Source organism: Anas acuta, chromosome 26 (genome assembly GCF_963932015.1).
Source record: "Anas acuta chromosome 26, bAnaAcu1.1, whole genome shotgun sequence".
Classification (NCBI taxonomy): Eukaryota; Metazoa; Chordata; class Aves; order Anseriformes; family Anatidae; genus Anas; species Anas acuta.
Genome location: NC_089004.1, coordinates 900603 through 1043126, shown reverse-complemented (window position 1 = coordinate 1043126; position 142524 = coordinate 900603). Strand labels below are relative to the sequence as shown.

General features: G+C 52.1%; 3 protein-coding genes and 1 long non-coding RNA gene across 12 annotated transcripts in view; 1 reads left to right on the top strand and 3 right to left on the bottom strand.

Moving 5' to 3' along the window:
* The window catches only part of LINGO3 (leucine rich repeat and Ig domain containing 3), a 20418-nt gene extending 4722 nt beyond the window's left edge, over nt 1-15696 (bottom strand). Inside the window, exons 1-3 of one of the 9 annotated variants that reach the window (XM_068661680.1) lie at nt 15592-15696; nt 15394-15466; nt 5491-5594 (exon numbers count right to left, since the gene is read on the bottom strand). The gene's annotated coding sequence lies outside the window, so the exon portion shown is untranslated. Of the gene's footprint in view, nt 1-1344; nt 3288-5490; nt 5595-6640; nt 6746-6782; nt 7032-14907; nt 15075-15393 lie in introns of those variants that run through there. The other 8 variants (XM_068661683.1, XM_068661678.1, XM_068661679.1 and 5 more) reach the window with 8 other exon arrangements.
* An 11046-nt stretch (nt 15697-26742) lies between these two features.
* On the bottom strand, nt 26743-29637 carry LOC137845055 (uncharacterized). Its single transcript, XM_068661880.1, has 7 exons — nt 29510-29637; nt 29348-29434; nt 28730-28952; nt 28420-28562; nt 27946-28062; nt 27515-27742; nt 26743-26896 (listed from the first exon to the last, which is right to left on the bottom strand). The coding sequence occupies exons 2-7, from the start codon at nt 29426-29428 to the stop codon at nt 26879-26881; spliced, it is 810 nt and encodes a 269-aa protein (XP_068517981.1). The 5' UTR covers nt 29429-29434; nt 29510-29637; the 3' UTR covers nt 26743-26878.
* A 29734-nt stretch (nt 29638-59371) lies between these two features.
* Nucleotides 59372-137426, bottom strand: LOC137844976 (uncharacterized). The gene is made up of 3 exons (XR_011090056.1): nt 137201-137426; nt 60433-60545; nt 59372-59729 (listed from the first exon to the last, which is right to left on the bottom strand). It is a non-coding gene; the product is annotated as an uncharacterized lncRNA (long non-coding RNA).
* Nucleotides 132635-136476, top strand: LOC137844760 (actin-like protein 9). Its single transcript, XM_068661293.1, has 4 exons — nt 132635-132778; nt 133268-133310; nt 134000-134239; nt 135182-136476. The coding sequence occupies exons 1-4, from the start codon at nt 132635-132637 to the stop codon at nt 136474-136476; spliced, it is 1722 nt and encodes a 573-aa protein (XP_068517394.1).
* Nucleotides 137427-142524: the final 5098 nt, after the last annotated feature.

Here is a 142524-nt window from a genome sequence, read left to right as displayed (position 1 = left end):
AGAGTGGGCTGGGGGAGGCTGCATGCTGCGGGCTGAATCTTGGCAGATGACAGATTACCGCTGACCTGCTGCTTGCGATGCACCGGCCGCAGCTCAGCCGCTGCTGCCCTCCTTTCAGAGGGATTAGGACCTCATCACCCATTTCCCTTTTCACTGCTTTTCCCTTTCCTGCTCTCTTTTCCCTCCTTTGCCCCAAATCTGCCAGAGACACATCCCAGCATTGATGCAAAGCTCATCAGCCATCTCTCCTGAACCAAGCACTGTCATTAACCTAATTAAACAGCAGGGCTGCTCGGTTGGAGTGCTGTAGGCTGGTTCTGGGCTGCTACACGATCCAGCCTCAGGGTGCGCAGGGGGCTTCCCAACCCTCCTTATGCCCACAGCATGGGGAAGGATGCTATCTCCGTGGATAATTTCCAGCTCTGATCCTATTATACAATCTGAGCAATTCGCCAGCAATAAACCCATTGCTCAGTGCAATTTAGGAGCCACAGGAGATTATCTTTTAAAGACTTCTTTTTGCATGTCTTAATTTTGTCACATTTCCCTGTTTCTCCAAGCCAATAGGGAAAGCATCACCATCATCCTCACAGCCACAGGCGGCTAGGAGGGGATTAATGCGGGGCTAGGTGATGCCGAGCAGGGTTCCCTTGTGGGGTGGGATTGCAGAGCAACCTGTCTCTGCTGCTGTCCCCACATCCCAGCCATGCATTCCTGCAGCTTTTGGGAGGCATGCGGAGCTGCTGCCATGACCATGTGCTCACACCTTGACTACATCCTTTCGGTCCAAGTGGCTCTGCTCCTCCCCAACCCTTGTACCTGCACAGGTGCTCACTCCCTGCCCTTGCTGGGCTGCGTGGGAAGGATGCACCCAGACACAACGTGCAGGAAAAGTCACTACCATTTATTAATAGCTTGTTACTGCGATACTGCTGCGTTCTCTGGGGCTTGCCTGGCCTCTGGGGGGTGAGGCCAATTAAGACTCAACTCAAAGGCCTAGATAGAGGCTTCTCTTTGCATTTAATTTGTTTTTAAAAATAACACATCTGCTGCTCGCCAGACTGGGGAATGGAGCCAGGGAAGCCCAGGCTCAGCACAGTGCAGGCACAGCTGCAGGGCAGGGACGGAGAGGCTGGGCAGAGGAATAAAGCTGGGCAGAGGCTGGGGAGGTAGCAAGGCTGCTACTAGCCATCAAGAGCACTTGCTCCTCAGCACCCAGGTCTCTCCTCTGAATAAAGACCAGAAAAGAAGCTGGGCTTGACATTTCTAGGTTCTCCTGCTTTGACATCACACAAGTACAAACACTTCAGCCAAAGCAACGTCTTGTTTTACTCTCGCACCTACTTTCAGAATTCAAAATGGTCCTCCTGGGGCTGCCCTCAGAAACTGCTGCTTGAGGCCAGGCATGCGATATTCCCCGCTGGGCTCCGGGAGGGCAGCAGCACCCAGCAGCACCCAGGGGAGTCACCAGTCCTATGTCTAGCAGCACCCACAGTGTGGTCACTGCAGAATCTCCGTGCAGGATGGCTGCATGTGGGGCAGGATGCAGTGCTAGGGCCAGTAGACACGTTGGGCAGGCTTGTCCCCCAAAACACTGATGCTGGAGAGAGGAATGACAGTGTTGGGACTGTGCTGTGTCCTTAAGCACATGCCCAGGAGGCCCCATGTGATTTTCTGGTGCTGGAGGCTGGAGAATCTGTGCACGTGCAGGGGAAAAGCTGTGATGTGATGGGAGCCTGGAGCCCCAGAGTGAGCCTCCTGCTGTCCCGCAGCTTCAGCATGGTGCCTGCAGACCCTCCCTGCTGCCAGCTTCGGTCCCTCCTCATGGACCTCAAGCCTTATGCTCCAACCACCCCTCATCCTTCCACCAGTCCCCCTGCTCCCAGAGGGGCCCTCTGTCCAATCTGGGCTGCAGAAACTGTGCAGCTGATGCTGGGAAGCGCAGGAGGGGAAAACAGAGCTGAGATATGAGGAGTCAGAAAACTTGGGGGTCATGGGAGGCCAGTGGTCTCCCCGCACATTGTTCTGATGAGGCTGTAGTGATCAGGCAATTAGCAAAGCAAGAATGAGAATAATCCAGCTGAAACAGACAGGAGGAGAGAGCTGGGTGTAGAAAGCAAGAAAATCAATCACCAGACCCCATGGAGAATTACCTAACGGAGTTATTCCTAATCCCATCAGAGTCTGGCTGGGAAACCAACTCTCCCGGCTCTGCGCTCTGGCGCACACGGGCAGTTTTTCTAGGTCACTTCATTTCCAGGCGCTGCTCACTTGCCCAGCACAAAGCCAGCTTGTGGTGGGCACCAGGGCCCCATCCTACCTGTGCCAGCCCCGTCCTGAGCAGCTGCAGCTGAAGGAGCCAGTAAACACCCTGGAGCTGGGCTGGGGACAACGGGAAGAGCCTGGTGGTGCCCAGCTCATGGGATTGGGATCCACCAGAGGCTGTTCAGACATCAGATCTTTTTGACAACATGCAGAAATAGGGCGAGAAAGCATGGGAGGAGAGATGTCTGAGAGAAGACCTGCTCCTTGTGGGTGACTGCAGAAAATACCCCAAAGCACAGCTTAAAGGGGCCATTGGAAAACCACAAGACCCTTATTTAGATGGGAGTGATTTTGGTGAGATTTTGGTGACTGGCAGCTGCTGCATCTTATGGCTCCCCCCCTGCTCAATGGCCTCAAGTCGCAGGGCTGGCCAAGGCAATGCTGGAGCAGCCAGGCTGCCCAAGCCTCCAGCAGGGCCAGGATTTACCCTTTCTGCCCAGCAAAACCCATGGCCGACCTCTTCCTGGAGCTGCCTTCCCCCTGTGCTCCCACCCAAGTCCTCCACAGCCGCAGGACTTGCTGCTTCCCTCCCACGTGGAAACTCCCAGCCCTCATAACTGCTGCGAGGACCCAGAACCGAGGATTCCCAAATGAGCTGTGATGCCAAGGAGACAACCTGAAAGAAGCCACCGCTTATTTTTAGAGACAACCTTATGATTGTCAAGCATGTGGCTTAAGCAATACTCTGCAGGCAGCCACAGATTGGCCACAATCTGCTCTTCTTCTTGATAGACATCATGTCTGAATCTCTATCTCCACAAGATGCTCCCCAGAGAGAAGACATTCAGAGACGACCACAGCGTACAACATTTCCAAAAGGTCACTGCTGCGGGTAGTGGAGAACGGAGCGCAGCAGCCACGCAGCAGTGCGGGGCCCAGCGGAGGTGGTTGGTATGCTCCCAGCATCTTCATTTCTCTCCCGAGGTGGGTGTCTCTGGCTGCAGGCAGTGACAGTGGTGGCCCTGGAAGCGACCCCAGGGTTATTTTTGGAGGATGTCCAGCACATTTTTGCTGTGTAATGAGAACTTGGCATTTGCAGAAGCCTTTTACCATCTCAGGTGATAGAAAGCGCAGACGGACAGCCCGTGTACCTGGGGCTTTCTATGGTTATTCCCCCAAAACTACACCACATGCCCACTGCAGCCAGTGTGGCACGCTCAGCTGGAGCCCCATGGAAGGGACAGAGAGAACTTGCCAGACCCCGGCCAAGCAGGGCATCCTGAGGCTGCACTGAGGCCAGTGACGGGGACACCCCACTACCACCAGGTAGGGAGCACCCCCCTCCTGCAGACACAGCACCCAAACAGCACCCAAGCACCCAAACTGACGTGCTACCTCACCACACACCCTCCCAGGGAGGGGACCTTCCCTCTAAGGCAGGCAGCTTCATGATAAATGAAATACAGGGGCAGGATGATTAATAACCACATAGGAGCAGCATACGCTGTAATTATCCACCTTTCAGAGTGCTGATAAATGGCACTGCTCGGGAGTGTTCGGACCCCCCCACATTCACCCTAGCTGGGTGCAGGGTCCAGCCTGGCCCCACTCCTGAGGGTATTGTGGCAGCCCAAGTGTGTGCTGCTACCCACAGGCTCTGCCCAAGCCTCCCTGAGGGAATTGGCACCCGAGGGAAGGGTCCTGACACAGAGTCCCTGGGAGGCTGTGAGCCCTGGGCAGGGTGGATGGGGCTGGCTGTCCCCCACCCCACAGCCCCCCATGGGCACTGTGTGTTGGGAGCGAGCCGCATCATTGCTGAGGCTCTAATTGGACTGGATGGCTGGATTCATGCGCAGGATGAACAGACGGACAGAGCAGCCTGACAGACAGATGTCCACTCTGAGGACAGGGTGAAGTGGCAGCCATGGGTGGAAAACAGCCTGAGGCCAGCAGGATCGCTCTGCTCTCCATGGAAAAACAAGGAGGGCATGGAGGGGTGGCAGCTGCCGATCCACAGCTTCCGACCTCCTGGAAAACCCCGCTCGGGGCAGAAATCCCCGGCAAGGGGCACAGGGAGCAGCAGCCACAGACTGCCTTCCCTCCGCCTTTCAGCTCTGCTCAGCGTCAGTCCAGGGCTGAATGCCTTTTTTAAGACCTGTCTACAGCTGCTGCATTTGAAATGTTATTGCCATCCCAATTACGATCATGGGAGCAGCGAGCAAAGAAAGCAAAATGCCGTTACAGGGTGAAATAACGCTTGACATTGCAATCTATCCCTCATCCTGCCAGGCAGGGGGAAGATCAAACCAGCTTCACTTTAATAGGTTCTTGGCTGGGGAGGGGTACAGGGGACCTTGTCCCAGCCCTGCCAGAGCCTTGTGGAAAGCAGCTCCCAAATCCACCCTAATCTGGGCAGCAAAGCCTCTGGCAGGCACCTGCCACCATCCCCCTCTCGATGGATGAGGCAAACTAGGGAAGGAAGTGGTATAAATTTGCGTTTCTGGGGGAAAGCACAGGATATGACCCTGCACTCAAGAGCTGCCCAGCCTGGGGTCTCCAGCTGCGCCACCCCAACGGCTCCTCCTGGCTGGAAGCTGCAGCAAGCGGGGACATCTGGAGCACGAGAAGCTGGCATTGGTCCCCAGATCTGCAGCTTCAGGGCATTAGCTGCAGTTGTGGGACTGTGAAAGCATCTCTGTTCCCATCTGCAGCCCCAAAGAGGCTCCTGAATGCCAGAGCTCTCTGTGGTGGGAAGGCTGGGGGAATCCAGTCCCCAGAGCTCTGCCTGTACCTCCCAACCCAGGACTGTGGGGACTGAGCTGGTGAGCTCTCGAGCCCTTGTCCCCCTCTCCATGAAGCCCATCCAGACATCCAAGCTCCAGCCACAACTCCAAAAATGCCTTTCTTCAAGCCATGAGTGGCACTGGGGACCCTGCGGCTGCCTGTGCAGCTATCCAGAGCCCTTGCCAGCACTCATCATCCCCGCAAGCCTCAAGCCCAGCGCTACGCCTTCCCTCCAGTCTTTTCTTGCTCATTTTGGGGCAGCAGCAATGGGCAGAGCTTTCTCTGCCATTACATGGAGCAAACATCGAGGCCTCAAATGTGGTGGCACGGAGCGCTTAGAGCTGAGGAGAGGAGCAGGGAGTTAATGCCCTGAAGCATGACAGCCACAAGCACTGAGGGCACAGCCCCCCCAAGCTGAACCCCCCCGTGCCCCTCACTCACCGTTCTGCAGGTCTGGGGCTGTGCCAACATCTGTCTGTGCTGCAGTGTGCGAGGCCGGGGAGGTTTACATGGCAAAGCGTCGGGCACGGCCAGCCTCCACTCCTCTGGGTAAAACAGCACAAGGAGAAGAGCATAAATCCCCTCCCCGCAGCGGCCAGAACCACAACTAAATGCCCCAAAGGCCATGGATACAGAGCACATGCATGTCCCAGACAGGGGAAGCAGCCTTAGCCTTGCTCCACCCCAACGTATGATCTGGTCATTGCACCTCCCCTAATTAAATGTATTTATATAATCACATATAAATCACCCTTTTACAAACAGTTTCCGAGTGGCCAGCTCTGGAGTGCAGCAGGGAGGATGCACAATGTTCCCTGTGCGCGGTGACCTCAGGCTATGGCATTTCTGCAGCAGTGCTGCCAGCAGCTGCTCAGGAATCCTCTTTTGAGGGAGATTTGAGCCAAACTTACAAGTAAAAACCCCCATCCTGGGTCTCTGCCTCTTGGGGTGCAGAGAAGTGTTTCCAGCCCCAACGGCTGGCACAGGACACTGACCTCCAAACAAATGCCTTGCTACAGCTTTGCCTGCATCAAGTTTAGTTTGCCTCTATCAAAGTAAGAGGGGATTTAAGGTCTCCCTTTTGGGGGAAATATAGCTTCTTCTGGTTAACAAATGGCCCCAGATTTCAGGTCTGATTTGACTGCACCTGCAGGGACGCTGCCTTTCCAGCCCAGCTGCCACTTCACCCTCCCACAAGAACCCAGGATGTAGAGGAAAACAGCAAAGAAACAAGGGGGTGGCCAGACCCAGTCACACACAGCTTGAACCCACAAGTGCTCCTGGGGACATCCCTGATGACACCAGGAGATGAGCCCAGGACAGCTGCTGGTGCTTGTGAGGCAGGGCTGTCCTCTGTACCTCCCTAGTGCCTCCTGCAAGCCCCAGCTCCACCTGGGCACTGTTCATGGACAGACAAAACACCTCTTTTGGGATCCCCGAAAGACCGAGCACATAGCATACTAGAAAAACAAAAATCTCTCCAGGAAAGTATTGCTACCACTGAGCAGAAGACACAGCCACCTCCTGGAGCCAGCTGTGAGCTGGTGAGTGCTGTGGTGTGAGATGCTGCTCAGGGATGGTCCTGGCTCACCCCTGCTCTGCCTGGCTGTCCCCCCAGAGGATGAGCGCCCATGTTTCCAGCTGCCGTAAGACAATGCTATCCCAGTTACATGCTTGCAGCTCCCCTCATCCTCCCCCACATTTCCTTTTGGCAGTCAGCAGCATGAACACACCTGCATAAAATTAAACCTGTGCTTTGCACAAGGCCCCAGTGGGGATGCACGCCTCAAAAGCAGCTAGCAAGAAAGGAGCAGCACTAAAAAAATCCCCCATTAGCAATAACAGCAAGGAGCACCCCCTGCTCTGAGATGTGCCCCGGCATCAGCAGAGGGGTGCAGGGGCTGGCAGTACTCCCACACCTTCGCTGAAGCCCAGAGCAGGGGCGTGTTCACATTCAACCCGCAGCAAGTGAATGCCCAGGGGCATCAGGTGGGCAGCAGCCAGTGCCTAAAATACAGGCAAGAGCTCTCCAAATGACCTAGGGAGACCCTGCCCTGCCCTCAGTGCCAGCAGGTGGACATTTGCAGCACCAACGCCGTGATGATGCAACTCAGCAAGGATTTTGTTGAGCGAATTAGTCCAGTGTATGTGATTTGAGGGATTATAACCTCACGAAGTATGGATGCACGGAGAGCTGTTTCTGCTACACGTTGCTAGCAGCTGTGGAGCAGGTGGGGTTCCTGTAATGCCAAAGTAATGTGATAATTGGGAGGGAAGCTGCCTTCCTTTTGCATTGTCACAATGTGTGAGGCATTTCCGTGCAGAAGTGAAGCACGGTGACAGAGCAGCTCGGCTCGCTGCTCCTGAAAGCCAGGCCTCTGGCAACTGGGGTGGATAAGGCAAATCCTGATACGAGTTCCAGCAAGTTGGATGTGCCCCTGTATTTATTGCAATCCTGCTGAAACCAAATTGCAGTGAACCCGGCAGTGACCAAACCCTGCTCAGCAGCCGGCTCTCCCCAGCCGCCTCTGCTCTCCTTGCAGGCTGCACGGCTTTGCCTCCAGCCCTGCACCAGTGCGGACGTGGCCCCTACACTCGCATTAGAAAAAGCAACTGGGCTTGGCTTAATAAACCCCCGCCTTCGTTACGCGAGCCTCTCTTTCCCACACATCTGAGAGATTAGGGTCTCAACTGATGTTCTTGGCATTTATTTTTGGTAACTCTTACGTCACTTAGCAACCTCCGGTTCAGGTTACTTCAGTTTTTTGTCTGCCAATCCATTTTAATCCCTGTGAAATGGGACCCATGAACGCGCTGCTGAAGTGGCCTAAAAGTGTCCTCTGGTTCCCATGTGCCCGCAGCTCGTGGCCTCTCATTGCCATCCACCCTGGGTCTCGTCCTGCTGCCCAGCCTGGGGCAGGAGTGCACAGGGGTGCACAGAAGCACACGGGAACAAACAGAAGTATGCGGGAGCACACAGACAGAGCCTGCAGCAAACACCACCAGGCAGCAGGCCCAGAGCCCTCAGGGTGTTGCAGGAGCCTCATTCTCCTCCTCCCAGCACGACCCCACTCACCCGGCACCGCTGCCCCACAGCACTGCAGCCAGGACCACAAAGCACATTGCAGTAAGCCAGAGACTTTCCTCATTAGTGTAATTAATGTCAGAGTTCCCAGCTGGCCAGGCTTCTGGCTGACCTTTACTTTAAGAGATGTGAACAACAAAAATGACTCAACACGGGGGTGATGTTGTGGGCTGCTCATTTGAAAGCATCAGTGAAATTGTCTTAGTGACGTGCCCCCAAAAGAGGAGCCCGCTGCAAAAGTGAAATGGGATAATTTGGAAAACCACTGTGGGGAGGAGGGAAAAAAACCTCTGCTCTGTCCATCCAAAGAAGTAGCCTGGCTGGCACCCAGCATTTGCTTGTGGGCTTGGGGTGATAGGAAGGAGAGAACGGAAGAGGTGGGAAGTGGAGGGAGAGCAGTGTGGTTCTGAGTTTTGGGACAGGGGGACATCGTCGTGCTGGAGCCAGCTCTGGTGGTGAGGCTGCAGGAGCAAAGCCCAGCATCCAGCGCAATGGGGATGGCTCTGTCACGTCCTTAACTCGCGGGCCACAACAAGCCACAAGACAGCAAGGAGACAAATGCAAACTCCTGTCAGATCACAACTCCATCATGACCACCGCAACAAACAACCTGGCCCTGGGTTTCCAGAGGTTGCCAGATGTTTGTGTGAGGCCAAGACATAGCCAGCCCCAGCAGCATGCACTCCCCTGGCCCCAAGCACACCCCTGCTGCACTACCCCACAAGCAGACCTGAGGTGACGTCCCCACAGCGCCGTGTGTACAGGAGCTGGGATTAACGAAGACAGGATGGTTCTGTCTTTTTTTTTTCTCCTCCCCTCCATTTGTCACACTCAGTTAATACTCCTGCTTCTGGAAAAAGGTCACAATTTAGATCTCATTTATGTCACTTCATCTGTGGTTTACAAGTGCAGGGTCCTGCTCGTTTTGCTGCCCTAATTAGAGCTCAGTTACTGGGGTCCTGCTCTACCTCTCCACACTGCTGTGATGTTAGGGAGAAGAAGTGGAGGTCTTGGCTGTGCAACCCTGACAAGGCTGCCCATGAGGAGATGCCCCTTGAAAAGCTGACCCGAGGCCAGCCTCTTCCCTCTGGCAGCATGGAGGGAACCAGATGGACTTTCCTTCCAACGCGATTTAAGTGGAAAAATACAAAATATTGTTCATTCTGGCTCTGTTGAAGGGTTGGCATCCAGGTGGCCAGAACAGGGAGAAAGGCAGAGCAGGTGACTGGTGGGTGAAAGAGGGCATCAGAGCCAGCTGTCCAGGCTTCTGGATCTGGCCCCGCAGGCGCAGGGATGCAAACAGGACAGCAAGGTGTGGAGACACACATGGCCACAGGGAGCAAGAAGCTGAGCAGCAATGTCCCCATGCACCACAGGAATTTGTGGGTCTGTCCCTTTGCCAAACATCATGTCCAGCACCTCAGCACGACATCCCCCTTGTCCTTGCCCCAGTCCTGCGGGCTGTTAAGGGGTGTCTACATTTTGGTGACAGGCTCAGTGCTTGGGCAGAGGGATGGGGACAATATTTGTTTCAAGTGTTCTTACATTCCCTTCCTATTAATTATTTTCCCTCCTTTTCATGAACCTTCTTCATTCCTCCGTATCTCCCTCTAGCAATGGTATCTGAAAGAAACAATGAATTTTTAATAGAAGGGGGTGGCATGCAGAGGGAGACCCTAAGGCAGAGATAAAAACCAGCAATCTATTAAAATAAACACCATCATCGTGAAACCTCATCTTAGGGAAAAATCAAACCTGGAAGGGAAACACGTGAGGGACCACGGGCAGGGACCAAAGCACCATGACCACGCAGAGTCACAGCCAGCAAGGAACTGAAGCCGTGGAGTGGGGACACGCTGCCCACAGCCCACCACTACCTGCCCAATGTGCCCAGCATCCTTCCACAGGAGCACCAGGATTTCCTTCTTTCAGGGGATGTTTCTAAGCTGGGCACGGCTGGGTGTAAGCATCAGCTCCCCCTCAGGGCTGTGAGCCCATTGTGCCAAAGGGACAAGGAGGCTGCAGGGTGTACAAGGATGCTGGGGGGTACAAGGATGCCCAGCTCACCTCCCCGCAGCGCCTCTGTGTCACACAGCTGAACCTAAATATAGCCCCCATTTTCTTTTCTTGTAGACACAACCAGTGCTCCGGGTGAAAGTCCTTTCCCATGAACTCACTGTTGCTTAATAAAGCACAAACCCTCCAAGACCTTGATACTGGGATCTGTCATTTTAATTCTTAGCAACACTTGTCCCTCTCCCCAGCGGTATGTGGCCGCTGCTATTTTGGCTGACATGCTGGGAGCTGAACAAGGAGCTCCGGCATTGCATGTCTGAACTGTTAAGACCTAAGCAAAAGAGAATAGCTGTGGCTCTAAAAACCAAACCAAACCAAAACAGAAAACCAACAACATAGGATGGAAAGAACTCCAGGTGCAAAGACTCTTACCACAGTTCGGATGCAGCAGATGAGTCCCAGTGCGCCTGCATTTGTGGATGCTGAGGGCATGGCACAGAAGGACAGGGTTGACAGGCACAGGGGCTGCACATCACAGCCAAGCTCATGGGGACATGAAAAACTCCAGGGGATGAAGGCTGGCAGGACATGAGAACCCTGACAGAGCCAGTTCAGGAAAGAGAAGGGATGAAAACCCAGCATCATGGGGAAAGCCTGCTCCTGGCACCACGCTGAGGGGTCCCACCTGCAGGGTTTTGCCGGCTGAGCCCTTCCCATCACTCACATCCTGACTGCTCCACTGCACTGGTGTGAGCATGCTCCTTTTTGTCATTTTCTCATTTTCAGTTAACAAGAGGGAAAAATCAGTCCCTGGCCAGGGCTGGGAGCAGCCAGGGATGACTCTGAGCTCTGACGGAGGGTCCATTTCCCCAACAGGTTGCAGAAACCTGCTCCAATGCCCACACCATCCCTGGCCCCATGTCCTGGTCTGCCCAAAATCCACGTCTAAAATCCTGTGGCATGCTGCAAGCCTGGGTTTCCCAAGGCCAGCCCAGAGGGCCCAAAGCAAAAGAACCCAAAACAGGAGGAACCAGCACATGCCATTGCTGATGGCTACCCAGTGCCCGCTACCAACCGACAAGCCGTGTTCCTGCATCCCCTCACCACGTCCCTGTATCACATCCCCAGCCCTGCAACCTCCCATGCACCACAGCCTGTGCTGAAACTGGCTGCCTTCATGAGCCAAGTGTTGGCTCTGTCCCTCCGGAGGTGCTGCGGGGCCGCCGCTCCTCTCACCAGCTGGCAGCCGGTGTGCCCGAGGCGCCGCAGCTTTCCTGGGGCTGTGCTGGCAGCCCCAGGAGCCAGCTCTCGCTGCAGGTAAACCCTACATAAATACTTTGAAAATAGCCTCCCGATAACGCCCAGAGCCCAGTTGATGTTCCTACCACGGCTGGCGAGACGGCAGCTCTCATCATCTTTTCCAAATGCTCTCGTGGGTTTTATTGCTTTACTTCATCTCTACTCAAATCTCTGCTCGGAACATTTCTGCCCTCGCCTGTTCATTTTGGTGTTTTTCCAGGACTCACAAAGCAGCACCTCGGGCTCAAACAGCACCTGTGCATTGGGGCTGGTGCAGGTCTTCCAGCAGTGCCTTTCACCTCCACACCGCAGCCCCTGCTCAGGGATGGCAAAGATGCTGCTTGCCCCCTGCGCCCTTCTTGGAGTATTAAATCATCACTTTGCAGCTGAAGACATACACAGACATACAGCAGGACGTGGGCTGTGAGAGCGTATGAAATCACAAAGCCAGACCTCCAGAGTACATCCACGTATGGACAGGGAAACTGAGGTATGGAGCACATTATATGTATTTTTCTTGCATACCACCCATACAGGGGGAGTGAATACAGTGTGGAACAAGCTCAAAGACGGCCTTGCTCAGCCCCACTGCCCCTTCACTCAGCAAGGCAGGATTTGGAGCTTGGGGAGATGCTGCTGGTGATGGTGCCCGCCTGGGCTGCCCACGCCGCGGCAAGCTGACGGCGTGGGAATTACCGCTGCCCACACAAAACACATCCATCCACGTGCTTCACATTCCCGGCATTATTTCCAGGGCTATGGCAACGGTTTGCTCCCATCCCAGGGATGCAAATGCAACAGCGACGCAGGTTGTGTTTGCCAGAGGAGCCCAGCTCCTCCGGTGCCAGGATGCAGGCCCATGTCCTGTCCCGCTGAGTGGAGGTGCAGGGGCAAAACACAGCCAGCCAACAACCAGAAATTGAAAAGGCTCCATCGCCTCCAACGGCAGCATTTTCAAGCCTCTAAACGCCAAGTGCAAAGACACCCAGGCGCTCTTGTCCTTCCATATAATCAGGCTCCAAATTAAATGCTTAATTCAGGCCTGAAATGCTGTTTGGAGGGGAGAGCACAATGATGAGGCTAGGACCCTGGAACAATAGATGCGTTAGCATGTAATGCAACGCTTGACGCTGCTAACAGAAGCAGACATTGCTGAGCTCCATACATAAAGCAGAAGGAAGCCCACAGCCCTGCTAGCTCCAGCAGGGCATCAGCAGATGCATGCCCTGCGGGAAAGGACAAGATAGTAACAGTGGTGCGGGACCCCCATGCCCATGGCCATGCTGGGGATGTGGCTGGACCCTGCTGCCACAGGTTCCTTGCTCACCCTGGCACGTGAACCTACCTTTCACTCTGGGCTATCAACATGGAACAGCCCCTGAGGGTGAAAGATAACTCAGTGCTTTTCTCTCTTCCTCCAGCTCATTACTCCCAGAATAAAAGCAAAATCTGCTGATGTTTAAGCTGAAAAACAACTCTTGCTTGAAGCTGCTTCGCCTCCTGTTTCCCTGAGCTGGTGGAAACATGACTGCTCCCTACGCTCAAGTTGCTCCTCTCGTGCCGGAGAGCATCGCCCCTCAGCTCAGCTGTGCCAAGGATATGCCATGCAAACCAGAGTTTTACAATCTCTGAAACCCACACGAAACCCGGGGGATCGGGAGCCACCTCTGCCATCCCTCCAGCAAGCAGCTGTGCCTCCACTCTCTCCTCTCCTGCTTTAATAAGCACCAAAAAAATGTCAATGATAAATAGTTCAAATTAAACCAGATCAATCACAGGCTGTCAAACTAGCAGCTCCCTATCAGGTCTTTGAGTTTTCTCCTGTTTAAAGCACATGCTCCATGTCTCTTGCCATGCACCTGAGCATTCTTTTCTCCATCTGGCAGTGCAAGGGATGCTGAAGCAGACCTTTGGGGTGCAGAGCCCTGAGCCCCCCATGGCTGATAGGGCTGTAAGGCACAACCCCCCTGCTGGCATCACCTCCCGCTGGTCACAGTGGTCAAATGGGCTCAGCCGGGGCAGAGCTGGGTGGTGCAGCACTTTGTGCATGGGTTGTCGCAGGGTTCACCGCCTGCACGTCTGCATTTTCAAGGATAGCAGCAGGATCTGCCCCGGCATGGAAGACACACACAGATACACTGCGGTGAGTGGCCCTTCAGCTTGCTGGGAGCTGCTGGGCAGATCTGCTTTTACAGTTGACTTTTTAAAAAATTCCTGGTGATTTGATCACAAGAGACGTTTGGAGGAACTTTCCCTCTCTGAATACAGCCTTCCTCGTGGCATGGCCCCTGCAGCTGGGGAAGACAGCGCCCGCTGGGGCAGTTTGCTCCTCACACCCGCAGGCAGCACGTCCCCAGCTGGGAACTGGGCACGAAGCCGAGCAGCACATGGGAGCTCCTGGGAGGGCCTGGTCCTTGTCAGGCCCCCGAGCATCCCCAGCCCATCCCCAACCCCTCTTTGCTCCAAAGTATCAGGTGTGGATCCACGCACCGATATGCTCTGGGTATCTTTTGCTGTGGCTCTGCCTGCTTCTGTTATCCTCTCTCCTCCCGTTTGCGCTTTTCCTTCCCCCAAACCCATGTCTGGTTCAGGCTGGGCATCAATTTAAGGAGCAGCTGCTCTTCTGCAATCGCTCCCTTGCGCGAACGCTGTGGGAATTAGAGCACCTTTTGTCAGGTTTTAGCTCAATCCACTTTGTAAGTGGATTAGGAAACTGGCACAAGAGTACTCTGGGTCTGGAGCAGGAAGAGGCAGGCTGCTATTCTGGAACATGATAGGAGCCGCGTATGCTGTGACTGCTGCCTGCTCCATTTCCCTGAGAAACACAACCCCGGTAACACTCGCGTTTAAATCAAGCCTGGGATTTTTGACAGGAGAATACACCTAGCCCTAAAATCGAGGATGCTGAGAGCGGGGACGGGCAGGGCCCTGGGGTGGCAAGGAGGACCCGGGGGGGGAAACAGGAGCAGCGGAAGGTGGGGACGACCCTTCCTTAGGCCGGGAGGTCTGCTGAGGTCTGCCAGGGAAAGGCTGCGGGGGGCTGCGAGAGGCTCCCGCCAGCCCTGGCAGCGGGGGGAGGCTGCAGGGACCGGAGCCTCAGGAGCGCAGGGCCCGAGGGCAGAGGCTGGAGGGGGGCACGTTCCGGCTGGAGGCTGCCAGAGGCACCTGCAGCTCTCCGCGCATCCGAGGGCATTCAAACCACCGCACACAAGCGACCCCCCCACCCCGCCGCCCCCCTCCGTGCCGAGCCCTCTCCCCCCGCCACCTACGGGGGGGCCTCGCAGCCCCGAAAGGATCCGGGGTGGGGTTGGGGACAGAGGCGGGCACCGGCCGGGAGGACCCCGGTGGATGCGCGGCCGCCCCCGGTACCCACGTGCGGCTCCCCGCGGGGCTCTGCCTGCCCCGGCACGGCTCGGCTCGGCTCGCCCCCCCCCGAGCCCCCCGGTACCCGCACTCACCGCTCGGCTCCGCTTCCCCGGCTGCCCATAGCGCGGGAGCGGCGGCGCGGGCAGAGCCGCAGCCCCGGGGGCGGCGCGGCGCTGAAGGCAGCGGAGGCTCCGGCCGGACCCCGGCCCGGCCCCGGCGCGTCCCCGGAGGGCGGCGCTCGGCGCCTCTCCCCCCACCCCTCCACCCCTGCCCGCGGCGTGGAGCCGCCCCCCGAGCCCCCCGCCGGGCCGGGAAGCCCCGGGAGTGCGGGGTAGGGGGGGGGGTAAGGGATGAGAAGGAGGGATAACGGGATGGCAGCGGGGAGGGGGGGGATGCGCGGCCCCCGGTTGTGCTGCGAAAACGCAGGGGCGAGAGCGGGGTGCACGCCTCTTTGGCAAGGCAAGGAGGGGTGCGGGTTCCCCCCCCTTCCCCAGCAGCCTCCCAGTGCCCCCCCATCCCCCCCCCCCCCCGACTTTACGCCCTCCCCTCGCCCTTAGTCACCTCGCCTGGGCACCCACCTCGCTGTCTCCCTCTCCCCACTGGAGGCTTCATCCACACGAGTGATCGCGAACCAGAGAGGTCATTTTCCCCCTATCCAACAGGAAAACTGGGGTGAACAGGAGGTAGATGGCTCCAGAAAGGAGCACAGGACCCCCACCCCACGTTCACAGCCCTGCATTGGGCTCTGCCATCCCGCGCAGCAGTGCTGAGCTCACGGGCAGCCCTGGTAGAGCCGGGAAGATGCTCAGCTCTGCACCCTGCCAGCACCCACATCCCATGTGGGGACAGCACATTCCTCCCCCGACCTCCCTGGATGCTCCTCTCTGATCCCACTAAAGCCTCCCACAAGTGGGGATGGTTTGGTTAATTAGGCTTTGGGGATGACAGAGGCCAATTGCCTCCTCAGGGCTGGTTTCCTTCCAGCGCAGAATCGCGGTTGCTCCATATCCAGCTTGGATGCTTGGTTGAGGCTGCTCCTTTCCAGCCCTGGTGCTTAGGGAGTGTGACTGCTGAAGTGCAGAGCCCAGTGCCCTTGATCTGTTGCGTGACAGTGGACAAGCATCACCTGAGCTCTTCAGTTACATTTTCTGCATCTGACCGTGTTTTTCAAGCAGGGTTTGGCAGCACGTCCTCCATTTTATGGATGGGGAAACTGAGGGACAGACACGAGGTTTAAGGTGCAAGGCACAGCTCTCAAACCCAGGCTGATTTAGTGTCGTGGGCTCCCTTATCAGATGTTCTTGCCTGAATTTGCTCCCTTTGTGAGAGATGCTGCCAGGAGAAATGCCAACAGCTCTCCTAGCTTGGGTGTTTTATCAGAGCCACTTGCAACTTCCACCCTTCCTGCTACAGCCCAGCACTTCTGCTGATGGAGATTACTGTCTGCCTCCTACTGCTCATTTGCTCTGGGATGTGGATTTATAATTTCATTGCAGACACAGGCATCTCAGACTTTCCCATTTGAGCTTCATCCCCAGCTTCATCCCTGGATCTGCAGTTAAACCCAGCAGATTTACACAGGTGCAAAGGCATCTTGTTGCTGTTTTAAATGATAACAATTGATGTGCCTAATAAAAGATGAAAAATCCAAGCATGAGAAATGCAGCTGTTTTATTTGGAGATGCATATGTAAGAAGCTGGTGTGGAGGGTGTGAGTGGCTCTGGAGCAACCTGAATTTCATTTCAATTCCCCAGGCTGAAAAGGTGATTCTGGCTAATTTGAATCTACTCATTAAGCCACTGTTTCAAAAACACAGAGTCAATTAAACCATCTTCCCCCTGCCCTCGCTCTGTGGGCCTGCCTTGCTCTTAATCAAGGGATGGGGGGAATTGCAGCATCCGTGTGGTGGGGAACAAACACTGAGCTGGTTTTGGCTGATGGAGGTGGCTGCCCTACTGCTGCCGGGTGGGGGGGACGCATGGCGAGTGTGACCCCAAGAGCAGAGGTGCCCACAGGTGTCAGCACCAACCAGGCCAGTGGGGAGCCCCTGGGGCAATGCAGGGGATGAGCAGGACTCAGGGAGGGTCTCTTTTCGGAGGTGCTGTTCTGAGCCAGCGCTGGGAGCAGCTTGACAAGTTATAGTGCTTTCTGGGTCATTTTCACACAGACTCAGCAAAATGATTAAAATTAAAAACAAACAATAAAAAGAGAGAGGAAGAGAAAAAAAAATCACAGCTGCTCTAGCACACACTCAAAATCCCAAAGAGTTTTTGGCTGAAAAGTGCTACAGAAAAAAAAAAAAAAAAAAAAAAAAAAAAAAAAAAAAGGTTAGCTGCCTTTTGCTGCACTTAGCTCTCTCGCTGAGGAACGGAGCAGCTTTCCCGATGGAGCCAGGGCCTCTCCCTGCCCACTGCTGCTCCTTGGCAGCCCCAGCCCCATCGGGTGTGCTGGTCCCCTGCCAGCCCAGATGCAGCAAGCAGCACTGCCAGCTCTGGTGACAGCCAGGGATTTTTTTTCCCCCTCCCCCTAGGGATGCAGTGGGAGCCACATACTGTCTATGGGCTCTTGGCAGTCATTAATTGTGCCTAATGAAACCTTGAGGAACTCACAGAAAGAGCTGCGATCCCCATGGCCAGTCCGGCAGATGGTGTTGGACCCCGCAGAACTCAGGGTGTGTGTGGGGGGGAGAGTTCATTGGGATCTCCTTTGGCTCTGGGGGAGGGAAGGCTGGAGCCACGAGAGGGAGCACCCCCAGGGCACGGCCCCTGCACCAGGACAGAGCAGCGGCAGCCAAAGCCCTGGCCATGGGGACCGGGGACAGCAGCATCCCCAGGATGATTTGTCCCGCCAGGGTGGGCAATGCCTGGCTGAACCCCGCCCCATTCGTGCCCCAGTGCCTTTCCCTGGGAGCCCAGTTGCTGTTGGGGGGCAGAGAAGGGGGTTAATCTCCAGCCCCCGGATTGCTGGTCGCCTTCTTTGCAGGGAAACAATCATGAGTGGAGAGTGACACCGCATGGCCGGAGGCAGCAAGGCCCTGGGTGCCCTGGGGACACCAGCACGTGTTTGTCCCCTCCTCGGGCTGGGAGGATGGGAGGAGCATCATGGAGCATCCCCTCAATGTGGGCCGGGGTGTATGAGCAGGATGAGACCCTGCAGCACCCAGCTGCGAGATGCCACAGGCTTGCTCCAGCCGGCACCCCAAGCACAGAAGCACCTGTACCCATTGGTGCAGGGCTGGGGGTTGCACCCCAACATGCGGCTTCCCCCCACTGCATGGTGCCCATGTTCCTGGATTTGGGGAGCGCAGGACAGGGACAATGCCACCACCACCAACTGCCACCCCATCGCACACTTCAAGCAGTGTTCATGACCTCTGCTGCATGGAGCTGGTGGCGTTCCCCGTACAGAGCCTGACTCCGCGCAACTCTGCCCTGACCCCGTTGTTGCTGTGGCTTTGATCTGCTTCAGAGCATGAACCCCTGGGGGAAGACATCTCACCTTCTATTTACCTACAAAGCACCGGGCAAACGTACCTGCTCTGCAAACACAGCAAGAGCTGATGACTAATCCTCGTTACTTTTATTATGTATTTGGTAACTAAAATAAAAGTTTCTTCGCCAAACACCTGCTGTTCTGAGCCGTCCCCAGCAGCAGCATGGTCAGGCAAATGGTCTTAATCCCCATGGGAAGGAGAAGGGACCTTTTCCCCTCCAACTGTTGTGGCTTTGTGTGACAGCGAAAAGGGACAGAGCGATCTGGTGCCTGGCTCTCCGCTGGCTGTGTTAGGGCCCCTGGACATCAAGCACTCAGATGTCCCTCCCAGCAGCCAGCCAGCCTAAGGTGACAAAAGGAGGATTTCCCCCATTCCCTTTATTTAGGGCCCTGTCCCAGTTCTCGCAGAGCCGCTGAGCACTGGTGCCAGCTGCCTTTGTCAGGAGCTCTGTGTGCTCAGTGTCCCCCACAGTAATGTCCCAGCCAGTGTGCCCATCGCCTTGCCCTGGGAGGGACAATGCACCTTGGGGCCTTGCCCCCGCTGCCACCCGGTGCTCTGGCCCCATTGCAGGGACATTGCTTCTGCAGCCGCTTGCTTTGTGAGTGCAGGAGCCCGCACAGGACCTCGGCCCCATTGTTGCCAGCACCTAAGCGTGAGGCTGCTGATTTACACTGCTGCGGGGAGACCGGTGCTGCCTAGCTCATTGCTCATCCCTGCAGCTGAGGAGTGTCTGCTTGCTGTGCAAATGCAGGGAGGTGCTCCAGGCACCAGGATGAATTAATAGGAGAAATTGCTGCCAGCAGATGTGCCCCAGTTCCTTCTTCCTGCTGTAACCTCAGCTCTGACTGACGATGGATCTCCGAGCAGCCTGGAGTGGTGGGGTTGGGGCAGTGACACTGTGGGGCTTGGGTCTGCCTGGGGTGGAGAATCCCCAGGAGCTGCCCCCATGCAAGGAACATCAGCCTCTGAAATCCAGCTCTGAGCACACACAGCCACCGCAACCTCTTCCCCAAACACGCCTTAGCCTGTCAACAAACCCAAATTGCATCTTGCTCCAGCAGCTGTGCCCTCAGCAGTTCCCCACTGGGTGCTTGGCGCTGCAGTTATTCTGCACCAGAGTGAACGTCCCTTCCCAAAGCACCAACCATGGCTCGGTAACAGCAGCAATAACACTCACAAGCCCTACATCTGCCCCAGGGGAACTGGGGCTCAGGAGGAGCAACAGCTCCTCGGGGAATGCCAAGGGGTGAATGAGATGGCTCCAAATCTCTGCCCTGGGGCTGGGCAGTGCCACATATGCCTGTGGATTCAGGCAGTGTGCAGGCAGGAGCAAGAACAAGTGTGCTCATGGAGCAAGCCAGTGCTTCTCACACACAATTTCTCTTCCTATTCCCCCTCTGGTGTCACTTCCCTGCCTGGTGCAAACCCCGTGGGATGGGGCAAAGGGGCCGGCACTGTCCTCATGGGAACCTGGCAGCACAAAACCAGCTGAGGCCTGGGCATCATCGTGCACAGCCTGGCCCTCCTGGTACAGGGCAATGTGATGAACTGCGCTGGTGCAGCAGCTTCCTGCAGGACACCGCCTGCTTCACCCCCTCTCTCCCTGGTTCAGCAGAGGCATCGCTCAGTGGGTCCAATGTCCCTACTCCAGCCCTGACCAAGCCCACGCGGGGTCTGTACCCACGCATCCCATCACTCCCTACTGCTGGAGAGCCGGGGGCAGCCGCCCTGCCGCCTCCCGCCCCATCCCCGTTGGGATGCATCCCGATGCGATGCAGCCCACATTCCCCTTCCTGCAGCTGCAGTGTGAGGAAGGCACTCCCGCCTCCGCAAGAACCCTGCCTGTGTTTATCTGAGCACAACATCGAATCCCTCCCGGCAGCTCCAGGCTCGTTTTCAAATGTCATTAGAGCCGCTTTGCAGGCGATTAGGATTCCAGGCACTGCAGTGCCTGGACGGCAAATGTGCCATGTGCACCTGTGAGACAGAAACTGTCCCTGGTGCCCCTTGCCCCCATGGTCCCACGGCTGCCCCCATGCTTCATGCAGGCAAACCAAGTTCTCTGCCCTTAACTCATCAGCTCCAGCTGTGGCCGTGGCCTCCGGTGGCCCTGGGGTTGTTGGGTCACACCACACAGTGGCAAGAGGAACCCAACGCTGTGCCCGTTCAGTGCACTTGCTGAGCTCCTTGGGTGCTCACCTCCCTGCCTTGGGACCGAGGCAGCTGCCAGGGCCACGAGCCAGGAGAAGTCCTCCTCATCTATTTCTAATCACTCTCTCTCAACTCTGCAGCATTTCTGACCCATCTGTCACTTCACAAGATATCATCTCAGGAGAAAAGCTGTACTTTGATGTAGCTCACATGGGAATGCATCCCCAGCCACCACAAGATTTCCTACTTTGTGGGCAGACACTAACTCTGATCACCAAAATCCCCAAGGAAAGGCTGCCCCAAGTGCACTAAGGATGGCACATTGCCACCACACATAACTGGGAACCTGGAGTCCTGCTTTTTTTCAGCTCCCTGCCTTCACTCCACGTCCTCTGAGTGGGATGGGAGCCATTATATTGAAAGACAAGGCAAATTACGCTGGTGTGCAATGATGGTAGATCTGATTCATAAGCCAGGAGGGTTTTCAAGGTCTAATTTGGGATTATAGGCAGATGACGACTTCTTTAGTAACCAGGAAGACTTGGGAAACTTCAACTTTTCTTTGAGGAACATGTAATTACTTGCCAGCTTAGTGCTGTTCCCATGGCTGTCTAAGAGCTTGGCTTCTGCGGGACAGAGAAGCTGTCACAGTTCAGAAATGGGTTTTAAATAGGGAACAGCTTAAAATTTACCAGGAGGATCATCCCTTGACCTCAAGCTGGTCCCCAGAAGCATTGGCTAGCACCAGCTTTAAGAGTGCAGTTTCTTCCCCAGGGAATCCAGTTGTTGACAGTCTGTCGCAGCCCATGCGCATGCATTGTTTTTATGAAGCACAGGTGTCCACGCAGCCCCAGCCTCACCCCTTCTGCCTGCATGGGGACTGGGAGCTGGAGCCGTGTGGCTGCCCCAAAGCTAAGCAATGCTTCGAGGCTCCATGTGTGAAGTCCCTTTTGCAGCTGGGCACAGTGGGAATGGGCTGGGCTGCTAAGGGCACACAGGTGCACAGGTGAGTGTGTGTGGCCATCACCCCAGGCCAGGCATAGCACCTGGCAGGCTGGAGGGCACCCGCTGGGGCTGTGGAGACGTTTTGGAGAGCATCAGCACCGGAGGTGAGACTGCACTGGGCACCGGGCCAGCGTTATTAGCATCTCGCAGGCAACAAATCCACCCACATCCTCCACGGAAGGAATAACTGTTTGGAAACAAGGGCTCTGTCTGGCACAGGGAGCTGGGGACATCCGGCACCCCGCGTCTCCTGGCCAAAGGTGCCGTACCAGGAGGATGTCAACAAGTAAACAAGCTGAATGCCCACAACTGGGCACGGATGCAAAGGCAGCCTGCCCACTGGCCCTGCACACTTCAGGCATTGGCAGGAGTGGGGCAGTTGCTCCCAAAGGACCATAGGTCCTTCACAGGGCAGAATTAGGGTTCTGGGCACAGGGCAGCTGTTGCTGGCTATTGCATTTTCCCAAGCTGTTTTTGCTGTTAATGCCTTGTAAGCAGGATAGAGTCAGGCAGGGCAGCCCCCCCAGCTCACCAGGATGCACTGAGGGCTGTTGGCCAACGGCTGCAATGCTGATGCAGTGATCCCTGCTCTGCCTCACAGGGCTCATCCCACCTGCAGGCTCCCTTGTTCCTCCTCATGCCCTGCCCCTTCCATAACAAGCCTCAGAAAACTTCATCCAGCCAAGCCCCTTCATTTTTTTTGAAAGCCCCCAAGCGTGTCTCATCAGCACAAACAAGAGGAAGAGAAGGAAGAAACTAGTTAAAGCAAAGTCCCAAGAAAGTGTTGTCTCATTACTCTCCACATCTGACAAAAGCTACCAAAGCTGCATTAAACTTAGGAGTAACAATAATTCATCACACTTCTGCCATCATTAATCCTGGGTAATTGTTTCTATAATTAAAGGCCCCATTGTGTCTTGTCTCTCTAATACAATTTATTAGATGGGGAGCAGTCTTGCATGAACTATGCATGGCTGTTGGGAAGACATCTGCCTTTGGGTTGCTCGCATGCAAGAAAATGCAGGGAGGCTGCCTCCAGTGCCAGCAGCTCCTGCATGCACCTCATGGCATTCAGCCCAGGGATGAGAGCCCACGGGGGATCAGAGCTCCTGGCCTGTGATCCACAGATGAGCTACAGCCAAGGAGCAGCAAGAGGAAGCACCTCTGGCCCGAGAGCTGTGGGAGGGCTGGGTTTGTTTCAGCAAAGCTGCATTAAAACCTTGAGGTGAACCAGGCACGGCCCAAGGGGTAGAACTCTCCGCTGGTGATGATCTAGGTGGTCTTTCAACTCCCCCCTCCATGTTACCATCCCTGGAGCCCAGATAGGAGCTGGCTGGAGTGCACAGTAGAAGATGCAATCCAGGACAGTTCCTCAGCTGCCCCAAGATGTTCTGGGCATAAAGTTCCCTTTGCTCCAGACTCCTCCTAAAAAAATATTGTTTTGAAATAAACCCAGGAGCTACTAAGAAGGCTGAAAGAGCCATAGAGGTCCCAGAAGGCTGCTCACCTCCTTGGGTGACCCACAGTGAGGGGCACTGCCAGACCAGAGCTGGAGTGGGAGCGTGCCTTGGCTCTCAGCATTCCCCACCACCTCCCACTTGTCTAAGCTAATACTTGCAGCAACTTAAAAGGAATATGAATAAATAGAGCACGTTTTGGAGAGTGCATGGATGAAGTTAATAGGACCTGAAAATTACTCTTATGAGTCACCTCCCTAATGTATGTGCATGTTAACACTCACAGCGTGCTCACCCTCCATCTTTGTTTTCCAGAGCTTTCACTGGGGGGTTTGGCTGGGAAGGCACACACGTGGGAGGCACTGCTTATTCCCCACCTCAGCTGGACATCGCCATTAGAGAGGGAGTGGGCTAGCCCACGGCATCTCATGACTGTTCAGTTGCTTTGCTCACAGTGTGACACACAATAAGTCTGCAGACCTCAGCTCTTCTTGACACCGGCCTCCTGCTGGAGAGCAGCCTCAGCCTCCAGCAGAGCGCTGCTTTCCCAGTGCCACCCAGCTGTGACCCTGGTACAAGAGACGACAACCAGGCTGGCAGCACAGGTATTGGCTCCCAGCCCCTGGAAGTCTTCAGAGCACACATGAGCCAGAAGTATTTGGCCTGGAAAAAGCGCTCCCCTCAGGTAAGGGGTCTGCTTCCAGCAGCACTGCTCACAGCCTGGAGCACTCCCGTACCAACCTGCGCCCCGGGGGCAGGTGGGCAGCACAGAGCACCCATGAAAGGAGCTCAGTTTTGGCTGCAGCAAGAGGTTGGACCACTCATACCTTTGGCTATCCCCATCTCTGTGTGTCCAGCTCAGGGCTGAAACATTCTTTTAGTTGCTCAAAGCAACCTCAGGCTCTTGCATCCAGATAAACTCCTGCTGTAGAGGGATGTGAAGTCAGCCCATGTGGAAAGCCGGTGCTGGCAGCTCCCTGGAAGGGTCTCTGACTGCGCCGAGGTGCAGCTGCAGCACTGGCTGTAAAACCACTGCGTTCAGGGCAGCCACAGCACTCAGAGAGCAGCTGCCTGTGCTGTGGAGCAGAACCAGCCAGGTCTTTGGTGCAGCCCCTTGGCACCACCTGGAGCTCAATATCGCACAATAAAGTGGGATTTATCATCTGGGAGGTGTGGGCAGGAGCCTCGTGCAGATGACAGCACTGAGAGAGCACCTACCTGGGGGGCAGGGGACTTGTATCTCCTCTGAGCTGCTGGAGGCTGAGCAGGACAGGAGGGGCACAGCCCAAGGGGTCCCCCCTTTTCCTGCTCAGAAGGATGCTCCCAGACCACAGATCAAGAACAGGTACAAAGAAGAGGAAAGGGAAAGATACTTGGAGGTGCTTAGCAAAGAGCTATGCCTTTCAATAGAGGGAGATGCCCCCATCCTCATGGTCCCCACTCTTAGTCCCCACATCTCCACCCTGCTGTAGCACAAGGAGGGGCCAAATCCCCAGGAGTCATCAGGTCCTGTAACACCCTGCAGGTGAGACACCGCGGCATCACCGAGCTGCCCTCAGCATCCTTCTAGCCACAAATCCACCTTTGCGTGAGGTATGAGCCTTGCCCTGCTGCAGCCAAGCCAGCCCCAGGCACAGTCCTGTGAACCAACAGGGGGTTACTCCTCCGTCCCCTCCAGCAGCAGTAGCCCCCGTTCTGCCCCTCCCTGGGTGACCACAGAATCGCAGCACATACCTGGGTTGGATCCAAGGCGAACACTTGGGATAAAGCATCTCTGCAGCTCATTCTCCCTCCTCTGAGCCATTTGCTGCCTTCACATTCATCTGAGGAAGGCTCTTCTCCCTAAATCAGGGCTCAGGACTCATGTAGGATTTGGGCATGTCCCTCATTGCAGACAGGTATGCCCAGAACTGATCTGCAGGTGAGCTCAGAGCCAGGTTTAGTGCTAGTCCCTTCCTCACTACATTTTGAGGCATAGTGGCTCTGCAGCCTGGCACTCAGACAAGGAACAAAGGCCCCTCTTTATTTCCACATCCAGCATTACTGAAGCTCAGGAGCCAGCAGGAAAATCCCACACAGATTTCAGAAAATGCCCTTACCTAGCTGTGTACCACTAAATGATGTTTTATCATTCTCTGCTTTGAAAACTCTGGCTGCAGAGAATAGGGCTATTAAAAAACAAACAATGAGCAATTGACTTAATGCAGAGCCCAACATAATATCCGTGAGTTGCAATATCAGCTCTTTTATCAGCCTTAAGTAAAACCTTGCTATTATTCAGCAGTAATGAAACCCCTGCTGCTGTGGCTGCAGATAACGCAAGGTGAGAGGAATACCTGCACTTAAAGAGACACTACCATAGGGAAAGATGAGGAACAGCTCATAACTACCTGAGCTTTGACACTCGGAGTCCCGAGTTCTGCACACTGGAGGTGTACAAATAACTGGTCCAACCCATGAGGAAATCCACTCTGCCCAGCCCAAGCCATGCCCCACTGAAGCAGAGCCACATGGAGCTGCAGCAGGTCTCAGGCCAGAGCCACGTGTGGAAGGTCAGCTTCAGAGCCCTAGGGAGGGCTCCACAGGCTGCAGCTCGAGCTCAGGTGTACCAACCAATTTCAAGCTGAAGCATTTCATCCTTTAAAGCGTTTGCTGCTGGCCAGAGCATGACAACTTTAGCCCAAGGGGAAAAGCTGCAGAGAGCACAGCACAACCCAGAGCTGCTTCTGACAGCTGAAACAACCTGTGATTAGGAAGGCATCACAGCAGGGCTGGGAGCAGGAATATCTCCATCCCCATCACCATCCTGCCTTTAACTGTGGGATTTTGAACTCCCACTTTTTTTTTTTTTTTTTTTTTTTTTTTGCAACGCATATGAAATAGGACACAAAGAATCAAAACCTGGGGGTGTCTCAGCATCTTCCTCCCTGGTAAGGATTGATACTTCTCAGAAGCTTTGCCCATAGCAGGGATCAAGCACAGCTAGCAGGGTTCATCCAGGCTGGACCTGCTGGAGGGCTCAGCTACTTCAGCAGCACACCCCATTTCAGGCAGCCAGTTATTTTTATCAGCTGGAACACTGTTAGTCTGAGCTGATGCACATGCAAACACAGCTAGAGGCAGTTGTGCCATCAGACAACCTCCAGGCAGGCCCTGAGCAAAAGCTCAGCACCTTGCGCTGTGTCCTTTTTATTTTACTGACATTTGGAATATCTATTGCTCTTTTCAGTTTCAGCTACTATCACTTGTTCCATGTAACAGATGTGTTGGCCAACCTAAAGTCACTCCAGGTTGTGTTCATGATAATCCTGATCCCAGCCTCCCATTCCAGACCCTGACTCACTTCTTGCTCAACTCTTGCCCTGAACCGAGGTCCTCTGTAGGATTCATTCAGGGAGGGCCCCAGGCAGAAATATCCCAGCAGACTGAAGACCCTCAAGGGCTCAGCAAGCAATGTGGATCCCCTGTGAAGCTGTTTGATTTATCCCAAAGACAGGCTTGCTGCCTCTTGTATTTCTGGTGATGTGTATGTGGAGTTGCCCATCCTGCACATCAGAGGACAGCCAGCCCAGGGACAGCTGGGGACCAGTCAGCATGGCCACACTCAGGCACTGCTGTATTGGAACACTGCTCCACCCTGTACCCCTTCCCATCACAGCATTGCCAAAGCCACAACCCCGAGGCCACAGAGAGCCTTTCCACAGGTGGGATTGGGGCACAGATCCCAATGGCAACCCTGTGCTCCCAGCAGCAGTGTGCCAATGCCACCTGGCACAGAGAGCCTGCCAGGTCCAGCTACGGACAGCCAACTACATCCCAATTCACATGAAAAATAGGGTAATTTTATTATAAAGTTCAAAAATATCAATGTCATTAACTGGACAGCTTACACTAGAACACAGCAGCCAGAGAAAAACAGACACTTCACAGCCACAGCAGAGGTCTGGGCCCACAGGTCAGGGTTCCTGCTTACCCTAGAAAAGATGAGATTTGTCCTTGAGCACAGCAGCCAGTCACAGGGGGTTGAGAAACTGAGCACAAAACATACCCCACACTCCCTCACCCTCCATTCCTCTGCAAGCTGAGCATCAGCTTCATAGGAGGTGGGAGGGTATTGGTCGGTGCCTTGGGGACAGATGGGTCTAGAGCAGTGGAGGATCCCATGCAAAGTTACTGGTGATGAAGACTCTCCCACAAACCCTCCCCAGTTTTCAGGGCAAGCTCTCTGGGTCATGGTGTCATGAAGCTTCTGGGTCAGAGGGAGCTGCCCTAGGTACCAGTACAAGGTGCTCAACTGGATTTTGGTAGCCCTAACACCCAGGGGATGAAGGTGCCGAGGGCTCTGTGCACAGCCAGCATCACCTCAGCAGCATGTCTGGGACTGATGTGTCCTTGCTGGGGAAGACAGCCGCAGCCCTACAATCCTTGCCTGGTTCACATGGCAGAGAAGGGAAAAGAGAGCTGTCCCAAAAAGCTCAGAGCCTGAGGGCATCTTCCCAAGCTGAAACCCCTCTGAGTACAGACCATTTATGATACCTCACCTAATAAAGGAGGGCAGGTGGGACCATTACTCATGCAAGAAGAGTCCTCACCTCATGCTGCAACAAACTGCTGCTCTCATGATCCGGCTCCTGCTCCTGGCCACTACCATCCCCACTGCTCTCACAAGCTGGTGGCTTCTGGGCATCACCATCACCACTGTCAGTGTCAGAAGCATCTTCCCCACTGCTGGACACAGATGAGTCCCTCAGTCCCTGCTCCATGCTCACAGCCAGCAGCTCTGGGATATCCCCAACCCCAGTGGGCTGGGCATCTTCCACCTGCAGAGACAGGGACTGGGTCAGACTGCAGCTCCATAGACAAGCAGCACAGAAAACCCATGAATGATCTTGTGAACTCACCCCAGAAACCTCTCCTTCTATAGCCAAGGGAAGAAGGACCGAAGCATGTCCTTCCAGCTCAGTATCTGAAAGTCTACCCAGGATGAAGTCGGCAGCTGGATGCAGCAGGCCTACTCACTCACCTGGAGAGCTGATGACTCCTTCAACAGAACAACCCCATCCTGCTCTTCAAACTCCAGGTCTGCTTCAGTGTCATTCTGGGACTTGTACTCCTCGCTGTCTGTTTCCAAATCCGAGGGCTGGGGAGGGAAAAGGCAGCCCCTGAGGGAGGCATCAGCCCTGCAGCCAAGCAGCCATGGGTGGCCATGGTGCTGCTTTGCAGGGACACTAACTGAATGGGAATTCTGGTGTTATGGGGCAAGCAGGGCACCCACACTTTCAGACACTGAAGATGCAATACTCAAGTTCTCCTTGGACAGCCTGCAGCCCCCCCCCAAAGGGCATATGACAAAGGAAGCCTCTTTGTGTCTCTCTGTGCAGGCTCCTTTGCAGCCCTACACAGAGAAGCTCCCAGTCCACTGGGAGGACAGAGGGAAAACAATCCTCACTCACTTTCCCAGGGGGAAAGGATCTGCTCAGGCACCAGAACACCATACCTCGTATGTGACATCTTCAGGGTCATCCTCCAGCAGGTCCCCCTCCAGCACCTCCACCCAGGACACCTGCTCCTCCAGAGCAACATCGTCCCGTTTCCTCTTGTTTGCTTTACTAGAAGGGTTGATCAGAGCTTCTCGGATCTCTGCAGGGATCCACAGGAGGCAGAGTGCATACAGAATAAACACACAGCTGTGCATTTCCCAGCTTTCTACCCAGCACAGGAGCTTCAAATCCAATGTGTTTGGATGTCATGCTCTGTGCTTCTGGCCTGCAAACCCTTTGGGTACTCCAGAAGTCCCCAGCTCTTACCCTTGGGCATGTTGCTCTGGCCCCAGTCCACTGGCAGTTGGCCCAGGATGTTCCGGATCCTGGTGGGGACGATGGAGAGAAGGAGACGCGTCAGCCTCCCGTAGCGCTTCTTGGCGAGTCGTCCAGGTCTGGTGGGAGACTGTGTGGGGCAGACTTTGCTGATAATTGTCTCTACAGGGACCACAAGCCCAACCCAGGCTGATACTTTCTGAAGGATCTTCAGCTGCAAGCAAGAGAGAATTACATTTGGTAGCATGAGACCTTCCAGTTACTTCAAGTTCTCAGTGAAACCCTTAACCTTTGAGCTCTGCTCTCTCCCAGCATAAGTAGGACCAACTTCAGTCAGGTAAACAGGGACCAGTGAGGTTGTACCTTGCCCCCTTCTGGTACAGAGAAGAGAAACACAAATGCTGCAGTAACCATTAGCAGAAGAGGAGTAAGATAAGACCAAATCAGACAGAGAATGAAATGGGAATGGGAGAAAAACAGAGGATGAGCACACACTGACTGCAGAGCAGGGGGGATGAAGAGCAGAGGGGATGATAGAGCAGAGAAGCCAAGCCACTGCCACCCCATCCCCTTGCCCTCAAGCCCCTCCAGCAGAGAAGCATCACCTACCAGGTTCCTGACAAAGCCTAGCTGAAATACCTGGCACAGGATCCTGCTAGGCAGGGAGTAGGGTTTGTTGCGGACAGCCATCTGCCCCTACACCGAGAGAGAAAGGTCAGCCATCCTGCACTCCAGGTTCACCCCGGCCCCAGCAGAACCCACCCCATGTACCTGGAGGAGCTCTGCACACACTGAGCTGCTGTGTGACTAGGACTGCTGCCACCTGATGCTGCCCAAACCTGGCTTAGCCTAGCCTGCAGCCCCCAGCTACTTGTAGTTCATGGTCCAGCTGCTCCCCATTGTGCTGACGAGCTGCTTGCCCCACTCACAAGTGAGGCAGCCCCATGTGCCCTTCTCTGGGGGTTCCTTGGTGTCAGCACTCAGCCTGATGCCTCATTCAAGGGGGGTGATAGCTCTCAATTTCCTCTACAGTTTGGGATACTCATCTCCCAGTGTGGGTTGTAGCTTGCAGAGCCAAGGCTCTGGGGTGGGATGTCTCCCATCTCTCTGTGCTGGTGCAAATAGCTAAGGCAGAGGGCTGAGATGCCAAAATTCAGACCCTCTGAGCCCCCTGATGGGCCTAAGGGAGGGGGACCCTCAGCTTCCTCCCTGTGTGCACCCTCCCATTGCTCCTGCAGTGCAGTGAAGCTGAGTCTGGGGTTTGTTTGAGTCAATAAAGCTGAAAGGAAGGGAGCGAGGCCAGCCTTTCCTTGCGTGACCCCTCCAGTTGCCTTCCTGTGCCTGAGTGGTTGACAAATGGCCTCCACTCTGATGACAGCAGGTGCAGGGATGTGTCAGCCGGTGTCACCCAGCATCACGGCACGCAGAGCAATCAGGGCTGCCTGCAGAGCATAAATATGAGGCAGTGCTCCAGCAGCTGCCAGCCCCACCATGCTGCGTCGGGAGGCAATGCTCTGTCCTTGCCCACTCCAGGACAAGAGCTCCAGGGACACCTTCCAGGACATGGTGACCCCTAACCTGCATCCCACAGTTTACCATCCCCTCTCTGGACATCCTGGAGAAACACTGGTGTGTGGGGCCGCTGGTGAGGACAGCACAGGGCAGCAGCTCGGGGCTGGTGCTGGTGGACACACACAGCGTGCCTGGCTCCATCCCATCCTGCTCCAACACCGAGCTCACCACCAGCACGCAGGCTATCCCAAACCGTCTTGCCTGGGCAGCTCTGTCCCTTCCCCATCTCCCCAAGGTCATCACACCGTATGGCTTTGTCACCCTGGGGCAGAGCCCTCAGGTCACCTGGGAAGAGGCCTTGTTTTTCCACACAGGTCGCCCTCGAGCTCCTGCTGCTGAAATACCCCTCAGGTCCCAGCAGGAGCCAGGGCACTGCAGACACCCCCGGGTACCTGGGGCTGCTGGAGATGGGTGCTCCCACACAGGTGGAGGCCTGAGGGACCACAAGCAGATGAGTCCCAGTGCCACTGGTCCCAGGGATGTTGGAGGCAGCCGGCAGCCAGGCCCTCCCTCCACCCTGGAGACGTGCCATGTGGGGTGTGCTGGAGAGCAAAGAAGCTGAGAAGACAGCGAGGATGCTGGTGATTCACTTCCTGAAGGTGGGATCCAGCCTGGAGCTCTCTGCTGGGAAGCACGGGAAGAACTTGCTCCAGAGGTTCCTCAAGAAGCCCTGTGCTCCCCGGCAGCTCAGGCCTCTGCGTTTTACTTGCCACTGACTTTACAAAGCTGTTCAGGAAGCAGAGGATCCCTAAAGACTTGGGACAGAGGCACTTTTTGCAAATACGTTGACTGCCAGGCAGCCAGACCCAGACCCAAGGGCAGCAGATGGGTCACTCTACCTGGAGGAAAGGCATCTGGGTGGCGTTGCCCTTGGCCAGGCACCAGAAGCACTCCCCACAAGGCAGGGGGGGGTCAGGGCAGGCTGGGGAGCAGAGTGGGTGGCAGGTCTGTAACTGCATGGTGGCCTAATAAAGGTAAAAACATCTCAAGCAATGAGTGTGCCTCTGTTTTTTCCTTAGCTGTCCCAGCAGTTTGGTATCAACAAGACATTTTGGTGCCAGCCACACACACCCCATCCCCCCAGCACCCTCAGTGCACCCCCCCCCCCCCATCTCTGCGGCTCCTGGCATTTATCTCCCAGCCACAGCAGGCTCTTGATGGGCTGAAGCAGGAGGCTGCCTGTGCCCTGTGGTACGAGCTGTTGCAGGGCAAGGGAGAGGGGTGATGATGGCAGCTGCTTGACAGCCGCTGTCCTTCTCCATGGCTGTGGGGTGGGACATTTGTGTGTGTTGGGGACCCTCCCCAGGTGAGGACCCTCTCTCTGCTTTCAGCAGGCAGCAGCTCCTCCGGAGCAGTGACTCCCCACCATTCCCAAGGGTTCAGTCACCAACCGCTTGTAACCAGCCACAGTTGAGACAGTTTCACATTGCTGGCTGTGCACTCATAAATTGTTTTTTGCTTTTATTGAGAAGCAGAACTCGTAAGGCAAGAACTAAAGCATCTCTGGTCAGCAATGCTCTGGGGTTAATGCAGAGCAGCCTCTTGGATCAGCAGTGTTGGGCTGTGGCCACCGTCCCTCCACAGGGCTTTTAATTCCCAGCAGGGACCCCCCCAGGGTGGCACTGGGTGGTCTGGTCCTGGCCAGGCATCAACAGAGACCCTGCAATGAAACCTCACCAAGCTGGCAGTAGTCAGGTTTTGGGTTGGGGCCATTAAGCAGGGAGTTAATCATCTTGGTTTGATTCCCACCTTCCAACTCTGTTCCTCCGACACTTTAGCCCCGGTAGATGATATGCCCTTCGCAGGACATGCTGATCCCCAGGCAGCTCTGCACAGTGTGCAAATACAGATGAGCAAAAGCAAGATTCAGGGGTCCCATAGTTGTGTTCTTTTCCAGGTATCCTGGTTTCAGTTAGGACAGAGTTAATTTTCCTCCTAGTAGCTGGTAGGGTGCTCTGTTTTGGATTAGAATGAGAAGAGTGCTGATAACATGCTGATGTTTTAATTGTTGCAGAGCAGTGCTTACACCAAGCCAAGGACATTTCAGCTTCTCGCTCTGTCCTGCCAGCGGGCAGGCTGGGGGTGCAACAAGAGCTAGGAGGGGACAGACCTAGGAAAGCTGACCCAAACTGGCCAAAGGGGTATTCCACACCATCTGATGTCATGCTAAACAATAGATAGGGGTGGCTAGCTGGGGTGGGGGGGGGGCAGGCTGCTCGGGGTTAGGCTGGGCATTGGTCAGTGAGTGGTGAGCAATTGCATCGCTCATCACTTGTTTCGTACACATTATTATTATTAGTACTATTATCATCATTATTGTTATTATTATTATTGTTATTACTATTTTTCTGTCTTAGTAAACTATCTTTATCTCAACTCACAGGCTTCACTTTCCCATTTCTCTCCCCCATTCCAGAGAGGGAGGGGGGAGGGTGAGTGAACAGCTGTATGGTGTTTAGCTGCTGGTCGGGTTAAACCACAACACCGGGCAATGCTCTGTGAGTGCTGGTACCCAGAGGACATCAGCATTGGCATTAAGTGGGTGCAGAGCTTTCCAGAGTCCAAATCTCGGTTTCCTCCAGGCGTGTACGTGCCCTCTGCAATGCTTACTGCATGGATATTAAAAGCTTTTTCTCCAGCACAGGAATATGTGACAGCCAGGGCTGCTAGAGAGTGAACTGGGATCAGTTACATGATAGAAAATCCACTAAACATTTATTATAAGGAGTTCAGACACTATGGGGTGAGTCAGGGACCAAGACTTTAAAATTTAAATTGATCTCCAGCTCCTGAGGACATCGCCTCTGCTCTGTACTCAGGGCTGAGAGGGCAGATAGAGTTACCAGAGATTAATAAACGAGCAGTTATCAGTTAGCTGAGCTCTGATATCTGAACATGTGCACGCTCCAAGCTGACAAGCAAATGTGAACTAAGCCATGCTGCTATAAACCTCTCTCCTTCTTCTTTTGGTGCTTAAGCTACTGCACAGTAGTTGCTCTACCCAACTGCCTCTGTCATCTTCCATCTTGTCATTCTCCAAGCATGGGGGCAAATCCTCAGTAGCAGTTCACTGAACCTGTGTGTCCACTGTATTAAGTAAACACTGGAGATTGGGACCAGGACTTCTGGGTTTTATCCCCTGGTCTGTGACCTTCCTGAGCTCCCGGGAACATTTGTGTGCCTCTAACCTTGTCTACAAAATTAGAAGAAATCTGCTGTGCTTCACAGGTGGATCACGGGGCCTCATCCATTCTTCTTCACAAGACATCTCCGATGCCCTTGGCAGGATTTCCCGAGGGAAGAAATATTACAATACGTTATTACAGCCTGCCATGGTACAAGACTCATTTCCTCTGGGTGTGCCAGCACGGGGATTATCAGCCTGGACAGAATCACAAATTAAAGGTTTGTACAAAATTATTATGGTGGGGATTGCAAGGTGGCAGGCATGCTGCTGGGGCCAAGCAGGGAGGGAAACACCAATTCTGGCCTCACAGCCTAGCCAAGGTGCTCAGTGGCAGAGCTGCACCTCTGCCATGTTTCAGCAACATCTCTTCAAGGCATCTCTCCAGCAAGGAGAACGTTGCCCACCATGCCTCAGGTGTGCAGAATGCTCCTTCCTGCATAGCCGGCCCCGGGCAACGAGGACAGTGGGAGACATCACCAAGGCGGTGAGATAAATAATTGTTAGCAGCGGCTGATTATTCTGCCTGGGCCAGATACATTTTCTAAATGCTGTTTTTGTCTGACTCAGAATTTTGTCCTAGCCTCCTGCAGGTACAGGCAACAGAAATGCTCAGGGCTCATTATCCGCTCTCAATCCCACATTCACTGGCTCCAGCAGCACCAACTATGCCTGGCTGTCAGTGGGTGGAATTAGAAAAGCAATCAGCTGAGCCCATGGGGAGCTCCCCCAGACCCTACAGCAGCTGCTGCCTGGGACCCCCCAGACCCTCCTAGCACCAGCCCAGAGCCAGGCACTGCTCCCATTCCCCAGTCTTACACTGCAGCCCCTGGCAATTGTCTGCAGCCTTTCCTTTTCCAGAGGTACCCAGCTCCCTCCACTGCCATCTCCTACAAGCACCGGTCTTACTGGCTCTGCAAGGCCACCAAGGGGATGCCAATTGCTCAGTGCCACTCCTCTCGGGTGCAACAAATGTTACCCAGTGAGAAAGCAGCCCTTTGCCACCCTGGGCAAGGGGAGATTTCAGCTTCATAGACCCAGCCCCAATCAGCAGCGGGAGCAACGAGAATTTCTCCCTGTGATTTTTATGCAAGTGAACACCTGGCCTTCCCGAGATCAATACTGAGCCTCAAGTCTTTGCCAAGAATTTTATAGTCAGCATCTATGCATGCTGGGTGCGATAAGCCCCTTTGTACACTCATTAACTGCATCCTCCTCTCCCAGCTAATTGCTGCTGGAAAGGTCATGCTCTGGCTATGAGACAGTACGCTGCAGCCGGAGCCCCTGCCTGGAAGCCGGAGGCTGGGAGGCTCTTCCATAGCCTCTGCAGCGTGAGGCATGCAGCTTGCACCTGGTCTCCTGAGTGAGAGGGACCTGGGTACCTCCCTGCCAGGGGCCTGGCCCTGCTGCTCTGCACCCCAAAACAGCTCTGCTTCCCATGGGCTCCAGTGCACCTGGGTGCCAGGAGAACAGCTTCTCGTGGCTCAGGCTCATCCTGCAGCTGGCAGGTGCTTGTGACCAGGTAGTGGCTGCCATGGGTGTACCTGCTGCTCCTGTTTATTTCATGAATGGGTCTGTTTGCTGCCATGTGTGCGGCACCCCTGTCCATGCTTTTCTATTCAGAAAGTCAAATGTGGTGGGATCGATCTGCTCTTGAGTATGAGAAGCACTAGCTCTGTTCACCTGTGAGGGGTTGTCTTTCAAAGACAGTGTGACCATCTGCTGCTCTTCATGGAGTTGGGAGTCACCTGTCTCAGGACATGGGGTTCACAGCTGGGAGGGTGTTGTGGGGGCAGCCAGTGCCTCAGGGATGTGCTGTTATCTCTGGATATCTTTGCTCTGCTGCTGTGGCCAGGCTTGATGGAAAAGCACAAAGGTGAAGCATCTCGTGTTCTGTGAGAGCAAGGCGAGCTCCTGGCTGAGCCCAGCTGTGGGCAGCAGCTGGGACAAGGCACTGGGCAGTAGGAGGTGCTGGGGCAGGGGAGTGCACAGTGGGGCTGGTGACCAGGCCAGAGGGCTGCAGGGAGAGCGGCAGCGATGCCTGGGGCAGAGGCAGACGGTGCCCACACATCTGCAGCAGCCAGCACAGAGCCCCTTGGCAGCATCCTCCGAGCTGCACCGGAGCTGCTCCCTCTGCCATGGGCTGGAGACAGCCCAAATGAGGCTGCCAGCTCAATTAGAGGAAACATGCGGAAGGCATCTGCAGGGATAGTTCCAATTTCAGCACAGGGCAAAGCCGGGGAGCTGTGTTTTTGTCTTGTTTCCACTAATTATCCATGTAGATAAAACAAGCTGTTAAAGCTGGAAACCCAAACAGTTTTCTGTATGCTGCCTTTGCATCTCCCAGGATCTGACCCCACTGAAGAGCAGAGCTGCTTTGTTCACTTGGGGGATTCATTTCTGCCTGGCTCCTCTTCCCATGACTTTGTGTAGGCACATCTAATTCACAAGCCAAAGCCTGTTGCTGTGCCCACCCCAGGGAAAAGCGGCATTTGCCAAAGGTGGTTTTCCCAAGCTTGGGGTTGCATGTAAGGGGTTTTCCTTTCTGTGCACAGCATGGAAACCCTCCCAGGCTCATTGTCCAGGGATTTCAGCATGGATGCAAGCAGCAGAGATGCAATTACTACATGAAGGCTATTGCCTCTGTGTGCCTGGTGCTGTACCAATGCAGAGACAGCCTGAGCTTCACTGGGATCAGCATCCCATGTGTCCAGCCTGAGATAAGAGACCATCTGACCTCCAGTAACCACTGGGGATCATGAGGAACAAAGCACCATCTCCATACCACCCACCACAAAAAGGGTGGAAAATCACAAGCACCTTGTTTACAGACCTGGAGCCTCTCTATGAGTTATACCCAACCTCCAGCTGCCTCCTGCTTCAATGGCCCCCAGCTGATGCTCTCCACAGCTGCAGTCTCCTCCTCCTCCTCTCTGCGCAATCCTGTGTGCCAAACCACTGCTTTTTGACCATAGCTCTCAGCAGCATTTCAATGCCCTTGGCATGTGTACAGCAAATACAAATGATCAGCAAATATGACCACTGGAAATCTCTTCATCAGAAGAGCTGAATAATGTTCCCCCAGACCCCAAATTCTCATCTGTTGCCACAACCCCTTCTTCATGTGGGCAAATGCATGTGCAAGTACTTCTAAGAGGCTTACAAAGCGATATTGCTTTCCCCATCAAAAGCCCTGAGTCATGTTATTCCTAAAAGCTGCACAGTTCACCTTTGTATTTGCTTCAAGATAATTGCTTAAAAAAAAAAAAAAAAAAATCAAAGCAGGATTCATTATGTTTCTTTAATTGCCCTCAGGGCTGGGTGTATTGTGAGGGCCAATTTAATTTAGCTAGATGATTTTCATTAGGGAATAAAGCAGAAGAGAGAAGTGTTTTCTGCTTTCTGTGCCTTAGCAAAATAACCCTTTTTGGAAAGCTCTCAAGTGTGCAGGACTGGGGCAGTGAACCCCCAGCACCTGACCCGCAGCCCTCCCCGTGAAACAGCAAAGACATGAAATAGCTGAGTAGAAGCCCCTGGCCAGAGCCTGTGGGAATGCAGGTAACAGGCACTCCTGGCGGCAATGCTTGTCTGAAGGCTTGAGAAGGAGGCGCCCAGCCAGGAGAAGGTATATTGCCTGATTTATGTGACCAACATGAAAAGTGTCAATCATGGCTGCTGTCAACAGCTGATGGCAAGACCAGGTGCAGATCTCGTGGTGGCAGAAGCATGGCACTGTGGGCACAGAGAGCTGCTTGAGTTCATCTTCCCTGATGCCCCCAGCAGCTGGCTTGGGGTGTGCTGGGTGAGATCTGGCTGCTGATGGGAGGACTCTGCAGGCTAATAAAGCGTTGGTTTGTTTTGGAAAGAAAAACCTGCATTGTGCTTTTGTTTCCATCTGCCTGTGGGGCTTTTGAGGGCATGGCCATGGGAAGGGATGCCTTTCCCTGCTTTTCCATCCCTTGCAAAAAAATGACTTTTTGCTCCCTCCAAAGCTTAGCTCTGTTCTGACCACCACATCTTCGAATTCTTTGAAGGACAGAACTGTCAGGGAGACTTCCTTTCTTCTCCTCCTCTCTCTGCCATCCTTCCCTTGCTCCATCACCCTACGGCTCTGTTCCCCTGTAACCTTTCCAGCGAGTCCATTTTCTTCAGTCCCAGTGGGGTCTACAAACCTTGCAGCAAGCGAGGGCATGCTGGAGGCAGCATTTGTCACGGGCTGCAAGGGTTGCATGCTGCCAGGAGAGCTCCTCCTGCTCGCCTCTTCAGTGGGAACTCGGAGGCTCCCTCACAGCCTCCTGCCAATAAGTCAGATATGTGGGAGAAAAGATGATTTTATTCAATTTTATTTATCCTGTTGGGGCTGAGCTATTACTTTAAAAAAGGTTCAACCAATCTTTTAATCACAGAAGGACAGTGATGAGAATGCAGAGGTAGGCACTATATCTACCCAATTAAAGAGATTAGTCCTATTGATTTTAATGGGGGTGATTCACCGGCTTGAGATGAAACACCAGCTTATTTATCTGCTGGATCACAGCCGGAGAATGCAGCATCTTGCAGGATCTGGCCCTTCAATACCACATCTAGCTATGGGCAGTGCAGGAATCCAGTCCTTTTAATAGTGATAGTTTTGAGATTATGTTTGGAGTTTTATCACTATTATTTTAGGCAACATGCCCAACAGGGAGCAGTATGATTAATATTTAGGGAATAAATCCAGAGGTAATGGTCCCCAGGAGCCCAGGGATGCTGATGCCTCAGTGTGCTGGGAAGTCAGGCGGAACCACTGATTTCTGAGCTGCCCATCAGATATGCTGCCAGCAACTTTTCAGGATGGATTGGTAGCCCTAGAAATACAAACTGCTTAACCACCCAGCTCAGCTGCTCTGGGGACTGGCAGCCCTGCTTCTAAAGGATTGGTGCTGTCAGGGTCCTGCTCTCATCCTTGCACCCAGCCAGGAGCCTGTTCGCACATGTAAAACTGCCTCATATCTATGTACTCTGAGCACAAACCTGGAGTCAGGGTGCCCTTATAACAGCAGGCACCCAGCTATGGAGGAGAGGCTGGGCACCGAGCCCCTGTGCAGGTGATGCCTCCCCCAGACCAAGCACTGACTAAGCCCCCACCAAGCACTGAGCTGCTTTGGGCTCCGGGAGCACAGGGATGGTGCCAGCTCTTCCCCTCTCTGTCTTGATTAAAACCCATCCTCATTTAGCTTAGGTTAAGGTCAGGGCTTTTTTAAGAAACAGCCTCATAACACCTCTCCTACGGGTGCTGCCTAGGAGCAGCAGCACATCCCCAGTCTCCTTGTCAGTTACTCCCTAGCAGATATCATCACATTTTCAGAGAAGCACCGTGGATCACGAGCTGCTCCCAAGTGAAGGGGAGCCATCCTGCCCAGTGCTTGCCACCAGGCCTGGTCCTGACCAGTGCTGGTGCTGTTCTCAGAAGCATCACTGCTTTCCCTGACCTCCCAACATGAGATGAATGTGGGTTTACATTCAGCTCCGTCACCATTTCTGGTGCTGGGGAGGTGACCATGAGAAACCCCACACTTCCCTGGGGTGGGACATTCCACCATCTGGACAAAATCAATTTCTAATTAGTCTGGTTTAGGAAGAACCACCCCAAAGAACAGGTTCTCCTACAGGCAACACAAGGCTCCATCTCCTGTAGACCATTGCTGCTGCCCATTACAAGAGGCAAGAACTGGTTTTAATATAACATTGTTTATTTCCAGTTTGCTTTCTCCTAACATGCCTCTAAATTTGTTTGTAGCTTTGGATGCTCCTTGGTTGGTTCCCTGTGGGAATGCAGGGAGCCAGAACAGACAGTCCTAATACACCCATCACACACCTCAGGTTTGCGTGATGGGGCCAGAAAACAAGCACTGCAGCAGCAAAGTAACCAGGAGAGTCTGTTGGTCCTCGGTACTTTGTGAATTAATATTCAATCACTTCCTCAAAAGAACAGGGCAGGGACACCAGGCTTTGGGATGTCAGAGACACAGACCCTGTATGATGAGCTCACGTCACTGTGTCAACGAGTGCTGCTCTGTCCTATTTCATCTGAATCTGCTCCTCCCAGGAGCTGTAAGAGCTGTCTACAGTTAAAAAAAAAAAAAGACATCTTCCTTCCACTCTGAGCCACACAGCTCCCAGCAGTCAGCTCCTGCGGGAAAACAACCGATCCTTCGTGTACAGGAGGAGTTCAGAAGGTGCGAGCAAAGTTTGGTGTTCCGTGTGAGCGTAGTATGGCAAGGCCACCTTACATTATTCATTGGACACTCCTGACAGTGCACGCCTCACAGGAGATTAGTCTATTCCATGCTTTCCATTTAAGTCTCCCTGTGCAAGGAGAATAATAATTAGACTCTTGTAAATGTCATGGCAGGGTGAAACGAGCTTGCCCCATGGGGCAGAGGTGTCCAAAGCTGTGGGAGCTGGCATGGGAACAACCGGGGCAACTGCTCCAGACCTGTGTGCTGTGAAGAGGTTTCAGTGCCTGTGTCCTGGCGAGTCGTGGTGTAGCGCAAGGCTCTGCAGCAGACTTTCCTCCCAGCCCAGCAGTGGCCTAAAAGGCCAGGTATGCATAGCTGCCAGCCTTATTGCAGGGCTCTCCAAGGAAGTGGAGCCGACCACGTTTGATTTCAAGAGCCCTGAGCAGAGGTGACCTCTGCTGTTATCAGTGTTGTATAAGTGCTGATGGAGGAGGAGTGTGCCTGCAAGCTGCCTGCATTGTCACCTTTGTCATGCTGCATCCCTAACAGAAAGCTCAGAGCCCAGGGGAATGCTGGGCGAGAGGCAAGTCAGCAAATGAAACAGGACTACTCCGCTGCCTTGGTGCCAACACCTCCACTCGGCCTTTTTTACAAGGACAAAAGTCTTTGAGAGATGAAAGGTGTCCCACATGGTGGCAACTCCCAAATCACTGATGTGGCCTGGGGGCAACTGGCTGCTCTCTGTAATGTTCCAAGGACGTGGGCAGGAGAACAGCTCCAGAGGAAAAGCAGGTGGTGGGAGGCAGAGCACAGGAGCCCCATAGAGCTGTGGAGTCCCAGGGGCAGCAAGAAGAGATGTGCAGAGGAATGAGAGGAGGGAGTTATGTGAGCAGGGAGACCAGGCATTAAAGCCTGAGCACTGGTGTCAGGAGGATGAACACAGGACAGACTTGACATGAAAAATGTGTTGGTATCCTTAACATAAGTGAAATAGTGAATAAAAGTCAGTCTGGAGGGATCCTGAGGGATGTGAAAAGACAGGAACTCATGCAGTGAGTGACCATTTTTAGGTAAAACTGAGTCAGGTGAACATCTGCTTAGCGGCATACTGGGACCACGCTTGTGAAACCCTGGACACACTGGGACATGAGTTCAGCCAAAGGACTGCCAGAGGATAAGATAAACAGACCAGCCACACTGCATTACACCCATCCCTGGACATGAGCAGGGGTTTGGCATGTTTTTCTGGCCAAGCCCACAGCAGGAGGTCACACTGTGACCAGCCTGCTGGGTACACAGGGGTGCCCTTTTGATTAGCCTGTACCAGTTAATCTGCAAAAACCTGAACTGCCTTGTAAAGACAATGTGTCCTCTGCACACATGAAAGCAAGTGATTGTAAAACAAGGAACATACTATTTTCAGATAGCATAAATTTATCTGCTTTTATTTATTCAGGGTGTTGATCCTCAGGTCTCTAGAATCACACTAGCTTCTTAACATCAAGTTGCTAATCATTATGGAGTGCCTGGGAATGACATGTCATGTCTTTGCTATTGTGAAACCACAGTACAGTTTTAAAAGAAAATTTAATCAGAATTTTGTGATTTCTGTTACACAAGCTGATAGGGTTCATCTTTTCTGCCCAGGCTTTTTTATTTTATTTTATTTTTTTCTGAAAGAAAATGACTACATGTACCCTCGGGTGCCATTTTCTGAAGACGGGTTTTGTCATTTGTTATGCTGTTAAATTCCATGCTGATCTAGTATCAAATTCTTGTCTTGCGATTACAACCATGACAAACTGCAAGAGCTATCAAGGGCATTGTCAAAATCCATCTGGACTTTTTGCACTTAAATTAAGTGTTCCACATACCAACTTTGTTCCTAGAAAGAAAACTTCTTGGCTCTGCATTGTAGAGACATGTTAGGAAATGCATCCTGCCTTGATTACCTTGTCAGTAGAAGAGAGAGGGAGGGATATTTTAAAAACACCAGAGCAATTTCATGCTTCAAAGGTAGCAGAGCTCTGGGTGCAGGACTGCTGCCCCAGACGCACTGTGCTCTCATAGGATGTTCAGGTGCTGCCCAGGTCCTTGCCTCGGCTGGCTCCAGCTGCCAGATTGCAGGAAGTACAAGAAGAGAAAGGTTTGGTAGCAGTGAAGTTTCCCCAACACTTGCTTCAATAAGAGCAGTTTTTGCATTCTGGCCAGGCAGCAGTTTGGCTTGGTGTGTGGCAAACAAATGCACAGCTACAGCAAGAACGGGGCAGATGAAAGCTGGTGTGTGCACAGGACCAGGCAGGAGCAGGTGGAAAAACAGCTGCAGCTGCGCCTTTCCCACCCCTCCCACTGCAGGTGGCTTGCAGCAGCTCTCAGCAGAAGTCTGGGTGGCCAAGAGGCACTGCTGCCTGTGGGGATGGATGGGCAGTGAGTAAGGTGGAGAAGAAGCCTTGGAGCTGCTCTCTCATGTGCCAGCTTCCTGCAGCTATAAATCTGAATTTGAGAGTGACTGAAGACACAAAGTTCATCCAAGCACAAACATGGGTTACAGCAGGATTTCCCAAGCCTTCCTCTCTGTGCTATGACACCCCCAGATAAACAAACTTCCTGTCTGCTGCAATCGTTGCGACACTTTTGTTTCTGCCTGGGACGAAGCTGAAGCTGGCACCCTGGTTCCTTTTGCAGATGGCTGTGCTCTCAGTGATGCAACAAGCTTGTTTTGCACACACCTTCCACCAGCTGGCCCTGCTCTCACCTCTTCTGCAGTTCATACTTGAGATGATGAAAAGGTCAGGCACCCATCCTCAGAGGGTCAATGTACAGCTGACAATTTACAAAGGCTTAGGTGCAAACCCCTTGGGATGATAGAAACATGCTCAGGTCCAGAAAGGCCAAAGGGCTTCCCAGTTGGTTGTCCAGTATCTTCAGGAAATGACCTGATGAATAATATCCCTCAGCAGCCAACAAATACACAGAAACCTACCAGGGAAAGGTACTGAGCAAGTTCCCAGTAAGGGAGAAACCGAGAGGAACCTGTGCTAACAGGTGTAAAGACTCCTCACTGACCTTATGCTGTGATTAGACGTGTTACAGAAAGCACACAGAAAGGCTTCAGCACTGCCTGTATCAGCACCCTCATCTGCTTGTCTCAGTACAAAGACAAAATTCATCAGCAGCACAGAGAAGAGCTTTTAGAAATACACATAATTCAATTAGACCATCAAAAAGATGATCTAATCATGTCAGCTCAATTATTCAGACTAGGGCAAGCTGAAATCTTTCATGCCACCTAAACTGGAAGCCTTCTGCTGTGCCAGTCCTCTGGTGGCAATCCTCATGTTCAAGGAGGTGATTCACTCAGGCCGTGCTTTCACTTTTCAATATAGCAGTAGGTCTTTTTAGGATAAGAAAAATCTCTCTGATATTAACGAGGGAGAAAAAAAAAAATAGTACCCAGGACACCAGAGGGCGTTGTGCAGAGTGGGAACAGACATGGTGTGGACTGGGGGTCCTGCGGGTGGGAGAGTCACTGTCACGGCTGCCCACAGACCTGGACACTCCGCTCAGCTGCCATGGTGCATTTTGCCAGAGGCCCCTTTGTCCACTTCATCTTGTCATTGCAAGACTATGTTACTCAAATGATGAAGCCTCTGTACTCCCTCTTCCTGCCGTTCTTGCTCACTTGAAGCTTCTCTGTCCCCGCTGCATCCTGCTCCCATCTGTGCATGATGGCAATCTCCCATCCGCTGCTGCTCTGCATGGCTTTCACTGGGGTCACCGGGAAATGCGCTGCACATGCATGGCCTCTTGTACCTCCTGCCCCAATCTGGGAGCAGACCCAGGACTGCGGAGCCCTGCTGGGTCTCATTCCTGATCCCCGGCCTACACACGTGTCCGGTCTCTTGTCAGTCTCCTGTTGCTTTGTGGTTCAGTTGCTGTGCTAACAACCTGACTCTTATCAGATGTTTGGTTTCTAGAGACAAAATGCTCCTACGCTGAGCCTTGTGTCACCACCAGTCCTTCTGAAGCTGCCGTGCAGCTGTCCCTGAGAACAAAACCGCTGGAACAAGTGGATGAAGGGTATACAGACGAGCCTTTCAGCCTCTAGCCTCTCCCCTGAAGCCACACCAAAGGTACAGAGAGCTTAGCCTTGATCAAACAGAGCTGTGGACACAGTGCTTGTGCGGCTCTCGGCTCTTGTTCTTGGGCAAGTCCCAGCTGGAAGCAACAAGGGCCAAACCTCAGCCTGAGAGCCAGCTGGACGCAGCATGGCCTCTGCTCCTGTCTGCTCACTGGGTTTTGCGTCCCACTCCTGCAAAACAAACTTCTAACTGCTGGAGGAATCCTGCAGAACACAGCATGGCAGCAACAAGCTGAGTCCTTCGCATGGGGATACAAAGAGACTTTATCTGCACAGGCCCATCCTGACTCCCTGGTTTATTCCAGGGGCCACGGATCGGGAGATGGAGGCTCAAAGCTGCTCTGATAAGAGTGAAGTGGTGCTATCCAAGTTGTGTGGTTAGAAAACTCGGCAGCAAAAAGTTGATTAGAAGTCTATCAAGAGAGAAAAAGCAAACTGTAGGAATAAGATGCAAACTTTCAGCATGGAAAGAGTTTAACAGCTTTATATCCTAACAATTTGTGCTATAGCCAGGATTACTGCATATATTTAGTGATGATCTATAAAAGAGTGCACAGTAGATGTCAGAAAATTATGGCTTACATAAAATTATTTAGATGTGAGAGAATTCTAAGTAAGTCTAGATATGGAAGAATTTTGAGGAACTTTGGAAGGACAGAAAAAATGATTAGCTGGGCAATAGGATGAGAGACTAAAGTCAGTGCAATGCAATGCATCTGAGAAGAAACAGTCTGAACTATTCCTGGTCTTCATGCGTTGTAAATCAACTAAAAGGTCTTGGTGTCACTATAAAGAGTTCATTAAGAAGCATCTGCTCAGCAAAGTCTTCTGACCAGAAAAGCATTAGGACATTATGATATTTAAATATACATTTTATGCAATGATGAAAATATTATAGTGCCATATATTACACAAGTGATGATACCTCCTCACCTTAAACAGTGTGTTCATTCCAGTTCTGTTTCCCTCATTTGGAATATATAAATCAAGTTCAAAGTGTGCAAGAAGAAATGCTGGAGATTTGGAAGATTTCCATAACAGAAGAGATGGCTTGGACTATTCCAACTTTAGATAAGAAATTAGTAATGGAAAAAGCTGAATTTCATTGACTAATGAATGGCAATGGAAAATAAAAAAATATCTTCCAAAGTACTTCATGTTGTACTGCCAACAGAATAATAAGAAGACACTCATATAAATTAAAATAATCCTTTTATGTCAACCACCATTAAAACTCAGATGAAGTATTTCTGACCTGGAAACTCATTAATTCAATATAGTAATCTGTGCCCAAGTGTTTAGTGAGATTCAAAAATGAGTTACCTCCTCTTCCCAAATATACTTGCAGACAGAGAATGCCAGTCATCACGTTTGGATATTAAAAAGTTTTTGTTAAATTCTCAGTCCTCTGGGAGACTCCAAGATTATTTCTTGGGACGGAGCTCATACTTCTAATATACTGCCAAAACTGGGACTTTGAACTTTCTCAGTTGCCAGGACATTTTCTCTTGGAAACATCGAGAAATGCTTCTGTAATATCAAACCCAGTAAATCTAGGCTGCTGCTATCCACATGTCAATTTAGCTACTGATGTAACAACTAAGGCATGTAAAATTCATTCCACATGCACATCCTTATTTCAAACAATTTCAGGTAATTCCCTAACCTCCAATTATTGGTTTCAAAACCTCAAAAAAATCTATCACACCAACTCCCAATGCAACCCTGCAGCTGAGGGTAGAGTGAACCATGTGCTTGGGAGCCCTCAAAAGCATTTTGTGGGCAGCCTGGTGATCACCAGGACCTGCAGGAGAAATCTCTGCGTTACTGCAAGTGGCCTCCATGCCAGTCTCAGAATGAAATTCACCCTCAAGTCTAGATTCTGATTCTTGGGAGTGAACTCAGGGCCTGATGTAGGGCAAGTTAGTCCACGGTGATCTGCAGCAGCCCTCCACTGAGCCTGCAGCTGAGCTCGCCATCGTGCCATTTCCTGGTGCTGTTGGAAAAGAGAGAGTGAAGAGCCACTCCCCTTGCCTTTTTTCAATGCACTTTAATAATGCACCTACCTTTAATAGCTGAAGTGATGAATTTAAACCTTACTGGAGGTTAATTACTTTGAACTAAAGTTGTAAAACTGAATTTCACTGCCAGATGTACAAGGAGCAAGAGATGGGGATGCCAGTCCCAGATGAGGAGTGTCAGCGGGGACTTGTGCTGGGGACCTGAAGAGCTTCTGCCACCAAACTGCACGTCTCTTTTCAAAGTTTTAAAAGCAACACTGACAAAACATCTCTAAGTGTCTATGCAAAAGGTTTTATAGATTTGAGAAATTGTTTTTGAATGCTACCCAATCAAAGTTTAGGGTTTGAAATGTTTAGTGCATTAAGACTACACCTACGTGGAAACTGAAATGTCTGTTTCCTAGGAAATTCTGTGATTGGAAACTCAGCTTTCAGTCCAATGTAGAGTGAAATGTCATATTTAGAAATTCAGAACAAAATGGAATGTTTAAAAAGTTTTTAAAAGTTACTTGAAATACTCTGTTGTCATCTTGACAGGCTTCTTTTATATTCTTATTGTAATTTATTACATCAAGTGATAATTTTCATAGCAAAAATTATTTTGAAAGGAAAAATGGAAATGCTATGTTCTTGTCTCTTAAAAATGGAACATTTCAGCCTTATTTGCATGTTTGACTTTGCATTCAGAGTAGAACGGACAAAACCCAACACATTCCTGGTGAAAGTTTAACAAATGATGTTTTATTGAACTCTAAGAGGAAAACACCCAATGAGAATGATGCCCAGCTGCAGCACTCCATACTTCCTAGCCTAGTCCCACTTGAACACTCTCGCAGTCCTTTGCCTTAGCTTCAGCACTGCTTCTGTGAAGACACAAGGGGGATTCACATGCTGATGACCCCTCGTTATTGCTTCTTCATGGGTTTTTATCATTACCTGTCACTCTTCAACTTCTGCTGCACACCAACAGTGACCTGGCCTGGGCAAGGGCTAAGTGCTGTGTTGGGGTTGCTAGCCTTGGTCAGACCACAGCCATCAGGGGGAAGCCCACAAGGAGATGCAACAGCCTAAAAGCTGGGCCATGAGCTGCACAGACCACAGACTGCTAGTGCTGTGACACTGAAGCAGTGACATTATGAACCAGCTGTTTCCCCGCTGCTCAGACCACATTGGGTGAAATCTGGAGACATTTTTCCTGATGGAGATCATAAGGGATGACACAGATTTTCCTCTCCCTGCAGGGAATATTTCCTGCTGTGGAGGGAAGGAGCCAGGTGCATGAAAGGGAATCTGCTCCGACTCTTTGAGCGGAGCCAGAATGGCTCTACCTGGATTTTTTACCTGCGTGGCCTGCCTGTGTGCATGAAGGGTGAATAGCAAGGCACCTGCACACCCTGCAGGGCACCTGCCTGTTGGAGGAGATGTGCTGATGGGTCCCTGTGCTTCTGCAGAGGGGCCCTGGTAAGGGAATCCCTCAGACTCCGCTCACAATAAGAATGCGCACCTGCCTGGCTGCAGAAAAACCCAACCAGGGTACATTTGCTGCAGAAAGGAAAAGCCCTTTTAAAGAATGCAATGTGAGAAATGCAGGTATACAGGATCCACGCACGTCCCTGAACACTTGACCTTCACATTAACTCCTTTCACCACACCCCCGATACGTGGGCATCCAGTATTACTTCATGCCGCAGGTGCTACACTTTCCCATGTGCACCGAGCCAGAATTCCTCTTCACTGCATAGGTATTTACCTTCCTAACCATTCCCCTTGCCCACTTAACCATTTGATTGCTAAGGAGTGTAAAACACCACTGTTAAATCTAGACCAGTCCTTGGACTCGAAAATACATAAAATTCAGAGGTGTCTAGGTCTGGGTTTCAGTGGGATCGAGCAGATAAAGAGGGGATGCTTGCAAATCTGGGAATCACAGCAGTGATAACACACCACAGCTTTCAGCAGATGCTCCAGCTCCAACTGCAGGAGCTCTGCCACCAGATGAGGCTCATCTTCCCTGCAGAGGTGATTTTGAAATGCACCTGGAGAACAGTTAACTTCATCCATAGGATTCTTATTTGACATAATTGCAGACACTTGTGCAGAATAGCCCTTTCAGAAAGGATTTTTCCTTCAGAAAGTGCTTTGTGCTCTTAATCAGTTACAGGGTTTAGTGGTATTATTTACAGCCTGACAGTAGAAAAAGAACCACCCTGCAGGCTCTGGCAGACAATGCAGAGCTCCTCACACTGATTGCACCAAGGCAGGGTAAACCTTTCAGAAATCTCCTGTTGCAGAGCCTTGTTACCTAGATGTACCTGGCTTTAACGCCCAGTGGCTCAAACTGAACTAAGGAAATTAATACCCTTTATGAACTGATTCTCAGGGTTTTTGCAAAGTTTACACACTATTTCTTGTAAGGAAAAGCTTGGCACGAGTGATGGCAATGCATTTTTCCTCTGCTTCTCACCTTTGAGCCCAGCAAGGCCTCGACCAAGCAGTGACTGAAGTGACAGCAGCCAGAGCCACACCGGCAGTGCTGGGCACAACCCTGTGGCCCCATCCCTCACCCCTTGCATGGTGTCCAGGCAGATGGGGGGTGCGTCGCCCAGTGAGGCCCCCAGAGCCCCAGCCAAATCTGTCCCACACTGCTGGGTGCCCTGCACCATCTCATGGGGAAACACCATGTCAGGGCACCTTCAGAGCAGCTCCCGCTCCACTGCAGACACCCTGAGAAGAGCAGACAACTCCTTGATTCTGCTGTTTCAAGGATCAATTGAGAATAAAGCTTTTATTCTACATCCTAGATATTCATGTTGCCGGTTTACCAAATGTCTCTTGAGGAGCATCTAAACCCATGATACAACAGCTTCACCCTTCTAAGCTGCAGTGGGATGAACTCTATGAGATTAGCTTTGCCCTACAAATGCAAATTTGATAACCTTTCATATTACAATGGTAGATCCCATTGAACCAAGCCTCCCAGGGACTTTTGTGATTCCCCAGTTTGGCAGCAATATCATTGCTGCCCCGTGAATGGCGTGGAGGAAACAAGATCTCAGGAACCACTTATGGCTGCTGGTGCTGCTAGTGCGAATCGGCTTTCAGAAAGCAGGTAAGGAAGGAATTTCTCTCAATAATTTCCTCTAATTCATTAACTGCTCAGAATGGCAACTTGCAACCAAATTATTTCTTTTTCTGCAAAACCTTTCTGAATAATCATTTTTGTAAAGTATTTGCCACATTCACTTTTTACAAGTTGTGAGTTTTATTTCTAAGTAGATGTTACATGCAAACAATCCCCACGGTGCTGATAGCTAACATAGCTTTGAGTTTCACCATGAGAGTTTCACCATGGCTTCTGATAGAGGAGTTTAAAATAATTACAAAATTAGGGTATGAAAAACTCATCCATGAAATCCCACACTTTGGCAATCTGCTATTTACCTGCCAGAAAGCATTGCACGCAGTGCTGTGTGAAAGGCTTCAAGGTTTTACAATCCATGTATGAACAAATGCTTATGGTTTACTAAAAAAAAAAAGAGAGAGAGAGAGCAGCATTTAAGTGTTTTAATCAAGGAAGTTTATTTCTTTTTGAAAAGAAATCTCTTTTGAATCTTTGAATCTCTAAGAATACTTCCATCTGTAATTCCTTGTAAGAACCTAGTAGCAAACTTTTGAAAGTTTGGTGTTTGTCACATTTACATAGATACTGCGGGGTAAGATTAAATAAATATTCAAAATTACATGAATTTGATCAAACATTATTTAAAAGTTTCACGGAGATATTTAGAAGCAGTTTTTTTTCAAATCACTATTTGATGTCAGTGTTGCTAAAGGAAATTTCAAGGTTGCCATAAGCATCTTGTAGAGTACTAAATTATTAAAATCATTATTGTTGTAACATAATTAAATCTGAAATAAAGGCTACATAGATTTTTAAAGAAAATATATTTGACATATTGGAGACCTGGTAATGTATCCACACATGACAACTGTCTTCCTACTATAAGAGCACTGTCATACTATTGTCTTACTGTTCATTATCTGTAAAAATAAGCTTCTTAAAGAGAAAAGTAATAAACTTTCTGTCTTAAGCCTCAAAAATAATAAACTTTCTGCCTTAAGCCTCCATTCCAGTGCATCATCTTTGTAAATGCAAATATGTTCTTGGGAACATTTAGTGTAATTTTCAGAGATGTTTGTACAGTATGAGAATCTCAACAATGGAATTATTTCATTATTCTTTATGTTGAAACAACCCTACATGAACAAACCAATGTCTCTGATGATTTTTTATTTTTTTCCTGGCAAGAAAAATGCAGAAACCTGAGTCCACATGTCTCACTGCAGCCTTTGCTATTTGATATTTTTCACTGAAAGGACTTTTCACCAGGTTTCTGTGGTACAGCATGGATGGAGACCTGGACAGGTCCCTAGTGACATGTTGCTGCGAAGTCCTTGACAGCTTTTCTGGGACCTAGGGCAGAACTAAAGGAGCCTTTGAAGGCCCATTGCCTTCAGCCAAGTTTCAAATAAAACCCCTCTGATATATCCTCATTTCCTGGATGCTGACAGGAGTATCTTCCAGATGCCAAGCCTGATAGCTCCACGGAGTTGTGCTGTCAAAGTTACGGTGCACAGTGACATCGTAAATTGGAGTTAGGGATGTTTTCTCCCCAAAGGTCCAATGCTGGGGGAACTGTGATGTTCTAGTTGGAGATACTAGGTTAGAAAGGAAACCAAAGGGATTCTCAAATCCTTTCTTAAATTAGCCTATCCCTCCAGGCAAAAGAAATCATCCTCTGACAAGGAGAAAAAACAATTCCCAGCTTGCACAAGCCTACTAACCTCTGGCTTGCTTTTCCCAGAGTTGTTCCACCTTGAAATGAGTTCACATAAGCCCAGAAACAGCCACAGGACCAGAGCTGAATAAGGAAGCCAGATAACAAAAGATTCTTAATCCTTCTATTGTTTCCTTTGATATTAAATCTCTTAGTAATTGGTTGGTGAATTGGCACATAACTCCTCTGACCTCAGGATGGTCACTGGAGCATTACGGGAAAAGACTTGCTCTTGGGACTGTGCCACACACTTCAGATCTGAGGGAGGCAAAGGCAGGCCTTCTCATGGTCTGCACTGCAAACACTGCTGCAACCCCAGTGGGGGCACTGACAACTGAATTTGCACAGAATGTAGATTCTGAAATTCTGCTCTGTGCTGCTGACAATCGCTGCTCTGCTCTACTCTTCTCTCTTTTCTTCTCTCTCCTCACAACAGCCGTGTTCAGACCATTTGTCCCAAAACTAAGAGATGTGTGGTCATCAATATATTTGAGAAGCTGAAAAGCTGCTTTACTCCTCTCCCAGACATCCCAAACCCCAGAAGAGAACTTGGACCTTCTCCCAAAAGAGAAGAGCATCCGATGTACTACTTTCATCTGCATGAGTGCTGTAAAGATTATTCATGTTAGATCTATTTTTTTATATAAGAATTTCACACAGTAGAGTTTTTTTAAATACTTCTCACTGCAGAGCAGATAACAGCACTACATGTACTGGGAAAGGGAAATCAGTATAATCAGAAGCACGCATACTAGGAAGTACATCCATGTGTGCAAAGACATGGCCCAGAGGAGTTCAAGGAACAGTCTCTGCCTCCAGCTAAATTGGCCCTTATTGGGTCTAAACATTCTCTGGCAAAATGTCATTATTTATCTGCATTGCTTAGCTGGTGACACCAGCAAAATTCATTGCAATTTTGGATTCTTTCCCTGCTGACGTCAAAGGCACTAAGCGGCTGGGGAGGTCTGTGCACCTCTTTGCCTTACATCTGCATTACACAACACAACTGTTGAGCCTCTGCTGAGCTGGCCCTTGGCTGGGGGAGGAAATGTCTAAGACAATTTGTTAACAACAGCATGGAGGACAGATTATTTCTCTTCTATTTTAAAATTTGTAGAAGCAGCTTCTTTCCTGGGGCCTTGTGATCCTCCATCTTAGCCAAACGATGTAATAGCATGATTCAATGGAAGCTTAATGGAGGACAAATATTTGAATTTATAACATTGCAGTTTTGTGACAGTTACTTACCCCCCGCCCTACAACGAGAAACACAAACTTTTCCTTGTAAAAAGTAGTTTTATTTTGTTTTCTTAGCTGAACAATTGTTTGCAGATGACATTTGTATTAACAGCCATGCAATCAATAGATGCGCTTATTTCTTTAAAACTTATAAATAAATCTTGTGGTTTCATTCCAGGTGCACAGAAAAACAAACAAACAAACAAACAAAAAAAAACCAAAAAACCCACCACCAACAACAAAAATCTTCTAGATATTGAAGGTGAATTTAAGCCAAAGCATTTACCCATCTAACAGAGGAATTGTCTTGCCCCCTTTTTATTAGCTAGCCTGACAAAGATACAGCATTGTGTTCTGGCCTCAGCATGACTAATTTCAAAATAAACACATACACCTAGCCAAAACAAGAGCAATACAGGGCCCAAATGTTTCATCTCCATATTTTTTCAAACTGTTGGACTGTAGTCCAATGGAAACGTAGTCAGTGACTCTGGGGGAAGACATTTGCTTGAACTAACTTCTGTTTTTATGAGCAGAAGTCTAAGAGTAATGTGATACAAGACAGATTGCTGTTCAATCAGAGAGGAACAAACATCCTTTGATACTCCTTTTGTCCCCTAAGTCAATAATGCTAAGAAACTGCAGAGAAGCCTTTAATACGTTTCCTGCTTCTTTCTTGGATCATTTCCACGTTGGGGACAGTCTTGTTCTTTGAACTGAATTTATGTTTAATTTAGTGAAGTAAAAATAGTTTTAAAAATCGAATCTTTAAAATAAAAGAGAAAAACGACACAAAACAGACATATTGACTAAATATTTTTCTAATACATAAAATCCTGTGACTGCTTGAATTAAAATTTTTTGTAAGAACTGTTAGATTTAAAAAATGCAAGTCTACATATTCATCTCCCCAAAAGGTGTAGCTAATAGATTTTCTTCAATTCTTCAATCAGGGAATGCATCATTTTCTCTGCTTATTCTCAGATTTGCCATACGTATGACATGTTCAAGGCAAGCCTTAGAATGGCATAAGACAGATGTGAGGCAAAAGTATAAATCTGACAGAGATTTGGGAATCTGATAAAGGTAAAAATAAATGGGTCTGCAGGATGATCGACACTACCAGGTTTTGCAACTTTTATTATCCAAGATATTTCATGTAAATCACCCATATCCCTATATGACATTGCTCTCTGTGGTGTACACACACTCTGCCAGTCTTCGCTGCAGATCAACAACACTTTTACCAATCGAGGGCAGCTCTGATACTCCAGCCTGCCCCTCACTCCATTGCAACACCTTTGTCAAATCTACTCAGAGCTGAACCAGACCTTGATACTGTCACATATGTGCTGAAGGAGTTCTAGTTTTAGCCCACTGAGAGTTAAAAATAGGCTGAGAAACTAGGAGGGGATGCAGAACTGAAGCCAAACCACAACATGAAATTTCTGCGCATATGTCCCATCCGCTGAGGCGGGGAGCTCTGCATGGTATGGGGTGTGAGTGTAGACCCCAGCATGGCCAGCAGCAGGTTGGCTCCTCGACCTACATTTTCTCCTAGTAGATGGGAGAAGATGCACAGGAAGCTCAGGGCAGGGTAGAAGAGTTCAAGCCATTTGCATTTGGAGACCAATGGCATTTGACTTAAACAATCTCACCTCTTTCCCCCCCCCCAGATGAGAGATAATGAAAGAGCTTGAAGCCAAAAATAATAGATCATGTTCACAACCAGTCTTAGTAAAGAATATCTGTTAACTAAAATAATGACAATTTAAAGTTTCTTAAATAAATTGTATTATTTGGATTTACAAATGGGTTGAAGATGTAAAATAGAACAACACCAAGACAGCAGGGAATCGGGACAGAAAAAATATGTGCATATCTCAGTAAACGCTATCAGTTAAGAACTCAGCTAAGGAACATCACCAGATATTCAGGGATGAGGGGTAATGCATCCACATACTGAAAGGTGCATGGATATGAAATAAAGGAAGCACAAGGCAGGGAGACTCATTCAGTAGTGAGACAGCTCCCTCTGCAATTAAACTCTCAGAACTGAAGCAACAATCTGTTGGTTAACTACCACAATGGAGAGTGGAGGCTTTCTCTATGGACACAGCCTTTGCAGAGCTGAACACACTTGTGATGCCTACACCCCAAGCAGACAACCTTTGCCATCAGTGCAAGACAACTAGTTGGTGCTGAGTGTTCCCACTGCTGTTGGAGAAAGAACCTAGCTCTGCAGGGGCAATGCCTCTGGAAACAACTCAGCTATTATTTGCTACCCAGTAAAAAGTAGACTTTCCTGGGAGGAGGCAAAAACAAATAGATGTTGCAATAAATCATCCATACAAGCTGGACAGGTGTCCTGAAAAAGGTGTTTATTAATTCGATTATGCTAAGTACCAACACGGAATGAAGTCAAGGCAGGTAACTCTTGCCACAGCAGCCATAAAGCAGTCCTTTTACAAGGGTATTATTCCTTATGCATTATTTACCTGTGCTGTTAACTTTTAGGTCTAATTTCCATCAATTCCTTTGTAAAAGCTGTAAAAAAAAACATCAAGTATATAGAAATCAACGTTTTATCCTAAGCATATGCATACAGGAAATTACATAAGAACTCCCCTCCAGAAACTCCCTAATAAACTCAGAGGAGACTGGGCTGTGTTTGGATCTAATGACAGCACTACTGCAGGTAGCAAACAGCTCTGATTCCCCTATCAATGTGGAGTAACCCAGCCTTCTTTGAAATTGTACTGCAGAACAGAACAGAATTTTCTATTGTGTCCCTGTCAGGTATAGACTAATCCTGGAACTGGTATTGCATCAGCTCTTACAACCTAGTATTTTATATTTCATTGCCACAGAATGGAAGGATCCAGTTTGCTAATACATACGATGATGCCACAAATGACAGCCTGCATTTTGAACTGTGCTGTTATAACTAATTAGACAAAGTGTTCTTACATTAATTATTCCAGATGATGGGAAAAAAAAAAAGTAATTTAATATTCTATACAAAAGATGTCAAGGTTAATGATTCAATCAGAAGAACTGCTAGCAGAAAAGAACTCCACATGACAGAAATTATGATATTAAATGAATAAAAAGAATTAAAGACTTAAGAATTAAAGGTGGCACCTACAAAAATCCAACATCCCCCTCTTGTACAATTATAAGGTTATATACATATATATATATATTTTTTTTTTTTTTTCAGATAAGCAAACTTTTGCTCTTTCACATTATATTTTCTCCAAACAAATTCACCAAGACCTACATTTGTAGCACAAAATGCTTCAAAAATCCTTCAAACATGAAGATTATTGCAGGGGGTGGTGTGAAAATCGGCCTGTTCAACTGCAGCATGAGTGTCACCAGTCTGTACCTTGGCACTCTGCCTTTAGGCACTGCGTGCAAGAGCCAGACACGGGTTCATATTTAAAGCTATAATTCGTCCCACTGCCACTGTACTATAGGGTTTATATCTTCAGTATAATGAAGATTATTTTTTTCCTATCAGATCCGTTTTGCCTCAAGCTAAGGAATCACATCACATTAAATACACTTAGGGGACCCCCCACCCTAAAAATCATCTCTTCTTTGTAAGTCTGTTTCTCACTTTTACTTATTAATTATAAAATCACCTGTAAGATCTTAATTTAAAATGGATGCCTTTAGCTGAGTGCTCCAAAGATGTTGAGAAGTTTAATTAGGCAGCTACGGAAGCCTTGTGGAAGTAAAATACCAGTGTGTTCAGCACTGGGCTTTGGCACAGGGACAGACACAGTCCCCAGCGCTGTGCTCTGCCTTGTCCCTGCCTGCCTGTGTCTGCCAGTACACCAGCTGTGCATGAAGGAAAATGAGAACCAGGCTCTGCTCCTGCAAAGGGAAATGTGGGGGTTGCAAAGTCCCTTGTAATTTTAGTTAAGCCTGTAAAGGCAGGATGTAAAATGCTACCAGACAACCTCATTATGAAGTCCAACTTGGTAGACTGAGCTCAGGTTCCTTGTTGCTTTTTCCTTACAGTAAATGTTTGCCCCCTTTCATTCTGCATTGCTCCAACAAAGCCCAAATACCTTGTGTTTTATTGCTGCATGGTGACAAGGGCTGACCTTTCCCTCCACTCCCTCTACAAAAGCTTTTGTGTTTTACGTGTTGCTAGGAGGGAAGACATGGAAGGACGACTGTACCGCGTTAGCTTTGCCTTTGCCTTCTTCCCACCCCAAGGTGCACTGCATGAGCTCAGTCTTTACCCATTGGCAGCTGCCACAGGAAGGAACAGATTCAATACAGAATTTAATCTGTAGTTAAACAGAAAGACAAAATGGCTTGGTCAGACAACAAGGGTTTTAAATGTCCTACCATGAAACAGCACGAATACCAGGTGTACCTAAAAGACCACTGAACTGATACTGCTAATGAGACCATGACCTTGAGCAACAAGCACAGCACCCTTGTGCCAGCACTAGCAGATGCTTCAGAAGAAGTGTACCAACCTCACAGGGTACGAGCAAAAAACAACTACTTCAAAAACAAACTACTTAGTTGCTTTAAAAATATCTAGCTTTCAATTAGCCTTTTACGATTCCTTACTGTTGTCTTTTATTCACATCTGCAATGCTACTTCGTGAGGTATAGGATGGCCTCTAGTGGCCCACACAACGCACAAAGAGACCCTGTCTTATTTCTCTTAGCAAGGTATACACACAACAAGGGCAAAGAGGCAAACACAAGCCATGCACCAAAAACAGTCAGGACCAATAGCAGAAAACGTCCACACAACATCCCCACCCCCATACAAATAAAATAAAATAAATAAAATAAAATAAAATAAAATAAAATAAAATAAAATAAAATAAAATAAAATAAAATAAAATAAAATAAAATAAAATAAAATAGTAACTTATGAGATCCACTTTTCATTTCTAGAAACATGGATAAAACCAATCTCACATCTTTGTTTAAGAAATCTGCCTTTGCAGAACCTCTGCCTTATTAGGACAACAAGGACACGGTCAGGGTCAGGGTGGTATCACTTTGGTATGAAATGAGCTCAGTGATCTCATTCCAGTCCCAAAAGGATGTTTTTGAACATTTCCAGTCCACTACTAGGACTGGCACCTGATGATTATTCATCTCTCTGGGTATCTGAACCCACATGCAATGGCAGAGGGAGAGTTACCCTCCATTACATTCACTGCAGCAGCAGCACTAGGAATCAGGAGACAATGTAGTTTGCTTTTGTGGAACACTAATCTCAATTCATCCCTCTAATGCCAGTATAGGAGCAGCAACAGAAGGGCTGTGTGCCTTGTCTCTTGTCGATCGTAGGGTTTGCGCATTTCTGGACGAAATGAGAGAGCTGGGGTGCAAGAGATCCCTTGCATGCCTGCATGCCTCTGTCCTAGCCTACTTCTGTTTCTAAAGTCTATGCAGTTACATGTCCACATATTCTTATTCAGTCACGGTAATATTTGCATTTGGAGATCTCCCCTCTTCCCAGCTTGATAACTACAGCTGAAGAAACCCTTTCTTTCCTTCCTTATTTCCTTTTTTTTTACTTCTTTCTTTCTTTCCTTCCTTCTTTCCTTCTTCTCTCTCTCTCTCTCTCTGTTTCTTTCTTTTTCTCCAACACCAGACCCTCTTGCCACAAATCCATTTTTACATACAAAGACTTAGCTGGTGATACAGGTCCTGATGAAAGTTTTAAATGGATGCACAAACATAACCGCATTTTTGTAAGCATAAATCAACAGATCGGGTCCACAGCCTCCTTGCCCAGATAACAACAGGCTTCTTAAATGAAGCAGGACTTTAAGGTGTGTCAGCTGCTCAGCTAACAGAGCAACACTACCTGAGTTACTTCCATAACATTTGGAATTTGCTTGCAGAGGTAGCAGAGTTTCGAGGAGCCTGAAGCAATCTCATTTGGACAAGTAGTCGCAAGGCAACAAAATGAAATGGAAACATCGCTCAATGCAATACCTTGTAAAAACTACATTCATAGTCTTGGCATTTTATTTCAACATATGCACAGCAGGTAGGATGCATCTTGTGTTATTTCATACAATGCTCCAGGGGAATTTTAAGCTTTATAATGAAAGGGGAAGATTTTAAAAAGAAAACTGTGTATGTGTATCTATATGTCAAATCTGTACATCTGTGCTTAACTGTATGAAAGCTAGGACCAATAGCAGCAGATTGTATGGAAAATTTTCCTGCAGAATATTTGTCCAAACATATATGTACATTGCTGAGGTGTAAAATTAAGGCAGAACATAACTGAGATAATTTGTAGTAACAATATATTATTCTGGGAATTGCAAGGAGAGAAAAAGTCCAAAACAGTTAAAATTTGAGCAGCCTGTGCCTTGTGATGAGAGGTTTCTGCAAGTAGTTGATCAGCCATAAGGTAGGTGACAATAACTGCAAAGGAGTTTGAGCAAATGGATCAAAGCTGCAACTTCAGCAGTTTGAAGTTGTTCTTGCTATTTTTCTCTCTCTCAATATTAAAGGAAATAAGCATAAGTATCTTGGTTCAGGTAGCAATAAGGTCCATGTTCTGGTAAAAAAAAAAAAAAAAAAAATCTCTCACCAAATTATTATTATTTTTTTAAACAATTGATGGGATTGTGCCAACTTCCATTATTTGGGTAAACAGAAAAAAGTTATTTCCATCACATTCTGTGATTTTACCCCCAGACTGCAAGTATCCTCTACCCAAGAGTTCAGCACACCAAAAAGAAAATGTCCTTGCAATTTCTGCACACATAGCCTGTCCCAGTCCAGTTCAGCTCAGTACAAACACCAGAAGGTAAAATTCCAATCAGGTATAAGAACATAAATCTAATTTGTGGTATAAGAAGAGATATCTAGAAAGAAGGTTTCAATATTCATCATACAGGGCTCCCGTCTGTGCCTGTAAAACTGCTACAGGCACCCAGAGGGTTCCTTATTAAAACTGGTACACATCCATTGACCTCTAAAGGAAAATTTAAAACAAAAACAACCACAAAAAAGTCATTGTATACCATCTGCTTACACTTTAGAGTTTTTCTTTATGCCACTGCAGACCAGTGATTCTCTCCATGCAGCACAGAGAAGCACAACCCAGCCACCTAGGACTTCTGGGCCCTTTTGAGCCATGTTCTCTTGCTGCTTTGAGGAAGTACCTGTGTTGGAGATGTTCTTCAGGTGTGGCACAACCTTAGCAAAGGAGCTGTTGAGAGATCTGCTCAGACAGCAGTAGTGAAACAGTTTAATGACAAGAAGTAAATGAAAATAAAATAGAATGAAACTAGAGGAAACCGCTTCCTTTCACAGCCCTTACCTGCTCTGTGTTTAAAGTGCAGTTCTTCATTAATACCAGCAGAAGGAAGTATTTGGTTACAAACAAAATGCTGAAACCTGATAAATCAATCATAGTGTACTTTATTGAGTGTTCATTAACACAGGACAGTCAAAGAATGACATTTATTATGATTTTTTTCCCAACCGATTTATAAAAGTACTCATGTTTTCCAACTAAGGTTTTCTTTGCCACATCAGCAGAAGTGCAGGAATTATTTCTGTTTGAGAACACAAGTTCTCTCAAGGAAGTTCACTCCTGGTCAAACCAGCAGGCTTAAAAACCAGATCATCATCAGCCTTTCTGAAGGTGCTTCATGCTTTCCAGACTAGTCAGACCTTCCCTTCTCTTTCATTTACATTTCCAAAAAAAAATGAGTGTACACAGGTAGGTGTTCCAGGCAGGTACAAACAACTGGGTGCTGCAGTGGGAAAAAAAATTAAAAAAAAAATAAAAAAATGCTGCCTTGTATGAATGTTACCAGAGAAATCTCATGATTTTTTTTTTTTATTATTATTATTATTATTATTATTATTATTATTATTATTATTATTATTATTATTATTATTATTTTTTATGGGAACTCAGATCATCCCGTGTAGCAAGCTTTGCCTTTAAATCACAAAGATGTTTACGACAGGATTAATTTCCATGAGTGGATTTTGCCTGCAAATTCTTTTTATTTTGTAGTAGTAGTAAGGCCTGCCTCTAGGCATATATCTCTGTTCCTTCTCCCTTGTAGGATTTTGATGCTTGGTAGACTGAAATAATAATCAGACACCTCTGGATATTTGTACTTAAAGCAAAAGCAGGATTAAAATACCTTTTTCCATACACCTTTAGAATTTTCAGAATTAGTCCCAAAGCTGATTTGCTTTGATTTTATTTTTCACCATACTTTTCATTACTATCTCTCTCTTTCTCTCTAAATGACTCTAGAATGCTGGAAACATTTCCTCCATTTAAAAACAAACAAACAAACAAAAACCATTTGATACATACAGATAAAGCAAAAGAAAAATCACATTAAAGACAGCTAACTGAGCAGAAGTGAATTGTGAATCACAAATCGTTTCTCCCTTACTACCACTTGAAGAAAGGTCAAGGACAGTTGTTCAACTTACCTAACTGCTTGCACAACCAGGCAAGAACTCACACACGTCAGTCCTTCAGACCATGACATACGTGGTTGCCATAATTTCAGAAACTTCGGGAGAACTTCTAATCGTTATCCAACCTGTGCAAAACAACCAATTAAGAATGTCTTTGTATCACATAAACACATGGAAATTGCATTTTATAGTGAAATAGCATTTATGTGAACAAGTCCAAGCTTCCAAGAACTATTTGAAGTAGAACAACTGAATTTATATTAGTTTTGTCGTGAATGTATTAGCCAGTTTACTACTTTACCTGTGAAAATGGCATTTAAACATAAATTATCTCAAGCATTTACAAAAAAAAAAAAACTTGGATATTCAAAGCAGAACTGTACCCAGCAAGTTCTACAACACAGAAAATATGACAATTTTTCAATCAAACAAAATGTTTCACTATTGCTTATAAACCAGCTGATTAAATTATAAGTGTATGCCAGAGACTTTTCAGACCATACAAACATCTATTGGCCTACAGGCACTGCTATTTGAAAATTGTGCCCCAGCCTGCATTGTTGTTTGAAGATTGACCCTCCTACACTACGAACTGAGTTGATACTGAAGCCTCTCCATCAGGGAACAGGCATGAAAAGATTGTTGGCATTTTCCGTAACCAGAACATATAGTTTAGTGGGAAATGTTAATTGGAATCTAATGGAAAGTACAGAGTATTACTTTTTTTTCCTATGTCCATCTTGGACAACAAATTTTAACTTTGGAAGAAGTGAGAGACATTCATTCTGGGAAACAAAGAAAGAGAATGAGGATGGGAATTGAGGGATGAGGGAATCCAAAGCCATATAGAGTCTATGGTGTAATTTACACCTGTAGACATTCATGTCCTTTGTAGATTACTCATGATAAATAATTAAATAGACAAAAAGCTTTGTGCTAAACTCATTCACTGTTGTCAGTGGTCCAAAATAGCTGAAAAGCTTTAATTATCTTCTCAGTTCATGGCTAAAGTCATGGCTATAGTAGTCTGTCTTCCTAAAACTAAACTGTCCGGTCATCTAGCAATAACAGCACATACATTCACTGAATTCTGCCACTATCTACTTTCATGCATCAAAGGTGTTCTCCTGAACTGATTTTTTCTATTCTCTCATTCAGATGCAATGAGAGATATTCTAGGGGATCAATGAGACTGAATAGAGTTGTTTTCTTGCAGTTAAAGCAGTGAGAACTAATCTTGGCCCCCAAAAATTTGTAGGATTCAGCTAGGAAAGGAACGATGAGGCCAACAGTTTTTCTTAGCAAACAAACTAGTCAGTATACAGAAATTCACAAAACACTAACGGGAAATATTTTCTCATCCTTAAAAAAGCTGTGCAACTGAAATGCAAAACTCATAAAAATTACTGATCGAAAGTAACTTCCTTTCTGTTGCATATCCACCCTGAACTTAAATATCTAAGAGATGAATGTGTGATATGGGATTGTGACCTTACTAAGGGTGTAAACTAGTCCTCATCCCTGATAATTTCATGCTCAGATTAATGCACACTGACCTTTTCAAACAGCAACTTTCTTATTTACTTTACGTAGAGGGAAAGTACCATATTCTAATTTTTAAATCCTTGGGCTGTAAGGTACAAGCAGGTGTGTCACTCACCAAACCCTCAAAGTATTGGCATTATGCAAGGTGCTTTAGTTTAAGAACATTGCACCTTGATCATCAGACTCATCTTCTTCCCTTCACTGTGAGAGTTATTTCCACAATACCAAGAGCCCAGTGTATACTGGAGAGAATTTTGGACTCATTTGGAAATTTATAGTCTTTTAAGAAAAAAGATGGATTGGACAACAAATTTATCTTGGTATAAGTTTATATATATTATCCTACCATTATGCTGCTTTTCAGGTAAGTTTAATTTATTTGCTACTTTGAGAGAAAAACATTCTCAATTAGTATTGTAAAGGTTTACATACCATTAAAGTGAAATGACTACCACTAAAAACTATAAGCAAAGATAACATTGTACTTATGCCTACATAGATACGTAAACAATACCGTTGATTTAATTTATTCAGAAATAAATTGTACTGCAAGTGAAAAAAACTTTGCAGTACAATTTTGGGAGCGGCATGATTATTGTGGTCATTGATTTGTCATTTTTTTTAGCACTCACATTTAATCAATTTTTTATCAGTTAGGAGAAAATGATGGATAGGAAAACATGGTTTTCCACCCGTAGTGAAGAATAAAAACAGGGAGGTACTGACAAAAGATGAACTGAACTGATTTCGTTTAGCAAAATTCAGAACAAATTGTTACGCTTAGTTCTAGGAATCAAAGTTAATTTCATTTTCTGTTTTATTAAAGAATTAGTGAAATGTTAATGTTTACTTGACAATCTGCTTATGTACAAACTTCATTTAATTAAATTTATTTTTATTTTTATTATTATTATTATTATTTTTACCTGTGTAAAAGCACTATATGAAGAATGAAATTTTCAATGGAAACAAAATGACACAGGTCTCAGACTAGAGAATTCCCAAATCACTGAAACAATAATTCCTATAAAATAGGAAATAGCCATGTCAATAGCTCAGAATTTAAAAATTAGAAGGCATTAAACAAAAACAAGAAAAAATAAACCAAGATTTTTGTTTGATTTCAAGTTTGATTTCTTTCTACATAGAAAGCAGTTTTATAGTAGTTACTATTAAAAAGTACAAATTACAATTTCTGAAATGCGTTCTGAAAAATTTACAGTTAAAAGCCCAAATGACGTACAGAGTAATATTAACAAAAACACTCAAGACAAGTGAATACATGTTAAAGAAGAATAAAAACCAAGAAATGTCTTAGAAATATATATAAATACCATTGCACTCAGAAGTGGCTTAATTAATATCAGCCTACATAAAGGGAATTAACACTGTTTTAATAATGAATTACAAAAGAAACAAAAAATAAACATTCCTTTAAATAATACAGGCCTCCCTATGCTGGCAAATACCTCCAACATGGCTACTACTATAGAAAGGTCACTTCCTTTACACACCTCAGCTGTGACTGTGACACCTTCTCCCACTTCTCCCACAGGAGCTGCTGTCTCCACTACAGCTGTGGAAACATCTAGCAGTGAGAACCAGGCCCCATCTGTTCCTACCACGACAGCTTCTCCCACTTCCACTCCACCACAAACTTCAGCTACTCAGGCAAAAAGTACAGGCCTCTCTACCGTGTCCAAAAACTCCAGCCCAGCTCTGGGAACTACCACAGAAGTCACTTGGAGCACAGCTGGCACATCCTCTACTACTCTGCTAACTAGCACTCCGCCAGAGAGCTTAACCACTCCAACCACCATCCTCAGGGAAACGTCCACCTCTGCTACTGGGGCAACGTCTCTTCCTGCAGCCACCTCAGCTGTGACTCTCAGCACTACTCTGGAGACGGCTTCTTCCTCACCTGGGACAACAGCTGCACCAACCAGCGCTCTATCAACTGCCTCCACAGCTACAATCTCAAGCACCTCACCCACCGAGACAGGAGCTGCTGTCTCCACCACAGCTGTGGAAACATCTAGCAGTGAGAGCCAGGCCCCATCTGTTCCTACCACGACAGCTTCTCCCACTTCCACTCCACCACAAACTTCAGCTACTCAGGCAAAAAGTAAAGGCCTCTCTACCGTGTCCGAAAACTCCAGCCCAGCTCTGCGAACAACCACAGAAGTCACTTGGAGCACAGCTGGCACATCCTCTACTGCTCTGCTAACTAGCACTCCGCCAGAGAGCTTAACCACTCCAACCACCATCCTCAGGGAAACGTCCACCTCTGCTACTGGGGCAACGTCTCTTCCTGCAGCCACCTCAGCTGTGACTCTCAGCACTACTCTGGAGACGGCTTCTTCGCCACCTGGGACAACAGCTGCACCAACCAGCGCTCTATCAACTGCCTCCACAGCTACAATCTCAAGCACCTCACCCACCGAGACAGGAGCTGCTGTCTCCACCACAGCTGTGGAAACATCTAGCAGTGAGAGCCAGGCCCCATCTGTTCCTACCACGACAGCTTCTCCCACTTCCACTCCACCACAAACTTCAGCTACTCAGGCAAAAAGTACAGGCCTCTCTACCGTGTCCGAAAACTCCAGCCCAGCTCTGCGAACAACCACAGAAGTCACTTGGAGCACAGCTGGCACATCCTCTACTGCTCTGCTAACTAGCACTCCGCCTGAGACCTTAACCACTCCAACCACCATCCTCAGGGAAACGTCCACCTCTGCTACTGGGGCAACGTCTCTTCCTGCAGCCACCTCAGCTGTGACTCTCAGCACTACTCTGGAGACAGCTTCTTCGCAACCTGGGACAACAGCTGCACCAACCAGCGCTCTATCAACTGCCTCCACAGCTACAATCTCAAGCACCTCACCCACCGAGACAGGAGCTGCTGTCTCCACCACAGCTGTGGAAACATCTAGCAGGGAGAGCCAGGCCACATCTGTTCCTACCACGACAGCTTCTCCCACTTCCACTCCACCACAAACTTCAGCTACTCAGGCAAAAAGTACAGGCCTCTCTACCGTGTCCGAAAACTCCAGCCCAGCTCTGCGAACAACCACAGAAGTCACTTGGAGCACAGCTGGCACATCCTCTACTGCTCTGCTAACTAGCACTCCGCCTGAGACCTTAACCACTCCAACCACCATCCTCAGGGAAACGTCCACCTCTGCTACTGGGGCAACGTCTCTTCCTGCAGCCACCTCAGCTGTGACTCTCAGCACTACTCTGGAGACAGCTTCTTCGCCACCTGGGACAACAGCTGCACCAACCACCGCTCTATCAACTGCCTCCACAGCTACAATCTCAAGCACCTCACCCACCGAGACAGGAGCTGCTGTCTCCACCACAGCTGTGGAAACATCTAGCAGGGAGAGCCAGGCCCCATCTGTTCCTACCACGACAGCTTCTCCCACTTCCACTCCACCACAAACTTCAGCTACTCAGGCAAAAAGTACAGGCCTCTCTACCGTGTCCGAAAACTCCAGCCCAGCTCTGCGAACAACCACAGAAGTCACTTGGAGCACAGCTGGCACATCCTCTACTGCTCTGCTAACTAGCACTCCGCCTGAGACCTTAACCACTCCAACCACCATCCTCAGGGAAACGTCCACCTCTGCTACTGGGGCAATGTCTCTTCCTGCAGCCACCTCAGCTGTGACTCTCAGCACTACTCTGGAGACGGCTTCTTCGCCACCTGGGACAACAGCTGCACCAACCAGCGCTCTATCAACTGCCTCCACAGCTACAATCTCAAGCACCTCACCCACCGAGACAGGAGCTGCTGTCTCCACCACAGCTGTGGAAACATCTAGCAGTGAGAGCCAGGCCCCATCTGTTCCTACCACGACAGCTTCTCCCACTTCCACTCCACCACAAACTTCAGCTACTCAGGCAAAAAGTACAGGCCTCTCTACCGTGTCCGAAAACTCCAGCCCAGCTCTGCGAACAACCACAGAAGTCACTTGGAGCACAGCTGGCACATCCTCTACTGCTCTGCTAACTAGCACTCCGCCTGAGACCTTAACCACTCCAACCACCATCCTCATGGAAACGTCCACCTCTGCTACTGGGGCAACGTCTCTTCCTGCAGCCACCTCAGCTGTGACTCTCAGCACTACTCTGGAGACGGCTTCTTCGCCACCTGGGACAACAGCTGCACCAACCACCGCTCTATCAACTGCCTCCACAGCTACAATCTCAAGCACCTCACCCACCGAGACAGGAGCTGCTGTCTCCACCACAGCTGTGGAAACATCTAGCAGTGAGAGCCAGGCCCCATCTGTTCCTACCACGACAGCTTCTCCCACTTCCACTCCACCACAAACTTCAGCTACTCAGGCAAAAAGTACAGGCCTCTCTACCGTGTCTGAAAACTCCAGCCCAGCTCTGCGAACAACCACAGAAGTCACTTGGAGCACAGCTGGCACATCCTCTACTGCTCTGCTAACTAGCACTCCGCCAGAGAGCTTAACCACTCCAACCACCATCCTCAGGGAAACGTCCACCTCTGCTACTGGGGCAACGTCTCTTCCTGCAGCCACCGCAGCTGTGACTCTCAGCACTACTCTGGAGACGGCTTCTTCCTCACCTGGGACAACAGCTGCACCAACCAGCGCTCTATCAACTGCCTCCACAGCTACAATCTCAAGCACCTCACCCACCGAGACAGGAGCTGCTGTCTCCACCACAGCTGTGGAAACATCTAGCAGTGAGAGCCAGGCCACATCTGTTCCTACCACGACAGCTTCTCCCACTTCCACTCCACCACAAACTTCAGCTACTCAGGCAAAAAGTACAGGCCTCTCTACCGTGTCCGAAAACTCCAGCCCAGCTCTGCGAACAACCACAGAAGTCACTTGGAGCACAGCTGGCACATCCTCTACTGCTCTGCTAACTAGCACTCCGTCAGAGAGCTTAACCACTCCAACCACCATCCTCAGGGAAACGTCCACCTCTGCTACTGGGGCAACGTCTCTTCCTGCAGCCACCTCAGCTGTGACTCTCAGCACTACTCTGGAGACGGCTTCTTCCTCACCTGGGACAACAGCTGCACCAACCAGCGCTCTATCAACTGCCTCCACAGCTACAATCTCAAGCACCTCACCCACCGAGACAGGAGCTGCTGTCTCCACCACAGCTGTGGAAACATCTAGCAGGGAGAGCCAGGCCCCATCTGTTCCTACCACGACAGCTTCTCCCACTTCCACTCCACCACAAACTTCAGCTACTCAGGCAAAAAGTACAGGCCTCTCTACCGTGTCCAAAAACTCCAGCCCAGCTCTGCGAACAACCACAGAAGTCACTTGGAGCACAGCTGGCATATCCTCTACTGCTCTGCAAACTAGCACTCCGCCAGAGAGCTTAACCACTCCAACCACCATCCTCAGGGAAACGTCCACCTCTGCTATTGAGGCACGGTCCCTTCCTGCAGCCACCTCAGCTGTGACTCTCAGCACTACTCTGGAGACGGCTTCTTCGCCACCTGGGACAACAGCTGCACCAACCAGCGCTCTATCAACTGCCTCCACAGCTACAATCTCAAGCACCTCACCCACCGAGACAGGAGCTGCTGTCTCCACCACAGCTGTGGAAACATCTAGCAGTGAGAGCCAGGCCACATCTGTTCCTACCACGACAGCTTCTCCCACTTCCACTCCACCACAAACTTCAGCTACTCAGGCAAAAAGTACAGGCCTCTCTACCGTGTCCGAAAACTCCAGCCCAGCTCTGCGAACAACCACAGAAGTCACTTGGAGCACAGCTGGCACATCCTCTACTGCTCTGCTAACTAGCACTCCGCCTGAGACCTTAACCACTCCAACCACCATCCTCAGGGAAACGTCCACCTCTGCTACTGGGGCAACGTCTCTTCCTGCAGCCACCTCAGCTGTGACTCTCAGCACTACTCTGGAGACAGCTTCTTCGCCACCTGGGACAACAGCTTCACCAACCACCGCTCTGTCAACTGCCTCCACAGCTACAATCTCAAGCACCTCACCCACCGAGACAGGAGCTGCTGTCTCCACCACAGCTGTGGAAACATCTAGCAGGGAGAGCCAGGCCACATCTGTTCCTACCACGACAGCTTCTCCCACTTCCACTCCACCACAAACTTCAGCTACTCAGGCAAAAAGTACAGGCCTCTCTACCGTGTCCGAAAACTCCAGCCCAGCTCTGCGAACAACCACAGAAGTCACTTGGAGCACAGCTGGCACATCCTCTACTGCTCTGCTAACTAGCACTCCGCCAGAGAGCTTAACCACTCCAACCACCATCCTCAGGGAAACGTCCACCTCTGCTACTGGGGCAACGTCTCTTCCTGCAGCCACCTCAGCTGTGACTCTCAGCACTACTCTGGAGACGGCTTCTTCGCCACCTGGGACAACAGCTGCACCAACCAGCGCTCTATCAACTGCCTCCACAGCTACAATCTCAAGCACCTCACCCACCGAGACAGGAGCTGCTGTCTCCACCACAGCTGTGGAAACATCTAGCAGTGAGAGCCAGGCCCCATCTGTTCCTACCACGACAGCTTCTCCCACTTCCACTCCACCACAAACTTCAGCTACTCAGGCAAAAAGTACAGGCCTCTCTACCGTGTCCGAAAACTCCAGCCCAGCTCTGCGAACAACCACAGAAGTCACTTGGAGCACAGCTGGCACATCCTCTACTACTCTGCTAACTAGCACTCCGCCAGAGAGCTTAACCACTCCAACCACCATCCTCAGGGAAACGTCCACCTCTGCTACTGGGGCAACGTCTCTTCCTGCAGCCACCTCAGCTGTGACTCTCAGCACTACTCTGGAGACGGCTTCTTCCTCACCTGGGACAACAGCTGCACCAACCAGCGCTCTATCAACTGCCTCCACAGCTACAATCTCAAGCACCTCACCCACCGAGACAGGAGCTGCTGTCTCCACCACAGCTGTGGAAACATCTAGCAGGGAGAGCCAGGCCCCATCTGTTCCTACCACGACAGCTTCTCCCACTTCCACTCCACCACAAACTTCAGCTACTCAGGCAAAAAGTACAGGCCTCTCTACCGTGTCCGAAAACTCCAGCCCAGCTCTGCGAACAACCACAGAAGTCACTTGGAGCACAGCTGGCACATCCTCTACTGCTCTGCTAACTAGCACTCCGCCAGAGACCTTAACCACTCCAACCACCATCCTCAGGGAAATGTCCACCTCTGCTACTGGGGCAACGTCTCTTCCTGCAGCCACCTCAGCTGTGACTCTCAGCACTACTCTGGAGACGGCTTCTTCCTCACCTGGGACAACAGCTGCACCAACCAGCGCTCTATCAACTGCCTCCACAGCTACAATCTCAAGCACCTCACCCACCGAGACAGGAGCTGCTGTCTCCACCACAGCTGTGGAAACATCTAGCAGTGAGAGCCAGTCCCCATCTGTTCCTACCACGACAGCTTCTCCCACTTCCACTCCACCACAAACTTCAGCTACTCAGGCAAAAAGTACAGGCCTCTCTACCGTGTCCGAAAACTCCAGCCCAGCTCTGCGAACAACCACAGAAGTCACTTGGAGCACAGCTGGCACATCCTCTACTGCTCTGCTAACTAGCACTCCGCCAGAGACCTTAACCACTCCAACCACCATCCTCAGGGAAATGTCCACCTCTGCTACTGGGGCAACGTCCCTTCCTGCAGCCACCTCAGCTGTGACTCTCAGCACTACTCTGGAGACGGCTTCTTCCTCACCTGGGACAACAGCTGCACCAACCAGCGCTCTATCAACTGCCTCCACAGCTACAATCTCAAGCACCTCACCCACCGAGACAGGAGCTGCTGTCTCCACCACAGCTGTGGAAACATCTAGCAGGGAGAGCCAGGCCCCATCTGTTCCTACCACAACAGCTTCTCCCACTTCCACTCCACCACAAACTTCAGCTACTCAGGCAAAAAGTACAGGCCTCTCTACCGTGTCTGAAAACTCCAGCCCAGCTCTGCGAACAACCACAGAAGTCACTTGGAGCACAGCTGGTACATCCTCTACTGCTCTGCTAACTAGCACTCCGCCAGAGAGCTTAACCACTCCAACCACCATCCTCAGGGAAACGTCCACCTCTGCTACTGGGGCAACGTCTCTTCCTGCAGCCACCTCAGCTGTGACTCTCAGCACTACTCTGGAGACGGCTTCTTCCTCACCTGGGACAACAGCTGCACCAACCAGCGCTCTATCAACTGCCTCCACAGCTACAATCTCAAGCACCTCACCCACCGAGACAGGAGCTGCTGTCTCCACCACAGCTGTGGAAACATCTAGCAGTGAGAGCCAGGCCCCATCTGTTCCTACCACGACAGCTTCTCCCACTTCCACTCCACCACAAACTTCAGCTACTCAGGCAAAAAGTACAGGCCTCTCTACCGTGTCCGAAAACTCCAGCCCAGCTCTGCGAACAACCACAGAAGTCACTTGGAGCACAGCTGGCACATCCTCTACTGCTCTGCTAACTAGCACTCCGCCAGAGACCTTAACCACTCCAACCACCATCCTCAGGGAAATGTCCACCTCTGCTACTGGGGCAACGTCCCTTCCTGCAGCCACCTCAGCTGTGACTCTCAGCACTACTCTGGAGACGGCTTCTTCCTCACCTGGGACAACAGCTGCACCAACCAGCGCTCTATCAACTGCCTCCACAGCTACAATCTCAAGCACCTCACCCACCGAGACAGGAGCTGCTGTCTCCACCACAGCTGTGGAAACATCTAGCAGGGAGAGCCAGGCCCCATCTGTTCCTACCACAACAGCTTCTCCCACTTCCACTCCACCACAAACTTCAGCTACTCAGGCAAAAAGTACAGGCCTCTCTACCGTGTCTGAAAACTCCAGCCCAGCTCTGCGAACAACCACAGAAGTCACTTGGAGCACAGCTGGTACATCCTCTACTGCTCTGCTAACTAGCACTCCGCCAGAGAGCTTAACCACTCCAACCACCATCCTCAGGGAAACGTCCACCTCTGCTACTGGGGCAACGTCTCTTCCTGCAGCCACCTCAGCTGTGACTCTCAGCACTACTCTGGAGACGGCTTCTTCCTCACCTGGGACAACAGCTGCACCAACCAGCGCTCTATCAACTGCCTCCACAGCTACAATCTCAAGCACCTCACCCACCGAGACAGGAGCTGCTGTCTCCACCACAGCTGTGGAAACATCTAGCAGTGAGAGCCAGGCCCCATCTGTTCCTACCACGACAGCTTCTCCCACTTCCACTCCACCACAAACTTCAGCTACTCAGGCAAAAAGTACAGGCCTCTCTACCGTGTCCGAAAACTCCAGCCCAGCTCTGCGAACAACCACAGAAGTCACTTGGAGCACAGCTGGCACATCCTCTACTGCTCTGCTAACTAGCACTCCGCCAGAGAGCTTAACCACTCCAACCACCATCCTCAGGGAAACGTCCACCTCTGCTACTGGGGCAACGTCTCTTCCTGCAGCCACCTCAGCTGTGACTCTCAGCACTACTCTGGAGACGGCTTCTTCCTCACCTGGGACAACAGCTGCACCAACCACCGCTCTATCAACTGCCTCCACAGCTACAATCTCAAGCACCTCACCCACCGAGACAGGAGCTGCTGTCTCCACCACAGCTGTGGAAACATCTAGCAGGGAGAGCCAGGCCCCATCTGTTCCTACCACGACAGCTTCTCCCACTTCCACTCCACCACAAACTTCAGCTACTCAGGCAAAAAGTACAGGCCTCTCTACCGTGTCTGAAAACTCCAGCCCAGCTCTGCGAACAACCACAGAAGTCACTTGGAGCACAGCTGGTACATCCTCTACTGCTCTGCTAACTAGCACTCCGCCAGAGAGCTTAACCACTCCAACCACCATCCTCAGGGAAACGTCCACCTCTGCTACTGGGGCAACGTCCCTTCCTGCAGCCACCTCAGCTGTGACTCTCAGCACTACTCTGGAGACGGCTTCTTCCTCACCTGGGACAACAGCTGCACCAACCACCGCTCTATCAACTGCCTCCACAGCTACAATCTCAAGCACCTCACCCACCGAGACAGGAGCTGCTGTCTCCACCACAGCTGTGGAAACATCTAGCAGGGAGAGCCAGGCCACATCTGTTCCTACCACGACAGCTTCTCCCACTTCCACTCCACCACAAACTTCAGCTACTCAGGCAAAAAGTACAGGCCTCTCTACCGTGTCCGAAAACTCCAGCCCAGCTCTGGGAACTACCACAGAAGTCACTTGGAGCACAGCTGGCACATCCTCTACTGCTCTGCAAACTAGCACTCCGCCAGAGACCATAACCACTCCAACCACCATCCTCAGGGAAACGTCCACCTCTGCTACTGGGGCAACGTCTCTTCCTGCAGCCACCTCAGCTGTGACTCTCAGCACTACTCTGGAGACGGCTTCTTCCTCACCTGGGACAACAGCTGCACCAACCAGCGCTCTATCAACTGCCTCCACAGCTACAATCTCAAGCACCTCACCCACCGAGACAGGAGCTGCTGTCTCCACCACAGCTGTGGAAACATCTAGCAGTGAGAGCCAGGCCCCATCTGTTCCTACCACAACAGCTTCTCCCACTTCCACTCCACCACAAACTTCAGCTACTCAGGCAAAAAGTACAGGCCTCTCTACCGTGTCCGAAAACTCCAGCCCAGCTCTGCGAACAACCACAGAAGTCACTTGGAGCACAGCTGGCACATCCTCTACTGCTCTGCTAACTAGCACTCCGCCAGAGAGCTTAACCACTCCAACCACCATCCTCAGGGAAACGTCCACCTCTGCTACTGGGGCAACGTCCCTTCCTGCAGCCACCTCAGCTGTGACTCTCAGCACTACTCTGGAGACGGCTTCTTCCTCACCTGGGACAACAGCTGCACCAACCAGCGCTCTATCAACTGCCTCCACAGCTACAATCTCAAGCACCTCACCCACCGAGACAGGAGCTGCTGTCTCCACCACAGCTGTGCAAACATCTAGCAGTGAGAGCCAGGCCACATCTGTTCCTACCACGACAGCTTCTCCCACTTCCACTCCACCACAAACTTCAGCTACTCAGGCAAAAAGTACAGGCCTCTCTACCGTGTCCGAAAACTCCAGCCCAGCTCTGCGAACAACCACAGAAGTCACTTGGAGCACAGCTGGCACATCCTCTACTGCTCTGCTAACTAGCACTCCGCCAGAGAGCTTAACCACTCCAACCACCATCCTCAGGGAAACGTCCACCTCTGCTATTGAGGCACGGTCCCTTCCTGCAGCCACCTCAGCTGTGACTCTCAGCACTACTCTGGAGACGGCTTCTTCGCCACCTGGGACAACAGTTGCACCAACCAGCGCTCTATCAACTGCCTCCACAGCTACAATCTCAAGCACCTCACCCACCGAGACAGGAGCTGCTGTCTCCACCACAGCTGTGGAAACATCTAGCAGTGAGAGCCAGGCCCCATCTGTTCCTACCACGACAGCTTCTCCCACTTCCACTCCACCACAAACTTCAGCTACTCAGGCAAAAAGTACAGGCCTCTCTACCGTGTCCGAAAACTCCAGCCCAGCTCTGCGAACAACCACAGAAGTCACTTGGAGCACAGCTGGCACATCCTCTACTGCTCTGCTAACTAGCACTCCGCCAGAGAGCTTAACCACTCCAACCACCATCCTCAGGGAAACGTCCACCTCTGCTACTGGGGCAACGTCCCTTCCTGCAGCCACCTCAGCTGTGACTCTCAGCACTACTCTGGAGACGGCTTCTTCGCCACCTGGGACAACAGCTGCACCAACCAGCGCTCTATCAACTGCCTCCACAGCTACAATCTCAAGCACCTCACCCACCGAGACAGGAGCTGCTGTCTCCACCACAGCTGTGGAAACATCTAGCAGTGAGAGCCAGGCCACATCTGTTCCTACCACGACAGCTTCTCCCACTTCCACTCCACCACAAACTTCAGCTACTCAGGCAAAAAGTACAGGCCTCTCTACCGTGTCCGAAAACTCCAGCCCAGCTCTGCGAACAACCACAGAAGTCACTTGGAGCACAGCTGGCACATCCTCTACTGCTCTGCTAACTAGCACTCCGCCAGAGAGCTTAACCACTCCAACCACCATCCTCAGGGAAACGTCCACCTCTGCTATTGAGGCACGGTCCCTTCCTGCAGCCACCTCAGCTTTGACTCTCAGCACTACTCTGGAGACGGCTTCTTCGCCACCTGGGACAACAGCTGCACCAACCAGCGCTCTATCAACTGCCTCCACAGCTACAATCTCAAGCACCTCACCCACCGAGACAGGAGCTGCTGTCTCCACCACAGCTGTGCAAATATCTAGCAGTGAGAGCCAGGCCCCATCTGTTCCTACCACGACAGCTTCTCCCACTTCCACTCCACCACAAACTTCAGCTACTCAGGCAAAAAGTACAGGCCTCTCTACCGTGTCCGAAAACTCCAGCCCAGCTCTGCGAACAACCACAGAAGTCACTTGGAGCACAGCTGGCACATCCTCTACTGCTCTGCTAACTAGCACTCCGCCAGAGAGCTTAACCACTCCAACCACCATCCTCAGGGAAACGTCCACCTCTGCTATTGAGGCACGGTCCCTTCCTGCAGCCACCTCAGCTGTGACTCTCAGCACTACTCTGGAGACGGCTTCTTCGCCACCTGGGACAACAGTTGCATTAACCAGCGCTCTATCAACTGCCTCCACAGCTACAATCTCAAGCACCTCACCCACCGAGACAGGAGCTGCTGTCTCCACCACAGCTGTGGAAACATCTAGCAGTGAGAGCCAGGCCCCATCTGTTCCTACCACGACAGCTTCTCCCACTTCCACTCCACCACAAACTTCAGCTACTCAGGCAAAAAGTACAGGCCTCTCTACCGTGTCCGAAAACTCCAGCCCAGCTCTGCGAACAACCACAGAAGTCACTTGGAGCACAGCTGGCACATCCTCTACTGCTCTGCTAACTAGCACTCCGCCAGAGAGCTTAACCACTCCAACCACCATCCTCAGGGAAACGTCCACCTCTGCTACTGGGGCAACGTCCCTTCCTGCAGCCACCTCAGCTGTGACTCTCAGCACTACTCTGGAGACGGCTTCTTCGCCACTTGGGACAACAGCTGCACCAACCAGCGCTCTATCAACTGCCTCCACAGCTACAATCTCAAGCACCTCACCCACCGAGACAGGAGCTGCTGTCTCCACCACAGCTGTGGAAACATCTAGCAGGGAGAGCCAGGCCACATCTGTTCCTACCACGACAGCTTCTCCCACTTCCACTCCACCACAAACTTCAGCTACTCAGGCAAAAAGTACAGGCCTCTCTACCGTGTCCGAAAACTCCAGCCCAGCTCTGCGAACAACCACAGAAGTCACTTGGAGCACAGCTGGCACATCCTCTACTGCTCTGCTAACTAGCACTCCGCCTGAGACCTTAACCACTCCAACCACCATCCTCAGGGAAACGTCCACCTCTGCTACTGGGGCACGGTCCCTTCCTGCAGCCACCTCAGCTGTGACTCTCAGCACTACTCTGGAGACGGCTTCTTCGCCACCTGGGACAACAGCTGCACCAACCACCGCTCTATCAACTGCCTCCACAGCTACAATCTCAAGCACCTCACCCACCGAGACAGGAGCTGCTGTCTCCACCACAGCTGTGGAAACATCTAGCAGTGAGAGCCAGGCCCCATCTGTTCCTACCACGACAGCTTCTCCCACTTCCACTCCACCACAAACTTCAGCTACTCAGGCAAAAAGTACAGGCCTCTCTACCGTGTCCGAAAACTCCAGCCCAGCTCTGCGAACAACCACAGAAGTCACTTGGAGCACAGCTGGCACATCCTCTACTGCTCTGCTAACTAGCACTCCGCCAGAGACCTTAACCACTCCAACCACCATCCTCAGGGAAACGTCCACCTCTGCTACTGGGGCAACGTCCCTTCCTGCAGCCACCTCAGCTGTGACTCTCAGCACTACTCTGGAGACGGCTTCTTCGCCACCTGGGACAACAGCTGCACCAACCAGCGCTCTATCAACTGCCTCCACAGCTACAATCTCAAGCACCTCACCCACCGAGACAGGAGCTGCTGTCTCCACCACAGCTGTGGAAACATCTAGCAGTGAGAGCCAGGCCACATCTGTTCCTACCATGACAGCTTCTCCCACTTCCACTCCACCACAAACTTCAGTTACTCAGGCAAAAAGTACAGGCCTCTCTACCGTGTCCGAAAACTCCAGCCCAGCTCTGCGAACAACCACAGAAGTCACTTGGAGCACAGCTGGCACATCCTCTACTGCTCTGCTAACTAGCACTCTGCCAGAGAGCTTAACCACTCCAACCACCATCCTCAGGGAAACGTCCACCTCTGCTACTGGGGCAACGTCCCTTCCTGCAGCCACCTCAGCTGTGACTCTCAGCACTACTCTGGAGACGGCTTCTTCCTCACCTGGGACAACAGCTGCACCAACCAGCGCTCTATCAACTGCCTCCACAGCTACAATCTCAAGCACCTCACCCACCGAGACAGGAGCTGCTGTCTCCACCACAGCTGTGGAAACATCTAGCAGGGAGAGCCAGGCCCCATCTGTTCCTACCACGACAGCTTCTCCCACTTCCACTCCACCACAAACTTCAGCTACTCAGGCAAAAAGTACAGGCCTCTCTACCGTGTCCGAAAACTCCAGCCCAGCTCTGCGAACAACCACAGAAGTCACTTGGAGCACAGCTGGCACATCCTCTACTGCTCTGCTAACTAGCACTCCGCCAGAGAGCTTAACCACTCCAACCACCATCCTCAGGGAAACGTCCACCTCTGCTACTGGGGCAACGTCCCTTCCTGCAGCCACCTCAGCTGTGACTCTCAGCACTACTCTGGAGACGGCTTCTTCGCCACCTGGGACAACAGTTGCACCAACCACCGCTCTATCAACTGCCTCCACAGCTACAATCTCAAGCACCTCACCCACCGAGACAGGAGCTGCTGTCTCCACCACAGCTGTGGAAACATCTAGCAGGGAGAGCCAGGCCACATCTGTTCCTACCACGACAGCTTCTCCCACTTCCACTCCACCACAAACTTCAGCTACTCAGGCAAAAAGTACAGGCCTCTCTACCGTGTCTGAAAACTCCAGCCCAGCTCTGCGAACAACCACAGAAGTCACTTGGAGCACAGCTGGCACATCCTCTACTGCTCTGCTAACTAGCACTCCGCCAGAGAGCTTAACCACTCCAACCACCATCCTCAGGGAAACGTCCACCTCTGCTACTGGGGCACGGTCCCTTCCTGCAGCCACCTCAGCTTTGACTCTCAGCACTACTCTGGAGACGGCTTCTTCCTCACCTGGGACAACAGCTGCACCAACCAGCGCTCTATCAACTGCCTCCACAGCTACAATCTCAAGCACCTCACCCACCGAGACAGGAGCTGCTGTCTCCACCACAGCTGTGGAAACATCTAGCAGTGAGAGCCAGGCCCCATCTGTTCCTACCACGACAGCTTCTCCCACTTCCACTCCACCACAAACTTCAGCTACTCAGGCAAAAAGTACAGGCCTCTCTACCGTGTCCGAAAACTCCAGCCCAGCTCTGCGAACAACCACAGAAGTCACTTGGAGCACAGCTGGCACATCCTCTACTGCTCTGCTAACTAGCACTCCGCCAGAGAGCTTAACCACTCCAACCACCATCCTCAGGGAAACGTCCACCTCTGCTACTGGGGCAACGTCCCTTCCTGCAGCCACCTCAGCTGTGACTCTCAGCACTACTCTGGAGACGGCTTCTTCCCCACCTGGGACAACAGCTGCACCAACCACCGCTCTATCAACTGCCTCCACAGCTACAATCTCAAGCACCTCACCCACCGAGACAGGAGCTGCTGTCTCCACAACAGCTGTGGAAACATCTAGCAGTGAGAGCCAGGCCACATCTGTTCCTACCACGACAGCTTCTCCCACTTCCACTCCACCACAAACTTCAGCTACTCAGGCAAAAAGTACAGGCCTCTCTACCGTGTCCGAAAACTCCAGCCCAGCTCTGCGAACAACCACAGAAGTCACTTGGAGCACAGCTGGCACATCCTCTACTGCTCTGCTAACTAGCACTCCGCCAGAGAGCTTAACCACTCCAACCACCATCCTCAGGGAAACGTCCACCTCTGCTATTGAGGCACGGTCCCTTCCTGCAGCCACCTCAGCTGTGACTCTCAGCACTACTCTGGAGACGGCTTCTTCCTCACCTGGGACAACAGCTGCACCAACCAGCGCTCTATCAACTGCCTCCACAGCTACAATCTCAAGCACCTCACCCACCGAGACAGGAGCTGCTGTCTCCACCACAGCTGTGGAAACATCTAGCAGTGAGAGCCAGGCCACATCTGTTCCTACCACGACAGCTTCTCCCACTTCCACTCCACCACAAACTTCAGTTACTCAGGCAAAAAGTACAGGCCTCTCTACCGTGTCCGAAAACTCCAGCCCAGCTCTGCGAACAACCACAGAAGTCACTTGGAGCACAGCTGGCACATCCTCTACTGCTCTGCTAACTAGCACTCCGCCAGAGAGCTTAACCACTCCAACCACCATCCTCAGGGAAACATCCACCTCTGCTACTGGGGCAACGTCCCTTCCTGCAGCCACCTCAGCTGTGACTCTCAGCACTACTCTGGAGACGGCTTCTTCCTCACCTGGGACAACAGCTGCACCAACCACCGCTCTATCAACTGCCTCCACAGCTACAATCTCAAGCACCTCACCCACCGAGACAGGAGCTGCTGTCTCCACCACAGCTGTGGAAACATCTAGCAGTGAGAGCCAGGCCACATCTGTTCCTACCACGACAGCTTCTCCCACTTCCACTCCACCACAAACTTCAGCTACTCAGGCAAAAAGTACAGGCCTCTCTACCGTGTCCGAAAACTCCAGCCCAGCTCTGCGAACAACCACAGAAGTCACTTGGAGCACAGCTGGCACATCCTCTACTGCTCTGCTAACTAGCACTCCGCCAGAGAGCTTAACCACTCCAACCACCATCCTCAGGGAAACGTCAAACTCTGCTACTGGGGCAACGTCCCTTCCTGCAGCCACCTCAGCTGTGACTCTCAGCACTACTCTGGAGACGGCTTCTTCGCCACCTGGGACAACAGCTGCACCAACCAGCGCTCTATCAACTGCCTCCACAGCTACAATCTCAAGCACCTCACCCACTGAGACAGGAGCTGCTGTCTCCACCACAGCTGTGGAAACATCTAGCAGGGAGAGCCAGGCCCCATCTGTTCCTACCACGAAAGCTTCTCCCACTTCCACTCCACCACAAACTTCAGCTACTCAGGCAAAAAGTACAGGCCTCTCTACCGTGTCCGAAAACTCCAGCCCAGCTCTGCGAACAACCACAGAAGTCACTTGGAGCACAGCTGGCATATCCTCTACCGCTCTGCAATCTAGCACTCCGCCAGGGACCTTAACCACTCCAACCACCATCCTCAGGGAAATGTCCACCTCTGCTATTGAGGCACGGTCCCTTCCTGCAGCCACCTCAGCTGTGACTCTCAGCACTACTCTGGAGACGGCTTCTTCCTCACCTGGGACAACAGCTGCACCAACCAGCGCTCTATCAACTGCCTCCACAGCTACAATCTCAAGCACCTCACCCACCGAGACAGGAGCTGCTGTCTCCACCACAGCTGTGGAAACATCTAGCAGTGAGAGCCAGGCCCCATCTGTTCCTACCACGACAGCTTCTCCCACTTCCACTCCACCACAAACTTCAGCTACTCAGGCAAAAAGTACAGGCCTCTCTACCGTGTCCGAAAACTCCAGCCCAGCTCTGCGAACAACCACAGAAGTCACTTGGAGCACAGCTGGCACATCCTCTACTGCTCTGCTAACTAGCACTCCGCCTGAGACCTTAACCACTCCAACCACCATCCTCAGGGAAACGTCCACCTCTGCTACTGGGGCAACGTCCCTTCCTGCAGCCACCTCAGCTGTGACTCTCAGCACTACTCTGGAGACGGCTTCTTCCTCACCTGGGACAACAGCTGCACCAACCAGCGCTCTATCAGCTGCCTCCACAGCTACAATCTCAAGCACCTCACCCACCGAGACAGGAGCTGCTGTCTCCACCACAGCTGTGGAAACATCTAGTAGGGAGAGCCAGGCCCCATCTGTTCCTACCACGACAGCTTCTCCCACTTCCACTCCACCACAAACTTCAGCTACTCAGGCAAAAAGTACAGGCCTCTCTACCGTGTCCGAAAACTCCAGCCCAGCTCTGCGAACAACCACAGAAGTCACTTGGAGCACAGCTGGCACATCCTCTACTGCTCTGCTAACTAGCACTCCGCCAGAGAGCTTAACCACTCCAACCACCATCCTCAGGGAAACGTCCACCTCTGCTACTGGGGCAACGTCCCTTCCTGCAGCCACCTCAGCTGTGACTCTCAGCACTACTCTGGAGACGGCTTCTTCCTCACCTGGGACAACAGCTGCACCAACCAGCGCTCTATCAACTGCCTCCACAGCTACAATCTCAAGCACCTCACCCACCGAGACAGGAGCTGCTGTCTCCACCACAGCTGTGGAAACATCTAGCAGGGAGAGCCAGGCCCCATCTGTTCCTACCACGACAGCTTCTCCCACTTCCACTCCACCACAAACTTCAGCTACTCAGGCAAAAAGTACAGGCCTCTCTACCATGTCCGAAAAATCCAGCCCAGCTCTGGGAACTACCACAGAAGTCACTTGGAGCACAGCTGGCACATCCTCTACTGCTCTGCTAACTAGCACTCCGCCAGAGAGCTTAACCACTCCAACCACCATCCTCAGGGAAACGTCCACCTCTGCTACTGGGGCAACGTCCCTTCCTGCAGCCACCTCAGCTGTGACTCTCAGCACTACTCTGGAGACGGCTGCTTCCTCACCTGGGACAACAGCTGCACCAACCAGCGCTCTATCAACTGCCTCCACAGCTACAATCTCAAGCACCTCACCCACCGAGACAGGAGCTGCTGTCTCCACCACAGCTGTGGAAACATCTAGCAGTGAGAGCCAGGCCACATCTGTTCCTACCACGACAGCTTCTCCCACTTCCACTCCACCACAAACTTCAGCTACTCAGGCAAAAAGTACAGGCCTCTCTACCATGTCCGAAAACTCCAGCCCAACTCTGGGAACAACCACAGAAGTCACTTGGAGCACAGCTGGCACATCCTCTACTGCTCTGCTAACTAGCACTCCGCCAGAGACCTTAACCACTCCAACCAGCATCCTCAGGGAAACGTCCACCTCTGCTACTGGGGCAACGTCTCTTCCTGCAGCCACCTCAGCTGTGACTCTCAGCACTACTCTGGAGACGGTTTCTTCCTCACCTGGGACAACAGCTGCACCAACCAGCGCTCTATCAACTGCCTCCACAGCTACAATCTCAAGCACCTCACCCACCGAGACAGGAGCTGCTGTCTCCACCACAGCTGTGGAAACATCTAGCAGTGAGAGCCAGGCCACATCTGTTCCTACCACGACAGCTTCTCCCACTTCCACTCCACCAGAAACTTCAGCTACTCAGGCAAAAAGTACAGGCCTCTCTACCATGTCCGAAAACTCCAGCCCAGCTCTGGGAACAACCACAGAAGTCACTTGGAGCACAGCTGGCACATCCTCTACTGCTCTGCTAAGTAGCACTCCGCCAGAGACCTTAACCACTCCAACCAGCATCCTCAGGGAAACGTCCACCTCTGCTACTGGGGCAACGTCTCTTCCTGCAGCCACCTCAGCTGTGACTCTCAGCACTACTCTGGAGACGGCTTCTTCCTCACCTGGGACAACAGCTGCACCAACCAGCGCTCTATCAACTGCCTCCACAGCTACAATCTCAAGCACCTCACCCACCGAGACAGGAGCTGCTGTCTCCACCACAGCTGTGGAAACATCTAGCAGTGAGAGCCAGGCCACATCTGTTCCTACCACGACAGCTTCTCCCACTTCCACTCCACCACAAACTTCAGCTACTCAGGCAAAAAGTACAGGCCTCTCTACCATGTCCGAAAACTCCAGCCCAGCTCTGGGAACAACCACAGAAGTCACTTGGAGCACAGCTGGCACATCCTCTACTGCTCTGCTAAGTAGCACTCCGCCAGAGACCTTAACCACTCCAACCAGCATCCTCAGGGAAACGTCCACCTCTGCTACTGGGGCAACGTCTCTTCCTGCAGCCACCTCAGCTGTGACTCTCAGCACTACTCTGGAGACGGCTTCTTCCTCACCTGGGACAACAGCTGCACCAACCAGCGCTCTATCAACTGCCTCCACAGCTACAATCTCAAGCACCTCACCCACCGAGACAGGAGCTGCTGTCTCCACCACAGCTGTGGAAACATCTAGCAGTGAGAGCCAGGCCACATCTGTTCCTACCACGACAGCTTCTCCCACTTCCACTCCACCACAAACTTCAGCTACTCAGGCAAAAAGTACAGGCCTCTCTACCATGTCCGAAAACTCCAGCCCAGCTCTGGGAACAACCACAGAAGTCACTTGGAGCACAGCTGGCACATCCTCTACTGCTCTGCTAACTAGCACTCCGCCAGAGACCTTAACCACTCCAACCAGCATCCTCAGGGAAACGTCCACCTCTGCTACTGGGGCAACGTCTCTTCCTGCAGCCACCTCAGCTGTGACTCTCAGCACTACTCTGGAGACGGTTTCTTCCTCACCTGGGACAACAGCTGCTACATCAATTATATCTCTGGCCACAATCACTCCTCGAGAGACTGTAAGGAGTCCAGTGACAAACCAAATGGAAAGTACTTCTCATCTAATAACTACCACTGCAGGTCCTGAGCATTTCACCATCAACTTCACCATCACCAATCTCCCCTACGATTCCAACCTGGCCACTCCAAACTCGGCAAGGCTCAACACTACCCGGAGAGTCATGACCACCTTGGTAGGTAGCCCACGGCAGTGCCACGGCCAGGCCTCCTGCTGGCCCCTGCACCGGCTGGAGTGCAGGGAGAGGCACAGGGCTCACTTGTGAAACCTCTCTCGTTGGCAGCTCAACCGCCTTCTGAAGGATAGCAGCATTGGCCCCGCTTTTCTTGCATGTGGAACGACGGCCTTCAGGTATGGGGGGAGCCCGAGTGTCCCTCTGCAGGTCCCATGAGTACTGGGTAGCCCGTCCCGCTTCTGCTCTCCCCGCCAGCAGGATGGAGCAGGCACCATCTCCCTGCTGCCCTCCTCCCTCAGGGCCTCCCGTCGCTGCCCTCCCTCTCACTTGTGGGTCACAGCGTAGCCCCGAGAACGACTCCAAAGCCTGACCTTGCCCGGTGCTTTCTGACAAACGCCACAGGTTTAGAGGAGGCAGGAGAGGAAGGGCAGGCCGGCCGTGCCTGACGGCGGAATACAGAACACACATGCCCCACAAAGAATCACGGAATTTCTAGGTTGGGAAAGACCTCAAGATCGTCGAGTCCAACCTCTGACCTAACACTAACAGTCCCCACTAAACCATATCCCAAAGCTCTACATCTAAACGTGTTTTAAAGACTTCCAGGGATGGTGACTCCACCACTTCCAAGGGCAGCCTGTTCCAATGTCTAACAACCCTTTCGGTAAAGAAGTTCTTCCTAAGATCCAACCTAAAACTCCCCTGACGCAACTTAAGCCCATTCCCCCTCGTCCTGTCACCAGGCACGTGGGAGAACAGACCAAACCCCACCTCGCCACAGCCTCCTTTGAGGTACCTGTAGAGAGCGATAAGGTCGCCCCTGAGCCTCCTTTTCTCCAGGCTGAACAAACCCAGCTCCCTCAGCCGCTCCTCGTAGGAATGGTTCTACAGGCCCCTCACCAGCTTTGTCGCCCTTCTCTGGACAAAGAAGTGGCTGCAGGAGCCCCAGGGCCTCAGCTTGCAGTGACAGGGCACAGAAGAGGGGCGCTCAGGCACGGGTTTGTGTTTTCCAGGCCAGTGGGGCGAGGGGACAACACAGGCGTGGACGCCGTCTGCACCTACACAAAGGAGCCCTCCGCGCCAGGCTTGGACAGGGTGGCCCTTTACCACGAAGTGAGCAACAAGACCGGAGGCATCTCGCGCCTGGGCCCCTACAACCTGGACAGAGACAGCCTCTACGTCAACGGTGACCAAGGCCTCTCCCTCTGCCTTCCTGCGGCTGCCTTCCCCAGCCCTCGCCCGTCCCCTTTCCCGACTCCAGCTCATCCCTCTCTCCCCCTTTTTCCAGGTTACAACGAACCACCAGTCACACCCAGTGAGTACCTCGCAGCAACGACATGGACCCCGAGGGCAACCAGCGCCTCGCGAACCGCTTCCCCCGGGCAGGGGTGGTTGTGGGGCTGGGCTCGCAAACCCTGTCACAAGCGGGGAGCCTGCCAGCCTTCCCCATCGTGACTAGTGCCAGGGAGGAGGGCTGGCTGGCCAGAGACCTCTGCGCTTGTCCACCCAGTGCCTCCACAGCCTGGCTCCTGCGCCATCTCACTGCGCGTCCATGCTTCTTGCAGCTCCCACTCATCCACCAACGACCACTGCAGGCCCCGAGCGTTTCACCATCAACTTCACCATCACCAATCTCCCCTACGATTCCAACCTGGCCACTCCAAACTCGGCAAGGCTCAACACTACCCGGAGAGTCATGACCACCTTGGTAGGTAGCCCACGGCAGTGCCACGGCCAGGCCTCCTGCTGGCCCCTGCACCGGCTGGAGTGCAGGGAGAGGCACAGGGCTCACTTGTGAAACCTCTCTCGTTGGCAGCTCAACCGCCTTCTGAAGGATAGCAGCATTGGCCCCGCTTTTCTTGCATGTGGAACGACGGCCTTCAGGTATGGGGGGAGCCCGAGTGTCCCTCTGCAGGTCCCATGAGTACTGGGTAGCCCGTCCCGCTTCTGCTCTCCCCGCCAGCAGGATGGAGCAGGCACCATCTCCCTGCTGCCCTCCTCCCTCAGGGCCTCCCGTCGCTGCCCTCCCTCTCACTTGTGGGTCACAGCGTAGCCCCGAGAACGACTCCAAAGCCTGACCTTGCCCGGTGCTTTCTGACAAACGCCACAGGTTTAGAGGAGGCAGGAGAGGAAGGGCAGGCCGGCCGTGCCTGACGGCGGAATACAGAACACACATGCCCCACAAAGAATCACGGAATTTCTAGGTTGGGAAAGACCTCAAGATCGTCGAGTCCAACCTCTGACCTAACACTAACAGTCCCCACTAAACCATATCCCAAAGCTCTACATCTAAACGTGTTTTAAAGACTTCCAGGGATGGTGACTCCACCACTTCCAAGGGCAGCCTGTTCCAATGTCTAACAACCCTTTCGGTAAAGAAGTTCTTCCTAAGATCCAACCTAAAACTCCCCTGACGCAACTTAAGCCCATTCCCCCTCGTCCTGTCACCAGGCACGTGGGAGAACAGACCAAACCCCACCTCGCCACAGCCTCCTTTGAGGTACCTGTAGAGAGCGATAAGGTCGCCCCTGAGCCTCCTTTTCTCCAGGCTGAACAAACCCAGCTCCCTCAGCCGCTCCTCGTAGGACTTGTTCTACAGGCCCCTCACCAGCTTTGTCGCCCTTCTCTGGACAAAGAAGTGGCTGCAGGAGCCCCAGGGCCTCAGCTTGCAGTGACAGGGCACAGAAGAGGGGCGCTCAGGCACGGGTTTGTGTTTTCCAGGCCAGTGGGGCGAGGGGACAACACAGGCGTGGACGCCGTCTGCACCTACACAAAGGAGCCCTCCGCGCCAGGCTTGGACAGGGTGGCCCTTTACCACGAAGTGAGCAACAAGACCGGAGGCATCTCGCGCCTGGGCCCCTACAACCTGGACAGAGACAGCCTCTACGTCAACGGTGACCAAGGCCTCTCCCTCTGCCTTCCTGCGGCTGCCTTCCCCAGCCCTCGCCCGTCCCCTTTCCCGACTCCAGCTCATCCCTCTCTCCCCCTTTTTCCAGGTTACAACGAACCACCAGTCACACCCAGTGAGTACCTCGCAGCAACGAGATGGACCCCGAGGGCAACCAGCGCCTCGCGAACCGCTTCCCCCGGGCAGGGGTGGTTGTGGGGCTGGGCTCGCAAACCCTGTCACAAGCGGGGAGCCTGCCAGCCTTCCCCATCGTGACTAGTGCCAGGGAGGAGGGCTGGCTGGCCAGAGACCTCTGCGCTTGTCCACCCAGTGCCTCCACAGCCTGGCTCCTGCGCCATCTCACTGCGCGTCCATGCTTCTTGCAGCTCCCACTCATCCACCAACGACCACTGCAGGCCCCGAGCGTTTCACCATCAACTTCACCATCACCAATCTCCCCTACGATTCCAACCTGGCCACTCCAAACTCGGCAAGGCTCAACACTACCCGGAGAGTCATGACCACCTTGGTAGGTAGCCTACGGCAGTGCCACGGCCAGGCCTCCTGCTGGCCCCTGCACCGGCTGGAGTGCAGGGAGAGGCACAGGGCTCACTTGTGAAACCTCTCTCGTTGGCAGCTCAACCGCCTTCTGAAGGATAGCAGCATTGGCCCCGCTTTTCTTGCATGTGGAACGACGGCCTTCAGGTATGGGGGGAGCCCGAGTGTCCCTCTGCAGGTCCCATGAGTACTGGGTAGCCCGTCCCGCTTCTGCTCTCCCCGCCAGCAGGATGGAGCAGGCACCATCTCCCTGCTGCCCTCCTCCCTCAGGGCCTCCCGTCGCTGCCCTCCCTCTCACTTGTGGGTCACAGCGTAGCCCCGAGAACGACTCCAAAGCCTGACCTTGCCCGGTGCTTTCTGACAAACGCCACAGGTTTAGAGGAGGCAGGAGAGGAAGGGCAGGCCGGCCGTGCCTGACGGCGGAATACAGAACACACATGCCCCACAAAGAATCACGGAATTTCTAGGTTGGGAAAGACCTCAAGATCGTCGAGTCCAACCTCTGACCTAACACTAACAGTCCCCACTAAACCATATCCCAAAGCTCTACATCTAAACGTGTTTTAAAGACTTCCAGGGATGGTGACTCCACCACTTCCAAGGGCAGCCTGTTCCAATGTCTAACAACCCTTTCGGTAAAGAAGTTCTTCCTAAGATCCAACCTAAAACTCCCCTGACGCAACTTAAGCCCATTCCCCCTCGTCCTGTCACCAGGCACGTGGGAGAACAGACCAAACCCCACCTCGCCACAGCCTCCTTTGAGGTACCTGTAGAGAGCGATAAGGTCGCCCCTGAGCCTCCTTTTCTCCAGGCTGAACAAACCCAGCTCCCTCAGCCGCTCCTCGTAGGACTTGTTCTACAGGCCCCTCACCAGCTTTGTCGCCCTTCTCTGGACAAAGAAGTGGCTGCAGGAGCCCCAGGGCCTCAGCTTGCAGTGACAGGGCACAGAAGAGGGGCGCTCAGGCACGGGTTTGTGTTTTCCAGGCCAGTGGGGCGAGGGGACAACACAGGCGTGGACGCCGTCTGCACCTACACAAAGGAGCCCTCCGCGCCAGGCTTGGACAGGGTGGCCCTTTACCACGAAGTGAGCAACAAGACCGGAGGCATCTCGCGCCTGGGCCCCTACAACCTGGACAGAGACAGCCTCTACGTCAACGGTGACCAAGGCCTCTCCCTCTGCCTTCCTGCGGCTGCCTTCCCCAGCCCTCGCCCGTCCCCTTTCCCGACTCCAGCTCATCCCTCTCTCCCCCTTTTTCCAGGTTACAACGAACCACCAGTCACACCCAGTGAGTACCTCGCAGCAACGAGATGGACCCCGAGGGCAACCAGCGCCTCGCGAACCGCTTCCCCCGGGCAGGGGTGGTTGTGGGGCTGGGCTCGCAAACCCTGTCACAAGCGGGGAGCCTGCCAGCCTTCCCCATCGTGACTAGTGCCAGGGAGGAGGGCTGGCTGGCCAGAGACCTCTGCGCTTGTCCACCCAGTGCCTCCACAGCCTGGCTCCTGCGCCATCTCACTGCGCGTCCATGCTTCTTGCAGCTCCCACTCATCCACCAACGACCACTGCAGGCCCCGAGCGTTTCACCATCAACTTCACCATCACCAATCTCCCCTACGATTCCAACCTGGCCACTCCAAACTCGGCAAGGCTCAACACTACCCGGAGAGTCATGACCACCTTGGTAGGTAGCCCACGGCAGTGCCACGGCCAGGCCTCCTGCTGGCCCCTGCACCGGCTGGAGTGCAGGGAGAGGCACAGGGCTCACTTGTGAAACCTCTCTCGTTGGCAGCTCAACCGCCTTCTGAAGGATAGCAGCATTGGCCCCGCTTTTCTTGCATGTGGAACGACGGCCTTCAGGTATGGGGGGAGCCCGAGTGTCCCTCTGCAGGTCCCATGAGTACTGGGTAGCCCGTCCCGCTTCTGCTCTCCCCGCCAGCAGGATGGAGCAGGCACCATCTCCCTGCTGCCCTCCTCCCTCAGGGCCTCCCGTCGCTGCCTTCCCTCTCACTTGTGGGTCACAGCGTAGCCCCGAGAACGACTCCAAAGCCTGACCTTGCCCGGTGCTTTCTGACAAACGCCACAGGTTTAGAGGAGGCAGGAGAGGAAGGGCAGGCCGGCCGTGCCTGACGGCGGAATACAGAACACACATGCCCCACAAAGAATCACGGAATTTCTAGGTTGGGAAAGACCTCAAGATCGTCGAGTCCAACCTCTGACCTAACACTAACAGTCCCCACTAAACCATATCCCAAAGCTCTACATCTAAACGTGTTTTAAAGACTTCCAGGGATGGTGACTCCACCACTTCCAAGGGCAGCCTGTTCCAATGTCTAACAACCCTTTCGGTAAAGAAGTTCTTCCTAAGATCCAACCTAAAACTCCCCTGACGCAACTTAAGCCCATTCCCCCTCGTCCTGTCACCAGGCACGTGGGAGAACAGACCAAACCCCACCTCGCCACAGCCTCCTTTGAGGTACCTGTAGAGAGCGATAAGGTCGCCCCTGAGCCTCCTTTTCTCTAGGCTGAACAAACCCAGCTCCCTCAGCCGCTCCTCGTAGGACTTGTTCTACAGGCCCCTCACCAGCTTTGTCGCCCTTCTCTGGACAAAGAAGTGGCTGCAGGAGCCCCAGGGCCTCAGCTTGCAGTGACAGGGCACAGAAGAGGGGCGCTCAGGCACGGGTTTGTGTTTTCCAGGCCAGTGGGGCGAGGGGACAACACAGGCGTGGACGCCGTCTGCACCTACACAAAGGAGCCCTCCGCGCCAGGCTTGGACAGGGTGGCCCTTTACCACGAAGTGAGCAACAAGACCGGAGGCATCTCGCGCCTGGGCCCCTACAACCTGGACAGAGACAGCCTCTACGTCAACGGTGACCAAGGCCTCTCCCTCTGCCTTCCTGCGGCTGCCTTCCCCAGCCCTCGCCCGTCCCCTTTCCCGACTCCAGCTCATCCCTCTCTCCCCCTTTTTCCAGGTTACAACGAACCACCAGTCACACCCAGTGAGTACCTCGCAGCAACGAGATGGACCCCGAGGGCAACCAGCGCCTCGCGAACCGCTTCCCCCGGGCAGGGGTGGTTGTGGGGCTGGGCTCGCAAACCCTGTCACAAGCGGGGAGCCTGCCAGCCTTCCCCATCGTGACTAGTGCCAGGGAGGAGGGCTGGCTGGCCAGAGACCTCTGCGCTTGTCCACCCAGTGCCTCCACAGCCTGGCTCCTGCGCCATCTCACTGTGTGTCCATGCTTCTTGCAGCTCCCACTCATCCACCAACGACCACTGCAGGCCCCGAGCGTTTCACCATCAACTTCACCATCACCAATCTCCCCTACGATTCCAACCTGGCCACTCCAAACTCGGCAAGGCTCAACACTACCCGGAGAGTCATGACCACCTTGGTAGGTAGCCCACGGCAGTGCCACGGCCAGGCCTCCTGCTGGCCCCTGCACCGGCTGGAGTGCAGGGAGAGGCACAGGGCTCACTTGTGAAACCTCTCTCGTTGGCAGCTCAACCGCCTTCTGAAGGATAGCAGCATTGGCCCCGCTTTTCTTGCATGTGGAACGACGGCCTTCAGGTATGGGGGGAGCCCGAGTGTCCCTCTGCAGGTCCCATGAGTACTGGGTAGCCCGTCCCGCTTCTGCTCTCCCCGCCAGCAGGATGGAGCAGGCACCATCTCCCTGCTGCCCTCCTCCCTCAGGGCCTCCCGTCGCTGCCCTCCCTCTCACTTGTGGGTCACAGCGTAGCCCCGAGAACGACTCCAAAGCCTGACCTTGCCCGGTGCTTTCTGACAAACGCCACAGGTTTAGAGGAGGCAGGAGAGGAAGGGCAGGCCGGCCGTGCCTGACGGCGGAATACAGAACACACATGCCCCACAAAGAGTCACGGAATTTCTAGGTTGGGAAAGACCTCAAGATCGTCGAGTCCAACCTCTGACCTAACACTAACAGTCCCCACTAAACCATATCCCAAAGCTCTACATCTAAACGTGTTTCAAAGACTTCCAGGGATGGTGACTCCACCACTTCCAAGGGCAGCCTGTTCCAATGTCTAACAACCCTTTCGGTAAAGAAGTTCTTCCTAAGATCCAACCTAAAACTCCCCTGACGCAACTTAAGCCCATTCCCCCTCGTCCTGTCACCAGGCACGTGGGAGAACAGACCAAACCCCACCTCGCCACAGCCTCCTTTGAGGTACCTGTAGAGAGCGATAAGGTCGCCCCTGAGCCTCCTTTTCTCCAGGCTGAACAAACCCAGCTCCCTCAGCCGCTCCTCGTAGGACTTGTTCTACAGGCCCCTCACCAGCTTTGTCGCCCTTCTCTGGACAAAGAAGTGGCTGCAGGAGCCCCAGGGCCTCAGCTTGCAGTGACAGGGCACAGAAGAGGGGCGCTCAGGCACGGGTTTGTGTTTTCCAGGCCAGTGGGGCGAGGGGACAACACAGGCGTGGACGCCGTCTGCACCTACACAAAGGAGCCCTCCGCGCCAGGCTTGGACAGGGTGGCCCTTTACCACGAAGTGAGCAACAAGACCGGAGGCATCTCGCGCCTGGGCCCCTACAACCTGGACAGAGACAGCCTCTACGTCAACGGTGACCAAGGCCTCTCCCTCTGCCTTCCTGCGGCTGCCTTCCCCAGCCCTCGCCCGTCCCCTTTCCCGACTCCAGCTCATCCCTCTCTCCCCCTTTTTCCAGGTTACAACGAACCACCAGTCACACCCAGTGAGTACCTCGCAGCAACGACATGGACCCCGAGGGCAACCAGCGCCTCGCGAACCGCTTCCCCCGGGCAGGGGTGGTTGTGGGGCTGGGCTCGCAAACCCTGTCACAAGCGGGGAGCCTGCCAGCCTTCCCCATCGTGACTAGTGCCAGGGAGGAGGGCTGGCTGGCCAGAGACCTCTGCGCTTGTCCACCCAGTGCCTCCACAGCCTGGCTCCTGCGCCATCTCACTGCGCGTCCATGCTTCTTGCAGCTCCCACTCATCCACCAACGACCACTGCAGGCCCCGAGCGTTTCACCATCAACTTCACCATCACCAATCTCCCCTACGATTCCAACCTGGCCACTCCAAACTCGGCAAGGCTCAACACTACCCGGAGAGTCATGACCACCTTGGTAGGTAGCCCACGGCAGTGCCACAGCCAGGCCTCCTGCTGGCCCCTGCACCGGCTGGAGTGCAGGGAGAGGCACAGGGCTCACTTGTGAAACCTCTCTCGTTGGCAGCTCAACCGCCTTCTGAAGGATAGCAGCATTGGCCCCGCTTTTCTTGCATGTGGAACGACGGCCTTCAGGTATGGGGGGAGCCCGAGTGTCCCTCTGCAGGTCCCATGAGTACTGGGTAGCCCGTCCCGCTTCTGCTCTCCCCGCCAGCAGGATGGAGCAGGCACCATCTCCCTGCTGCCCTCCTCCCTCAGGGCCTCCCGTCGCTGCCCTCCCTCTCACTTGTGGGTCACAGCGTAGCCCCGAGAACAACTCCAAAGCCTGACCTTGCCCGGTGCTTTCTGACAAACGCCACAGGTTTAGAGGAGGCAGGAGAGGAAGGGCAGGCCGGCCGTGCCTGACGGCGGAATACAGAACACACATGCCCCACAAAGAGTCACGGAATTTCTAGGTTGGGAAAGACCTCAAGATCGTCGAGTCCAACCTCTGACCTAACACTAACAGTCCCCACTAAACCATATCCCAAAGCTCTACATCTAAACGTTTTTTAAAGACTTCCAGGGATGGTGACTCCACCACTTCCAAGGGCAGCCTGTTCCAATGTCTAACAACCCTTTCGGTAAAGAAGTTCTTCCTAAGATCCAACCTAAAACTCCCCTGACGCAACTTAAGCCCATTCCCCCTCGTCCTGTCACCAGGCACGTGGGAGAACAGACCAAACCCCACCTCGCCACAGCCTCCTTTGAGGTACCTGTAGAGAGCGATAAGGTCGCCCCTGAGCCTCCTTTTCTCCAGGCTGAACAAACCCAGCTCCCTCAGCCGCTCCTCGTAGGACTTGTTCTACAGGCCCCTCACCAGCTTTGTCGCCCTTCTCTGGACAAAGAAGTGGCTGCAGGAGCCCCAGGGCCTCAGCTTGCAGTGACAGGGCACAGAAGAGGGGCGCTCAGGCACGGGTTTGTGTTTTCCAGGCCAGTGGGGCGAGGGGACAACACAGGCGTGGACGCCGTCTGCACCTACACAAAGGAGCCCTCCGCGCCAGGCTTGGACAGGGTGGCCCTTTACCACGAAGTGAGCAACAAGACCGGAGGCATCTCGCGCCTGGGCCCCTACAACCTGGACAGAGACAGCCTCTACGTCAACGGTGACCAAGGCCTCTCCCTCTGCCTTCCTGCGGCTGCCTTCCCCAGCCCTCGCCCGTCCCCTTTCCCGACTCCAGCTCATCCCTCTCTCCCCCTTTTTCCAGGTTACAACGAACCACCAGTCACACCCAGTGAGTACCTCGCAGCAACGAGATGGACCCCGAGGGCAACCAGCGCCTCGCGAACCGCTTCCCCCGGGCAGGGGTGGTTGTGGGGCTGGGCTCGCAAACCCTGTCACAAGCGGGGAGCCTGCCAGCCTTCCCCATCGTGACTAGTGCCAGGGAGGAGGGCTGGCTGGCCAGAGACCTCTGCGCTTGTCCACCCAGTGCCTCCACAGCCTGGCTCCTGCGCCATCTCACTGCGTGTCCATGCTTCTTGCAGCTCCCACTCATCCACCAATGACCACTGCAGGCCCCGAGCGTTTCACCATCAACTTCACCATCACCAATCTCCCCTACGATTCCAACCTGGCCACTCCAAACTCGGCAAGGCTCAACACTACCCGGAGAGTCATGACCACCTTGGTAGGTAGCCCACGGCAGTGCCACGGCCAGGCCTCCTGCTGGCCCCTGCACCGGCTGGAGTGCAGGGAGAGGCACAGGGCTCACTTGTGAAACCTCTCTCGTTGGCAGCTCAACCGCCTTCTGAAGGATAGCAGCATTGGCCCTGCTTTTCTTGCATGTGGAACGACGGCCTTCAGGTATGGGGGGAGCCCGAGTGTCCCTCTGCAGGTCCCATGAGTACTGGGTAGCCCGTCCCGCTTCTGCTCTCCCCGCCAGCAGGATGGAGCAGGCACCATCTCCCTGCTGCCCTCCTCCCTCAGGGCCTCCCGTCGCTGCCCTCCCTCTCACTTGTGGGTCACAGCGTAGCCCCGAGAACGACTCCAAAGCCTGACCTTGCCCGGTGCTTTCTGACAAACGCCACAGGTTTAGAGGAGGCAGGAGAGGAAGGGCAGGCCGGCCGTGCCTGACGGCGGAATACAGAACACACATGCCCCACAAAGAATCACGGAATTTCTAGGTTGGGAAAGACCTCAAGATCGTCGAGTCCAACCTCTGACCTAACACTAACAGTCCCCACTAAACCATATCCCAAAGCTCTACATCTAAACGTGTTTTAAAGACTTCCAGGGATGGTGACTCCACCACTTCCAAGGGCAGCCTGTTCCAATGTCTAACAACCCTTTCGGTAAAGAAGTTCTTCCTAAGATCCAACCTAAAACTCCCCTGACGCAACTTAAGCCCATTCCCCCTCGTCCTGTCACCAGGCACGTGGGAGAACAGACCAAACCCCACCTCGCCACAGCCTCCTTTGAGGTACCTGTAGAGAGCGATAAGGTCGCCCCTGAGCCTCCTTTTCTCCAGGCTGAACAAACCCAGCTCCCTCAGCCGCTCCTCGTAGGACTTGTTCTACAGGCCCCTCACCAGCTTTGTCGCCCTTCTCTGGACAAAGAAGTGGCTGCAGGAGCCCCAGGGCCTCAGCTTGCAGTGACAGGGCACAGAAGAGGGGCGCTCAGGCACGGGTTTGTGTTTTCCAGGCCAGTGGGGCGAGGGGACAACACAGGCGTGGACGCCGTCTGCACCTACACAAAGGAGCCCTCCGCGCCAGGCTTGGACAGGGTGGCCCTTTACCACGAAGTGAGCAACAAGACCGGAGGCATCTCGCGCCTGGGCCCCTACAACCTGGACAGAGACAGCCTCTACGTCAACGGTGACCAAGGCCTCTCCCTCTGCCTTCCTGCGGCTGCCTTCCCCAGCCCTCGCCCGTCCCCTTTCCCGACTCCAGCTCATCCCTCTCTCCCCCTTTTTCCAGGTTACAACGAACCACCAGTCACACCCAGTGAGTACCTCGCAGCAATGAGATGGACCCCGAGGGCAACCAGCGCCTCGCGAACCGCTTCTCCCGGGCAGGGGTGGTTGTGGGGCTGGGCTCGCAAACCCTGTCACAAGCGGGGAGCCTGCCAGCCTTCCCCATCGTGACTAGTGCCAGGGAGGAGGGCTGGCTGGCCAGAGACCTCTGCGCTTGTCCACCCAGTGCCTCCACAGCCTGGCTCCTGCGCCATCTCACTGCGCGTCCATGCTTCTTGCAGCTCCCACTCATCCACCAACGACCACTGCAGGCCCCGAGCGTTTCACCATCAACTTCACCATCACCAATCTCCCCTACGATTCCAACCTGGCCACTCCAAACTCGGCAAGGCTCAACACTACCCGGAGAGTCATGACCACCTTGGTAGGTAGCCCACGGCAGTGCCACAGCCAGGCCTCCTGCTGGCCCCTGCACCGGCTGGAGTGCAGGGAGAGGCACAGGGCTCACTTGTGAAACCTCTCTCGTTGGCAGCTCAACCGCCTTCTGAAGGATAGCAGCATTGGCCCCGCTTTTCTTGCATGTGGAACGACGGCCTTCAGGTATGGGGGGAGCCCGAGTGTCCCTCTGCAGGTCCCATGAGTACTGGGTAGCCCGTCCCGCTTCTGCTCTCCCCGCCAGCAGGATGGAGCAGGCACCATCTCCCTGCTGCCCTCCTCCCTCAGGGCCTCCCGTCGCTGCCCTCCCTCTCACTTGTGGGTCACAGCGTAGCCCCGAGAACGACTCCAAAGCCTGACCTTGCCCGGTGCTTTCTGACAAACGCCACAGGTTTAGAGGAGGCAGGAGAGGAAGGGCAGGCCGGCCGTGCCTGACGGCGGAATACAGAACACACATGCCCCACAAAGAGTCACGGAATTTCTAGGTTGGGAAAGACCTCAAGATCGTCGAGTCCAACCTCTGACCTAACACTAACAGTCCCCACTAAACCATATCCCAAAGCTCTACATCTAAACGTTTTTTAAAGACTTCCAGGGATGGTGACTCCACCACTTCCAAGGGCAGCCTGTTCCAATGTCTAACAACCCTTTCGGTAAAGAAGTTCTTCCTAAGATCCAACCTAAAACTCCCCTGACGCAACTTAAGCCCATTCCCCCTCGTCCTGTCACCAGGCACGTGGGAGAACAGACCAAACCCCACCTCGCCACAGCCTCCTTTGAGGTACCTGTAGAGAGCGATAAGGTCGCCCCTGAGCCTCCTTTTCTCCAGGCTGAACAAACCCAGCTCCCTCAGCCGCTCCTCGTAGGACTTGTTCTACAGGCCCCTCACCAGCTTTGTCGCCCTTCTCTGGACAAAGAAGTGGCTGCAGGAGCCCCAGGGCCTCAGCTTGCAGTGACAGGGCACAGAAGAGGGGCGCTCAGGCACGGGTTTGTGTTTTCCAGGCCAGTGGGGCGAGGGGACAACACAGGCGTGGACGCCGTCTGCACCTACACAAAGGAGCCCTCCGCGCCAGGCTTGGACAGGGTGGCCCTTTACCACGAAGTGAGCAACAAGACCGGAGGCATCTCGCGCCTGGGCCCCTACAACCTGGACAGAGACAGCCTCTACGTCAACGGTGACCAAGGCCTCTCCCTCTGCCTTCCTGCGGCTGCCTTCCCCAGCCCTCGCCCGTCCCCTTTCCCGACTCCAGCTCATCCCTCTCTCCCCCTTTTTCCAGGTTACAACGAACCACCAGTCACACCCAGTGAGTACCTCGCAGCAACGAGATGGACCCCGAGGGCAACCAGCGCCTCGCGAACCGCTTCCCCCGGGCAGGGGTGGTTGTGGGGCTGGGCTCGCAAACCCTGTCACAAGCGGGGAGCCTGCCAGCCTTCCCCATCGTGACTAGTGCCAGGGAGGAGGGCTGGCTGGCCAGAGACCTCTGCGCTTGTCCACCCAGTGCCTCCACAGCCTGGCTCCTGCGCCATCTCACTGCGTGTCCATGCTTCTTGCAGCTCCCACTCATCCACCAACGACCACTGCAGGCCCCGAGCGTTTCACCATCAACTTCACCATCACCAATCTCCCCTACGATTCCAACCTGGCCACTCCAAACTCGGCAAGGCTCAACACTACCCGGAGAGTCATGACCACCTTGGTAGGTAGCCCACGGCAGTGCCACGGCCAGGCCTCCTGCTGGCCCCTGCACCGGCTGGAGTGCAGGGAGAGGCACAGGGCTCACTTGTGAAACCTCTCTCGTTGGCAGCTCAACCGCCTTCTGAAGGATAGCAGCATTGGCCCTGCTTTTCTTGCATGTGGAACGACGGCCTTCAGGTATGGGGGGAGCCCGAGTGTCCCTCTGCAGGTCCCATGAGTACTGGGTAGCCCGTCCCGCTTCTGCTCTCCCCGCCAGCAGGATGGAGCAGGCACCATCTCCCTGCTGCCCTCCTCCCTCAGGGCCTCCCGTCGCTGCCCTCCCTCTCACTTGTGGGTCACAGCGTAGCCCCGAGAACGACTCCAAAGCCTGACCTTGCCCGGTGCTTTCTGACAAACGCCACAGGTTTAGAGGAGGCAGGAGAGGAAGGGCAGGCCGGCCGTGCCTGACGGCGGAATACAGAACACACATGCCCCACAAAGAATCACGGAATTTCTAGGTTGGGAAAGACCTCAAGATCGTCGAGTCCAACCTCTGACCTAACACTAACAGTCCCCACTAAACCATATCCCAAAGCTCTACATCTAAACGTGTTTTAAAGACTTCCAGGGATGGTGACTCCACCACTTCCAAGGGCAGCCTGTTCCAATGTCTAACAACCCTTTCGGTAAAGAAGTTCTTCCTAAGATCCAACCTAAAACTCCCCTGACGCAACTTAAGCCCATTCCCCCTCGTCCTGTCACCAGGCACGTGGGAGAACAGACCAAACCCCACCTCGCCACAGCCTCCTTTGAGGTACCTGTAGAGAGCGATAAGGTCGCCCCTGAGCCTCCTTTTCTCCAGGCTGAACAAACCCAGCTCCCTCAGCCGCTCCTCGTAGGACTTGTTCTACAGGCCCCTCACCAGCTTTGTCGCCCTTCTCTGGACAAAGAAGTGGCTGCAGGAGCCCCAGGGCCTCAGCTTGCAGTGACAGGGCACAGAAGAGGGGCGCTCAGGCACGGGTTTGTGTTTTCCAGGCCAGTGGGGCGAGGGGACAACACAGGCGTGGACGCCGTCTGCACCTACACAAAGGAGCCCTCCGCGCCAGGCTTGGACAGGGTGGCCCTTTACCACGAAGTGAGCAACAAGACCGGAGGCATCTCGCGCCTGGGCCCCTACAACCTGGACAGAGACAGCCTCTACGTCAACGGTGACCAAGGCCTCTCCCTCTGCCTTCCTGCGGCTGCCTTCCCCAGCCCTCGCCCGTCCCCTTTCCCGACTCCAGCTCATCCCTCTCTCCCCCTTTTTCCAGGTTACAACGAACCACCAGTCACACCCAGTGAGTACCTCGCAGCAACGAGATGGACCCCGAGGGCAACCAGCGCCTCGCGAACCGCTTCCCCCGGGCAGGGGTGGTTGTGGGGCTGGGCTCGCAAACCCTGTCACAAGCGGGGAGCCTGCCAGCCTTCCCCATCGTGACTAGTGCCAGGGAGGAGGGCTGGCTGGCCAGAGACCCCTGCGCTTGTCCACCCAGTGCCTCCACAGCCTGGCTCCTGCGCCATCTCACTGCGTGTCCATGCTTCTTGCAGCTCCCACTCATCCACCAATGACCACTGCAGGCCCCGAGCGTTTCACCATCAACTTCACCATCACCAATCTCCCCTACGATTCCAACCTGGCCACTCCAAACTCGGCAAGGCTCAACACTACCCGGAGAGTCATGACCACCTTGGTAGGTAGCCCACGGCAGTGCCACGGCCAGGCCTCCTGCTGGCCCCTGCACCGGCTGGAGTGCAGGGAGAGGCACAGGGCTCACTTGTGAAACCTCTCTCGTTGGCAGCTCAACCGCCTTCTGAAGGATAGCAGCATTGGCCCTGCTTTTCTTGCATGTGGAACGACGGCCTTCAGGTATGGGGGGAGCCCGAGTGTCCCTCTGCAGGTCCCATGAGTACTGGGTAGCCCGTCCCGCTTCTGCTCTCCCCGCCAGCAGGATGGAGCAGGCACCATCTCCCTGCTGCCCTCCTCCCTCAGGGCCTCCCGTCGCTGCCCTCCCTCTCACTTGTGGGTCACAGCGTAGCCCCGAGAACGACTCCAAAGCCTGACCTTGCCCGGTGCTTTCTGACAAACGCCACAGGTTTAGAGGAGGCAGGAGAGGAAGGGCAGGCCGGCCGTGCCTGACGGCGGAATACAGAACACACATGCCCCACAAAGAATCACGGAATTTCTAGGTTGGGAAAGACCTCAAGATCGTCGAGTCCAACCTCTGACCTAACACTAACAGTCCCCACTAAACCATATCCCAAAGCTCTACATCTAAACGTGTTTTAAAGACTTCCAGGGATGGTGACTCCACCACTTCCAAGGGCAGCCTGTTCCAATGTCTAACAACCCTTTCGGTAAAGAAGTTCTTCCTAAGATCCAACCTAAAACTCCCCTGACGCAACTTAAGCCCATTCCCCCTCGTCCTGTCACCAGGCACGTGGGAGAACAGACCAAACCCCACCTCGCCACAGCCTCCTTTGAGGTACCTGTAGAGAGCGATAAGGTCGCCCCTGAGCCTCCTTTTCTCCAGGCTGAACAAACCCAGCTCCCTCAGCCGCTCCTCGTAGGAATGGTTCTACAGGCCCCTCACCAGCTTTGTCGCCCTTCTCTGGACAAAGAAGTGGCTGCAGGAGCCCCAGGGCCTCAGCTTGCAGTGACAGGGCACAGAAGAGGGGCGCTCAGGCACGGGTTTGTGTTTTCCAGGCCAGTGGGGCGAGGGGACAACACAGGCGTGGACGCCGTCTGCACCTACACAAAGGAGCCCTCCACGCCAGGCTTGGACAGGGTGGCCCTTTACCACGAAGTGAGCAACAAGACCGGAGGCATCTCGCGCCTGGGCCCCTACAACCTGGACAGAGACAGCCTCTACGTCAACGGTGACCAAGGCCTCTCCCTCTGCCTTCCTGCGGCTGCCTTCCCCAGCCCTCGCCCGTCCCCTTTCCCGACTCCAGCTCATCCCTCTCTCCCCCTTTTTCCAGGTTACAACGAACCACCAGTCACACCCAGTGAGTACCTCGCAGCAATGAGATGGACCCCGAGGGCAACCAGCGCCTCGCGAACCGCTTCCCCCGGGCAGGGGTGGTTGTGGGGCTGGGCTCGCAAACCCTGTCACAAGCGGGGAGCCTGCCAGCCTTCCCCATCGTGACTAGTGCCAGGGAGGAGGGCTGGCTGGCCAGAGACCTCTGCGCTTGTCCACCCAGTGCCTCCACAGCCTGGCTCCTGCGCCATCTCACTGCGCGTCCATGCTTCTTGCAGCTCCCACTCATCCACCAACGACCACTGCAGGCCCCGAGCGTTTCACCATCAACTTCACCATCACCAATCTCCCCTACGATTCCAACCTGGCCACTCCAAACTCGGCAAGGCTCAACACTACCCGGAGAGTCATGACCACCTTGGTAGGTAGCCCACGGCAGTGCCACGGCCAGGCCTCCTGCTGGCCCCTGCACCGGCTGGAGTGCAGGGAGAGGCACAGGGCTCACTTGTGAAACCTCTCTCGTTGGCAGCTCAACCGCCTTCTGAAGGATAGCAGCATTGGCCCCGCTTTTCTTGCATGTGGAACGACGGCCTTCAGGTATGGGGGGAGCCCGAGTGTCCCTCTGCAGGTCCCATGAGTACTGGGTAGCCCGTCCCGCTTCTGCTCTCCCCGCCAGCAGGATGGAGCGGGGACCATCTCCCTGCTGCCCTCCTCCCTCAGGGCCTCCCGTCGCTGCCCTCCCTCTCACTTGTGGGTCACAGCGTAGCCCCGAGAACGACTCCAAAGCCTGACCTTGCCCGGTGCTTTCTGACAAACGCCACAGGTTTAGAGGAGGCAGGAGAGGAAGGGCAGGCCGGCCGTGCCTGACGGCGGAATACAGAACACACATGCCCCACAAAGAATCACGGAATTTCTAGGTTGGGAAAGACCTCAAGATCGTCGAGTCCAACCTCTGACCTAACACTAACAGTCCCCACTAAACCATATCCCAAAGCTCTACATCTAAACGTGTTTTAAAGACTTCCAGGGATGGTGACTCCACCACTTCCAAGGGCAGCCTGTTCCAATATCTAACAACCCTTTCGGTAAAGAAGTTCTTCCTAAGATCCAACCTAAAACTCCCCTGACGCAACTTAAGCCCATTCCCCCTCGTCCTGTCACCAGGCACGTGGGAGAACAGACCAAACCCCACCTCGCCACAGCCTCCTTTGAGGTACCTGTAGAGAGCGATAAGGTCGCCCCTGAGCCTCCTTTTCTCCAGGCTGAACAAACCCAGCTCCCTCAGCCGCTCCTCGTAGGAATGGTTCTACAGGCCCCTCACCAGCTTTGTCGCCCTTCTCTGGACAAAGAAGTGGCTGCAGGAGCCCCAGGGCCTCAGCTTGCAGTGACAGGGCACAGAAGAGGGGCGCTCAGGCACGGGTTTGTGTTTTCCAGGCCAGTGGGGCGAGGGGACAACACAGGCGTGGACGCCGTCTGCACCTACACAAAGGAGCCCTCCGCGCCAGGCTTGGACAGGGTGGCCCTTTACCATGAAGTGAGCAACAAGACCGGAGGCATCTCGCGCCTGGGCCCCTACAACCTGGACAGAGACAGCCTCTACGTCAACGGTGACCAAGGCCTCTCCCTCTGCCTTCCTGCGGCTGCCTTCCCCAGCCCTCGCCCGTCCCCTTTCCCGACTCCAGCTCATCCCTCTCTCCCCCTTTTTCCAGGTTACAACGAACCACCAGTCACACCCAGTGAGTACCTCGCAGCAACGAGATGGACCCCGAGGGCAACCAGCGCCTCGCGAACCGCTTCCCCCGGGCAGGGGTGGTTGTGGGGCTGGGCTCGCAAACCCTGTCACAAGCGGGGAGCCTGCCAGCCTTCCCCATCGTGACTAGTGCCAGGGAGGAGGGCTGGCTGGCCAGAGACCTCTGCGCTTGTCCACCCAGTGCCTCCACAGCCTGGCTCCTGCGCCATCTCACTGCGTGTCCATGCTTCTTGCAGCTCCCACTCATCCACCAACGACCACTGCAGGCCCCGAGCGTTTCACCATCAACTTCACCATCACCAATCTCCCCTACGATTCCAACCTGGCCACTCCAAACTCGGCAAGGCTCAACACTACCCGGAGAGTCATGACCACCTTGGTAGGTAGCCCACGGCAGTGCCACAGCCAGGCCTCCTGCTGGCCCCTGCACCGGCTGGAGTGCAGGGAGAGGCACAGGGCTCACTTGTGAAACCTCTCTCGTTGGCAGCTCAACCGCCTTCTGAAGGATAGCAGCATTGGCCCCGCTTTTCTTGCATGTGGAACGACGGCCTTCAGGTATGGGGGGAGCCCGAGTGTCCCTCTGCAGGTCCCATGAGTACTGGGTAGCCCGTCCCGCTTCTGCTCTCCCCGCCAGCAGGATGGAGCAGGGACCATCTCCCTGCTGCTCTCCTCCCTCAGGGCCTCCTGTCGCTGCCCTCCCTCTCACTTGTGGGTCACAGCGTAGCCCCGAGAACGACTCCAAAGCCTGACCTTGCCCGGTGCTTTCTGACAAACGCCACAGGTTTAGAGGAGGCAGGAGAGGAAGGGCAGGCCGGCCGTGCCTGACGGCGGAATACAGAACACACATGCCCCACAAAGAATCACGGAATTTCTAGGTTGGGAAAGACCTCAAGATCGTCGAGTCCAACCTCTGACCTAACACTAACAGTCCCCACTAAACCATATCCCAAAGCTCTACATCTAAACGTGTTTTAAAGACTTCCAGGGATGGTGACTCCACCACTTCCAAGGGCAGCCTGTTCCAATGTCTAACAACCCTTTCGGTAAAGAAGTTCTTCCTAAGATCCAACCTAAAACTCCCCTGACGCAACTTAAGCCCATTCCCCCTCGTCCTGTCACCAGGCACGTGGGAGAACAGACCAAACCCCACCTCGCCACAGCCTCCTTTGAGGTACCTGTAGAGAACGATAAGGTCGCCCCTGAGCCTCCTTTTCTCTAGGCTGAACAAACCCAGCTCCCTCAGCCGCTCCTCGTAGGAATGGTTCTACAGGCCCCTCACCAGCTTTGTCGCCCTTCTCTGGACAAAGAAGTGGCTGCAGGAGCCCCAGGGCCTCAGCTTGCAGTGACAGGGCACAGAAGAGGGGCGCTCAGGCACGGGTTTGTGTTTTCCAGGCCAGTGGGGAGAGGGGACAACACAGGCGTGGACGCCGTCTGCACCTACACAAAGGAGCCCTCCACGCCAGGCTTGGACAGGGTGGCCCTTTACCATGAAGTGAGCAACAAGACCGGAGGCATCTCGCGCCTGGGCCCCTACAACCTGGACAGAGACAGCCTCTACGTCAACGGTGACCAAGGCCTCTCCCTCTGCCTTCCTGCGGCTGCCTTCCCCAGCCCTCGCCCGTCCCCTTTCCCGACTCCAGCTCATCCCTCTCTCCCCCTTTTTCCAGGTTACAACGAACCACCAGTCACACCCAGTGAGTACCTCGCAGCAACGAGATTGACCCCGAGGGCAACCAGCGCCTCGCGAACCGCTTCCCCCGGGCAGGGGTGGTTGTGGGGCTGGGCTCGCAAACCCTGTCACAAGCGGGGAGCCTGCCAGCCTTCCCCATCGTGACTAGTGCCAGGGAGGAGGGCTGGCTGGCCAGAGACCTCTGCGCTTGTCCACCCAGTGCCTCCACAGCCTGGCTCCTGCGCCATCTCACTGCGCGTCCATGCTTCTTGCAGCTCCCACTCATCCACCAACGACCACTGCAGGCCCCGAGCGTTTCACCATCAACTTCACCATCACCAATCTCCCCTACGATTCCAACCTGGCCACTCCAAACTCGGCAAGGCTCAACACTACCCGGAGAGTCATGACCACCTTGGTAGGTAGCCCACGGCAGTGCCACGGCCAGGCCTCCTGCTGGCCCCTGCACCAGCTGGAGCGCAGGGAGAGGCACAGGGCTCACTTGTGAAACCTCTCTCGTTGGCAGCTCAACCGCCTTCTGAAGGATAGCAACATTGGCCCCGCTTTTCTTGCATGTGGAACGACGGCCTTCAGGTATGGGGGGAGCCCGAGTGTCCCTCTGCAGGTCCCATGAGTACTGGGTAGCCCGTCTCGCTTCTGCTCTCCCCGCCAGCAGGATGGAGCGGGGACCATCTCCCTGCTGCCCTCCCCCCTCAGGGCCTCCCGTCGCTGCCCTCCCTCTCACTTGTGGGTCACAGCGTAGCCCCGAGAACGACTCCAAAGCCTGACCTTGCCCGGTGCTTTCTGACAAACGCCACAGGTTTAGAGGAGGCAGGAGAGGAAGGGCAGGCCGGCCGTGCCTGACGGCGGAATACAGAACACACATGCCCCACAAAGAGTCACGGAATTTCTAGGTTGGGAAAGACCTCAAGATCGTCGAGTCCAACCTCTGACCTAACACTAACAGTCCCCACTAAACCATATCCCAAAGCTCTACATCTAAACGTGTTTTAAAGACTTCCAGGGATGGTGACTCCACCACTTCCAAGGGCAGCCTGTTCCAATGTCTAACAACCCTTTCGGTAAAGAAGTTCTTCCTAAGATCCAACCTAAAACTCCCCTGACGCAACTTAAGCCCATTCCCCCTCGTCCTGTCACCAGGCACGTGGGAGAACAGACCAAACCCCACCTCGCCACAGCCTCCTTTGAGGTACCTGTAGAGAGCGATAAGGTCGCCCCTGAGCCTCCTTTTCTCCAGGCTGAACAAACCCAGCTCCCTCAGCCGCTCCTCGTAGGACTTGTTCTACAGGCCCCTCACCAGCTTTGTCGCCCTTCTCTGGACAAAGAAGTGGCTGCAGGAGCCCCAGGGCCTCAGCTTGCAGTGACAGGGCACAGAAGAGGGGCGCTCAGGCACGGGTTTGTGTTTTCCAGGCCAGTGGGGCGAGGGGACAACACAGGCGTGGACGCCGTCTGCACCTACACAAAGGAGCCCTCCGCGCCAGGCTTGGACAGGGTGGCCCTTTACCACGAAGTGAGCAACAAGACCGGAGGCATCTCGCGCCTGGGCCCCTACAACCTGGACAGAGACAGCCTCTACGTCAATGGTGACCAAGGCCTCTCCCTCTGCCTTCCTGCGGCTGCCTTCCCCAGCCCTCGCCCGTCCCCTTTCCCGACTCCAGCTCATCCCTCTCTCCCCCTTTTTCCAGGTTACAACGAACCACCAGTCACACCCAGTGAGTACCTCGCAGCAATGAGATGGACCCCGAGGGCAACCAGCGCCTCGCGAACCGCTTCCCCCGGGCAGGGGTGGTTGTGGGGCTGGGCTCGCAAACCCTGTCACAAGCGGGGAGCCTGCCAGCCTTCCCCATCGTGACTAGTGCCAGGGAGGAGGGCTGGCTGGCCAGAGACCTCTGCGCTTGTCCACCCAGTGCCTCCACAGCCTGGCTCCTGCGCCATCTCACTGCGCGTCCATGCTTCTTGCAGCTCCCACTCATCCACCAACGACCACTGCAGGCCCCGAGCGTTTCACCATCAACTTCACCATCACCAATCTCCCCTACGATTCCAACCTGGCCACTCCAAACTCGGCAAGGCTCAACACTACCCGGAGAGTCATGACCACCTTGGTAGGTAGCCCACGGCAGTGCCACGGCCAGGCCTCCTGCTGGCCCCTGCACCGGCTGGAGTGCAGGGAGAGGCACAGGGCTCACTTGTGAAACCTCTCTCGTTGGCAGCTCAACCGCCTTCTGAAGGATAGCAGCATTGGCCCCGCTTTTCTTGCATGTGGAACGACGGCCTTCAGGTATGGGGGGAGCCCGAGTGTCCCTCTGCAGGTCCCATGAGTACTGGGTAGCCCGTCCCGCTTCTGCTCTCCCCGCCAGCAAGATGGAGCAGGGACCATCTCCCTGCTGCTCTCCTCCCTCAGGGCCTCCCGTCGCTGCCCTCCCTCTCACTTGTGGGTCACAGCGTAGCCCCGAGAACGACTCCAAAGCCTGACCTTGCCCGGTGCTTTCTGACAAACGCCACAGGTTTAGAGGAGGCAGGAGAGGAAGGGCAGGCCGGCCGTGCCTGACGGCGGAATACAGAACACACATGCCCCACAAAGAATCACGGAATTTCTAGGTTGGGAAAGACCTCAAGATCGTCGAGTCCAACCTCTGACCTAACACTAACAGTCCCCACTAAACCATATCCCAAAGCTCTACATCTAAACGTGTTTTAAAGACTTCCAGGGATGGTGACTCCACCACTTCCAAGGGCAGCCTGTTCCAATGTCTAACAACCCTTTCGGTAAAGAAGTTCTTCCTAAGATCCAACCTAAAACTCCCCTGACGCAACTTAAGCCCATTCCCCCTCGTCCTGTCACCAGGCACGTGGGAGAACAGACCAAACCCCACCTCGCCACAGCCTCCTTTGAGGTACCTGTAGAGAGCGATAAGGTCGCCCCTGAGCCTCCTTTTCTCCAGGCTGAACAAACCCAGCTCCCTCAGCCGCTCCTCGTAGGACTTGTTCTACAGGCCCCTCACCAGCTTTGTCGCCCTTCTCTGGACAAAGAAGTGGCTGCAGGAGCCCCAGGGCCTCAGCTTGCAGTGACAGGGCACAGAAGAGGGGCGCTCAGGCACGGGTTTGTGTTTTCCAGGCCAGTGGGGCGAGGGGACAACACAGGCGTGGACGCCGTCTGCACCTACACAAAGGAGCCCTCCGCGCCAGGCTTGGACAGGGTGGCCCTTTACCACGAAGTGAGCAACAAGACCGGAGGCATCTCGCGCCTGGGCCCCTACAACCTGGACAGAGACAGCCTCTACGTCAATGGTGACCAAGGCCTCTCCCTCTGCCTTCCTGCGGCTGCCTTCCCCAGCCCTCGCCCGTCCCCTTTCCCGACTCCAGCTCATCCCTCTCTCCCCCTTTTTCCAGGTTACAACGAACCACCAGTCACACCCAGTGAGTACCTCGCAGCAATGAGATGGACCCCGAGGGCAACCAGCGCCTCGCGAACCGCTTCCCCCGGGCAGGGGTGGTTGTGGGGCTGGGCTCGCAAACCCTGTCACAAGCGGGGAGCCTGCCAGCCTTCCCCATCGTGACTAGTGCCAGGGAGGAGGGCTGGCTGGCCAGAGACCTCTGCGCTTGTCCACCCAGTGCCTCCACAGCCTGGCTCCTGCGCCATCTCACTGCGCGTCCATGCTTCTTGCAGCTCCCACTCATCCACCAACGACCACTGCAGGCCCCGAGCGTTTCACCATCAACTTCACCATCACCAATCTCCCCTACGATTCCAACCTGGCCACTCCAAACTCGGCAAGGCTCAACACTACCCGGAGAGTCATGACCACCTTGGTAGGTAGCCCACGGCAGTGCCACGGCCAGGCCTCCTGCTGGCCCCTGCACCGGCTGGAGTGCAGGGAGAGGCACAGGGCTCACTTGTGAAACCTCTCTCGTTGGCAGCTCAACCGCCTTCTGAAGGATAGCAGCATTGGCCCCGCTTTTCTTGCATGTGGAACGACGGCCTTCAGGTATGGGGGGAGCCCGAGTGTCCCTCTGCAGGTCCCATGAGTACTGGGTAGCCCGTCCCGCTTCTGCTCTCCCCGCCAGCAAGATGGAGCAGGGACCATCTCCCTGCTGCTCTCCTCCCTCAGGGCCTCCCGTCGCTGCCCTCCCTCTCACTTGTGGGTCACAGCGTAGCCCCGAGAACGACTCCAAAGCCTGACCTTGCCCGGTGCTTTCTGACAAACGCCACAGGTTTAGAGGAGGCAGGAGAGGAAGGGCAGGCCGGCCGTGCCTGACGGCGGAATACAGAACACACATGCCCCACAAAGAATCACGGAATTTCTAGGTTGGGAAAGACCTCAAGATCGTCGAGTCCAACCTCTGACCTAACACTAACAGTCCCCACTAAACCATATCCCAAAGCTCTACATCTAAACGTGTTTTAAAGACTTCCAGGGATGGTGACTCCACCACTTCCAAGGGCAGCCTGTTCCAATGTCTAACAACCCTTTCGGTAAAGAAGTTCTTCCTAAGATCCAACCTAAAACTCCCCTGACGCAACTTAAGCCCATTCCCCCTCGTCCTGTCACCAGGCACGTGGGAGAACAGACCAAACCCCACCTCGCCACAGCCTCCTTTGAGGTACCTGTAGAGAGCGATAAGGTCGCCCCTGAGCCTCCTTTTCTCTAGGCTGAACAAACCCAGCTCCCTCAGCCGCTCCTCGTAGGACTTGTTCTACAGGCCCCTCACCAGCTTTGTCGCCCTTCTCTGGACAAAGAAGTGGCTGCAGGAGCCCCAGGGCCTCAGCTTGCAGTGACAGGGCACAGAAGAGGGGCGCTCAGGCACGGGTTTGTGTTTTCCAGGCCAGTGGGGAGAGGGGACAACACAGGCGTGGACGCCGTCTGCACCTACACAAAGGAGCCCTCCGCGCCAGGCTTGGACAGGGTGGCCCTTTACCATGAAGTGAGCAACAAGACCGGAGGCATCTCGCGCCTGGGCCCCTACAACCTGGACAGAGACAGCCTCTACGTCAACGGTGACCAAGGCCTCTCCCTCTGCCTTCCTGCGGCTGCCTTCCCCAGCCCTCGCCCGTCCCCTTTCCTGACTCCAGCTCATCCCTCTCTCCCCCTTTTTCCAGGTTACAACGAACCACCAGTCACACCCAGTGAGTACCTCGCAGCAACGAGATGGACCCCGAGGGCAACCAGCGCCTCGCGAACCGCTTCCCCCGGGCAGGGGTGGTTGTGGGGCTGGGCTCGCAAACCCTGTCACAAGCGGGGAGCCTGCCAGCCTTCCCCATCGTGACTAGTGCCAGGGAGGAGGGCTGGCTGGCCAGAGACCTCTGCGCTTGTCCACCCAGTGCCTCCACAGCCTGGCTCCTGCGCCATCTCACTGCGCGTCCATGCTTCTTGCAGCTCCCACTCATCCACCAACGACCACTGCAGGCCCCGAGCGTTTCACCATCAACTTCACCATCACCAATCTCCCCTACGATTCCAACCTGGCCACTCCAAACTCGGCAAGGCTCAACACTACCCGGAGAGTCATGACCACCTTGGTAGGTAGCCCACGGCAGTGCCACGGCCAGGCCTCCTGCTGGCCCCTGCACCGGCTGGAGTGCAGGGAGAGGCACAGGGCTCACTTGTGAAACCTCTCTCGTTGGCAGCTCAACCGCCTTCTGAAGGATAGCAGCATTGGCCCCGCTTTTCTTGCATGTGGAACGACGGCCTTCAGGTATGGGGGGAGCCCGAGTGTCCCTCTGCAGGTCCCATGAGTACTGGGTAGCCCGTCCCGCTTCTGCTCTCCCCGCCAGCAGGATGGAGCAGGGACCATCTCCCTGCTGCTCTCCTCCCTCAGGGCCTCCCGTCGCTGCCCTCCCTCTCACTTGTGGGTCACAGCGTAGCCCCGAGAACGACTCCAAAGCCTGACCTTGCCCGGTGCTTTCTGACAAACGCCACAGGTTTAGAGGAGGCAGGAGAGGAAGGGCAGGCCGGCCGTGCCTGACGGCGGAATACAGAACACACATGCCCCACAAAGAATCACGGAATTTCTAGGTTGGGAAAGACCTCAAGATCGTCGAGTCCAACCTCTGACCTAACACTAACAGTCCCCACTAAACCATATCCCAAAGCTCTACATCTAAACATTTTTTAAAGACTTCCAGGGATGGTGACTCCACCACTTCCAAGGGCAGCCTGTTCCAATGTCTAACAACCCTTTCGGTAAAGAAGTTCTTCCTAAGATCCAACCTAAAACTCCCCTGACGCAACTTAAGCCCATTCCCCCTCGTCCTGTCACCAGGCACGTGGGAGAACAGACCAAACCCCACCTCGCCACAGCCTCCTTTGAGGTACCTGTAGAGAGCGATAAGGTCGCCCCTGAGCCTCCTTTTCTCTAGGCTGAACAAACCCAGCTCCCTCAGCCGCTCCTCGTAGGACTTGTTCTACAGGCCCCTCACCAGCTTTGTCGCCCTTCTCTGGACAAAGAAGTGGCTGCAGGAGCCCCAGGGCCTCAGCTTGCAGTGACAGGGCACAGAAGAGGGGCGCTCAGGCACGGGTTTGTGTTTTCCAGGCCAGTGGGGAGAGGGGACAACACAGGCGTGGACGCCGTCTGCACCTACACAAAGGAGCCCTCCGCGCCAGGCTTGGACAGGGTGGCCCTTTACCATGAAGTGAGCAACAAGACCGGAGGCATCTCGCGCCTGGGCCCCTACAACCTGGACAGAGACAGCCTCTACGTCAACGGTGACCAAGGCCTCTCCCTCTGCCTTCCTGCGGCTGCCTTCCCCAGCCCTCGCCCGTCCCCTTTCCCGACTCCAGCTCATCCCTCTCTCCCCCTTTTTCCAGGTTACAACGAACCACCAGTCACACCCAGTGAGTACCTCGCAGCAACGAGATGGACCCCGAGGGCAACCAGCGCCTCGCGAACCGCTTCCCCCGGGCAGGGGTGGTTGTGGGGCTGGGCTCGCAAACCCTGTCACAAGCGGGGAGCCTGCCAGCCTTCCCCATCGTGACTAGTGCCAGGGAGGAGGGCTGGCTGGCCAGAGACCTCTGCGCTTGTCCACCCAGTGCCTCCACAGCCTGGCTCCTGCGCCATCTCACTGCGCGTCCATGCTTCTTGCAGCTCCCACTCATCCACCAACGACCACTGCAGGCCCCGAGCGTTTCACCATCAACTTCACCATCACCAATCTCCCCTACGATTCCAACCTGGCCACTCCAAACTCGGCAAGGCTCAACACTACCCGGAGAGTCATGACCACCTTGGTAGGTAGCCCACGGCAGTGCCACGGCCAGGCCTCCTGCTGGCCCCTGCACCGGCTGGAGTGCAGGGAGAGGCACAGGGCTCACTTGTGAAACCTCTCTCGTTGGCAGCTCAACCGCCTTCTGAAGGATAGCAGCATTGGCCCCGCTTTTCTTGCATGTGGAACGACGGCCTTCAGGTATGGGGGGAGCCCGAGTGTCCCTCTGCAGGTCCCATGAGTACTGGGTAGCCCGTCCCGCTTCTGCTCTCCCCGCCAGCAGGATGGAGCGGGGACCATCTCCCTGCTGCCCTCCTCCCTCAGGGCCTCCTGTCGCTGCCCTCCCTCTCACTTGTGGGTCACAGCGTAGCCCCGAGAACGACTCCAAAGCCTGACCTTGCCCGGTGCTTTCTGACAAACGCCACAGGTTTAGAGGAGGCAGGAGAGGAAGGGCAGGCCGGCCGTGCCTGACGGCGGAATACAGAACACACATGCCCCACAAAGAATCACGGAATTTCTAGGTTGGGAAAGACCTCAAGATCGTCGAGTCCAACCTCTGACCTAACACTAACAGTCCCCACTAAACCATATCCCAAAGCTCTACATCTAAACGTGTTTTAAAGACTTCCAGGGATGGTGACTCCACCACTTCCAAGGGCAGCCTGTTCCAATGTCTAACAACCCTTTCGGTAAAGAAGTTCTTCCTAAGATCCAACCTAAAACTCCCCTGACGCAACTTAAGCCCATTCCCCCTCGTCCTGTCACCAGGCACGTGGGAGAACAGACCAAACCCCACCTCGCCACAGCCTCCTTTGAGGTACCTGTAGAGAGCGATAAGGTCGCCCCTGAGCCTCCTTTTCTCCAGGCTGAACAAACCCAGCTCCCTCAGCCGCTCCTCGTAGGACTTGTTCTACAGGCCCCTCACCAGCTTTGTCGCCCTTCTCTGGACAAAGAAGTGGCTGCAGGAGCCCCAGGGCCTCAGCTTGCAGTGACAGGGCACAGAAGAGGGGCGCTCAGGCACGGGTTTGTGTTTTCCAGGCCAGTGGGGAGAGGGGACAACACAGGCGTGGACGCCGTCTGCACCTACACAAAGGAGCCCTCCACGCCAGGCTTGGACAGGGTGGCCCTTTACCATGAAGTGAGCAACAAGACCGGAGGCATCTCGCGCCTGGGCCCCTACAACCTGGACAGAGACAGCCTCTACGTCAACGGTGACCAAGGCCTCTCCCTCTGCCTTCCTGCGGCTGCCTTCCCCAGCCCTCGCCCGTCCCCTTTCCCGACTCCAGCTCATCCCTCTCTCCCCCTTTTTCCAGGTTACAACGAACCACCAGTCACACCCAGTGAGTACCTCGCAGCAACGAGATGGACCCCGAGGGCAACCAGCGCCTCGCGAACCGCTTCCCCCGGGCAGGGGTGGTTGTGGGGCTGGGCTCGCAAACCCTGTCACAAGCGGGGAGCCTGCCAGCCTTCCCCATCGTGACTAGTGCCAGGGAGGAGGGCTGGCTGGCCAGAGACCTCTGCGCTTGTCCACCCAGTGCCTCCACAGCCTGGCTCCTGCGCCATCTCACTGCGTGTCCATGCTTCTTGCAGCTCCCACTCATCCACCAACGACCACTGCAGGCCCCGAGCGTTTCACCATCAACTTCACCATCACCAATCTCCCCTACGATTCCAACCTGGCCACTCCAAACTCGGCAAGGCTCAACACTACCCGGAGAGTCATGACCACCTTGGTAGGTAGCCCACGGCAGTGCCACAGCCAGGCCTCCTGCTGGCCCCTGCACCGGCTGGAGTGCAGGGAGAGGCACAGGGCTCACTTGTGAAACCTCTCTCGTTGGCAGCTCAACCGCCTTCTGAAGGATAGCAGCATTGGCCCCGCTTTTCTTGCATGTGGAACGACGGCCTTCAGGTATGGGGGGAGCCCGAGTGTCCCTCTGCAGGTCCCATGAGTACTGGGTAGCCCGTCCCGCTTCTGCTCTCCCCGCCAGCAGGATGGAGCAGGGACCATCTCCCTGCTGCTCTCCTCCCTCAGGGCCTCCTGTCGCTGCCCTCCCTCTCACTTGTGGGTCACAGCGTAGCCCCGAGAACGACTCCAAAGCCTGACCTTGCCCGGTGCTTTCTGACAAACGCCACAGGTTTAGAGGAGGCAGGAGAGGAAGGGCAGGCCGGCCGTGCCTGACGGCGGAATACAGAACACACATGCCCCACAAAGAATCACGGAATTTCTAGGTTGGGAAAGACCTCAAGATCGTCGAGTCCAACCTCTGACCTAACACTAACAGTCCCCACTAAACCATATCCCAAAGCTCTACATCTAAACGTGTTTTAAAGACTTCCAGGGATGGTGACTCCACCACTTCCAAGGGCAGCCTGTTCCAATGTCTAACAACCCTTTCGGTAAAGAAGTTCTTCCTAAGATCCAACCTAAAACTCCCCTGACGCAACTTAAGCCCATTCCCCCTCGTCCTGTCACCAGGCACGTGGGAGAACAGACCAAACCCCACCTCGCCACAGCCTCCTTTGAGGTACCTGTAGAGAGCGATAAGGTCGCCCCTGAGCCTCCTTTTCTCCAGGCTGAACAAACCCAGCTCCCTCAGCCGCTCCTCGTAGGACTTGTTCTACAGGCCCCTCACCAGCTTTGTCGCCCTTCTCTGGACAAAGAAGTGGCTGCAGGAGCCCCAGGGCCTCAGCTTGCAGTGACAGGGCACAGAAGAGGGGCGCTCAGGCACGGGTTTGTGTTTTCCAGGCCAGTGGGGCGAGGGGACAACACAGGCGTGGACGCCGTCTGCACCTACACAAAGGAGCCCTCCGCGCCAGGCTTGGACAGGGTGGCCCTTTACCATGAAGTGAGCAACAAGACCGGAGGCATCTCGCGCCTGGGCCCCTACAACCTGGACAGAGACAGCCTCTACGTCAACGGTGACCAAGGCCTCTCCCTCTGCCTTCCTGCGGCTGCCTTCCCCAGCCCTCGCCCGTCCCCTTTCCCGACTCCAGCTCATCCCTCTCTCCCCCTTTTTCCAGGTTACAACGAACCACCAGTCACACCCAGTGAGTACCTCGCAGCAATGAGATGGACCCCGAGGGCAACCAGCGCCTCGCGAACCGCTTCCCCCGGGCAGGGGTGGTTGTGGGGCTGGGCTCGCAAACCCTGTCACAAGCGGGGAGCCTGCCAGCCTTCCCCATCGTGACTAGTGCCAGGGAGGAGGGCTGGCTGGCCAGAGACCTCTGCGCTTGTCCACCCAGTGCCTCCACAGCCTGGCTCCTGCGCCATCTCACTGCGCGTCCATGCTTCTTGCAGCTCCCACTCATCCACCAACGACCACTGCAGGCCCCGAGCGTTTCACCATCAACTTCACCATCACCAATCTCCCCTACGATTCCAACCTGGCCACTCCAAACTCGGCAAGGCTCAACACTACCCGGAGAGTCATGACCACCTTGGTAGGTAGCCCACGGCAGTGCCACGGCCAGGCCTCCTGCTGGCCCCTGCACCGGCTGGAGTGCAGGGAGAGGCACAGGGCTCACTTGTGAAACCTCTCTCGTTGGCAGCTCAACCGCCTTCTGAAGGATAGCAGCATTGGCCCCGCTTTTCTTGCATGTGGAACGACGGCCTTCAGGTATGGGGGGAGCCCGAGTGTCCCTCTGCAGGTCCCATGAGTACTGGGTAGCCCGTCCCGCTTCTGCTCTCCCCGCCAGCAGGATGGAGCAGGGACCATCTCCCTGCTGCTCTCCTCCCTCAGGGCCTCCCGTCGCTGCCCTCCCTCTCACTTGTGGGTCACAGCGTAGCCCCGAGAACGACTCCAAAGCCTGACCTTGCCCGGTGCTTTCTGACAAACGCCACAGGTTTAGAGGAGGCAGGAGAGGAAGGGCAGGCCGGCCGTGCCTGACGGCGGAATACAGAACACACATGCCCCACAAAGAATCACGGAATTTCTAGGTTGGGAAAGACCTCAAGATCGTCGAGTCCAACCTCTGACCTAACACTAACAGTCCCCACTAAACCATATCCCAAAGCTCTACATCTAAACGTGTTTTAAAGACTTCCAGGGATGGTGACTCCACCACTTCCAAGGGCAGCCTGTTCCAATGTCTAACAACCCTTTCGGTAAAGAAGTTCTTCCTAAGATCCAACCTAAAACTCCCCTGACGCAACTTAAGCCCATTCCCCCTCGTCCTGTCACCAGGCACGTGGGAGAACAGACCAAACCCCACCTCGCCACAGCCTCCTTTGAGGTACCTGTAGAGAGCGATAAGGTCGCCCCTGAGCCTCCTTTTCTCCAGGCTGAACAAACCCAGCTCCCTCAGCCGCTCCTCGTAGGACTTGTTCTACAGGCCCCTCACCAGCTTTGTCGCCCTTCTCTGGACAAAGAAGTGGCTGCAGGAGCCCCAGGGCCTCAGCTTGCAGTGACAGGGCACAGAAGAGGGGCGCTCAGGCACGGGTTTGTGTTTTCCAGGCCAGTGGGGCGAGGGGACAACACAGGCGTGGACGCCGTCTGCACCTACACAAAGGAGCCCTCCGCGCCAGGCTTGGACAGGGTGGCCCTTTACCACGAAGTGAGCAACAAGACCGGAGGCATCTCGCGCCTGGGCCCCTACAACCTGGACAGAGACAGCCTCTACGTCAACGGTGACCAAGGCCTCTCCCTCTGCCTTCCTGCGGCTGCCTTCCCCAGCCCTCGCCCGTCCCCTTTCCCGACTCCAGCTCATCCCTCTCTCCCCCTTTTTCCAGGTTACAACGAACCACCAGTCACACCCAGTGAGTACCTCGCAGCAATGAGATGGACCCCGAGGGCAACCAGCGCCTCGCGAACCGCTTCCCCCGGGCAGGGGTGGTTGTGGGGCTGGGCTCGCAAACCCTGTCACAAGCGGGGAGCCTGCCAGCCTTCCCCATCGTGACTAGTGCCAGGGAGGAGGGCTGGCTGGCCAGAGACCTCTGCGCTTGTCCACCCAGTGCCTCCACAGCCTGGCTCCTGCGCCATCTCACTGCGCGTCCATGCTTCTTGCAGCTCCCACTCATCCACCAACGACCACTGCAGGCCCCGAGCGTTTCACCATCAACTTCACCATCACCAATCTCCCCTACGATTCCAACCTGGCCACTCCAAACTCGGCAAGGCTCAACACTACCCGGAGAGTCATGACCACCTTGGTAGGTAGCCCACGGCAGTGCCACGGCCAGGCCTCCTGCTGGCCCCTGCACCGGCTGGAGTGCAGGGAGAGGCACAGGGCTCACTTGTGAAACCTCTCTCGTTGGCAGCTCAACCGCCTTCTGAAGGATAGCAGCATTGGCCCCGCTTTTCTTGCATGTGGAACGACGGCCTTCAGGTATGGGGGGAGCCCGAGTGTCCCTCTGCAGGTCCCATGAGTACTGGGTAGCCCGTCCCGCTTCTGCTCTCCCCGCCAGCAGGATGGAGCAGGCACCATCTCCCTGCTGCTCTCCTCCCTCAGGGCCTCCTGTCGCTGCCCTCCCTCTCACTTGTGGGTCACAGCGTAGCCCCGAGAACGACTCCAAAGCCTGACCTTGCCCGGTGCTTTCTGACAAACGCCACAGGTTTAGAGGAGGCAGGAGAGGAAGGGCAGGCCGGCCGTGCCTGACGGCGGAATACAGAACACACATGCCCCACAAAGAATCACGGAATTTCTAGGTTGGGAAAGACCTCAAGATCGTCGAGTCCAACCTCTGACCTAACACTAACAGTCCCCACTAAACCATATCCCAAAGCTCTACATCTAAACGTTTTTTAAAGACTTCCAGGGATGGTGACTCCACCACTTCCAAGGGCAGCCTGTTCCAATGTCTAACAACCCTTTCGGTAAAGAAGTTCTTCCTAAGATCCAACCTAAAACTCCCCTGACGCAACTTAAGCCCATTCCCCCTCATCCTGTCACCAGGCACGTGGGAGAACAGACCAAACCCCACCTCGCCACAGCCTCCTTTGAGGTACCTGTAGAGAGCGATAAGGTCGCCCCTGAGCCTCCTTTTCTCTAGGCTGAACAAACCCAGCTCCCTCAGCCGCTCCTCGTAGGAATGGTTCTACAGGCCCCTCACCAGCTTTGTCGCCCTTCTCTGGACAAAGAAGTGGCTGCAGGAGCCCCAGGGCCTCAGCTTGCAGTGACAGGGCACAGAAGAGGGGCGCTCAGGCACGGGTTTGTGTTTTCCAGGCCAGTGGGGAGAGGGGACAACACAGGCGTGGACGCCGTCTGCACCTACACAAAGGAGCCCTCCGCGCCAGGCTTGGACAGGGTGGCCCTTTACCATGAAGTGAGCAACAAGACCGGAGGCATCTCGCGCCTGGGCCCCTACAACCTGGACAGAGACAGCCTCTACGTCAACGGTGACCAAGGCCTCTCCCTCTGCCTTCCTGCGGCTGCCTTCCCCAGCCCTCGCCCGTCCCCTTTCCCGACTCCAGCTCATCCCTCTCTCCCCCTTTTTCCAGGTTACAACGAACCACCAGTCACACCCAGTGAGTACCTCGCAGCAACGAGATGGACCCCGAGGGCAACCAGCGCCTCGCGAACCGCTTCCCCCGGGCAGGGGTGGTTGTGGGGCTGGGCTCGCAAACCCTGTCACAAGCGGGGAGCCTGCCAGCCTTCCCCATCGTGACTAGTGCCAGGGAGGAGGGCTGGCTGGCCAGAGACCTCTGCGCTTGTCCACCCAGTGCCTCCACAGCCTGGCTCCTGCGCCATCTCACTGCGCGTCCATGCTTCTTGCAGCTCCCACTCATCCACCAACGACCACTGCAGGCCCCGAGCGTTTCACCATCAACTTCACCATCACCAATCTCCCCTACGATTCCAACCTGGCCACTCCAAACTCGGCAAGGCTCAACACTACCCGGAGAGTCATGACCACCTTGGTAGGTAGCCCACGGCAGTGCCACGGCCAGGCCTCCTGCTGGCCCCTGCACCGGCTGGAGTGCAGGGAGAGGCACAGGGCTCACTTGTGAAACCTCTCTCGTTGGCAGCTCAACCGCCTTCTGAAGGATAGCAGCATTGGCCCCGCTTTTCTTGCATGTGGAACGACGGCCTTCAGGTATGGGGGGAGCCCGAGTGTCCCTCTGCAGGTCCCATGAGTACTGGGTAGCCCGTCCCGCTTCTGCTCTCCCCGCCAGCAGGATGGAGCGGGGACCATCTCCCTGCTGCCCTCCCCCCTCAGGGCCTCCCGTCGCTGCCCTCCCTCTCACTTGTGGGTCACAGCGTAGCCCCGAGAACGACTCCAAAGCCTGATCTTGCCCGGTGCTTTCTGACAAACGCCACAGGTTTAGAGGAGGCAGGAGAGGAAGGGCAGGCCGGCCGTGCCTGATGGTGGAATACAGAACACACATGCCCCACAAAGAATCACGGAATTTCTAGGTTGGGAAAGACCTCAAGATCGTCGAGTCCAACCTCTGACCTAACACTAACAGTCCCCACTAAACCATATCCCAAAGCTCTACATCTAAACGTTTTTTAAAGACTTCCAGGGATGGTGACTCCACCACTTCCAAGGGCAGCCTGTTCCAATGTCTAACAACCCTTTCGGTAAAGAAGTTCTTCCTAAGATCCAACCTAAAACTCCCCTGACGCAACTTAAGCCCATTCCCCCTCGTCCTGTCACCAGGCACGTGGGAGAACAGACCAAACCCCACCTCGCCACAGCCTCCTTTGAGGTACCTGTAGAGAGCGATAAGGTCGCCCCTGAGCCTCCTTTTCTCTAGGCTGAACAAACCCAGCTCCCTCAGCCGCTCCTCGTAGGACTTGTTCTACAGGCCCCTCACCAGCTTTGTCGCCCTTCTCTGGACAAAGAAGTGGCTGCAGGAGCCCCAGGGCCTCAGCTTGCAGTGACAGGGCACAGAAGAGGGGCGCTCAGGCACGGGTTTGTGTTTTCCAGGCCAGTGGGGCGAGGGGACAACACAGGCGTGGACGCCGTCTGCACCTACACAAAGGAGCCCTCCGCGCCAGGCTTGGACAGGGTGGCCCTTTACCACGAAGTGAGCAACAAGACCGGAGGCATCTCGCGCCTGGGCCCCTACAACCTGGACAGAGACAGCCTCTACGTCAACGGTGACCAAGGCCTCTCCCTCTGCCTTCCTGCGGCTGCCTTCCCCAGCCCTCGCCCGTCCCCTTTCCCGACTCCAGCTCATCCCTCTCTCCCCCTTTTTCCAGGTTACAACGAACCACCAGTCACACCCAGTGAGTACTTCACAGCAACAAGATGGACCCCGTAATTTGCTTCCTGCTCGTTCTGCTTGCTCTTCAATTTCATGTTCGACACTTTATTTTTATGACTTATGGCATTAATATTTTATGTTTTTTTTTGTTTTTTTGTTTGTTTGTTTCAGTATCATACTAGAACATTTTATCTGTGAGGGAGTTCTCTGTCCCTGTCCTTTAGTATTTTATATTTTGATGAATTTGTTGTTTTTTTTTTTTTTTTTTCTTGTAGCTTCCTCTCTTCTAATAGAGAGAAATTTCACAGTCAACTTCACTATTACCAATCTTCTCTACTCATCATTGGGAGATATGAATTCTGAAATATTCAGTGCTGCAAATCAAAATCTTACATACCTGGTGAGTTTCAGTCAGGATCCTCTTGTGGCTATGTTCTACTTTATTATTATTATTATTATTATTATTATTATTATTATTATTATTATTATTATTATTATTATTATTATTATTATTATTATTATTATTATTATTATTCACTTTATTTTATAATGTTTTCTGTCTTGTCAGCTTGACCGTATGCTCAAGAACAGCAGCATTAAGGCTGTTTTCAGAGGATGTACAGTGATGGTACTAAGGTATTCAGATCTTGATAGATTTTTCTTACAGAACATAATGAATTTTCATACTTTTACTGACAATAAGGATTATGTAGATGTTAGTATATAGGATTAAGGCAGGCATTATCATATAATCCCTTCCTGATTTCGTGTGCTAGTAACCTGATAGAGCTGTTAAATTCTTTTAAATGTCATTACATAATTTCTTCTATGTTGATTGCGTTGATTTCACACCAACTTTACATGAAGGTAGTCTAATTTTCAATACAATTTAGTTAGATCATAGAAATGCTATTCCAATTGCATAAAGCAACATAAATTAGTTTCAAGAATTTGAAGGCATTCATTCAAATAATAACATCATTATACAGTATTTTAAGATTAAATCCAATTCCATGGTAGTGTGCAAACAAATGCAAACAAATGCACAGAGGTGTCATTCAGGTCTGCAAATGTGTGATTTTTAGGTCTGTGAAGAATAGAGAGGTCAGTGCTATGGATGCAGTCTGCACATACAAAGCCAATGCTACTCCTACAGAATTTGACCAAATCAAGGTTTACCATGAGTTGAGCAAGATGACAGCCAACTGCACTGAACTAGGACCCTACAGGCTGGATGCAGCCAGCTTTTATGTTAATGGTAAGTAGCTGAGCTGATGGCAGGAGGGAATCCTCTTCTGACTATTGATTTGTTATCAGACAGATGGAAAATTTGATTTGCTACATAACTGCAGAAGCAATAAAAACTTGAAGAAAGGGCACAAGCAAATACTAGGGAAGCAAAGCAAAGAAGCAATAATTTTTGCACCTTAGTACTAAGCAATCTATAGCGTACCATGAAGTTATTCTCCAGAAAGTATAACAACTGACCTCCCAACATACACTAGAAAAGCACTTCCCTGCAGAAGAACAGTACTAGAACAGGACACCACTTGACAAAAGTTGTACTTAAATTGTCAATGTAGAAATTAAATTAGGTTTCTGCAACAGGTAAATTCCCTTTCAACATCCTTAAGAAAGGAATAATTCTGTGCACTAGGGAAAGCAGCAGTTTGCCATTAACATACAGACATAAAATGAATTTATGCTTAGACAGTCATCAAATCGGCCCTTCCTAAAAAATGTTTATGTAGGCTGTCTCAAACAAAAATGATTCAAGTTGTGTTCTACTGCGGACAAAGCATTCCAAATTATAAGCCAGTTTCTCAAATACTGTCCTTTCCCCCCCTCCAGGTTATAATGAACTGCAGCCTGGACTATGTAAGTACTTTTAAATATCAATTGAAATGGCAAGAAGATTTTGTTAGGTAGTGAAAAAAAATGCACTAACCGAACAAGAGCACAACACTTATAAATTAGTGTTATGAAAATCTGGCAGCCTGTTAGGAAACTACAGCTGCTATGACCCTAAAGCTGATTAGAATATCTAATAATCTATCTAATGAGAATATTAATTTTTTCTTACAGGGATTTTCTCTAAGGATAATGATTGTAATTTATATTTTCAAACAATAATCTACCTTGCTCTTTACAGTCATTGATCAAAGTACAAAACATCTGTCACCACCAGTAAGAAACTTCACATTGAACTTCACTATAACCAACCTCCCATTCACTGCAGACCTGGGGATGCCAAATTCTAAAAAATTCAAATCAACTGAGAAAGTCATGTACAATTATGTAAGTCTGGCAGAATCATTCCTTGCTTAGGCACAGTTCTTTAAATATTGCCAATTTCTAGCCTTTGCCATGACATTGTACTTATATATTACTAAATTTCTAGGTTGACCATCTACTCCAAAAAAGCAGTATTGGCTCTATTTATATTGGCTGCAGAATAATGGCATTCAGGTAAGAGCCACATCTGGGAAAAGTCTGCTACCTGCTTCTTAAGAAGTTAAAAGTAGTTTCTCATTTCTCATATTCACTACATCAACATAATGTCACTGAGTGATTACCTTGATGATATACTAAAAGTTAAGATGGACTTCTCCATCAACCAGCTAATATCCTTAAAACAATGCCTCATTTCCTAGGTCAAAGGAAGACAGGGATGACACAGAAGTAGATGCCATCTGCAGCTATAGAGATGAACCTTCAGATTTCACGTTCAACAGAGTGACAGTTTACAATGAGCTGAGGAACATGACAAATGGCATCACTAAGTTGGGACACTACAGCCTTAACAGCCAGAGCCTCTACATTAACGGTAACAGGACCACCTCAAGGCATTATTCCGTATGTTGATGTAAACCATTTTGAAATGAGAACGAGAAGGATTAACTACATCTCAGAACACATAGCAAAAAGCAAAGGACAAAAGCCTATCAAGTATCACTAAGTTAACACAATCATGAATGCACTAACCATGATCCTGAAGTAATTATTAAAAAAAGAAAAAAAAACATGCTTAGCCCTGCTGCTCTTGAAAAGTAGAGGACAGAAAATATTCTTGAAATATTTTCTTAGTGATTGTCCATTTCCTTTTCAGATTACAATGAACCGCATGCTCTGTCCTGTAAGTATATTTAAAAACTGATACCTGTCAAAGCTACTCAAAGGCACGTCATTTTTATCTGATTTGGCAATGCTCCTAAGATTGCCAAATACCTGAAGTGTGTGATCATGTTCATAAGTTCTTCTTATTTAAATGTAAAAAAAATGCAAAGAGTCTTCTTTTTATCTGTGTAGTGTTTTTTTTCTCTCTTACAGTGGTGAAGCCATCCACCACACAAAGCCCAGGACAAATAATAGAGCAATTCACATTGAACTTCACCATAACCAATCTCAGGTTCACAACAGACCTAGGGACACCACATTCTGCTAAATTCAATTCTACTAAGAAAATAATGCAACATTATGTAAGCGAAAAATATGATGTTCTTCACTGAAATCACACAGTATTTTGGGTTTCCCATACTCACAAAGACCTTTTCCTTGTCAGCTTGTCCCCCTGCTTCAGAAGAGCAGCATTGGTTCTGATTTCACTGGCTGCAAAGCAATAGGATTCAGGTGAGCAACACAGCTTGGAGATGAACTTTAGCAAATGGATTTATGTTTGACAGACACTTAAAATGAATTTGTTTCCCTTTTCAAGTAGTCAGTATCATTAAAATAAAGCTTTTATGCACTTTTTTTTTTATACTGTTTTTGTATGCTGTGTTTACCACATCTTAACTTCTACAGTTCATCTGAGAACTGAGGACAAATGTAATGACTTTGTGCTTGTTTTTAATCATATCAGAAGAAAAGCCACAGATTTGTAGAATAACTAATGGTGCTACATTATATTTAATTCCTCAGGTCAATGGGGACTAGTGATAACACAGCAGTAGATGCTATCTGCAACTATGGAAATGGCTCTCAAGTGCCCCAGTTGGACCAAGTCAAGGTTTACCAAGAACTAAGGAGCATGACAAATGGCATCACCAAATTAGGAATTTATAAACTGGACAACAAGAGCCTCTATATCAATGGTAAATGCATGATTTTATCATTCCTCCTGTCACTAGAGCAGTTTGGGACCACGGTGAGCCTTAGGAAACACTTCAGTTAAAAAAAAAAAAAAAAAGTAACCTTAAGGAAAAGGTGGTTTGTCTAGAGTTCACTGCATAACTTGTGTAAGATGAAGTGTATGCTTCCAAGAATGTTTTCACAGACATTTTTGAAGATTTAAATTTCTATGTTACATTGAAGAGTAACTTAATTTTAGTCTTGATATCAGTCATGCATTTGCATATTACCATTTCACCTGATTTCTACTCTACTCTATTTCTACTCTGTTCTATTTGATTTCTACTCTACTGCTATTTAGTATAAGCAGCAGCACATATTTTTGCATTGTAGTCTTTGCTAATATAAAAGCTCCTTGTGCTTAAGTAATAGTTTAATAGATTCACGCCCTTGGGGACTGGTTCTGGTGATTCATTCCTGAGTCATCCATTTAATTATCCCCTCTTTTTCATTCTCCAAGTGTATATAGATCTTTTACATAATGTTTCTCTTGCACTTCCTTTCCAGGTTATAATGAACCACTTGAGAGATCATGTAAGTGTTTTGCCAAACTCATTCCAGGGAAAGCTATTAAAGGAGTGGTGTGCTAAAAAAAAAACACAAGCAAACAGATTCTTTGGAGTAGCCCTGAAGTTTGATAGGATTGGGAATGTCTTTGAAAGAAAAGAAAGCTTTTTGTAATCTTTCTCCTATTTGTTTACAGCTCTTAGTATAACTACTGTACAAAGCCCAACATCAAGTCATTTCACGCTTAATTTCACCTTGACCAACCTCCAATACACTGCCGATCTGGATGCACCAAGTTCCCGCAAATTCATTTCCACAGAAAAAGCTATCAACCATTATGTAAGTCTGGCTCTAGTCTTGCCCATTTTGTGTTATAGTGATGTGGTGATGTTTGGTCTGTATTAAACTCAGGATATGCTTTCAAGTTCTCAAATTTACCTTTTTTTTTTTTTTTTTTTTTTTTTTTAACAGATAGATCCTCTCTTTAAAAGAAGCAGCATAAGTTCTGTCTACATTGGATGTAAAGTGATGAGATTTAGGTAAGATTCCTGAAAGTGAAATATTAACCATTTGTCTCGTCTTATGCACCCTAAACTTACATAAGTTACCATGGATATACTGATGCCAGAAAACAGAAGCCAGTGGTACCTCCCTTTCTATTCATGACTTTCTTGCTGGTAAAAATATCTTGGTATCTAAATAAATAAAGTTCAATTGAGTATTCTCAGTTCTTGAGAAGCCAATGAAAGATGTCAGGATCCCAACTGTGCTGACAGGTTCAGAGCCTGTTTTTCCCTAGTGACATATACATTACACAGGGTGTTCTGTAAGTATTAGCAGTGTCCTAAACAATGTGACATTTTCACTTAGATCTGGGAGAGACACGGACAACACTGGCATTGATGCTGTCTGCAGCTACAAAAATGACATTAGCATTGCCAGATTTGACAGAGAAATGGTTTATCATGAACTGAGCACCATGACAAATGGCATCACCAAACTAGGGCACTACAGCCTAGAGAAGAACAGCCTGTACATTGATGGTAAGCATTCATAAACAGTATCAAATGAAGATTTTTGTGTCACTTGGAGATCATTCTTTATTCTTCCACTCCATCAGGGCTTGAGCATTAATGAACTTTCCCTTTGGTTTGTTGGGTTTCTGTGTGTTTTGACACTGGGGCAAAACCAAACCATCATGTTGTTGCCATTCTAGAAGCATTTCCATCCACTAAATCATACAAATACAAATCATACAAATACAAAATAGATGTAGAGCTTAGGGATATGGTTTAGTGGGGACTGTTAGTGTTAGGTCAGAGGTTGGACTCGATGATCTTGAGGTCTCTTCCAACCTAGAAATTCTGTGATTCTGTGAAATTCCTGGAGAATTTAATTTTTACATCACATAAACTAAACAGGGACACACCCTTATTGCTTTCATGGTGTGCATTTTTCTGTTGTAAAAATAAAAGCAGTCTACCTTTCTTTATTTAGGTTTCCACCTCAGTGAGGCAGCTACCACCAGAAAGCCTGTCTTGACTAAAGCTCCAGCCATAATGGGCTACAAATTGAGCTTTAGAATAGTCAATGAAAATTTAACTAATCCAGACTCTCAGTCTCCAGAGTATAAAGCAGCAGTGGAAAGCATCAGTAACAAGGTAAGGAGCTGCAACTCAAATACTGCCATATCTAATTGGTCAATTTTTGCACCAACTTCCGTAGGTTGATTTTTTAATTAAAAAACTTCTGTGAGTAAAAATTTCTAGAATCTAAAAGATGGGATTGGCCTGTCAGTCACTTTTAAGTTCATTCCTTTACATGTGGTCTTAAGAAATTATCTCCAGCCAAAGACAAGCATTATAAAATGCAACAGATTGACTTCATCTATTAAATGCACACTTGGCATTTTACTCAGGTATCTAGAAGTGCACACAAATCTCCACCAACTCACAGGTTTTATAATTTATAATTCATTGCTGAGAAACCAACACATTCTCTTCAGCACCAATCCATCCTGATAAAGCTTTACATAGGTAGTTCTTGCTTTTTAAATGAAGCCATAACATTGCATGCTTTGAGATGAGTCTGTTCTGTCCATGAAATATGGATGAAGATGACAGCCATCAGTCAGATTGCATGGTTTAACAATGGCAGCTTGCTCAGAGAAGACAAAAAGGCCTACCAAGCTGGAACTCGGACCCTATCACCAGAAGACATACTCTGAAGTAAAACATAAAAAATAAAAAAATCTCCCATGAACTCCAACTAGAAAAATAATAATCTAGTGTTGTTCCAAAGTTAGAGGCCCTCCTACTGCCCTAAAGCATCTACCATGAGGTCCAGAACTCATTATTTAATGTGACATTTTAATTTCAGATGAACCGGTTATACCGTCAGAGCAACCTGCAAGACCAGTTCCTGAACTGCAGTATTACAAGACTAAGGTCTGTAATACAATTTCATTAAGAAAGGTTTAAAAGGTTACTGCCTCCTGGTACTATTCCCCAATGGCCAAGTACTCTTGTCCTTTGCAAAATTCCTCCCCTACGTTCTCACATTGGAAATGGTTTGGTTAATGCCTTATGAGCTTATCAGTTTGAATTTTTCCTGACTTGGTATGGACTGATATTTTCCTCAGACTCAGGATTTTTGTAAGGTATTCCCAAGTCTCTGAATATCCCAGTAATTACTGATCAACATCAGCAATCTTAACTCTTTAAGAATGAGGACTAAAGGGCCAGCCTGCAGATTCTTCCCTCCTCTTCCCAACTTGGACTCTGCTACTTTTTAAGAGAAGGCTTTGGGTATATCTGTAGTGTCCTTCTTTACATGTGAAGAGGCTTGGACAAGGGACCCTCACACTGGCTAGAAGATTTTTAAAGAAGTGCTGATCATTCATGTTATTCATACAGGGTAATCATAAGCTAAGTTCACAGAAACAATAAGTATTGGTATTTTATTTATTTATTTACTGTCCCTAGCCAAAGGAAAATTCCCAAAGCAGCCTGTTCCAGATCTCCCAGTAGCATCACATTAGCTTAAACATTAACACAGGATAGCAGAAACCCCTAAGGAATTTTTTTTTTGTACATGAAGCAGCTCTACGATCAGCCCATCTATCTCAGAATCTGTTTTCTCCACAGGAGTGGATCCATTGTGGTTGACTGCAAGTGCTTCTTCCAAGCAGAGCCCAGCATCAACAGGACTGTAGTTGAAAGGGCTTTTCAGGATGGGACTTCAAATGCAACTGGACTATGGTTGGGAAGCAGCTACCAGCTGCAAGAATTCTCAGTAGGTGGTATGTAAAGCTCAGATCTCAGGTGCCCCGTTTTCACCCAGATCAACCCACTGCCACAGAATTCCCTGCTTTCTAGTCTAACAATGGCAAAATGCCTGTTCCTCAATGACTGAACTGAGGTCAGTTGGGCTAGTCCTTTACCACATTCAGTCTGTCTCAGTCTAGACCTCTAGTTCTCAATACTTTAAGGGGCTATTCGATGTTAAACAGGAAGTGAAGTGATAGCTACTTACTGTAACTTCAAGCATTTAGAGATAAACAGACTTACTTTTTGCCAAATGTACAACTTCCTGAAGAACTGGCTATCTTAGTACATTGCTGAAGGACTGAGATTTCAAAGAGTATACTGGGAATTTATTGTCAGACGCCAGTGCAACTCACATTCTGTTGATCTTTTAGTACTTCATATTTTCCCAGCTAAGTCTTTTAAGCACAACAGATTAGCAGAAGACCCTCTGTTTCTCTTTGCTAGAATTTATCCCAATTTTTTCTATCAATTTCCAGGCTTGGAGCTAGCAATTGAGGCAGCAACTTACAAAACACCTCTCAACTCTGGGAAAGAAAACTTCAGATTAAAATTCAGAATCTCCAACCTTCCCTATTCCCCAGAACTGCAGGACTCCAGGTCACAGATGTACCAAGAGGTCAAAAAGAAAATTGAGAAAGAGGTAAGCTAACAGCAATAGCTTGGATAGATTACCCTGTCCTAATTAAAGGTGCATTAAATGTACTCATTTTGCTCAATTGTTCCATTTCTTCCCATCAGCTTGATGTATTCAGAACTAGCAGTATGAAGGACTACTTTGCTGGCTGTAATGTTGAGAGCTTTGGGTATGTCCTTCTTCGGAAGTGTTTTTCTTTCACCCAGAGCATTTAGCAGAAATGGCATTCAAAGCTACCCCGTAGTGTTTACACCCCATTGTCAACCTTTGTGCTCTCGATGACAAGTATGAGGTACCCTTATTCACTCTTGTCAATTTTGCCTTTACTTCATAAGGTTTCTATCCAAATAAGAGGTGGTTCTGTTTCCATGATAGCAAAACTATTTTCACATAAACAATTCCAGAGTAAAACAAATAAGCTCATTCCCTCATTTAGCTTATTCAAATAAGCTACAAAACCTAAGATGTTAGTAAAACAAACAACAGAACTGACCAGCCTGAGAACAAAATCTAGTTTTGTGCATCTTCTCCAACACTACATTTGAGAAACAAATAAAATAGATAAACTGATTTCTCTTAGAAATGCCTTGCCTGGAATTAGTGAGTAGATTTCACAAGGATGCATGAGTTTCTTTACCATCTACCTTCAAATGTAAAAGTTGATCCATGCTAATAAAACATTGCTTAGACATCTGTAAGCATGAACCTAACGCTGAATTCCTCTCTCTACTCTACTCTACTCTACTCTAATTTTATTTTATTTTATTTTATTTTATTTTATTTTATTTTATTTTATTTTATTTTTTGTTTTTGTCCCATAACAATGGCTCTGGTTTTCATCTTCCAGGCCTGTCCATGGGAAAGCTTATGTAAGTGTAGATTCAGTCTGCAAATTCACACTGGAATCCTTCTCAAGGACTTTACAAAAGCAAGACGTGTATGAGGAACTGAAACACCTGACACACAGGTTCACCAAGCTAGGCTCCAGCTATGAGCTAGAGGAGCAGAGTCTGGTGGTTGAAGGCAAGTGCTCCAGAGATGACTTTGTGGGAAATTCTGTTACTTTTGTTTTAATCACCTCTGAAGTGCCCTGTTTCTCAGCTGTCCCACCCTTTCTTTTACAGGTTACTCTCCACTCACAACAGTAGAACAGGAGTCCAAAAGATCCGGTAAGTGCTTTTATGGAGTGATTCATCCTAAAGCCACCAAATACTTGAGCTACAGTAAATTAGTGTCACTTACCTTGAAATTGAGAGATATCTGGGGCAAAAGCCCAGAAATCTAGCACTTTTGGGAGACAGAAACAGTATTGTGAGCATAACAACAACTCCAGAACTAATGGTAAACAGAAAAAAAAATGACTCCAAGAAGTTGCTTTTCCATGCACCATGAACATGCTGACAAATAACAGTTTTTGCTGACACCATGAGCCCTGCACCTTCTCCCAGAAGGGTCCAGCTGGCAGCTAACAACTTTGTCTTTCTGAACATCTCTGAAACCATCTGAGGGCTCTGTTTCTCCCTGAGCTGGTGTTTGAATTTGTGTCTTGGAACCTCTTGAGTCTGCCAAGGTTTCTGTACATTCTTACAAACTTCACACAGCTGAGGCATGTTTGTCCTGTGGCTAGGGAAGGCCAGATGCTGTCTTCCAGTGATTCTGCCTCATTTACATGCGTGTACAGTACTTCAGAAATTTGCCAGGGCAAGATCTCACTCCATTCCAAGTAAAACATCTAGGAGTCCAGAAAACCGATGTGCCCTTATTTTGCCTTTGCAGAGCTTCAATTTTGGGCAATTATCCTCATCTGCATTTTCACCCTGCTTGGCTTTGTTCTTCTTCTCTTGTTATGCTTCCTGGTAAGTGGCCCTTGTGTTGTTCTCACCTCTCACTTTTGACTACAGCAGAGTCCAACGACCTGGGGAGTTGCAGGGGGGCATTCAGACAACCAGAGCCATAAGAAGCCTGGTGGGAGCAGTACCACGATATGCACAGTAGCAGCAAATCCCAGGCCAAATCCACCTTCAGTTACTGTTAGTTTTTTCAAGCACTTCTGCAGAGAAGCAGGTGTAAGGGTATTCTTATAGCTTGCTAAGCAGTTTTCTAGGGAAGGAGGCAGTGGATCATGAATGAGATCCAGGGTCCATTGCAGAGAGAAAAAAGATAAAGCAAAGGTAAAATAAGCACCAAGAGAACAAGCAGGATGAATTAGATCTTGTTCAGCACCCCTCTTCAACCTCATTCCTGTTCAGTCTCTGCAGAATAATCAAGATACTGATAAGGGAGCATAGAAGCAGAAAAATACTTAATAACCTGCAGGTATCACATCTGGAATTTTGTATTTAATGCTGTTAACATGCAGACCATAGCAGCTGTGCAGGGCCATATCCAAGCTGCATCCCTTTGGAAAGAGCAGATCAGATCTTTTTCTGAACTTTGGTCCGTATTTGATAGGGGACAGTATCTTAAAAGCAGTTTCATCTTTAGTTGTGTTTGCTTTGTACCAGCTAAATAGCTACATCTTCAGACAACATGGATTCCTGTCCTTGGAGGTTCAAGAATAAGAATTAGTCAGCAAGATTTAGATGAGGAAAAACCTCAGATTCAGAACTGGGGTCTGTGCTAGTGTCTGCCTATGCAGCCTTGGCAAGTGTCTCACTCACGAAGTCCCTCCATCTGTCACATGTATGAGGGACATGTATCTCCCTTTGACAATGTGGTGGTTTAGGGCTGTTTATCAAAAGGCAAGGAGCAGACCTTTTTTTTTTTTTTTTTTTTTTTACTATTAACATTGTTTTTTTCCCACCAGATTGTCTCTTGTCTAAGAAGAAAGTCACAGCTATACCAGGTTCAACAGGGCATGTACGGGGGGTTCTTCCCACATCTGAACACAAGAAAAGTGCATTGACAGAACAGATGAAGTCTGTCTTGACAGACCTGCTTGTCCCTCGATGAAGGAAAAAAATGTTTATAAGTACTAGAAAAATGTTTCTTTAATAAATTATGTTTAGCATTTTCTTGTCTTGGGATAAATCTTTGCACTCTTACCACAACTATTTTCATACTATGGGAAATTGATAACACTGCAGATGCTGAGAAAAAGAATATTTTTTTAAAGCACTGCAGTATTTTACATGAATATTACACAACCAGCAGAAAATAAAAACTACCAGGAGCTACAGTTTTCAAGGCTGATCAGTGTTAGTTTTCTGAAAAGAGCTTAAAATAATAAAAATTCATAGGTATCACTAATATAAATTTTAAAACATCATCTAGATTTTAGATTTTTCTTGGTCTACCTTTTAAGAAGTAAATGTCTTAAACTGATGAAAACGTCATATTTAAAATGATGCCAAGAGATTATTTCAAAGTACATTGCTAGGTCTGAGTGTGATACTGTCACATTGAGTCTTCCGATTGATACTGATTTCAGCTGAAATTATGCTGGTTGCTTGCTGCAAGACAGAATTCCTTGCATTTGTTCTGTAGCAACACCTGACATCTCAAACCAGAAACATTTGTCTGCCCCAAGATCTCTGATCTTCTGCTTCTCAGTGTTGAGCATTCCATAGTCCAGGTCCTGATGTTACTTTATGAGATCAGGACCTTTTCCTGCCACTCAAATCATGCTGAGCTGGACAGCCTTGCCTGAGAGCTCAGTACCTGCAGCGTCCCTTGATTTTCTGCAGAGCACAGGAGATGGTGCTGATCTCCAGGTAGTTATTTGATACCGCCATTAGATGAACTATCCGCTGAAAGTGAAAGCACTAGAATTAATGAAACCACAATTACTCATTAATCCTTCCACTGCAGGCAACATTTCCACACAGTCAAACTGTCTTTTTACTTTCAAAGCAAAACTCCTCAAGGGCAGGTTGGACCGGTTCACCTCCCAGGTCAGGCTTGGCAGTGCAGAGTGGAGCCAGGGGATTAGAAACCTATTTGTTTGTTCAAAGATTTTCAAGCACCCAATATTATGTCAGCAACATTGGCTTAAATGCTTTCACAGCTGCTTGTGAAAGATCTTGCAGGTTTCCATGCCACCCACACAACTAGCGATGGGGAAGCTGTGAGCAGAGGACTTTCCAGCTCTGGCTTTGATGGCAGCTGCTCAGGAAAAGACAGATGACAGAGTGGGGCTGCCAGGGGCCTGTGCTCAAGCAGCAGCCACAGGCTTCTACCACACATCTTCCCCATCTTCGATGTCCCCACCACACCAAGCATCCTGCTCCCCTCTCACTGCGGAGCCAACTATCTCACTCTGCACAAGTGATGCTGACAACAGGACAGTGCAGGGATGTGACAGCCAACATGAACTGGGAGTACACAGCACTATTTTGTGGAGCTGCTTCCTAGAGGTGCTGATTTTTATTTTTTTATTATTTTTTTACACCACGCTCACAGGAGCACAGCTGCCCATGTGGTGCTGTGAGTTTTATCACCTCCTGCTCCCCTCAGGGCTTTGCTTGGGCCTGGAGAAGAGGCCAGCACACGCTGTGGAGTGCCCACCAGCAAACCCCTTTGCTGGCACCACTGCCGCTTCTGGGCTCAGGACAAAAAACAGCAGTGTCCCAGTAGAAATCCTGGCAGCACCCTGGGTTCAGGTCAGACTTGAGAGCACTGGGGCAAGCTTATTTGTGCCATAGCAAGACACACAGCAGATGTGATTTAGAAAAGCTTTAGTTTAGATGCAGCAAAGCAGCACTCAGCCCTGTCCAACCCCTTTGTGGGGGCTCCAAATAGTCAAGAAACCATCCTGGTGTGATATATAATTCATGTAATAATTCGTGTAATGTAATAATTTGTTTCAAGAAGATGGTTGATATTAATAAAGAAGGGTGAGATGTTGGACTGTGGCCATGGGGGTCGGCAAGCCCCATGATTGGTGATAACATCAGACTTAACGATGAGCCATCAGGACTGTAAAGAGTTTAGAGGGAACAAAGAAGGGTGATTCAGGAGACTCCACGCAGTCTCCAGTTGCTGTTCTCCAGCCATTAAGGCATGGAAGTTTCTGGGTGTTTTCTGTTGCTGTTATATGCAAAGTTGTTTGACCAGTGAAGAGCTGTTTTTGAAAAGGACTGCTGTGGGGAGAAGGGTATAAGAGGGGAGCCTGCCCTCAAGATGAAAAAGGCAACACGATGTAATGAAGTCATGTCACCAATAAAGAAGCAGGAATGAAAAAAGAATGAATAGGGACTGGCTAGCAGAACGGAGACCAGGACGGGAACAGGCACATTGATCTCCTCATGAAGATAGGTTCGGCCAAACTCAGCAAACCGCCCAAAGAAGCTCATACAGAAAGTCACTGGAAATGGGCGCACCGGAGCTGGAGAGAAGCTCAAGCTGAGAGGAGCGGAGCCGCGCACACAACTGCCCCTCGCTGGTAAGCAGTTGTGCATTATGGGGATTATGGGGAATCATACGTCCTTAGGAGCAAAGACTGCCCTGGTTAACCTTACAGCATATTCCCTTTATTAGCAATCAGTTTATGATCCTGAAATATGGGACCAAACGGAGGTCAAGGTGTGGGATTCTGCTACTAAAAACAAGGTTGTGGTGGGATTCCTCGGCACCTGGCCAGCAGTCTCTGAGGCCTTAAAGAGCCCTGTGGGGCCACAGTCAGACACGTGTGGTTTGCCAGACAGCGAGGGAGCTGCGGGCTCCTTTACTGATCCGACTGCTACGCCATGGGCCCCTCTGCTGCTACAGCCATCGCAGGCCTTTGCTGTTACGCCCCCGGTGACCTGGACGAGCCTTTTGACCCAGGCCCTACTGGCCTTGAAGAGGAGACGGATGTTTCCCTTCGATCCGGGAAGAAGAGGATACATAAGGCCTGAAGGCCTAGTTGCTTAACAACTTAAAGCGAGACATATTGTTCCCACGACTAGCCCTGGAATTCTCCGGTGTTTGTAATCAAGAAAAGGAATGGAAAATGGAGACTGTTATATGATCTGAGAAAAATGAATGAAGTCATGGAAGATATGGGAGCACTTCACCCAGGATTCCCAACTCCAACTACGCTCCCCCAGCCATGGACATTAATAGTAATAGACTTAAAGGATTGTTTGTTACCTTTTCTGATTGTACATATGTATAGGCATACTCGGGTTTAATATGTAAAAGCAACATTCTGTATATTTAGAAAGTTTGATGTTTGTGTGTGCGTGTTGGCAGAGCATAGACTCCCTGCACACCCGGTGCTGTTTACTTGTCTTTCATAAATATTACTAAATTCAGATTGAGTTGTATCTTCATTTATAACACTGGCAATAACATTTCCTATGAGATTGCTGCAGACATGCCTTTCTCTGCCAACACAGCTGCTGCCACATGCCAAAGGTCCCCCTATCCCTGGAAGACCAGGTACGGCAGACCCCCCCACACCTTTGCCATCACAGGAAGGGCATGCAAACCCCAGCCCTGTTAGCTTGTCTCCCACACCCAGTCCCAAAAAGCTGTGCTGTTAAAGAGCAAAAGCTAAAGCTGAAATATGCCAAGGAAGGGGCACCAAGGCAGCTGAGAGTGGAAGGAGGACTGGGCAGCGGTGAGAGCAGCAGCAGCCTGCGGAGGAAAAGCTTGAGCACACTATGGGGACAGCTGAGGCCCAACAGGAAGGAGCCTGTGCATACCACAGTGCCACTCAGCATCCCCTGCACGGTGTTGCAATGCACTCCCTGTTGTGCTTGGACATGTGCCCGCGTTTGCTCTGGAGCCGCAGTTCCCAGAGCAGAGTCCCCTTGCTAGGGCAGGGCCAGCTCACGGTGACGCAGGTGGCCCAGGTCCAGTGGTGACCTGGCCCCAAGGCAGGGGCTGTGGCCACCGGTTCCCAGAGATGGGCAGTGCCTCTGCCCCAGGGTGAGGATTAGCAGATGGGTGTCAGCCAAGGTCAGGGCCAAGGACCCTGGCTTGGTCTTGGGGACATGCCCTGGGCCAGCAGTGGTTCCTTTCCTCCCAGCACCATCTTTGGCCTCCCGCTGGCCCCGTTCCCCTCCATGCACTGTGGATATGCTAGAGCTGTTCCTCAGCACTTCTGTCCTCACATTTGCCTTTAGGTGACATGTCTCAGACCAATGAAGCAGCATTGAGGCAACGCAACATTCCACCAGCTCTCATGTGCATGCCCAGCATGCTGCAGCCTCCGTGGTGCAAAAGTGAGCTGGATCCGTGCCCGCCAACAGCCAGAGAGCAGCTGCATGGCGCGGCAATGCTGCTGCATCTCACGGTGCTGCCTCCTCAAACAGTCACGGTAGCACCCAGCCTCAGCAGCAGCAGCAAGTGCCCGCTGGCATCCGGTGGGGAGAATTAAGCAGGGTTTCGTGAGTGATGAGCCCTGCAGGAAGCAAGAGGCTGTTTTCCTTGGGTGCGTATAACCACAAAGGAGCTGCTCCAGGCACACCGAACCGTGAAGGATCCCTCAGGCGCTGGTTTCTAGCCAAGCAGTGCTAGAAGAAACACCAAAGCCAGCCCAGCAGCAGACCCCCACCCCCATCCCCTCAGGACATGAGAGCTGGCGTCAACCGAGGCTGGGTGTCGCACTCACTTTTCCTCCACACTCCTGTCAAAAAGCAGCCAACACCACTGGGCATCGTGTGTGGCATTACTGACCTTCTGCTTGGAACACAGAGGCAGCAACTGCCCAACCGTTGGGCTGAAGGGGTCTCTCTGCTCTCCAGGGAATCTCCACGGGGCCAGGGTCCTTGCTGCAGCCCAAAGCCTGTGCCCCAGCAGCACAAGCATGCTTTCACCCAAGACCGAGTGCGGAGCTCAATGTGTCGCAATGCAAACATCACCATCCCACTCCCACGAGTATTTCTACGTCTGTAGCGATTCTCCTGCGTCCCTTGCTAATCTGTTATTCAGAGGGCGCCAGACCAAACAGGATCGGCCACCCCTAGCCCTGCAGTGTTTGAGGATAGCAGCATTTCCCCAGGGAATGGGCAGCACCCACCACGCAGCCAGGAGGGCTTCACCAGCCAAGAGTGCACAGCTTGATCCTGCTTATAGAGGGGGGCAGAGAGGTGTGACATTTGCTCAGGATCCCCCAGAAGGGCAGAGCTCTGCCTGTTTTAGGCAGACAGGAGCCTAGGAGGGAACCTGGGACATGGAAACTCAGGGTATGCACTGACACCACATAAGCCCTGGCTGATGTCACAGTTCCTTCTGCAACATCACAAATTGTTGGCTATTCTGCCCAAGCCTGCTAAGTGGGAAGCCAAGCTCCCTTTCCCAAGAAGGGCTGTGCAGGAGGCCACAGGCAGGTGGGATGGGATCTTCCCAGGATGAGGACTCTCTGGGGACAAAGACTTGCTCCCCAATATCTTCCCTGAATGAATGCCACCAGAATGAGCTGGGGATGAGGTCTGTAAGCAGCTTCTCCTCCACCACCATCAGCTCCTTCTTGAGTGAGGACCTGGGGTTGAGAATAGGACCAGTCGTGATCGATATGGGCACAAGGAGCTGCAGAGCAGGATTTTCTGGACATCAGGCACCCAGTGCCGAAATCAGCACCCTGGTGAGCCACACCACGGTGTTGTCCGAGGGCCTGGAAGAAACCAGATCTGAGGCTTTTTTGGGGGAAGAAGCCTTGCTTTACCCAGACACTGAAATTGTTGAGGTGATGCAGAATGGCATCATCATCAACTGGGAGGCAGCAGAAACCCTGTGGCAGCACATGTTCGAACACAAGCTTGGGGTGCCCCCTGAGGAGCATGCGCTGCTCATCACAGAGCCGCCACTCAGCCCCGCCAGTGGACGGGAAAATATGGCAGAGGTGGCCTTTGAGTCACTGGGCTCCCCTGGAATCTTCATGGCCCCTCAGCCTGTCCTTTCCACCTATGCCCATGGGAGAACCAGCGCCTTCGTGGTAGACATTGGCCATGTTGTCACCCATGCTGTGCCGGTCCACGATGGGAATTGCTTGGCTTATGCCATTAAGAGGACAGACGTGGCAGGGTCATGCCTCACCTGGTACCTGACAATGCTTCTGGGGGACATGGAGCACATGCTTGGCAATTGGACGTCCCCCGTGGTGGAAGACATCAAGCACACATGCTGCTACGTCGCTTTTGACTTCAATAATGAGTGCCTCCTCCCACCCACTAGCTGCACGCTGGATTTTACCCTGCCTGACGGGCAGACCATCAGCCTCGGCAAGGAGAGGTTTCAGTGTCCAGAGGTGCTCTTCAACCCCCTACCGACATGGGGGGATTCCTATGTGGGCATCCACGAGATGGCCCAGAGAAGCCTCGACCTGCTTCCAGAGGACATCAGGTCACTGATGCACAGAAACATCCTCCTGTGTGGAGGGTCCTCACTGTTTGAGGGGCTGCCGAGGAGGCTTGGCAGCGAGCTGGCTCAGTGCCTGCCCTCCAGCACGGAGGTGGAGGTGGTGGCTGCACCGGGAAGGAGGCATGCGGCCTGGATGGGGGGCTCTGTCCTTGCCTCCCTCACAAACTTCCAGTCATGCTGGATCCGCAGGGATGAGTACTACGAAGAGGGACCGTGCATCGTCCACCAGAAATGCTTCTGAGGCGACGCCTTATACCAGACAACGAGCATTTGTTTGATTTTCTCACTGTTACAGGCCACACAACAGGAAGTGGTAATAAAATATTCTATTAAGAACCATCATCTCCCCAGTCTTGCAGAGTAATCAGCTGAGGGGATTTGGTAAATTCCAGACACGGGGATGAGGCAGCAGTGCTCCCCACATACACATCACCCACCATGGAGAAAGAAGCATCCTCAAGGCCAGCAGGGGCCAAGGCTCTGACGTGGCACCAAACCTGCCCCAACCCACCTGGTCCCTCATCCCCATGCATACCTGCTGCCTCGCTCCTCCATCCCTGTCCCCACAACTTTCCAGGCACTGACTCCTTGTGCAGCACTAAGGTGACATTGCCACCCCCAGCAGAGATTGATGGGTCCAGGAGCATCCCACAGCAGCTCAGGATCCTCTTCTCCCAGAGCTTCATGCTGTGGTTTGCACAAGAGCTGCTCCCTTGGGGCTGCAGTCCCTGCACCCAGTAAAGGTCTTCTGCTCCCTGTGCGACCCCACAGTGCATCCAGCCTTTGTGATCACTTCCAACAGCAGAAAGCTGGCCACGAACAGCTATATTCATGCAAAAAACAGGTGCTCAGAGCAGCCTGACACAGCACAAATCAAACCTGTGTAGAAAAACCAAAGCCAAAATCCACAGCACCATGAAACACCCCCTTTCCTCCCTCCCCCAACACCTGAAGGGCTTTCCTACCTGGACCAAGCAGCTGGGAAAGGGACCATCAGGGGCTTGGTGCTGCTGGATGGGGAGGGAGGGAGCTGGATTCCACCCTGTGCCCTCTCCTAGGGGGAGAGGCCTATCACCCCCCACTGGGTTTTGTAGGGCTTATGAGCTGCAGCCACAGCTGCCCTGCTGCCCTCCCAGCCCTCAGGGCTCCATCACCACCAGCTGGGAGCCAGGAGCTGCCCCAGGAGCTGCTCAGGGGTGGGAGATACTGAGCTCCCTGCAGCTTTGAGGGCAAGAGCTCCTTGTCTGCTGCAGGACATGGGGGACCTGTGCCCACATCCTGTCACCCGCTTCAGCCCTCATCCTTCTTTCAGCCCTGAGGTGTCTCTGTGCCATGAGGACCCCTTATTTACTGCACTCTGGTGGGCAGAGCTAAGGTACTGCAGCATGTTTAATCAGTGCCCATGAATGGAAATGTGGTAGATTTAATTTCCTTTTAACAGAGCAGAGTTGTCTGCCCCCTTTCCAGTTCCACAAGCATGCATGGGCTGCAGCATTGTCCCACCCTGTAGCTGCCACCTGTGAACACCAACACTGCAGAGAGGAGCAGGAGCCACAGAAAATATCACCAACCATGTTAAGCTCAGCACCACACCCTCCCTCAGATGGCCCCCAAGAGAAATCACGCCAAATTTACCAAAATTTCAATGAACTCCCCTTGAACTATGGAAGCTGTTGTAGGATTTGGTGCCAGCTTTTGAGCTGGTGGCAGTTTTATTGTGCCCAAAGGACAGACACAACCTGATCTCATCATTACAGTGCTGCTTTTGGGTCTGCCTGGGGTCTGCACTGAGCCACAGGATAGGGTGGGAGGGATGTGGGAGGCTGCAGGAGGGATGTTACAGGAGTGCTACAATAATGCAGGAGGGATGCTCCAAGGATGAGGGAAGGAGGCAGGAGAGAGGCCACAGGGATGCTGCAGGGATGTCAAAGGGATGCCACAGGGGGGATGCCGCAGGGAAGCAGGAGGGATGCTGCATGGAAGCAGGAGGGGTGCCAGAAGGATGCTGCAGAGACACGGGGGATGCTGCAGGGATGCAGGGGGCATCTTGCAGGACACTTTCCCACGGCTCTCTGACAAGCAAAGAGTGTCTGGCTCTCATGTTGACTCAAACTAGCTACTTCATTTCCCCTGAAACTTTCCGGAGAAAACAAGTTTTTATCTCACTAGAAACCCAGGCCGCAGATGCTGGCTGCCTGGGAGGAGCAAGTAGCTCCTGCACACCAACAGCGGCACTCCTGGTCCCGCCAGCCGCTGCCTCCGCAGGGATGCGCTGCAGAATGGGGCTGCACCCACAACATCGAGCTGACAGCATTCTGTACCTGGTGCAGCTGCAAACCACGGTCCCATGTGCTATGGGATGGAACACTGCAAATTTGATCTCTGTGAGCTGAGTGGGGTGACCAGGCACAGCCCAGGGGCATTACTGTGCATCCCGGGTGTTAGCTGAAATGCCAAACTTCTGGCTTTCAGACTATACCTCTTTCTGCTAAAGACTTAAAAGAGGGACAGGACTCCAGTTTTGACTTTGGCGAGCTTTGCAGTGAGCTCTGAGAGGATACCGCCATGGTGCCTGCCTGGCATGCTTGTACTTTTTGCCCAGCAAATTCCCCATCCTGTTTCTGTGCCAGCGTTGGGGTCCCAGCCCCCTGTCTGCTGGTGCACCCAGAGGCCCCTGCCTGGCCATGGCCCCACTTCACAAAGCCAGCAGTAAATTCGGGGGGGCAGCGCAGGGCATTGCCCACCTGCGGCCAGGCTAGCAGCGGATACATGTTCTCTATGCTGAAGGGAGTGGTGGCTCATGGCTGGCAGCAGCCCCCAGGTTACCTCTTGTTTGGTGACCTACAGTGAATCCACAGCTGACAAGCCACCCTCTGGCACATCACGGGCTCAGGGCAGCCCTGCACTTGCTGTCAAAGCCCCGTGGCTCCCCATGCACCTTTGAGCAGGATGCGAAACCCCCTTGACCATACATCCTGGAGAGGTGAGGGACCAGGAGAAGCAAGATGGTAAGATTTTGAGGTTAGTCAAAATGTTGCGGTAACTTAGTGGAAAGTATTTTTCTGCCATAATCTCATTCTGATGCCTTGCCTAGGTTTTTCTTGCTGTATTAAGGAAATGCAATGAGTGTGGGAGGTGTGAACTAATGCTACCACACTGGGAAGATGGTGATGACCTGAAATCTCAAAAGGATGTTCGTCTCCCTGCTTTACAAGTAAAATGGAAAAAAAAAAAAAAAAAAAAAAAAAAAAAAAAAAAAAAAAAAAAAAAAAAATTAATTATTTGTCTTTTAGAGAAAAAAATAGCTGCAAGACAACCTTGTCAGCAACTGTTATTTAAGGGCTCAGACATTTGCTCATCTCTGCCAGGGACAAGTGTTAACCTTTACACGCAGGCTTTCCGCTCCCTTCCCTTTCACTCATATATTTTCTCCTCCGCCTGCTGCCACCACCTGCAACAAGCTTCCTTTCCCCAGTGAGAGTCCCTGCTGCTGACTGCTGCCACATCACAATGCTCCAGGAGTGTCCCCAGCCCCGTGCAGCCACTGGCTTGGGGGAAACATTTCCAAGCAGCAAAACCTCCCTGTGACTCACCTGCAGGGCTGCCTCTCTGCTCGGAGAGGTTTTCCCCAGATGCTGGGTGAGCACAGCAAGAGCTCAAGTGGTGACACAGGATCCTTGCACAAGAGCAGCCAATGCAGGCGGCAGAATGCAACCCAGAGCATTGCAGGATCATTGGCGGGCAGAAGGAGCACCTTGTTCTGCAGCTGGATTTAATGTCCTCCAAATTGTGTCTTTGTCCTTCATCTGCACTGCTTAGTATATTGAAGTCAGAGGACACGAGTGCATCTGTGCACATCATTTCCCCAGGCCACAGCAATCCAGTGGCAGGCTGAGCTGTACTGCAGTCACTTAGGGCAGGGAGGGACTTGCCCACCACCCACAAGCAGATTTAATATATTTCATAGCCTCCAAGAGGACAAAGCAATAGTATTTTCACCCCAAATCCAGTTCAGTTTCTTTTGCTTTTGTAGTGATGGCAAAACAGCAAGGTCCAGTGTGTGGGACATGGGCACTGGCTGCCTCCCATGTCCTGTCCCTGCGGTGCCACCACACCAATCATCCCCTGCACCCCTGAAGCATTGACAGCATCCTCTGAGCACTGAGATGAGTGATGGACTTTCCATGAAATCTCACAAATTCTGCCCAGTTTGGTAGGGGCAGACACTACTAGTGACTAATGGCTGCTACTGTTATGGGCTACGGAGCTTCAAACTGGGGGAATTTTTCCTGTGGCCATGCTGCACACACAATCAGTCATGTTGCATCCCAACAATTGCATGGCCACCTGGGTCTCTGTAGTCTCATGCTTAAATTCCATGGTGGTGTTAATCAAATAGGATCTTTTCCTTTTTTTTCAAGGCATAAAATAAGATTTGACAGCATCTCCTATTCCCTTCTGAATTTTGGGTATTGCTGTTCCATTTTACTTTCATTTCCTTTTTTCATTCCCCCTCCTACAAATGCCAAGCAATTCAGGAAGACTACACTTAACATTAGCTGGAAAAAATACTGAGACAATGAGGCATATTGCCTGGGTTATATCAAAACATTCTGATTTTGTTTAACCAGTGCATCCATCCAGCCAGGGGAGAGGTTCCTCATTGCCCACAGACATATCCCAGGTTGGTCCAAGGAGAGATTAGCAAAGGCAGGTGCAGCAGCAAATAGGGAATCAACAAACCCATCCTAACCAGCTCCTGGCTGGCTGGCTGGGCTCAGCAGAGGTTATTTTTCCCCCAGAAACAAAACAACTTCTTGTCAAAGAAAATGTAGTAAAAAGATGCATCCCTTTTGTCTTGGTTAAAGAAACAAGAAGCAAACACATGCAATGCCAAATTTAAGCCTTTGCCATTTTGGAGAGGGGAATTGCTTACAAAATTAAAACTTATCATGTCACACATCTTTCATGTACAAGGGAGGAAGAAATAATTTTCTAATGGCTCATCTACAGGGGAAAGGCTCAGAGGGATTTCCCTGTCCTTTAGCCAGAGCAGGAGGGCAGCAGAGGCAGCACAGAGGGGGTCGGTGATGGCAGCCCTGTGGCACAGCCCAGCTGTGACATCCCTGCAGATGGAAAACAGTGTACATGGAAAATCGGAAGGAAAAGCACGGACATTGCTGGCAGGGGCCTGATCACACCCAGACACTGTCCTGGGGGCTGGCCACATCTTGAGCTGGAGATGACCAAGAGGCCACATCTGGATTGCTGAGTTGGCACCATCTAGTGTAGGAAATTGGGTGAAATTAATAAAAGCTTTTCCACCCCTATTTTTTTCTTCTGATCCATTCCATAGGAGTGACCTCCAGCAGCCGATGTAACCACTTCCACACTCTGCGCGTCACCACTAAACAATCGGGGTTAAAGATGTGGAAACCAAACACAGGTGTTAAACTTTGTGGGGCTCCTCCTCAGCCTGGGCAGTGCTCGCCTCTTGTCTCGGGTGCAAAAGACAGTGCTGCAGTCAGACAACACGGCCAGACACAGCAGAGAGCTGCTGGGCCACAGCAGTGCTGGCATGTCTGGTGTTGTCACCACCCAGGCACAGCTAGCTGTGTTCCAGATGTGGCAGCGGGTGTTATTCCCTGCAGGTGCCAGTGCAAAGCCAGCCCCGAAGCTCTGGGTCTGTGCAAAGAGAGAGACAAAACAGCAGCGCAGAAATAGCAGGCAGCTTCCAGGTTCAAATTAACACACCAAAACTTGAGTTCTGGGAAGATTTTCCCAGAAAAACAGCATTTCAGGAGGTTCCTTGAAAGTTGGGTTCATGCTTTACTCCAAGCTAATTGATGCACACATCACTAAGCAAAGCTTTTTGGGCAAAATGAAGTGGACACAGAGACAACAGGACAGGGGCTGCTCAGGGCAGCGGAGCTCAGCGCCTGCTTGGCCACAGCCTCCCTGCACAGAGGGCAGGGAAAACCAGAGGCACTGGGAGCACAGCGAGGGCCAGGAGCCTAATCTGCTTCTCCTTAGGGATTTGGGGGCTAAGCTTGAGTTTGGGCACAGTCCTTGGTTAACATCAACACCTAGCCCTAACACAGCATGCCTGCAAAGACTTTTAATATCTAAAATAAAGGAAAAGAAAAGTAGAGTCAGTCAAGTTTTATTCATTGTGGAGCGTTGCTTTTTGAGTAGTTTGCTTCTTTGAGGTCGAGGAGTTGTCAAACCTCCTCGGTTCCCTCTGATGTGTTAGCACACTTATCAAGTATGAGTAAAGCTACGTGCGAGA

Excerpts from the sequence above, each read along its gene's own strand:
- LOC137845055 (XM_068661880.1), bottom strand. The coding sequence starts at position 29,428 with ATGGCTGTCCGCAACAAACCCTACTCCCTGCCTAGCAGGATCCTGTGC. Across the intron at positions 28,953-29,347 it reads TAGGCTTTGTCAGGAACCTG|CTGAAGATCCTTCAGAAAGT; the intron begins GTAGGTGATGCT and ends TCTTGCTTGCAG. Across the intron at positions 28,063-28,419 it reads CTGAAGATGTCACATACGAG|CCCTCGGATTTGGAAACAGA; the intron begins GTATGGTGTTCT and ends TTCCCTCCCCAG.
- LOC137844760 (XM_068661293.1), top strand. The coding sequence starts at position 132,635 with ATGGGCCCCTCTGCTGCTACAGCCATCGCAGGCCTTTGCTGTTACGCC. Across the intron at positions 132,779-133,267 it reads GGAAGAAGAGGATACATAAG|CTGCTGCCACATGCCAAAGG; the intron begins GCCTGAAGGCCT and ends CTGCCAACACAG. Across the intron at positions 133,311-133,999 it reads CCCTATCCCTGGAAGACCAG|GTGACATGTCTCAGACCAAT; the intron begins GTACGGCAGACC and ends ATTTGCCTTTAG.